The sequence below is a fragment of the Diadema antillarum genome, unplaced genomic scaffold (genome assembly GCF_040938485.1).
Source record: "Diadema antillarum isolate AM-2024a unplaced genomic scaffold, OU_Dant_1.0 scf00000063, whole genome shotgun sequence".
In the NCBI taxonomy this organism is placed as follows: domain Eukaryota; kingdom Metazoa; phylum Echinodermata; class Echinoidea; order Diadematoida; family Diadematidae; genus Diadema; species Diadema antillarum.
In genome coordinates, this window is record NW_027270952.1 from 897,507 (window position 1) to 1,041,685 (window position 144,179).

Sequence of the window (144,179 nt, forward strand, 5' to 3'; positions counted from 1 at the left end):
ATTTGTCAAAGAATATAAAGCAACAACAACGACAAAAGTACACATCCCTGAACGAGTGGATAAAGGCGGCTCGCTCCACCCGCCGGCCAACAGGTTTGTGGGGTAAACGCGCTATACGGGGGCACGCAGACCGAGTCGCCTTGTTTAAAGGCTAATGTACAGCCAGCACACGTACAATTTTTACAGGATATGATCATTAGGTGAAACACCAAATTTTCGTATACATTACATTTGAGGACAACAAAGCAGAATTTCCAGCAGCGATAGAAATAACAGCATCACGGACGTTCGTCTGTTTAGGGCTTTGATACTTCAATTGTTCTCTGTAATTTTATACGTGCTCATAAAGTTCTTTTGATTTTGTTGTACATACCCATGATATGTCGGATCCAGAACATGGTCAGATATTAGATGTCACGTACCGTAAATAAGGCACATCATTAGTTTGAAAAACAAAAATTATTGTGAAAATAGCGTTTTTACCGTATTTTTACTCTTTAAGTCCTTGTCAAATGAAAAATATCAGTCAAAAGTCAACCAAACCATACATTTCCTGAAAGGAAATTTGCCAGTCTTTGAGATTACATGAAAGAATCTGGTTTCTTAGATCATCCTGGCGTGTTCTAAGGGAAAAAATGTCATAAGGTGCGAAATTGGCAATTGTACATCGTTCAAAATTCTCACCCATATACATAAATGCAAGTCTTCTTCTATATTTTATTACAGTTTGGGATCATAACACGAACGGGATATTGTGCTTTTAGCGGTTTTTCCTCGAACACCTTTTGGTAGAATAGTGTGATTAGATTTGTCTTAAGAATCACCTTTTTATTACTTAAAAACTCTGTCCATACTCGTCACTTTCAACTCCAATAAGTTAAAAGGAAAGGATAATGCTGTACTGCTTTGAAAGTTGGCACCAATCATTTGCAGTATGTGTTCATAAAGCATGCTCAATTTCAGCTGAATCTGATTCCAGTGTAAGGATATAGGTATAGAGAGTCCATTTGAATTGAGTACTTCATCATTTTAAAGCTTAAGCACATAATCTTAAAGAATCTGTTCTTTCAAAATCTGCTCTTAAATAAAAATCCACATTTGGCGACTTTTTGCTGGTTTTGTGATTCAGAGTCACATAATCATGATGGTCGTATTATACTAGGTAACATGGACTTGACAGATTTTTACACAGTACAAATTATACTTCTATAGTCAGTCAGACAGTCATTAACTCATATTCTTAGACAGGCTACTCGTGCAATTAGTCTGTACTTGTGCTTAAAAATGATTTCAATCAACTCCAATCATATTGGCTTGAAATAATGATATTCCTGTGGTGTTTTTGTGTCAAAGGATATCCTGTATGATAATGTTAGGTGTTACTCTTCGATATTTTACGTATCGGACAATGACACAAAAAGTACAAGAAAATAATTTATATGAGATAATTGACCAAAAAAAGTGCAATGAAAGAGTGATACTCACTTGTACACCAGTACAAGGCAATGTACCCCTCTGCATTCTTCAAAGACAGTGACGTGGAGAGAAATATACAAAAAATAAACTATAAATTTTGAGAAGCTTGTAGTCCCATTATACTTTGTGCTTTCTTCAAGTTCATATTTTTACTATTGAAACTATTTTACTAATGGAACATGAATTCCTGATAAATACACAGCAAATAGTACGAAAAAGATGCACAAATGACATGAAATTTCCGATACGAAACGTGACCTGTCATCTACGGCCATGATATATCTATCAGCTATATACTGCTAATAATATGGAATCTATTACAATCTACTCAGAGACAATATAAGATGGGACTTTGGAAAATGGATTCTGTTGAGCTGTTTTCATACGAGTGTGCTTACCAATACTTTATATAAACATTTGATACAATTTTTTTTCATCAGTAATATGAATATTTTAATTTGATTTGGAAGAAAAATGCCAATCATACTACCGATTATACATTTTCCCCATTTGTATTTGTTACTAGTGTACTCAATCAATTTTCTGCTCGTTTCAGTTCTGATGACTTTAGTCATGACATTATTTATAAACTCACCGAGGGTCTCAAACAGCTCTGGGATGTGCTTAGCATCGAGATCCTTTAAGCCCCGAGTGTCCTCCACGATGATAGACTCAGTCAACTTGTATGAGTTGGTCTTCAGGGTAACTCCTCCAGACGTCATTTCACCAGCAACCTCAATAGACGTTTTAAATTCCCCTACAATATCACGAGAAGAGTAGTATAAGTGGAGATAAATATTTTGGTACTAAAACTTGTTCCATATTGCAGTACTTTGCATGGGGCTTGTAGAAAGCATTTCCGAGGTCATGGATTTGTCTTCGTTTCCGTTTTACTCAAGGTATATAACGAGGAATTTTATAAGGTGTGCTGAACAGTATATCCCCCCACAAGTTAAAAAATATAAACAGGCTTTCACGGAGATAACACTGAAAAGTATTGAATCAATCAAAATGCAATTTCAGGGTATAATATTATAACTCATTACCTACATCCTACAAAAAAAAATATTCATCTGATTTGCAGTAAGAATTTAGAGCATGTCGAAGTCCCTTCCCTCCAAGTTTCCTCACCCCCTTACACTCTACACCTTTCCTATTGAAAGAGGTGAATCAATCAAAACGCAAATTTCAGGGTATGACATTATAACTCATTATATCCTACGGAAAACTCATCTGATTTGCTGTAAGAATTTAGAGCATGTTGAAGTCCCTTCCCTCCAAGCTTTCTAAGGAGACGCGTTGCCCACAGTGTTCACGCCTGACAAGTACCAACTTGTTCTTTGCCTTCTCTCAAAAAAGAAAAAAAAAACATCTCTATCGAAAAAGTAACTGCTTGTTTCATTTCCTTTTCCACTAAAGAAATGAAAATATTTACATAAAAGGATGCAGATTTCGCAACTTTTCAAACATTAATAAGGAGTGAAAATGAATGATTGAAGAAAGGTTTGTCATTAACTCATTGTGGACATTTTTTCTTCCATTTTTCTCATTTTGATGGTCATGGCAACAATCTTACGCATTTGAAAATTTGTAAATTCACGTATTTATGTACTGTTATGAACACAATTTTAATCAATTTGTTGACTGCCTTGTTAGTACTTTTGTGAGCAAAACATTTTCATTGTACGGATGGCAAGAGCATCCAAGTGCTAAACTTGGGAGACATGGACCCGTGGCATGCATTATCAAGATCCACATTTCTCCGTGACCACTGAACTTAACTGAATGGGGGTTTCTGGAAGATGTAGAAAACACGTTTTAGGTGTTTTTTTTAACGATGAAATAACATTAAGATTGTTTAATTGATTTGAAAGTTATCAATGTGGAAAGTCCGATCGTATTTTTTTTATTGGGGGGGGGGGGGGAAATACTGTGTTATCGCGTATAAAGACAGGCGAACCAGCTCTTTAATTATAGTACGCGTGAGAGGTTTACAACCTTACTGGGTATAGTTTATATGATTTTAAAAGTATCATTTTCATGTGTGAGTGTCAATATTTTTTCTGGGTTTTTTTTTTCTGTACACGATCATTTCAAATCAAAGTATCATTATCATGTATGAGTGTCAATATTTTTTCAGCATTTTTTTTCTATACACGATCATTTCAAATCAACGTAGAGATACACAAGCACTATACACGGAAAAGACTCAAGCAATTTTTACTTCTATCCACTCTGTTAAAACCTTGTAAATCAGTTCCCCCTATGTTGAACCTGTAATCTGAAATAGATTGTAACACTTCATCAAGTATGTCTGTAGCCGGTGTTCAAGCGTCCGCAAGAACTGAAGAAGGGATACAAACTTTACCGAGAAATGTATCAGGCACGTGTGTGTGTGTGTGTGTGTGTGTGTGTGTGTGAGGGCGCGAGCGTTTAAGTGTTTTTTTTTTTTCTCAATACAATTAAAGGCAGTGCCTTTCAAATAGTACCCAAACTTTTTACATCATGTGTGTTGTGCTAATGTTTTTGGAGGGGATACAACAATCAAGACTGATGCAGTTTCTTTTGATTTGGTCCTTTATAAAGTCATTATAGATCATTTCGTATAAAATACTGATACAACAGCATTTCGGTGCAGATAGTGCGCGTCTGAAAAACAATATCAATCTTACCATCAAAGGCGTAGTACAGCGACCTTATAAATGAGGACTTTCCAGCACCTGTAGGACCAATGACATGGATCTTAACCTGCCTTGGAAGTTCCGCCCCTTCAGGGATAACGAGATCGGAAAACTTCCCTGGTTCATAGTCTCTGATCAGTTCCCTCCGTTTCTCTAAGTGTGATGAGAAAGAAGATTTTTTTTCTTCAAGAAAATGGATGTTTTTGATTTCAAGACCAAGAGAGACAGAGAGAGGCATACTTTCTCGTTACTAACAATGATACTATTTCCTCTCTCATACCTTTAGCGATGTGGTTTACCACATGTATACCCAAATAGGATTTCATGATAACAAAGTTATTTCACGGAGACATTTTGCATTATTCATTGTACAAAATTAATAGGGTAATAACGTTTGTCTTAAGCCGATTTAACATATCATAAAACGATAAGTATCTAAGGTTAGCCAGGGAATCAAAAAGCGCATACAAAACAATGAGGATAGTAACCAAACAATCAAGGATACGCTTTACAGCACGACATGTGTAGTCGAGAAAAGACCAACAGCAGCAGTTTCTTTACAAAAAACTGTAACTTCACGTGGAATTTTTTTAAAAGACTTACCTATTTCAGATTTCAGCGGAACAGTTTCTCCATCTTGAATGTTTCCCCGGGGATTACTTTCCTGCAATTCTAGAATGTAGACGCATTCCATCCATTCATAGAAAATTCTCATGTGAGTGATATATCATGATTACCAGATTACGCATTTCATAAGCTTACATAATACATGTCAGACATGTGACGAAAATTTGGATTTTATAATTATAATTGCCACTAATTCACAATATTTCAGACATGAATAAAAATGTCCAAGGCTTGAGAAACAATAATTTGATATGATTTTCTTTTATCTTCTTTTTCACCAAGCTCACTGTAACAAAATATGTGCAAAAAGTATAAATTTACGCACGAATTGTTAATTTGGTATCGTAAGTGTCCCTGATGTATCAAAATTAGGATAGCGACATCGCATTGTATATAACAATCATGCCTTAACCTGGGCACAGATGGGAAAAGACAACACCGGAGACCGTCATCATTAGCAGAGCATGACTTCAGGATTTTGGAATCATTATTTGCATAACACATTTTCCTTACGCCATCATTATTTATACATTTACATCATCTTTAAAGTTTTACCGTAAATTTATTTCTTGTGTGAAAATACACGTAGGTTTTAAGCTATGTCGTTTAGATGAAGTCACTGTGTTATTGACTCCTGGGATGTAACAATGCTTGCCTAAATATACCTTCGTGCCACAGTGCAAGGCGGGATGAATTCTTCACTATTATAAAATGGGCTTTAGAATCTCTGCAATCTGATTGGTCAATTGTCATGCATTGATTTTTACTGATCCACACTAAGCCATGCGTCCGGTAAAGTCTTGTATAGTGTATAGCTGGTGTTCTGATGCATGACGGGGAAAATGATTGTATTTCATGAATTTACCGGCCCATTTTATAACACAAATGATGAACAGGCCTATTTCGTGGATCAGTGAGAATTGGATGCTCTCGTTCAACTTTGGAACAGTTTAAAATCCACTTGCTGCGCTCGTGGGTTTAAACAGTTCGATCCAATTCACAGCGATCCACTCTGTCCTGCGCATCTTTTGTATATTATACGAGTAGGCCCTACCAGTTTTGGCGTTAAATTTGTGCGTGTGTGGTTGTGACAAGTACACGCATGTGGAAGACAATCCAGCTCTATAACATGACGCGCTTTTACGCCTACTCTATTTTCATGAAATATATTAACGCGCTTTAGAACAGAGCCTTCCAACTTGATTTTTTTTTCTGTTATACAGCGACTCCACCAACTGACCTAAGGACAGTGGTTATTTATGCAGAAGATACCCCCCCCCCCCCAAAAAAAAAGTGAGATTGGCCTCATCTCTATTCTTCCTACTTTTGGTTACATCGGTTTAAGTTCCCTGGAAAAGTAACAGCAACTTAGATACCACGTGATTGCGCATTCCAAATATTGGGTTAAAAATAAAAGAAGAAAATTCGGTTCCCAATTCACCGGCCCAGTAGACCTACAGGTCTTCTTCCTTTTCGGACAAAGACATTTGATGACGCGTAGCGCCCGAGATGTCAGTCTTCATACAAATGTAAAGGCCCCGTCACACTACAGCGAATGCCCAACGAATTCCATAATGTGAAGACAGTTTGCATGTCTGACGTTCTTTGAATTCATTAGCTATTCATGGGGATTCGCAGAGATACGCTGGAGATTTTGGACATGTTTAAAAAATAAAATCGGCTCTAGCGTATCTCTGCGAATCCCAACGAATAGCTAATGAACAAAAAGAACGCCAAGCATGTTACGAGCTATTCTAGTATTACCAATGGATGTTAACATATCTCCAAATTTTCAAATTTATTGGACATACGTTGGGCATTAGTTGGGCATTCGCTGTAGTGTGACGGGGCCTTTAGAATCAAATAAATGTACAGGTGTGAGTTTCTTCCATTTGTCTTCCTCTACAAATTAAATTTGTTCAGATCTCAAGTGCTGATCTGTAAATTAACAAACATGTTGGAAAAAGGAACCAGGGGACTTGCCGTCTACTGTTTCATTCAAATAAAAAGATTTATGCACATAACATGGATACTTGATTGTACTGAATAATAGGACCTACATCGTGTCATCAGAGGTTCTAGCTGAAATTATGAATTCCAAGTTGGCACTATTCTCTTAAAAGTTTGAAACAATGCATGCATTATTTGCTTTATATTACTGCAATTATTCCTTTAGAAAGTGTTACGTTATTATTTGTTAAAGTAAAATATGTAACATGTGGTAATATGTGGTAATGTATTATCGCATTACAAACGATTAGTTAAACTATTAAACGCGATTACATTATTTGTGGTTTGTAATGGCGGGTTCCGATAGCACCAAACACTTACACACGCTATTGATGAAAAGTCACTGTTCCAAGAACAACGCCAAAGTGTAAGCACAATTTTCTGCTTGCCATTCTGTTTTCATCGTCATCAATATCACAACAATATGCTATGTTGGGCAACATGACGCAAATTGATCATTCCGTAAGTTAGACACAAAGACCCGAATTCACGAAGGTGGTACAAATGAAATCATAGTTTAAACCATGGACAAAAACCATGGAGCACCAAGTATCGCATGGAATATTTCGTTACGAAATCAGTAACTTCGACGATGAAATGATTATTTTGTAACGACATGACAACATTTTGTCACTAAATGAACATTACGTCCACGAAATGATAATTTCATTAACGAAACGGTCATTTTGTTGACGAAATGACCAATTTCGAAACGAAATATTCCGCGCGACACTTGGCGCTCCACAGTTTTTGTCCATGGATTAAACCATGGTTTCATTATTGTACCACCTTTGTGAATTCGGGCATAAGTGAAAAAAGTCTACTAGGCAAACTAGAAATGTCCATTGCCGAGCAATGCGATTGTATCCCCCGGTACTTACTAGCGTCCTATAGAGCACACAAAAACCATCCACCAACAACATGACCTTTGACTCTATAAAACACGGAACACTGGGGGCAGAACAACCAAAATCTTTTGGCCTGTAGCTCATAATCATAGTAGACCTTCAAACCACATTTGAACAAAATCCATCGACAATATGACCTTTGACCCCATAAAGACGGAAAACTGGGGGCGGCACATCCAAAATATATAGGCTTGTAGATTGCATTAATATAAACCTCCAAACAAGATGTGAAAAAAAAATCCGTTTACAAATGTGACCTCATAGAGTGCACATAATCTATGCACAAAAATATGGCATTTTACCCTAAAAACACGGAATACTGGGGGCAGCATCACCCAAAATGTATAGGTGTGCAGATACAGTGCATTACCAATATAAAACTCCATACAAAATTTCAAAGAAATCCGTCAAGGTTTGTGGCTGATAGAGTGCACACAAGAATGTGACACGGCGGCGGCGGCGGCGGCGGCGTAACGCTGCTGAATCCAAAGTATCCTCCGTCATACATGCCGGGGGATACAATAAGACCCGGCATTACATGAAGGGGCCTGGTGTACTTACTGTTGAGATTAGCTCATGGACTGTATACTTATGCACCTCTTTTTCTTTTAATGTCTAGCTCGTAGGCCTTATGACTAAAGGTCATAAGGTGGTCGATCTCGTGGGATAACCTCGGATATATTATACGTGTATACCTGTTCAGGTTTGATCTTAGCCATTGTTACGATATCGCCACTTGTTTTGAGAAAACTTGTTGGATTTTTCTTCCCTTAGCGAAATACAGGGCATTCTGATTGCATTCGTCTTGTCTGTCATTGTCCAATTAAACTTACTTTTTCGACGGTACCACCAAACTCCCCCAAGAATCAACCCCACCGCAGCGAAGAGTATCAGTAAAGTTGCAACCACAGCCGGCGTGGAACTCCGACCGGACGGACCTGGGTCTTCTGTCTTGTCTTTCAGCAGTCAAATGAATTAATAAAGGTGACGATCACTTGATTATGATGATACAATGACAGCGATTATACACCAGGCAGTGTCTTGTAAATTTGAAACTTCTATTACATTATCTTTCACTAAAAAAGGCAAAATAACGATGAGAAAATGTTTGTTTTTTGTGCAAAAGGAAACTGACACTTTTACACACGAAAAAATATCAATGATGCACAAAAGAAAAGTTTCACTTTTTTTACTAATGTTATTCGCAGCCTCATATACAAATAGATGACGTGATGACTCCAATAGTTACGTTCATATACAGTGATCCTTGAACCCCCAGGACAGCCATCTTTGAGGATAAGCTCGTATAGTTAAGGACCATGTAGACGTACCCGAAGTTTATAGCTAACGAAGTTAACGACGGTAGCTTTCCTCGAGAAATATCAGGGTTAGCTCTTTATCAAAGAGGTTAAGAATCACCGTCTGAACGTAACTATAGCCTCATATACAAATCAGATGAGATGATGGTTCCATCGCATCAAAAGCAAGTCATTACTTGGAATTCCCTTATGACATAAATACAAATACAACAATAATATTACATATTCTGACTCAAGCCATACCAAGTGTGAAATCATTGTGATTACTAATCATGGCTTGTTAAGAGAGCGTAGCGTGAGATTCATTTCTGTGTTAGCTAACACAAGAATAATATATATATATATATATATATATACATACATATATGGTTTAGTCCATTGCTATCACTATATATGGTATATTATATATATACACTCAACAAAAAAAGAAAGTAAACACTTTTTCCAGTCAATATTTTTCATAGAAGATTTTGACAAAAATCAATGTGTCATATACCATATCAAAGATTATTTAATTGGCTATCAACCTGGTAGGTTTATACAAAGGGAAATTTTGCGCATGAGTGAACACATTCGTTTTTGTCCTCCAAGGCAGAAAAGTAAAAATTGCAGAATTGGACGTATTGAAATCATTCGAAAATGCCCTCCAAGATAGCAATGATAACAAAAGACCAATTTAACGCAATGAGAGACATGAATGAAACAGCAGAAATAAGTTTCCTTTCCCTTATTTGCCTTTATATTCAAAACAAAGACATGGTGGGGAAACTGAAGGTGGAACATAAGCCTTTTCCATCAATTCAAACTTTAAATGACATAGGGAGTAAGCCGTAAAGGTTATAAAATCGACAGAATTTCTTCATTTTACCTTTTAATTAAGGAATTTAAGAATGCATGAGACAAATTCAAGAACCAAATATTATTTCATGTTTTCTTAATTTGCAATAACATTTCAAATTCAACTTTCTTTGTAGCGATATTTTTTTTCTCTTATGTCTTTTGACTGCGGATTTGACAGAAGATTCTTTATTTTCCTCCATTATTTTTTTTTTTTGTCTTTCTTTATCTTTGGAAGGTTACAGAGACATTATAGAGATCATAGGTTAATTTTTGCAAATTAATTTGCATTTCTATTGTGCTGAATTTGTTTTTTTTTCTCATTATTATATGGAAGAGCAAATACGCTTGAGTAACAACTTGTCCAATTTGCAATCTTTACTTTTGTGCCTTTGAAGAGAGAAACGGATGTGTTCACTCATGCGTAAAGTTAACCTTTTCATTGACCTACTAGGTTGATAGCTAATTAAATTACCTTTAACATGGTATATAAAACATAGTTTTTTTAGCCAGATAGTCTATGAGAAAGATGAACCTGAAAAATTGTTTATTTTCTTTTTTTTGCTGAGTGTATATAGATATATATATTATCCAGTGGAGTGTAGTGAAACTACATAACATCATGATCCAATTTCCCTCAGAGTAGAATTCGGTTGATGCCGAAGTAGATAAGATTTCAAATTTCTTTGTATATTTTCTTATAATCTTATCATCTTAGAAAATACCACGCTATCCCTTTTAATCGATTTTCGCAAAGAAAATAATTCTGAAAAATAGAGTGGTACTTCATCAAATCAAGATTGACTTGCTGAAAATATATTTTACAAGTCTCACTTCAAAGTCTACAGAATTTTACCCTAAAATGAAACAAACATTGGATTAGTAAATAATAATAGGATCACAGGTCATTTCGAAGAATGAATGTGTTAGTTTTGCAGTTGATATTTCATCCATTTCATCTCACTCGGATATATAAAGAGAACAATTAATAGAATTGCGTAGCCCTATGTGTGTCATGAAATTTTGATTTGGGTCGCATTCATGATTACAGCTCCTTATTCCGAAGGTTCGTTAATCCGAACATGTGAAAAGGTTTGTTATTCCGATGGTTCATTAATCCGAAAATGAAATAAGGTTTGGTATTCCGAAGGTTCGTTTATCCGAAAATGAAACAAAGCTCGTCATTCCGAAGGTTTGTTACTGATCATTGTCGGATCAACTAACCTTCGGAATAACGAACCCTTTTTTCATTTTTGGATAAACGAGCCTGCTGAATAACGATCCCTATTTCATTTTCGGATTAACGAACCTTCGGAATAACGCCACAAATGTTCGGATTAACGAACCCTTTTTCATTTTCGGATTAACGAACCTCTAGGTAAAGGGAATTTGTGTGTTAACGAACCTTCGGATTAACGAACCTTCGGAATAACAAACCTTCAAAATAACGGACAGCACCCGCATTCATTATTTCACAACTTTCCTCTGGCATAATTGACATATTAAAAAAGTAAGTAAGAAAGAAAGAAATACTGAGTTTGGTTTTGTTAAAACTTTGATACGCAATACAGTGGGCTCCCGTTTAATAATGAAGTCCTCAGGACCGGCAGTTTTCTTTCGTTATATCGAAATTTCGTTATAACCGAGCACATTACTTTGATAAACAATGAAAAGACATAGAGCGGATAATGATAGGGCCTGAATTATAACTTCGTTGTAACCAGAATTTCGTTATAACCGTGTTCATTATAACGGGAGTGCACTGTATTCAACACGGTAAATACCTTTGGGTTCCTTTCTCAGAAGGACAGTATGACTGGTAGTCCCTCTAACTGCTTCTCCTTTCGCTTGGCACATCCTTTCCTGACCGATGTCTGATCCAGTAATCTTTGAAACAAATATTATACAAAATATTAACACTACATATCAATTTGCGACACGAATCTGTCGGAGAGGGATAATATAGGTTTTCCCGGCCAATTTCGCACTTTTGTCAGTCCATTTGATAAAAGGTTCATTCAATTTAGCGAAAATCCTCGTCACTGCACATTCTGTCATTCAAAATTGCAAGTTGGTCGTTCAATTTAGCATTTCGATCAATGAAATTTGCACATGTGCCATTCGAATTCGTAAAACGAGAATTCAAATTGGCACGTGCTCTTCAGTCATTCAAATTCGCCAACACTGGCCGAAAGGGGTAATTCAGTCATTCAATTTCGCGTGTGGGCAGTCAAATTCCTAACATGTTCATTCAAATTAACGTCATGTTATTTCTTTTTTGAAAAGGTCATAACATTAAGACTTTTTGTTTCATCCACTCACTGTTAAGCAGTAAAAGTAATTTTTACCATACATAACTCGGGTTTGTTGTTCTGTAGCGCCCCTTTTCTTTCATATATGTCATTTTAGGCCTACATGTACCAATACTACAGATTAAGTTCATCTTCTTACAGTCATAACAGCACAAGTTAGATACAGACGTATTTCTCAAGAAGACAGAAAAAGAATTATAGAAACATTTGATGATCATAACCTTGACTTCCAAGAACTGGCCGACACACTCGGAATAAAGCACTCAACGGCCAGATAAGTTGTGGCCACAATATGATGCACTAAATCTTCAGACTGGAAGAATCACTAGGCACATTGAAGAAAAAAAAACTGTTGCCAAAATCTCTCAAATAAGTACGAGAATATGAAATGTAATGACGCTTGCAAAACAGTAACTGCGTTGACAAAAAAAAAGAAAGAACCAAAGCATAAACATGCGTGCTAAATTGACTGCAAAAGATGTTAAATTGGATGCCCAAAAATGAATTTGAATGAACGAGTGCAGCATGTCCGTGATCACGTGACTATATCATTCTAAATTGAATGAACGAATAACGAAATGGTGCTAGTTTTACGAATTTCAATTGAAAAAGTGTTAATTAGAATGACGCTAAAGGTAATTTGAATGTTCCAAAATGAATTTGAATGAAGAGATCATAAAATTGAACTACCGAACATGTCATCTACGCTAAATTTTGCTAAATTGAATGCAGCAATTAGGAATTGGACTGACAAAAGTGCGAAATTGGCCGGGAAAACCTATAATAAGGTCTTATTTACCGAGGGCAGCCTCTTCAGTGTTGCCACTGCTCTACCAGAGGCCCCTACCATTATAATTACCCTATAGCGTTGCCAGGTACCCATTTACATACCTGGGTCGGGAGGGACATGGTGGGTAAAAATATCTTGTCCATGGACGTCAGCCATGGGCGGGATTAGAACTCAGGTGCCCCCCCCCCCCCCCCCCCCAAAAAAAAAAAAAAAAAGAAGAAGATCAACACTTTTAAGAATCATACGGGGCCGGGGACCATATCTACATATCTACATGGAAGAACAGTGTCATGTTGTCATATAAAAAGACGTGAAAATCAGACACATGCATGCACACAGTGCACACACACACAAACACACACACACACACACATACACACAAACAAACAATAGCAACAACCAAGCAGATGTGTAGGACCTAAATCCCAATGATAAGTTTCTATATACTTGGGTAACTTGGTACACAGTCACGAGTCCCGTCTCAGTGTCCTCTCTCTTCTCGGTTTTCCCGGATGGTACTACTTCGCCGGTGAGGGCGTTGGTCCATGTCAAGTTCACTGCTGGTCGTACACCAACCACTTCGCATTTCAGCTGAATCGTTGATTCGGATGGGGCGATGTAGTACACACATCTGTCAGTACCATTTTTCCGGCAGTTTTCGACTACAATCGGGTTGAGGTCATCGGCGAGTGCTTTGATAACAAGAAGGGGATGGACGGTGTCGACATTACTACATGGTAATTTTCAATTTTCCCAAGCTGTTGACTAGTCATTGTCTTAGCAGTCGTGAAGACGCGGTATAGTGTACGGCTTAAATATCGTACTGTTGTTGTTTCACTTCATAAACTTCCTTTGCTCTCAATAACATTAATCAAAGAGGTTTCTAGCGTCAAATTAAAGTGCTTGAAGTTGGAATAGTCTTCACCAGTAACTTAGGTCACAGATCAGTTGCAATACAAACAAATGCCAAAGTAATAAAATCATCATCCTTTCAAAAAATCGCATAATCACAAATACCTGCCATATATTAATGATTGTCCTTACGTCTTGAGATAAGAAAAAAATGTTATTGCAGTCATTCTAAATATTTTGAATCAGCAATTTCAATTGAGTGTGAACATGAAAATATCATTCCTTTCGTGTCGAACGATACATTACTATACGATGCGAGACTATCAGTACGTTTATCCTGTACATAAAAGAAGTGAAACAAGCTAATGACAGTCTTACCAACTACTCTGAGTTGAGTGTAGTTCGTGATCTGATCGTCGAGCCACGCCACACGACATGAATACCTTGTCTCGTCTTGGACAGACACATTGTGTATCATTAGAGAAAAATCGGAGGTGATTTCGAACCTCGGTCCTGCCCTATCTGTGACTTGTCCATTGTAGTTCTGTGCCACAACTCTTGCGTCATCATCTGGGGCGTCGGTTGAGTTGTGTTGATACCAGAAGACTGCGAAGGGCGGTCTTGAAATATGGCACGGGAGTTCCACTGATCTTCCCCAGTAGGCGGTTATGAATGGTTTGGTGCTCACCAAGTCCTGTCCTTTGGTCACTAGTCATGGACCGGAAGAAACACGGAGAGTGAATTCTTTAAAGTCATTCATACTTTGGAATTAGCAACATGCCGACTAAGAGTGCTAAACATTTTGATTTTACTAAATGAGTCTTCACCGATGACCACTCGAGAATCGAGAAGACTATTTGGGGATTTTCATTGGGAAATTTAAATTTGTGATCAGAATTGAAAAAAAAGGAAGATAGGAATGCTTAGTCTCGTACGCTCATATAAAAGTTGGTTTACATAATTATGACGAAAGTATTCTGCATGGATATTAATGATGATGATAATAATAATAATTATAATAATAACCAATATTATCTATATAATAGCGGAAGTCATTTTTACCACATCATTACATACAGCGTCCAACAATTTCTCGCAAGCTTTATCTTCTTGGGGGTCTTTTTTTTTTTCCAGAGGATCCGAAGGGAAAAGAGTGATAAGATACAACCCCATGCAGCCAAATGAGAGAAATGAACTGATTCTCTAGTGGGTTACAAACATCTTGTTCAGTTGTACTTCTAGTTTGAGTAATTTCTCTTTAGTTTACATGATGAAATCAGTTATTTTCAGATCTATGTCTCCTTCGTTATGGAATTCTTTCCATCTGTTTTCCTTCCTGCTAATACGCGGCTAGCAGCACAAATTATACAGCAGTAAGTATTGAAGAGTTTTTTAATTGGAAAACAGATATCTTTAAATTTGTTAAAGTGATTAGGATCATCACCAAATATTACAATAGTAACATAACAAATATTCATCAAGAATGTTTGTTGAAACATCTCATGTATCTTAGCTATTTATTTTCTTTGTTTTTTCAGCGGCTTTACTCTCAGATATCTAAAATTGATACATATAGAATATTTTGTTTTTGCATAAAATATCTCTTCAATGGGTAACTCGTGCCTGATGTCTACAATGAAGTCATCGTGTACAGTGACAATGCGTCTAGGATGAGATCATGTATACATCCCATAGCCTTGTTCCACACTCCTTCCTGTTATTTTGCCTTTTAAATAATTAGGTGATCCGAGTATCCTCTCGGATCACCTTCTGTATCTGTACGGATTCTTTCTTCTTCTTCTTCTTCTTCTTCTTCTTCTTCTTCTTTCTCCTCAAAAGTTGTGGACAGGTTAGCTCAGAAAGTGCTCTTCCTATCAATGTCAAAATTATACCATACATGTATCATCTCCCAAAGACGGCAATCGAACTAAAATCAAAGTGATCAGTCGACCGTGACGTCACTATCACGTCATTATATGAAAACACATTCTCATTCATATCTCATTAATAGAATGGAATTTTTCAATGAAATTTACGTCACATATATTTCAAATTATGCGCATTCTACTCATGTTCTCAAAAATCACATTTTTCTTAAAAAGTGCGCGTACGCGCGCGTTGAAATATTTGTATGCTCAAATCGAGCTCAATTTTTTTTGCACACGTTTCAGAACATTTGGAGCATTTTTTGAAAAATTGAAAAAATTGGACGGACGCGTACGCGCGCGCACATATACGCACGCACAGCTCATACGCAAAAGAAATTTCCCGTTTTTTTCACACTCATCTGATGCCTGAAATGTCAAGGAATATTTCTACCAAGTTTCAAGTCAATCCGACTCAATATGACGTCACACGGGCCCGTCAAAGTTGAAATTCCGCGCGCGCGTCAATGGCGATATACAGTGCAACAATGCAAAAAAAACGCCAATTTTGAATCCGATTTTACTCGTCAGGATGGACGGTGACCCCCCATTTCCTTTACATATTCTGAAAGCTGATGAGTTGTACATGTCATTTCATGGGTTGGCGATGATGGAAAAATGATTAAAAGATATCAAATTTCTTAATCAAGTTCACTCAAGCGTATCTTACTTATTCTTTTGTCGATTTTCGTCCAAATTTCAATATGTTGTAGCTTATTAAATGATCTTTCAGTCATATTGTAACAACATTTTGATTGGATGACGGCATCACCTTGTAAAAAGGCGTTAAAAGTAGCATTGTCAAATTTGACCAGTTTACGTGTTATCTCTATGGAAGTGCAGTTTTTCTGGAAATGAAAACTGACATGACTATCTTTATCGAGCACTAGCTCACTTATGCTTCGGGAATTTCTCCCATATTTTAGTATTCAAAATGACGTCATCAAATTTCAAGTTCACTCAAGCGTATCTCACTTATTCTTTTGTCGATTTTCGTCCGAATTTCAATATGTTGTAGCTTATTAACTGGTCTTTCAGTCATATTATAACATTTTGATTGGATGACGGCATCACCTCGTAAAAAGGCATTAAAAGTAGCATTGTCAAATTTGACCAGTTTACGTGTTATCTCTAAGGAAGTGCAGTTTTTCTGGAAATGAAAACTGACATGACATCTTTATCGAGCACTAGCTCACTTATGCTTCGGTGAATTTCTCCCATATTTTAGTATGTTGTAGCTGAGACTTTGGGCTATCGTAAGTGTGCCCTTCGTTTTTTCATACGGAGTCGGCATCACGTCCAAAAACTTGGTTGAAATTAAAGCTTATCTTCGATGTATTGAAATATTTCTTCCTTTCTGCAACTTTCTTTGCAATAACTCAAGAAAAACATACCCTATCACCACCATATTTTGCACATGTTTAGTTCATGTCACGTACATAATTTCACAAAGTAACAACTACTTGATTAGACACCATCTTGGGTATGTAAATTAGGGTCAAAGGTCATAAATGTTTTATCCTGTATCTTGGTGAATACATGTCCTATCTTTCCCATATTTTGCACACGTAAAGACCATGTTACAAGGATCATTTCGCAAACTAACCATTTTTGGCTCAGAGGCCATCTTGTCTGTGCAAAGTGGGTTCAAAGGTCATATGTACTTCTACCTGTATCTTCGTTATGACGTGTTATCTCTATGGGAGGGAATTTTTCTAGATGTGAAAATTGACATGATTGTCTTTAGCGACGACTAGCTCACTTACCCTTCGGTGAATTTCTTCCAGATATTAGTATGTTGTAGCCAATTTAATACTCTTTAAGTTTTGTTCAATCAAAGTTTTAATCGGACGATGTCTTCACCTCGTGAAAATGGATATAATGTAACCTTGTCAAATTTAACCAGTTTACGTGTTATCTCTATGGGAGGGAATTTTTCTGGAAATGAAAATTGACATGACGGTCTTTATCGAGCACTAGATCACTTACTCTTCTGTGAATTTCTCCCAGATTTTAATATGTTGTAGCTGAGACGTTGGGATATCGTCAGTGTTGTTCCATTTTTTTCATACGACGCCGAGATCACGTCAAAAAACTTGGTTGAAATCAAACTTATCTTCAATGTATTGAGATATTTCTTTCTTTCTGCAACTTTCTTTGCAATAACTCAAGAAAAACAGCCCCTATCATCCCCATATTTTGCACATGTTTAGTTCATGTCACGTACATTATTTCACAAAGTAACAACTACTTGATTAGACACCATCTTGGGTATGTAAATTAGGGTCAAAGGTCATAAATGTTTCAACCTGTATCTTGGTGAATACATGTCCTATCTTTCCCATAGTTTGCACACGCAAAGACCATGTTACAAGAATCATTTCACAAAATAACCACTTTTTGCTCAGATGCCATCTTGGCTGTGCAAAGTTGGGTCAATGGTCAAATATACTTCATTCTGTATCTTCGTTATAGTGTATACCGAATTTGGTACCAAAGATGGCAGACCTGACTCTCTTTTCTAAATGAGAATCCAAATATCACACGGCCAATGTCTCTAAACACAGATGAAACCTATATGGTCATGCCTATTGCGATCAGGACTCGAATCATTGATTTTAAAAAAAAATCGGATCACCTAATTTGTCAGTCTTGACAAATTTCAAGTCTAGTTATGTTTGCACATCAACACATGCCTGTGTATAAATGCGCATGTGTTTGTGTGTGTGTGTGTTTGTGCAAAGATTTTGTGCAGCATGTGTCAGTTGGCAGCAGGGAGGTTGTTGGCAGTGGCTATGCATATTAAGCTTGAAGAGTCTATGTCAAAGTCATACTTGTATTTCATGAAATAACTTATATCAACTTAAAATTCGTTAACAGTTGCAATCAAATTCGTAAGCAATCGTTAAATCCAGGCGAAACCTAAAATTCCCTAGAATTCGCTATGTTCGCAAACATTCGCCCTCAGTGACATACCCTTTAAAGGACAAGTTAACCTTTCAGAGAAATGTGGGTTAATTGAATCTAGCAATATTAATAGAACACATCAATGAGAGTGAGAAAAATTGGATTGTCCGTTCAGAAGAACTTTATGCATTTTCTTAAGTTTCTGCTCAGTCACAGCTGAATGTAAAGACTTAGCTCGTGATTTCACGTTTGTACAACGATATGAAGAAAGTAAAAAGAAAATTCAAGATATTTTCACTTTTCCCGCGTAACAGAAGAACTCTCGACTTATCTCTTTCAGAAGGCAAGGGGAATAATATTACCCCTTAACACATGTCAGTAACAAGTCAAAGAAAATGTGCATTTTATTCAAAAAGTAAAGTTTTGTGAAATTCTCTTTTATTTTCCTTATATCGTTCTACGGATGTGACATCATATGCGTACATTGAAGTAGTCTTCAAAGCAGTGATTGCGCAGAATCGTGAACTATGATAGAAACAATCACTGTAAAAATTTGAATCCGCATTATAAATGTTAAGTATAATACATAAAATGTGAACAATAGTTATAATAAAAATGTTTCCAGACTAAGCCGTCTGCAGTTACGGTTTATCGAGAAAAATGCTGATGTCTCTTTATATTTTAGGCTTTATTACAAAACTGTTATATGGTAGGAAGTTATGTGATAGAACAGACCTACACATATGCAACAAATGTGATATCTTGAAAAATTTTTTAAATCACGGTTCCCAAAGGTAAACAGGACCTTTAAGATAACCAAAGGTCTTTTCCTGTGCAGTTTGACTCAGAACGGCAATGCGGTAATCGTAATCTCTCAAACTTTGTTTTGTTGTTTGTAGTTTGCATTTTGCACGGTAGATGTGAAAGTCATTGGGAAATGTTCCGGGCGGAAATTCCCATTTCCCAACAATAACGTCACTCCGCATTGCACGTCTCTCACGTGGTCACATAGGCCAATAACAGAGCCGGCTTACTGCCGTCTCATAATTATCATAAACACATAGCAATTATCATTAGGAAGAGCTCTATTTCACCAAGATTACAGTCACATGGTTTTGCTTTGGATTCTTGACTATCCATTTATTGTCAAATTAACATTGATTAACTGAAAAATATTGCAACGCTCGAGTTATTTCATTTTTTTCCCTTCTTTAATAGCAAACAAAATAAATTTCAAGATACTGGAATCTACCTGATCTACCTGCAGCAGCGGCTTTATGCAGAGAAAGTTAATTTTCAGACATCTCCCAAAAATGAGTTCCTCGATTTTTCTCACTCTCCAGAGTTTCAAGCAATGAGCAGAGAGCAAGAATAGGTTCTACGCTCCTTTTTGTGTCTATGAGTGTAGTTACACACTGCCTGATTTTAAATTTTTGTTTGCTCAAACGTCTTAGAGATCACAATAGAAGGCGAATATAGAAAAATAAACACGACTCAAATATCATGCATCCCACTGACACTTGTCGGGAAGCTCTACGACATTCGAGGTGTAGCTTTAAGCCAAGGCATGGTGCTGAATTTGTTTGTTTGGTTGCTTCCCTTTATATTCCTAAATGCGCCTCAATCCATGGCCAGTTGAATTTACAGGATGCGGTCTAGTCCTGTAAAACTATGCTGAAGTGGGAAATCCCAACCTATATCATCCTTCATTTACCCGCTCGCACCCCGGCCGCGGCACGTTCCGCAATGCTAATGTGGTATTCCCCAACAACAATTCCCTTGTGGCACTGAAATGCCGCATCATTGTCTAGTGGGCTTTATTCATCAAAATCTGACTTTAAAGGACAAGTTCACCTTCATAAACATAAGGATTGAGAGAATGCAACAATAATAGTAGAACACATCAGTGAAAGTTTGAGGAAAATTGGACAATCGATGCAAAAGTTATGAATTTTTAAAAATTTTGTGTTGGAACCGCTGGATGAGGAGACTACTACAGCTTGTGAGTCATATGCGTACAACAGCATAAAGAAAATGTAAAATAAAATTTAACATATTTTCACTTTTTTCGCATAATAAAAGAGCACTTGACTTGCCTCTTTCTAAAGGCGGGGGAATAATATTACCCATAACATTTGTCGGTAACGAGTCAGGGGAATGTGTACTTTTTTCGAAAATTGGAATTTTGTGAAATTCTCTTTATATTTTCCTTATATTGTTGTACGCATGTGACATCTAAGTTATACATACACTGCAGTAGTCTTCTCATCCAGCGGTTGCTGCACAAAAACTTCAAAAATTCATAACTTTTGAACGGATTGTCTGATTTTCCTCAAACTTTCACTGATGTGTTCTATTAATATTGCTACATTCTCTCAATCCTTACGTTTATGAAGGTGAACTTGTCCTGCTGAACTATTGAAATTGCACTGCACTCAGTGGACATAGTTCCAGCACATTTATTTTCATATTTCACTTTACATTGATGTATCATTCATGTACTACACCCCCGAAAGACAAACAAACAACTAAGATATTGAATATGAAGTGCAGTGGATCATGACTAGAAGGTGTGTCATGGTTCGAGAACTACATAAATCCAAAGCTTGTTCTCAATAAGATTTGCAATATGAAGGAACCTCAAAATCATAGCTTGTAAATGCGGGTTCAAGGAAGCAAATGCCAATGTGAAGACGTCTCGCAAGAGAGATAAGACACAAAGTACTGATGACATTTCATATGAAAGCTAAAATAGCACGGCTGTTTACAAAGTGAAAAAGAAGTAAAGGAAACTGAAAAAACAGAAGGTAGTGAGGAAGATGAAAAAACAATTATAAGAACTAGGGGAACAAAAAAAATGACATAAAGCAAACAACCATATCTGCTATCCAGTTCATAACGACTTCATGATCAAAGTATGAGAATGAATTGGTGTAATGATGATATTGGAAGCTAAACGCTGAAACAAGAGGCAAAGCGAGCGAACCCTTCAAATTGATCCGCCATGCTGAGGCAGGCCAATTCGAAATAACAGGTTACAGGGTACTAGTCGGGCAAGTTATGATTATTGAATGGTAGTGGTTTTAGATTTGTGTTTGAAAATGAACAGAAAATAACATTTGATTAAATCTCCGGGATCAAAGAATATTCCAAAATCAAGGTCTGGAGAACAGAACATTGTTTTCTGAGCTTGAAGTTTGCGAGTACGTAGAAGACGATATTGATATTCTTGACTGATTGCTTGTGGGGTAAACTTGGACTGTATTCGTGCAGTCGTGGAACGATATACCCATTTTTTTCACTATTCATTATCATTTGTGATAATGACATAAAGACGAATGATACTGAAAGATGAAAAACATGTGAATGGATATAATACTGAATTAAAGTAACAATGAATGGTAGATGATGAATCAAACGTGTCAAATGATGAAAATCTGGTTCACACAAATATCCAATGACAGAGAACAAAATGTTTTATCAATAACTGCTCCACATTTTAGAAATAGGAAAATGTAAAGAGAATTTATGATACAACATCCAGATAATTTTATAACCAATTGATAAAGAAGGAAGAAGTATATTCCCGGTGTTATCTTTACTTGAAAAATGTATCTAGGATGAAGATTATGTGAAATCGTTTTGTTTTGTAAGCAAATTGGTTAAAATTAAACATAATAGCTTGAAGGGAATTTAGTGTTAATAGGTTGTATAATATATTACCGGTATTAAAAAGATGGATTCGTCTAAATGGATTAGTAATAGGTTAATTCTAAGAGTGATATGTTTGTCAAACAGATGCGGGTATACGACATGCCCCTACTACATATAAAATGAATAGAAGGTTACGGAATAAACCCTGGTAAATCAATCGAGATTTTAACGTTCATGTAAACATCTATCAATATTTAAGTTACACTTTTATTAAAGAGCAAAAAAGTTATCAACGACCCATTTTAATCAAAATTGATCAAGATTAAACAAACAACAATCACTCAAAAGGACAGTTAACTATTGGTAATGCTCTGATATGGTGGCAGGTATGATATAAAACAGTAGGGCCTATATGATAAATAACAACATATAAATGTTTTTGTACACACCTTTCTATAGGAAGATAGGAGACAACTTTTTTGCATAGGATTTTAAATAATTTTTGCATTTCAAATTTTCCGTAGATTATTCGTTTACTTGCAGTCTTTCCGTACATGACATATTTCATAAATACTTTCATAGTCGAGTGGATAGTTTGGACTTAGCATCGATAATGAATGCTTTTTCGGTCATGTCTTAACATACGAAAGGCCGCGGAACCAGAGGAGGGGAGCTGCATGCTCACCTCCATCACCCCCTCCCCTGGAACACACACAAACGCACACCCACATACATACACGCTTCATTTGGCTTACAGGGGGAAGTCAAATACACGTGTAAGTACATAATCTCCTAATGTGATTTCTTTACTAGCCACCTGTTGAAACACGTATTACTACCTCGTCAATGGACTTTATAATGGACTTTGGAAGTCGAAGGCAGTGTACGTAAATTGATTTCAAATTTGTCCTTGGCTCACTGTGCTTACAACGAGGGCCTATAACGAAAATAAGGTGCACACACACTGTCACCACAATCATGTTGCATTAGGCCTATACTGCAACGCGCCACTCCCTTGTTGTATATTCGCTTCATCGCAAAGTCAGGTTGCGTGCCGTTATTGAAGACAGACATCATTGACAACTTACCCTTTGCAGACGATGCAATAATCACAAGGAGGGAAAGCAGGAAATTCTTTGAAGATTTCATTTCTTTGAATGCAGAATATCAGACAGTGAGGGTAGCACTATAGGTACGTATTGCAGCACACAGTGAAAAAGGCAATTTGTCTGCAGCAGCGTCACTTCATGTGATCTTTGAGCCTTGTTCAACTGGAAGGCATAATGATCAGTCAGGGGATTCCCCGCTCGCTCCTGTGCCACTGCGCGTGCGTCCTTGTCAATGGCTTATTCGTGGAGCCATGAATGTGCAAAACTCCGTAACTGTGCAAACGTCTCACCCGCAACCCACACAGTCCTCCATTGATGCCTTTTGGTATGTACATAACCGCACCATTAAAACCTTCATGAAAATATTCGTCATATAAGTATTTGTCAGTTTTCTACCTATTTTTTCCTTGCACCTTGTTAAAGGGGTGGTATAGTTTTTGTTGTGATGGGAATTCAGGTTTTGACTTTTTGTGAGATAATTAGAAACCGTTCATATGAATATTAAAAGCATAGGGCCTACAATTTTAAGAGGAATTAAAAGGCTTTTTTGGTTAAAGCTGGTTTTTGAAAATAGCCGGGATATCCAAAAACAGATGAAATAAAGTAGTCCTTAATGAAAGGTGGGTCCAAACTTTTGTTAGAACCAGTTTGTATTTGACTATCTCATAGGTAATTCAAAAACTATTTCCTTCAATTCCTTCTTTAATTCCTCTTAGAATGATATGCATTTCATTATTCCATATGAATGGTTTCTAATCATCTCACAAAAAAATAAGTCCGGAATCTCCTTCTCAACCAAAACTATACCATTCCTTTAAGCCCCACCTCTAAAAAGAAAAAAAAAAATCCAAATCATCTTCATTTATTCTCCAGCTGTGACGTCATCTTCCTAAAACACTTGAGCTGAACAACAGACTCAGTTATGTGCCTTGCAATTCATTGTTACGTCAAAAATTGTCAAAAATATTTGCACGAAAAAGAACGTAAGATGCAGGTTGTGGATAAGTGCAGGTATAGTAATATAGTGGAGGATCCAGATTGAGTGCACCGGGAGCGCGCCCCCTCTTTATTTTTATTTAAAACAAAAGAAATACAAGAAAAAATGGGGGATGGGTGCGTGTGCTCCCCCCCCCCCTTTATTTTTGTAAAGGCGCCTCCGATTTACTGAATTCCTGGATCCGCTCCTGGTAATAGCAAGGAGGTGCAAAACTAGTGTACGTCCTTGATAGTAGCAAAGAGTGGTGAAGAAACGAAATCATGCCCAATTTAAGCATTGCGTGAATACAAAATGCAGTATCTTCTAAGTATTAACAAAGTTTCCCAAACTTCCCATTTCCAAATAAGATGGATAGTTATTTCACCGTCATGCCAGCCTATATCAAGAATTAACTAGCAACTCCTCAATTAGCCGAAATAAATAAAGAGAGTTTTAGAGATCCACGCCAACATTTTGTTTTCTTTGCTATACTGTGTCGATGAAATTGAACGAGATATTACAGTTTCGAAATTCTATGAACATTATTTTGATGTTTATTTGTTAGCTTACTTTTTGCTGGTGCTATACACGGTTAAGCGTGACTTTTTATTGCTGTTGAGTGGTCTCTGAATAATTAGTCGTCAAAGTGGCAGGCATAGTTTTTTCCTGATCATGGTGAGGAGGAGAAGGGAAATACATTTATATGTTTTTATATATTCATGCATGCGTGTTTATATATAAATAAAATCTAAAATAATTGAATGAAACATATCAAATTATAGGAGAACTCCGGGTGATTTTCAGATTTTATATTTGAACCATTATTGCTTATACATGGTGCAGTGTTTCAGAATTTTTGATGATTGGGATATGAGGAATAAGAATGTTTTCAAATTTATAACAAATCACAATGAACAAGGATGATGACATGGCAGCCTCACCATAAGAATGCGTGAGTTGGGGCTCAAGAAAGCAGATCAAAAGAAGAAGACCCGCATAAATTCTACATACACAGGTCAACTTGTTAAGCAAGTGGTATTGTAATGGAATTACACTGCTAAATTTCTAAAATATGTGAGGCTCCTTTATCATCATCCTCGTTCAGTGTAATTTGTTTTGGTATTTTCAGAGAGTTGGTTTCTCCGCTCAGAAGACCACAATGAATTCCACAGTAAACATGGAGCTGTAGATTTCTGCATGATGTGAAATTATGAAAATCGTCCGGACTTCCCCGTGAAAAGAAATTACATTCTCTTTCTGATTTATAGGGCAACATAAGATGAATTCGGGGTCATCCCACTAGACCGACACCCACGAGTCATACAGCCTACGAGTTCGACTATGAAATAAGGTCCATGAGTCATACAGCTCACGAGTATAAAGCCCATGAGTTCGATACTAGGCAAATTAAGCCCATGACTTCGACACTAGGTGAAAACAGCCCACGAGTTCGACATAACACGGGGCCTACTGTGCCTTCTCGTGGACCTTGATTAGCTTAGTGTCGAACTCATGGGCTGTATGACTCGTGCGCTGTATAACTCATAGGCTGTATGACTTGTGAGCTGTATGACTCATGGGCTGTGTGACTCGTGGGTGTCGGTCTCGTGACGTGCACCCGATCATGTGGCACTAATGAGTGCATACGCTTCCTTGTAACAATGGACAATATCGAATTGACGTGTATCTTTTTCTTTTTCATGTAAATGAGAGACAGAATAGATCATCTAAATTTTGAGGTTTTTTTAACAAAACAAAACAAAACTTGAAGACTTACTTATTTTGATGTCCCTATTTTGTGCACTGGACTTGTACTGTCGATGCCTGGTATTTTGTATATATTTTATCTCCTATGGCGACCATGGATGACATCTCATAGTGCTTTGTATCCAGTGGAAAGGGCGCTCTAAAAATGTCTGCTATTATTATTATCTTTCTCTCTTTCTCCACAAAGGGAAAAAGATATAGCTTCTACTGAGTTCAGATTTAAAATGGATCTGAGTAGCCACAAGGAAAATTGTAATTGAGAATTGTTCTGAAATAATTGTAAGCCTAATGGAATGAAATGGTATTTTCTGGTTCCTCATAGGTGTAAAGTGTCCAATTAAATGATACCTCCGGATGATTTTCAGACTTTTACATTTGACTAATTATAAATTTGTTTTATTTGGCACAGAGTTTCAGAATTTATAGTGATTGGGATGAGGGATAAGAATGTTTTCAAGATGTATAACAATTCACAATGAACAAGGATGATGACGTGTATAGTCTCACAATAGGAATGCATGAGTTTGGGCTCAAGGAAGCAGAACAAAGAAAAACGCATGCATAAATTCTACACAGGTGAACTTGCTAAGGATGCTGTATTGTAATAATAATTAGGCCTACATCTCTACATTTATAAAAATTTGTGAGCCTCTGATGTCATCATCTTTGTTTCAAGGAAATTTGTTTTGGGGTTTTTAGAGTATTGGTTTCTCCGATCTAGAACCACAATGAATGCCATAAATCTTTACAGCATTGACAGTGGACACTATTGTTGAAATTAATTTGGTATATATCTACTCCACTTGTGCCATTCCTAGAGAGGCATCTTGATACCATCTTCAGTGACGATAACGCATGTGCCCAAGCTGGCAATTGTCAATTGTTAAAGGGATCGTATAGTTCTGGTTGAGACCTAATTTCAGGTTTCTAACATTTTTAGTGAGATAATTAGAAACCTCTTATGAAATATGAAAGAGCATGTAATTCAATGCGGAATTCAACGTTTATTTTGATAAAAATTGGTATTGAAATGGCTGAGATATCCAAAACAGAGCGATTCTAATAAGTGTGGGACCCACACTTTATTATTATCGCTTTGTTTTACTTTGTTTTTGGATGTTTCGGTCATTCCAAACTCAATTTTCATCAAACAAACTATGAATTCCTCTTAAAATGGTATGCTCTGTACTATTTCATAAGTGTTTTCTTGGTATCTCACAAAAAGTTAAAAGCCCAATTCTTATCTCCACCAATACTGTACTGTCCCTTTAAGGACTTGATCCCTGGCCAGCTACTCGCCGGATATTGAGAGCTTGCCAGAGACCATCAATGGGCGCATCCGGCCTGGCGACACATTTCAAGAACTGGATGGATACCTGACTGCAGAGAGCACTGCAGAGAGGGTGGAGAAACGCTCCACAGGTCAAAGTTCACCGAGTGACATCCAGCGTGCGATGCGCCATCATGACTGCATTGACAGTTATGTTTGCTCAAAAAGATATTGATCTCTAAGAAAAGAAAGACTGTGAAGAAAGGGAATACTGACACTGAAGACGAAAGGATCATTTTTTCTTTGTGACGATCATTTTTTTTTCAGGTGCTCTGAGCCATGCAACCTTTCATTAGGGTTTGATTCACTCTTTTTTTTTTTGCAATGTAATTGAATTTTGATGAGTTTGACCCTTTTTTTTTTACTTTTTTTTTGCACATTGGAACAGGTAAATGACTGTACATCATTTTTATGCGAATATTTTGCTTCTGAGTTCACCTACCCCAGTTGAAAGACAATGTTATTACCTTGAAATTGATAGTTTAATGATTATTGTTAAAGTCTTATGCAAATTTATATCTGAATTTTAAGCAAGTGTTTATTTTTTTTTGCTGAGTATGTATTCATTTATTTATTTATTTATTTATCTATTTATTTGTTTATTCATTTGCTCATGTATGTATTTTTCCATTCATTCACTCACTCACATTTGTTGTATTGCTGTATTCGTCCCCAAAGGACAGGTGCATAGTTTTTATTGGTAAGGATACAATTTACTATTAAACAAACCATTCGGGAAACTATAACATCTCTTTAGGCTACATGAGGTGTTCATAAGACTATATTAGTGGCAAAAATAATCTGAAGGTCAAAAAATATAAAAATGAACATTATCTAGTTCTCTGGCCAAAACATCAGATAGGGATGTGCAACTACGTTTGAAGGAAATTATTAGAATGAATAGCGAATCATGCGTTTGCAGTGACACTGGTAAAAGGTCAAAGGTGAAGGATATATCACATTCAGCCCATGAAGTCTGCTTTACTTATATTGGGTATAGGAAATATATTAGGGTACATTGCTAAGCGTAAGAGCGTCAACCAACAAGCCCAGCTGTGAAAATGAAAGAATTTCATCTAAACCAGAATAGAACGACCATAATTTTATGACAAAATTACAACATTGCCTGAAAAGCGTTGCTGTTAGCTTGGCGCGGAAATCCACTTTGCTCTAGTTTATATATTCTTAGGAGAAAATGTAAAAAAAAAACACACACACACATATGCACACATCAGACATACAGGCAGACACCTGTCATCTTTATTTACATGTACATGCCCGTGTAATCATTTGATATCGCATTCAAATAAAAAATAAAAAAATCTACTCGGATAGTGAGCAACTGGTTTAAACAATCCATGTATGAACGTATATTAATTCGAACATTAAAAACGATAATCATAAACAAATCAATTATTGCTCACATAATTTCCAATAGCGTGATGACAATCGTAGAGATGAATGCAAATTATTTGAGGAGTTAATGTAGAATTGCACGGAATTTTCTCAATACACAATGTACTGAGTTTTTTGTAAAGAATAGTAAACATAACAATAATAAAAATAAAAGGTCTTCTTTATTCAGGTATTACAGCTTCTTCAGTATTGTCACTGCTCTACGAGACGACCCTGCCATTATTATTACCACCGGAGTTGCCAGGTACCTATATTTATACTCCTGAGGCGAGAGGGGCGTGGTATGGAAAAAGGGCATCTTGTCCAAGGACGTGAGCACTGGGCGGGAATCGAACTCTGGCCCTCTGATTGGGAGTCGGGAGTCTTATCCGCTAGACATTTGCTAGAGATTAAGAGACTCTGTTATACACTACGCCGCAGCGCCCCCACAAAATAGAGGGTCAAAACTGAGAATTTCTGTGACAAATCATCAAATTCTTTCACCAAATCACATTCTAAACTTAGACCGTCTCTCATGGACGGCAGTTACCTTATAATATTAACACGTCGTAAAATTTACCGTGATAAAGATAAAAGTATAAAAGTATAGCAGCTACTGCATAGATTTATAACAGAATAATAGAAAATACACAAGTCCGTGTCGTGTCACGTGCAACATGGCTACTATAGTGTAAGACTCTTGACAAACTATATGATTTAAATGTCTTTTATCTGCCACATATACCAGCATTTCATCCCTTATCATGCTATCAGTGAATTCTCCCTATAGATCTGCACACATAATTTAGCCTACAACCTTTTTGGTTTAAATCTATTGATGTATTATTGTATTGATGTAATTCTAAACGTTGTACATCATTAATTCTTTTTTATTGTATTAATTTCATCCCATGGGCAATAATTGCACGTGTCACAGAACGAAATCCAAGTACTTTAGACATAAAGCAAACTTTACGTTATTCCTTAGAGTCAAGACTGATACGCATGAAAAAATGAATTCGAAAATATATCGCATAATAGAAGAAATAAATATGAAATACTTGATATAATGTTAACAACACTATTACCATTTATATTAATAGTACGGTTGCACCAATCACAAGAAAGTCAACAATATGACAGCTGCTGCAGTACGCATCACCGATATATAGACTAGTTCTTATAATGTTTCGAATAGTTTCAATTGATACGATTAATGCCCTGGTGTTTCAGACATAGTAACAGCGTCACTGGCTTGAAAACTTACTACAGGTTTCAGTCAACTTTATACGGGAAACAGCCCCATAAGCTTCCTATATACACGCCTACTCAAGCACAGTGTCACTAACATGTTGCACAGTGATGCTGGCATATATATATTTAACACACTTCTTTCTTAATGCATGAACACGTGGATTTTAATACGCAAGTGCATAGTAAGCGTGAGAATACTCATCGCGTGATCGTAACAATACTTTCAAACTTTCAAACTTTCAAACTTTCAAACAAACTAACAGCTACACCTAAAATCATATCGAACGTCACAACTGGACTTCTGTCAATGGTCAATCACGCTCACGCATGCGTAGTAGCTCTCTGCGTCATTTCCAAGGGCGAAATAATCCTGTAGAGAGAAAGGGGAAAAATAAGATTCCTCAAATTTCTGTTGTTCGTCATCTTCACTTTTGATTAATACATTTGCTTAGTATTTAATTCTATTTGATTCGATTTATACGTTCCTGCACTTTCATTATGCATTATCATGATGACTACATATTGATGGGATACATAAGTTGCTTAAAAAAAATAATAACTTTGCCTCCCTTGGATTTACAATGTGTACCAAAGTTTACAAACGATACAAAAATAATACAAAAGAGTTAAAGCTTAAGCGCAGCTCCATATTTTGTTTGCTGATGTGTAGGCTAATGCTTATTTGTATGAGCCCCTTCTAAAGTATAATGTCTTCCCCTTTATATTGACTACTTATGTTGAAATTCTTTACTTTCACGTACATTGTTCATGTATGTTATCAGGGGCGGAGCCAGGAATTCCGTAAAGAGGGGCGCCCTTCCAAATTTGAAGGGAGCATGCACCCCTCCCCCATTTTGTTTCTTTTTATTTAATAATAATAGTCAGTTCTTAGAAACGCATAATACCATAAGATAGTCTCTATGCGTGTACAAAATAATCAAACAAAATCTATCACATATTTCTCTATTCAAACATGTAATCAACAATTGTCAAAAAGATGAGTTTTTAACACAGATTTGAATTTATCAAAATCTGTAATGCATCTAACACTGAGAGGGAGATTATTCCATAATGAGGGTGCCATTTTTCCAAAAGACCTATCACCATATGTCTTAGATTTGACACTTATTTCAGAGAGGAGATTTTTTTATTTTGAGCGCAGATTACGACCAGGATGATATGGCTTGATGAGTTCACTGAGATATGCAGGGGCATTTCCATGAAAACATTTGAATACAAGGGTCAAAATCTTAAACCTGATACGAGCTGCTCTTATGGGCAACCAATGAAGACTACGAAGAATGGGAGTTATATGATCAAATTTCCTTTTGCGTGTCACAAGCCTTGCGGCTGAATTTTGTATCCGTTGGAGTCCTTTCAGGTGAGAGTCTGGAACTCCAATGAGCAAACCATTATTATTATCCAAATGACTAAAAATAAACGCATGAACCAGTTTTTCTGTAGTTGCTTTATCGAGAACGTGTCTCAATTTTCCAATCCTGTGTAGACCTATGGCTGCAGATTTGCATATGTTATTGATGTGAGTTTTCATACTAAGATCATCTTGGATAATGACACCAAGGTCACGTGCCTTAGAAATTGGCAGCACAGGAGTATCGCAAACATTAACGGACAAAGTTGTTGAGGACTTGTTACGAGATCTTACATGCACAACTTCAGTTTTCTCAAGATTCAATTTCAAACCATTTTGCAAAGACCAATCTTGAATTTTACCTAAGCATGATTCAATCTGACCAACTGCTACATTCGAATTAGTGCTTTTTGGCAATGAAAGATGAAAGATTTTTTCTTTTTTTTTTTATAAAAGGGGAAGCCCGGTTCGCTTCCCCCTGGATCCGCCACTGGTTATTGTTTGTGTTGCGACGAAAAAAAAAAAAATACATGAACTGAGCTGTGTACACTTGAGTGTATGAATATGAACAGGACCTCACGCACCAAGCATTGTCAGGGGTACAAAAGGTATATAGCTGTGTCATTGTGTTTTGGGGATGGGAGTATGTTATGGGGTAGTATACATTTCAGGCATAAAAGAACAGCAGTGAAAAACAATGATCATTCAAATTAATGGTAAATGATACATCGTACCTAAAGTGAGGAACAGTAAAACAAAATTGGCCGGGAAGAGACTTTTAAACTTTCTCTTCGCCAACACTATGGTGTCACGGGGAATGAAGATGCTTGTTTCATATGCAGCCAATTTTATCTCTTTTCTTTTCCTTTTTTGTTCCTATATTCCTTCCTTCTTTGTCCCTCCTTTCATCCCTATAACTGTCGATGTCTCTAAACTGAGCAGTCAAAGTGAAAAGAATGATTAAATTTGGAGAAATCTTCTTTCCTAGCATAGTGACACTCACCGCCTCCTCTTCAAGTTTTCCTCCGAACTCGTCCTTTATTGTTTGAAAACTCGGCCTACCTTTAGGAGTCTCGAGCCAACATCTTGACATGACTTCTGTGCTGTAGTAGTGCGAAAAAGGTGAGCACAGTATGTATTCGTAGGATTGAAAGAGTTAATCACTGTATCATGCCACTAAAACTTGGCAGTAGATAGTATCTTTGTGATTATCATCATTACAACCATTACTGTCATTATTCTTAAAGTGAACCTGTGGTAACAATATTTTTTTTAATATAGGTTTTCCCGGTCAATTTCATACTTTTGTCACTCAAATTCATTAATGTGCATTCAAATTCACACAGCGCACGCACGCGAAAATATTCGGGCTTTCAAATTCAGAATCCGAGCGATCAATTTCACTTATGGACGTTCTATTTCGTTTTCGTGAAATCAAATTCACGATTGGGCATTCAATTTCAAAATGCAAGCACCGACTTTCCTACTCGTGCATTCAAATTCATGCGATAGTCATGTGATAGTCCAAATGAGCTTGTTTGGAGCGTTCAAATTCATTTTTAGACGATCAAGTTCCTACTTCGTGCAATTAATTTAACGAGGAAAATGGAGTAGACTTTTAAGAAAGGAAAAAGGGCCAACACAACCAATGAAGGCTTCAATATAGTGTAATTATGATTGTTTACAGGTTCTACATTGTTCTCTGTTCATGTATTCTTTGTTTTTCATCTCAATAAATTTCAAATTGTAATGTCCAATCAACAGTGCATCCAAACAACCCAACGACAATTTAATCATATTTCTTGATGATACTGCATGCTGACAACGCCCCAACACCAGCCACATAATGACAATTCATCAATTTAAAGACAAACTGACACACAATGATATCGCATAGTCCCGCAAAAGTAAACCAATAAGACAGCAATACACAACAAACAAGACATATACAATGTTTATGTATCAGTTTCAATATAGTCAAAATTGTGGGGTTTTTTTTCCTCGATGGTGTCAACCAACCCTCCGTATGCAATATGCCCGTCTGTAGGCCTATACAGTGTCTGATGTTTGTTTGTTTGTTTCATTTTCCATCAAAGAAGATGGCTGGATAACCCATATTCAGTTGCAATAGCTGGTCTTCCATATATTGGGTCCAGTTGGATGTTCTGCTCTTTGCGATGAATAGATGAAGTGGGATCTTTTACGTGCATGACTTGTGACTCTGTCACACATGGGACCTCCATTTTATGTCCAATCCGAGGGACATGTGCCTGTATATTCCTTTTTGCTAAGCGCGAGTTCAAAATTGTCAATGAACAGGTGGACCTCTACTGCAAAATAAACAAGGAAAAGTAGAAATTACGCGGTGCGTAATATATGTCCCCGCCGGAAGTAGCATTTAGTAGCAAAATGTACAATATAGGTAAAAAGATCAAGGTCAAAGGTCAAAGAAGTCAAAGGTCAAAATTCTGTGTAGAAGTTTTGAAGCCCTCACCTAGTGCCATCACAAAAAGCAAACGGAATCGAAATCGGGTTAGAAATGGCGAAGGAGTAGCATTTGGTAGCAAAATGTACAATACAGGTCAAAAATCAAGGTCAGAGGTCAAAGAAGTCAAAGGTCAAAATTCTGTGTAGAAGTTTTGAAGCCCTCACCTAGTGCCATCACTTAAAGCAAACGGAATCGAAATCGGGTTAGAAATGGCGAAGAAGTAGCATTTTGTAGGCAATGTACAATATAGGTCAAAAATCAAGGTCAAAGGTCAAAGAAGTCAAAGGTCAAAATTCTGTGTAGAAGTTTTGAAGCCCTCACCTAGTGCCATCACATAAAGCAAACGGAATCGAAATCGGGTTAGAAATGGCGAAGAAGTAGCATTTTGTAGGCAATTTACAATATAGGTCAAAAATCAAGGTCAAAGGTCAAAGAAGTCAAAGGTCAAAATTCTGTGTAGAAGTTTTGAAGCCCTCACCTAGTGCCATCATATAAAGCAAACGGAATCAAAATCGGGTTAGAAATGGCGAAGGAGTAGCATTTTGAAGCAAAATGTACAATATAGGTCAAAGGTCAAGGTCAAAGGTCACAACTGAAATTCTGTATAGAAGTTTCAAATCTCCCATGTAGTGCTATCATACAAAGTAAACAGAATCAAAATCGGGTTAGAAATGGCGAAGGAGTAGCATTTTGAACATTTTGATCACACACGGACGCACAGACGGACGGACACACACGTACGGAGCCCGTTTCATAGTCCCCTGCTCGAACTCGTTCGGCGGGGACAATAATCATCATAAATCCCAATATATTCAAAGCCAAATGAGAAACACATGCATACACGGCCCCAAACTAACTAAATTCAGGACTTCTTTTAAATTGAATGCAGTTATTTGGAACATGGGTGCCTATTCACGAATTTGAATGACCGACGAGATTCCGTCGCCAGCTTGACATGAATTTGAATGCTCATTGATGAAATGCGTGCTCCTCTCTTAAATTTGAATGCTCCGAGAGTGAATTTGAATGTTCCGATAGTGAATTTGAATGTTCCGATAGTGAATTTGAATGCTCCGACAGTGAATTTGAATGCTCGAATAGTGAATTCGAATGACCTGATTTTGAATTTGATTGCTGATTCAGTGCTGCGAGCGTGGAATGCGGCGTGAAATCGAATGCTCGGAGTAGGAACTTGAATGACAAAAGTATGAAATTGACCGTGAAAACCTTAGTTATCAAATAATCCTTATCATCAGTATTTTATTTGTAAGAACAAATGGCATCAGTGAAACAAGGCATATGTCTCTAGTGCATACTATCGCACCAATTCTCGACTGATATAATATTAATAACATAATTATGCACAAATATTAGAATATGGAATATAAGATATCAGAATTTTATATATTAATCCCAATATGCAACCATTTCACAGCAACACTAAATCACGCAACGCCCATTCCATGCTGAAGTAAACCAGATCGCTAACGTAAATTATTAAGAGTCCTGCAAAACGTTATGAAAGGTTATTCCTGACAAGAACAAAATAGCTCAAACCTGGACCGACATTGCTATAATGCCGCTTGGGCTCTGGATTTCAAATATTAGCGCATAATATTAGGAATGGGAACTTTAGGAATCGGTTAATCATTATGTTTGTTCTGTTTTTGTTTTTGGTTGTTGTTTTGTGTGTGTGTGTGTGTGTGTATTCAGAGAAATATTTACTTGATTCACTTACATCTCCTGGTCACCATCCTTTGGTTTAGGTAACCTATAACCTGACATCACATTTTTGGCTATATCGGCTGTAGCAAGCTCGTTGTAAGGTTGCTTACCTGCAGTGTAATGACAAAAGAAAGATAATTCTCTCGAAAAAAAAAATATATATATACATATGAATGGAAAGAAAAATCATTTTCCTCCTTCTTCTGAAATCAATGAAAGTTATCATCTCATTAGTATGGTGAGTCTCAAACCCACGGCTGGAACTGGGAAAAATCTAGCTTGTGTATAATATGAAAGTTTCGCCTCCGTATAAATGTGTGTGATACATTCAATTCAATTCAATTCAATTTATTCAAAAAAACAAACATAAATAACAAGATAACACAAATCGCTGATACAAAAATTTACATGGTTTTTTTAGGATGGATTTGACATTACGACATAAATTTGAAATTTAAACCATAACGTTTGAAAGCAACTTCCGTGTTATTTTTGGTGAAACTAGAGGTCATTGCCATGATAGAGGAGAAAAGTATAATCTGAGCATAAAATACTACATGCATCATTCTTGGTGGATCCAGAGGGGGCGCACCTGACGCACGCCCCCACTTTATTTTCTTTTAAAACAAAAGAAATTAAAAGAAAACAATGAGATGAAACCCGGAAGTAGCAACAAAAATAGGGCCTATTCTTTGCGCCCCTTCCACTTCCCCTTTACGAAATTCCTGGATCCGCCCCTGTACATGGATTGTGTCACTGCCACGTGACTGCTCTAATGTTCTACAAGTTTCTCCGACGGTTGTTAAAGATGGCTCTTTGTTTTTCACCAAACCTTTACATTTCCTTTCGTTTTACGACTCGTGGGCGTATACGACGACTGGAAAATAACGAAAGGTTATTCAGAAAATGTGAGGAAATTGGGAACAAAAATAGTTTATTCTACAAATAAAGGAGTATAGAAACAACATGTACATCCCTGTTTCACTGTCATGTGAACAAAACGTTAAACGTTAAAGAGCAACGGGACATTTTAAGGTAACGAATAAGAACGTTCTGCTTGGCTTTCCATTGGTGTTTTGTTGCTGTTGTTGTTGCTGTTGTTGTTGACGTTGTTGTTTTTGTTGTTGTAGTCATTGCTGTTGTTGTTGTTCAACAGGTGCTTTTGGTGAAATCTTTAAAATTCTGTGACATTTTTTAGGTTTCCAAAGCCTGATCTTTTTAATTAAACTTTTCCTGTTCTGACTGTACTACAGACATCACTGTATAACAGCATGCGAGACAATTGAAGAGTTTGTTCGCAAAAACCGATAAGTCCATTTTTGAAGATTTTGCAGTACGGTCTCTGTCATAAAGTACAAAATAATACCTTTTAAATGATATATTGGTCACTACATGGTCACTACATATAAAGGTACATTTTTGAAGTTATGGTCAAAAGAAGCAAACATTTTCTTTTTATTCTCTTTATTTTCTTGACTTTTAATCGCAAATATCTCCATTTGGCAAATATGGACTTATCGGTTTTTGCGAACAAACTCTTCAATTATAGAGAAAAAACTAACCATACGTCAATATTTGCCAGAGGAGAACCCCGTACGACCAAATGTCGCCCTCTATCGACAACGTCTCGTGTCGCAAAATCTCAGGTGCCATCCAGCGAAGTGACAGCCCGTTCGTCATCAGTTTTTTCTGCAAGAAAAACAGGAAAAATAATTATTGAGCCAACTATATTTGAAAAATTCTCAAAAATGGAATTCATGGCATTAAAGATGGCTATCTTATCTCAAAATATCTCTGGTACCAAAAGAGCCATGATTACACTCGATAAGAAGTAAAATTTAAGCAGCAAACATGCAAAATAATTATTATGATGAAAGTTGTCCACTTCTGGCACCGCGAAAAGGTATGCACAAGTAGTCTAGAGATTATGATCGCTGTTCAGTAACTTGATTGTTTTCTGCAAATATTTGGTATGTATGCCAGAAATAAAGAAAAGCTGAAGGACGATGGAAGAATGATGATCTGGGCACTGTTTCATGGAAGTTGTCAGCCCTGACATGTTGTCAGTCTGTGAAAATTTTAGAAAAAAAAATCCATCGTTTTGATTGGCTGAAAAGCTCTGGTCACTGACTGTTACTATGGTAATTGTCAGAGACTGACAACTTGTGACGGCTGGCAACTCATAAGAGACCGTGCCCTTGAGGTGAAGAAACAAAATAAGGAACATTATTGAGTTTCGTTACACAGTGTTTACCATAGCTGCGTTCGCCACAACTTACACAGTTTGACAGAGTTTCAACATTGGTGCTAATTCCAACACTGCACATCCACTTAGTGCATCGCATAATCACATCCAACAGGTAAACCAGGTCACACCTGGCAAACTCTACTTCCCCTTTTTAAAAAATGCAAGCACCGGGTAGATTTGGAAACGGTTAGGGTTTTAAGTTGAAAGGGTGAACGTTTGATCACTACCCAGCAATGTTCCCACTGCCAAGAAATGTTGCATTCATTCGAGATTTTATGCACAAATCTAGATCTTTTATTTATTTGTTATTGTTCGAACTGTTGTTGTTGCTTTTGTTGTTGTTCTTTTTGTTATTGTTGCTGTTTTTGTTGTTGTCTTTTTTTCTTTCTTTCTTCGGGTCATGGAGGAGCTTTTGGGGGATGACTCACCAGAGTTGGTTGCGTTGCCAGGCCAACGTCTGCCACTTTGCATCTTTTCTCTTTGGTCATGAGCACGTTGTGAGCACACAGGTTGCCATGAATGATCTGGTATAGGAAGAGCAGAAAAGGTTCAGTTTGCATTAGGAACGACCAATCAGATGCAAATCATAATGGTCTGATTGGCATAGAGGGCGCAATTGATTATCTGAAGCTGGGGTCCGTTTATAAGAGAAAGGGACTCTATAATATCTGAAGCATATAAGCGTCTATTTTATTCATCCCTCCTCATCAACAGGGCCTATAGGCGCTTGGGGAAAAACAATAAAAAGTCGACAATATCAAAGGACAAGACAAGTTCACCCACGTATAGAGAGGATTGAATGAATGCAGAATCTTAGTAGAACACTTCGGTGAACACCCGGTGAAAGTTTGAGGAAAATCGGACAATTCGTACAAAAGTTGTGTGAATATTAGTTTTTCTGCAACCATAGCTGGATGAAAGACTATACGCTTTGTAATGTCACATACGACGAACGATTTGAAGAAAATATACAGAAAATTCAATTTCAGATTTTCACTTTTCCAGCACTTCTTTCAAAAAGCAAGGAGTGTATACATTACTCACTCGTCAGTTTATGACAAGTCGAGGGAATGAGTACTTCTTATTTAAAAAGCAAAACGAAATATGGTGGAATTCTCTCTATGTTTTCTTTATATCGTATTCATCTTCCTCGTCAAGCTTAGCTTATGATGATGGTCCCCTGCATTTCATTTTTATCATTTCCTATTGCTTCCTTTCATATATGATATTCGTTCTTGAAAAAAAAGAAAATGTATGTAAGATCCAAACGTTACGAATATCAGCTGTGTAAATGACTATGTAAGTATTTTGTTGATTTGTTGATTTGTATTGATTTTGAAATGCAGAAATAAAAACTGAACTGAACTGAACTGAATAATCATATTCATATGTGATATCACCGATTGCCGGAGTCTTCTCATGCAGCGATGGTGGTAATGAAACATTAAAAATTCATAGATTTTGAACAGATTGTCTGATTTTCCTCAAACTTTCCTTGGTGTCTTCTACTGATAATCCTGCATTCACTCATCCGACACATGAATTTGAGTGAACTTGCTCTTTGAAGGCGTCTTGATTCGTATAACCACACTCATCTGTAGACGTTACCAATAAAGGCCAACTGTAGTCGTAATTCAGGGTGAGTGTAGTGGCAGAATTAATCTTTTTTCATTTATGTGTTTGCGCACGGGTACTCATATTACCGACCAGGAAGGGAATGTAAATGTTTTCTAACCTCGTTTCTAGACAAGAATTCCATGCCGCTCGCGACGTCGAACGCGAAAAGCACTTGCTCCATGAGCGTGATCTGCTGCTCCGGGGTGTTCATCGTCTGCAGGTTCGCGTACGTCTTGGACATTCCGCCGTTCGTTCGCAGGTAGGTGAGCAGTGTGCCGTTTGATACGTAGTCTACGATGACGTAAGATGGTTCTACAGCGAGAAAAAAAAAATATGTTAATGAGGACAGTTTCAGTCCGAGCACTTCAATCCGAGTTTGACTTGGAATCATAGCTTGCTTTGGCAAAAGTGAAAACTGAATAACCGTTATAGAAATAATTCCAAATGAAAAGAACTTCAATCATACATTGGGAAGAGTTTGAATACAAAAACGGACGCCAAGGAGCAGTTTCAAGATCATCATCAAATATAGAAAAAGAAATCTTTACTAAGATTGACTTGTTTTCGAAGATATCAGAATTGCTAAAAAAATCATTTAAATATCATTTTTTGTTTTTAAGCAGATTCACATATCCCAAATTGAAAAAATGGATATATGTGATTTTGCATTTCCATATTTGAGTGAAAATCCTCAGTTATTTTCAGTTTTACTCGGAATGACATTCCATAACTTTAATTAAGCCTGGGCAGAACAGACGATGCTTCGATCAGTGACTTCCCTATGTCAGAATTGACAAAAGATTCTGAATTTCAAATTTTGCATTCATTCGTAAAATTGAAGAGCGTAACACACATCGTCTGGGCGTGTGCATGATCGAAACTAAATGTTCAATAAAAGAGGTCTAGTCATGCAAAGTGCGTGTTATTCTACAACAAGTCATGCGGTACATATTGTGATATTACGATATAAAGATGTCACCCTATATCACATTTTATTTCTCTCTCGCTCTCTCTCTCTCTCTCTCTCTCTCTTTCCATCCCCATTATCCTTCATCTCTTGTTTGTCTTTAAGTCCCTCTTTTTCCTTTGGCTACCTAACCTTCTCTGTCTGTCTGTCTACCTATCTATCTATCTACCTATCTATCTATCTGTCTATCTGTCTATCTATCTGTCTACCTGTCTACTACAGTACCTGTCTATCTGTCTGTCTATCTATCTATCTACCTATCTATCTATCTATATATCTGTTTATCTATCTATCTGTCTGTCTGTATGTCTATCTATCTACCTATCTATCTATCTCTCTGTCTATCTATCTGTCTGTCTACATATCTATCTGTCTATCTGTCTGTCTATCTATCTATCTATCTATATCTGTTACTATTTCTCCAAGAAGATAATTTTAGAAGTTTCACATTTACTTCAGGTATGATTACTTGAATCAATGATACGGATCAGACAGGAATAATGCAGTGGCTATATTCGCGTCTCGATTGATATAGATAAAAAGCAGCGAAGGAGAAAGGGGGAAAAAATCGGCGGGAAAATCCGCTTCAGATCAGACGGCCATGAAATAAAGCAACCTATACATGCAGAGCAAACTTACCTGTTTCTAGGCAACAGCCATAGCACTGGACCACATTGTCGTGGGTTTTCAGCTTCCAGATAGGTGTGAAATTATCGATGACGTCTTGATTTGACAACGATGCTGATGGAAAACCAATCAGATAAACGTGAAAAGAACAGAGTACAAAAAAAGAATCTTGTCATAGGTCTATATGAGATTATGTGAAACACCACATTGTTTCCCCGTGAGACTTTTTTTTCTATACATAGTATGACCATTACGATGACGAACTATACCTCCGACTACATCTTTCACCTCCTCAAATTTATTACCTTTTATCATAATGTTTCATTGTGCATATTACGTGAATATACATAATTATCAACATAACCATCAATGACAATCGACCGTTTTTAATAACTGAGAAATTGATACAGTCTTCATTTTTACAATCTTGTGACTATATATAAAATGGCCCATCACTCATTTTATCAAGTATACGGTTCGTTAAATCATATCAATTTTCTTATATTTCTTACCAGGAAGTTCTCTGGCTGCCACTGGAATCACGTGACCGTCGTTTACCGTCAGTCCCCGCGCCTCTCCTTTCCAAACGTTCCCGAACTTTCCGTCACCAATCGAGCGAAGGCTCACCGTAATCCCAATATTTTCCCGCGGGATTTCGACACGACTCTTTTTCAGCGCAATAGCTTCCATGTAGAAAAAGGGGATTCAATGAAACTGAGTTGACGAACAAAATGGCACTAAAGGAAGGACACTCAGACAGCTGAGATAATTACTAATATAAACAGCACTTGGCGGTTTCAGTAAAACGACATAGGTAATGATGATACATAAAAATCCTCTATATCTCGTTATTTATTTGCCCCATTACGCTCAAATCTACATATGGTTCTTTTATACATCATTGAGACTTAAATTTATACATGTATTAAATAGCCCCCTTTCTTGTAACAGATTGATATGGAGAGAAAAAAAAAGAGAATACTTGAAAGACACATTTGCATGCCTTAAATGAAGAGTTGTATAAATACAGTGGTATGTTGAAGAGAGTATCATTTTAGAAACTCCCATAAAGTATTGAAAGTGGAAGGTAACAATTTAGTACATTTTTATTGACCGTTAGATTTTGAATTGAATTTTTTTCGGGGCTCACCGTATATTCCAGTACATTACTAGGCTACCTTTGCAGACCCATGCACTGCATGTGTGTCCATCATGTATATTTTGTGAAGAAAGTTCATCAAAACTTACAAACATTTCTATATACATTCTTGCCACACACTCTATATGTTATTACATCAGCTCTTATACTTTTAGATTTGTGTTTTTAGATAAAAATACAGAAGACTGCAACAAAAAGGCTTAAGTGTGGCTGACACACAGAACAACTGAGTAGTTGAGTTTTGTGCATTATTCAAATTGCAGATAACTGTTGACTTCCAAATTTCTCAGCAGTGGTCTAAACAAGTCCCCGGAGGTTCATATTTAATGTTTTGCTGCATTTTGGGAGGACTAGTCTGTAAAAGGTATCCCCTACCTTTAAGCATAGGAAGAAAGAGGGGGAAAGAGTCACAGAAAATACAATCCGTTTTTTGGTTTCTTCGGGTTGTTGTTGTTGTTGTTGTTGTTGTTGTTGTTGTTGTTGTTTTTCTGGTCGAATGCTCCTGATTTTCTGCTCAGGATGCGAAGATTCATACAACCAGACCCACGTAGGAATACCAACGTATTTCTACGTCAAGAAATATTTTAGGGCGCTGCATATTGTGCTTGTTATTCATCGTAAGTACATAAGTACATCAGATCGCATGCTAGATCAGTACTGTAATAGACTAAAATTATGATAAAGAACTTTAACCAGCTTGGATTTCGAACCCGCAACCTGCAACTTACTCTTTTTCCTCAGCAGTGGGCCTTGCTGTGACCCGTTGGCATTGGGTTCCGTGTCTCTGCCTTGTGCTCTGTATACGAAGGAAAACAGCCATCTCTCAACAACATCAAATACAGTGTATTCGTTGACGAGGAAATTGCTGATGTTGATACCACTTTTTACACTAATGATGATGATGATGGTGTTACTGATGATGATGGTGATGACGATGATCATCATGATGATGATGTTGTGACTGATGATGTCACTGATGGTGATATTGCTGTATTATATGATGATGATGTCACTAATGATGATGTCATTTGCATAATGTTGATGTAACTGATAATGATGACGATGCCCCTGATGATGATGTCAGTGATGATGTCATTGATGACTTCACTATTGATTATGACGTTATCAATGGTGATGATGGTGGTAGCAATTTTCATGATTTGATTTGATTTGATTTGATTTGATTTATTCATTCTCCGTATGGCAACATTTACATTTTTTTCAACATAATCAAACATAATGATATACAAATATGAAACTCATTATAGCTAGTTTCAACAATTTCAACAATTTTGATTACAAATGCATTTAAGACAACATGATAAAGATGATTATGGTGGGGGAGGTGAGGTAATTGATAATGACAACAACGATGGAGTTGATAGATATGCATTATAGCAATGGTGACGATGGTAGCGAGGATAACGTCGATGAGCTAATAGATGGTTGTGATGTATATTGCCTATCATGTCTGTAGTTGTAATATTACCGTTACCACAATAATAGGCCTTCATGGCCCGTGTGGAACTGATTTATAAAGTATACAACCAGGCCACTTATGCTAAAAACAACAAAGCAGAATCCCGTCCATAGAGAAGTCAACATGGGATACACTGCTAGACAACGATGATCAATATGGGGAGTGATAACGCGATGAGTCCTTATAGTCCCAGACTTTAGATAAAATGTTTGGCGTCGTTAGGGATGGTAATCTCATATCACTGTGAATTTGGAGGATCTTCTTCAGTTTTGTCTTCGATGTGAAAATCCACATATTGTGAAATCATTCAGAGAATAGTCTCTGTAACTGATCCTTAATATTTCTGATAATTTATGCAACAAAAAATAAAAAACACTCATTCATAAACCCAATGATGACAATGTCGTTATAATTCAATATAATTCAAACAAGTATCCCTTTTTCTGGTCTTTGAAAAGGGGATGACATAATTATGAATATCAACGGAATAATAAGACTGACAATATTGATATCAAAATAGGATAGGAATGTTAATGATGATGACAGTCATTAAGATTTGTTTAAAAATTGAAGTCAAAGAAGCAGAACAATGAATGGGGCATAACTAACATCTTAAAGATAATTATAAACAAAACGACGGTGCAAATTAGTAGGCCTACTGTCATAATCACACTCGCCGTCAATGTAAACAGTAAACAACTTGTTACATTTATTCCATATCCAACAGGACAATGAAAAATATAGGGCAAACACTGTAAGTGACCCAAATTTACAAGTTCCATTCTATGCTTGTCGTTTTTGTTGCATTTCTTTAAGTTGATAACTTGCAAGCTCCGCCATATTCAGGACTCAATGCTGATAAAAAATTCAGTTTGAGTAAAAGTAAAACGCGATTTTTGTTAATGTTATTATTATAACTACTACTACTAATACTGCTACTACTATCATTGTTTTATTTTCATTATTATTATTATCATCATCATCATCATCATCATTGCTATTTTTACTCTTGACAAACTTACATGTGTCTTAATTGTTCTCTGTAACTGTGATTGATTTGAGTTTTTACCCCTTTTCCAAAGATTTAAAGATGGTCAGATTGCTCTCTCCATGTATGGTGCATTAAAAAACTCAAAACATGGTTCTCCCTTATGTCAACTGAATTGTCTAGTCGGTGTTCTGTAATCAAATTGACTTTTAAGCGATCAAATTCATTACACGTAGTACAATAAAGATTGTATTTGCACAACTCTACAGCTAGGACATCGCTGGCTACAAGACACGTGACTTTGTTTGACGAGTGTGGCGCTAGATATAACTGCTTCAATTTTGGTAAATGTCTGTTGCCTGGAGCAACGAGTCAGTGTCAAGGTCCGTTTACACCGAGCACGGTAACGGCAACCGTCCGGTTTTTTTGCTATATGGTGCGCCAAAAGGAACGATGTCTGGTTCTGTTGCAATATCACTTCCCCGGTAATGATTTTGTAACAACTGGTGATTTCATTGCTCTTGATTTTAGCATAAGAATAACATTTTGGGTGAATTTTTACCAAATGACTGATTTTTATTTATTCATCAATTTTTTATTTTTTATTTTTTATTTTTTATTTTTTTTAACAGAACCAGACATGATTCTGTTTGGCGCACCACAGCAAAAAGCCGAACCGCTGCAGTTACCGTGCTCGGTGTAAACGCGCCTTTACCTAGCTTTGAAGGCTGAATTAATCACTCTTCTATTCGACAAACACTCGAACATGCAATGCTTAAGTGATACGTCTCTACCAGACGCACATAAGCGAAATGTAAACATTATAATTAATGCTGCGATCAGTCTGTTGACCTTTTGTTAATTTAGCTTATCTTCATTGCTTCTCCGTTCAGTCTGTTGCAATATTCGGATTTTAGGAATCGTTTTGCGATGATTAATAGCCCTTTACCTTAAAAATGACGCAAATAAATGACCTACAATTCATTGAAGACGGAAACAAGAAAATAAAACAGAAAAACAACAAAACCATATACTATCCTAATTTACAAGAGGTGATCAAACATCAAACTTGATTTGAACATGTTGAAGTTAAAACTTTTCCTAGACTTTCTTACCTTGAAAATGCGTCATGTATATCCATATTCACTGTAAAACAAGACAGAAATGGAAGACACATTTTGAAAGAACATTACCTCACGAGCAAATCAAACAAAGTATCTTTAATTTTTCCTGAGAGTTTCGGTATGAAGATACGTTAACATATAATATACAGGTGAAAAGGAGCAATATTATTTTTCTCTAAACATTTAATATCAAAATTGACAATAGTCTTAACATGTTCGTGATGAAGATTTCTTGCGGGTCTTAAGAACTTTTCAGTGATCGTTTTCAATCATTTGCCTAAGCTTTATAACGTACTAGTCAGTCAGCATCTGTAATACCTGTTGTTGCCTTACTGTTTCCATTACTGTTTCAAGAATTCCTAGCTGTCCATTGATACAAAGAGCTTTGTTTTCATTAGTTTTCAGCCTTTTTTTCCTTCGTCCTTCACTCTTCTCACTGCCTTCTCTCCTCCTCCTCATCTTCGTGTTTTGTTTTGTTTTTCCTGTTATTCTTTCCTCCCTGCTTTTTCTTCATTTCTCATTCCATTCTTTTTTTTTCACAATCGGTTTTCTTCGTCTTTTTCTTCTTGGCTTTTTTCTTTCATTCTCCTTATCTGTTATCTACCTTCTTTCTTATTTCAGGTAAATTTGGCGCCATCGAACTTTTGAAAACTTTCTTTAGAGCATGCACCGTCCCGAGATTTTATACGTTAATTTATGGATCTCATTCATCTCATCTCATATCCATATCCTCTCCGGCATTGTAGGCAGGGTGTTGTTGCCTTTGCTGCTGCTGTTGTTGTTGTTGTTGTTGCTGCTGCTTTTTGTTTGTTTTTTGTTTGTTTTTTCGTTTGTTGTTAGTTTGTTGGTTTGTTTGTCTGTTGTTTGGTTGGTTGCTTATTCAGAGGGTTATGCCGTTACTTTAACCGAGAAACGTATTTCTTTTCTTTTGTCAAGCAGTCAAAAGGTACGTATAATAATATTATACCCAAGGATGTAGGCGCCGGGCAGGATTTGAACCCAGGATATTGAATCCAGTGCCTTATAACAACTACCACTGACGCTTCCATCCGTTGCGCTATGTGGTATATACACACCTTTCTCGGCAAGCTTGGCTTGGAGTCGCCTTTTCTGAAGAAAGAAGAGCACGTTGAGACCGACCGAAATGACGAGGGCGAAGAAGAAGAGTAAGATCACAGCGAGGCCCCATGGCGGGAGCGAAGGGGGGCAATGCAGACACGGATCTGGGACTGAATGATACCACAAGAAGATTATCGTCGGCAAACAATCGTAACCTTGGAAGTTTCAATTCAAACGCAAGGAACATTATTATTTGGACATCATTATCTCTTCACTAGCAGACCTCGAGTCATCGAAGGTATAAATAATGATGACTAGTACCGTGTTTGTTTATTTGTTGTTTATTCGTCATTTCACATCAAAAATACACGGTACGATATATAAATCATGCATGAATCAAAGAAAGATTACGAAATAGATGGATTGCCCATATTATATTTATTATTATAATGATTCTAATCTTTCATGGGATCCATGAGGTCTATGCAAGTGGAAGTAATGAATATGAACAGAGTGAAATGAGAAGAATATGAAAAGTATGTAAGAGGGTTGGCAGAGATGTATGGGCGAAAAGAGAGAGGGGCTGAATGTAGACCAAGATACCGAGAAATGAGATATGAAGAGATGTTGATAGACGTAAGAGCGGAAGAAATGGATACAGAGTATGCAACAGAAGGTAGAGAGAGGAGGGAGACAGGGAGAATAGAATGATACAGAGGATGCGAATAAATATATCAGAGAAGAGGAATCCCCCCCCCCCATCTCCCAGCTCCTAGAGAGAGATGACAGGAGGATTATGTAGAAGAAGATGGAGGGAAGACAAGAGAAGGACATTGATACAGGAAAGAGATAGACAGATGAACAGAGAAAAAGAGACGAGGAGTGGAGGGAAGGGAGGTTAAGGTGGAGGGGAGGGACGAGGGAGGGGGGATGGAGGGGGAGGGAGACCAACAGAAAAAGATATAGGGAGCGAGAAATTTGAAAGCTGTAAGAGAGATAAAAGAGAATGTGATATTTTTTGACGGTTTATTAACTTACCGGTTGGTATGGGACTTGGTTTCGGTGTAGCGTAGGGCGGGTCTCCAGTGGTATCATTCATTGTGGTCTGATCACGTGATACTTATCTGCATGATGACAAAGAAAAAAAAATAACAAGTACCAAAGCCACACAAATTTGACTAATCAAAGGCAAAGGGTGAACATTTTAGGACAAAATTATCCCTTTTGCCAGCGTCACTGAAATTTGACTTCACTTTCCTCATTTCTAGCATTATAGGGCTGATCAGCGTCGCTGTAGTATTCCATTACGTCTGGAAGAAAAAAAATGAAGACTAACTTGATGGCATAATGCCATGATGTATAAACTCGTGGACAAAGAAGTAACGGGGTGGTGCATGGGAGATCATGTGACTAGACACAAGTAAAGAGACAAAGGTGTGTTTATAGAAACAATACAGGATACAAAGATCTCTTTGTAAAATTCTAATTGAGGTATGATATTTAAAATTCGATACTTATATAGAGAAGTAACACACGTAATGACAGCTCATTTCAGGCCAAATACTTTTTATTGGTGTTATCAAGTCATCAGGATACGAGAAGTGATAAGCAGTGTAATAATTGCAGTCAACATCCAGACCCTTCCTTCTGAAAGCATTTCAAATTTACTTTAATCGCGGGACTAGAAAGAAATTGACTGTTAAAGCGATGAGAATTGAGGCAGAACAACAACAACAACAACAACAGCAACAAAATCTCGATATCACTTTTCATGAGAGCAATGGACCATCTGCAGTGCGTACCTGATGGAGCATATTATTAATCATCTCATGGTGAATGACAGAAAGTGAGACGAAATGACACCCAGAATATCATAAAGATGATTGTAAAAAGGTAAACATTTCTTAGGCGTGAATAATGACCTAAAGCATTTTATGTTCTTTGCTGGCCATCAAAACATCAGCATTATCAGCTTCATCAGCTATGAATAAACACTACATCTATCATGACTTGTATCTCCATTTTTGCTTTAACTATACTACTGTCGCCACTCTCTTCACTGTACAAATCACATGTTTTATGATAATCATTCACTATCAATGTTATATTGTTGCTGTTTACAATGTTAAGGATATCTAATGCTCAATTTTATTCCAGAAATAAGTCGCCGACTGAGATAGTTCTGTCTACAGCAGAATAGAAACCCTCAGTTGCTTTTAAAATAAGAGGTCGGTGTATATATGGCGCCAGATTTACCACTTGGTAATCTTCTGATCTTAGGAGTGGTTTCAAGGATCATGACGAACAACACTAAAATTTATTGATAATAAAGAGCGCAGGATGATAGGGTGGGTTTGGTTCTGTTACAAGGACATAATATTCAAGTTATACAATTTCAAAAGTGTTTTTCTTTCAAGTGGTGGTAAATCAAGAACAAAATGTCAATTTTGACTTTTGTTACGTTTTGGTTTTAGTTTCTCAGACATATGCAGAAGACGGTTTGCAAAGACTTAGCAGCCTTTGGGAACAAAAATCGCAATTCGATCTGAAATAACCTGCGTTGTTTACTTTATTTCATGACGATAAATTGATCTATAGCTTGCCTACATCGACACACTATATAACTAAGGACCTGCAACGAGAAAAACTCGTAAGTGGAATATCGATCGAACCAACAGCAATTACCATGGCAACTTTGGTTTGGTATTAACTGTATGAACGCGGAATACTTGACAGAAATCTCTGTTTATGTCTACTGCGATTGGCGAAGACTGGGCGGTCTTTTATAGCCAGCACTACCCTTTAGGTAGAAGATAGATTAACGTAGAAGATTAAAGTGACATATGCGCCAATTGGCAGTAGAATATTGGTAAAACACAAACAGAAGATTAAATGCGATACCCTTCTTTTTTCATACCTACATTTAACTTAATTATATCCTCAGCAAGTTTAATGTAATTGGATGTCATGCACTGCTGAGTGTCACGTTAAAGGGGAAGTGCCTACATTATTAAGAAGTAAAGGGGGAACATGGGGAAACTTAAGAATTATCTGCTAAGCAGGATGCATTCGAGTCAGGTTGTGGTTGTTCTTATCTGATTTGTAGATAAAACCATTACATTCTCGTAAAAAATGGTTACTACATGTACTAAGATATCTCGCAGATAATCTGTAAAAGAATTAGATGTATAAACACACAGGCACACAGAGGTATAATATTAAAGTATCTGTACCTATACTACATAATTATGAGGTTGATGATATATGTAACAGCATTTACTTAGCGCCATTTATCTTTAGAAACATTCAAAGGCGCCCAGCTCCCACAATGTGTGTGTCACATATCACTCACAAAGTTGCTAAACAATATATCGCAGCTAGATGTTGTAAATCATGTAAGATCATTCTATATTTATATATATACAAATACATATGTGATTTATATGCATGTAGGAATAAATATTACAAGAACAATATCAAACACGAAATTGTGAACACTATAATCAATGATAATGGGGGAATCGAACCAACAGTTATTAAAACCACCTACAGATAGATATACAGATATACAGATACACAGATATAAAGATATAGAGTATCCCCTCCCAGAAACGAGAGGTGGTGTTGGTGTTGAGAGATTCAACAGAGCAACATAAATGACAATCCTTCTTCCGCTAACCCTTCTTCAAGAATTAGATCATTGTTTTCATTTCAAAAGTTTAGATTTAGAAGCAAACCATTGTTCGATGATCCAGGAGTTTCACTGATGATCACAGTCTACAGACAACGAAACGATACATGCAAATAATAACATACATTCACGATGCAAAGTAAGAGAAATATGTACCAATATTATAATGCAAAATATTATCTGTGTGTGATTGTGATGTCAGATCGGAAGATGCATATTGAAATAAATTGATATATATATAATTGATAAGTCTATACATTAATTAAGTAAACAGTTGGTGCACAATAAAGTCAAGCCAGAGTAAAGGTAAAAAGGTAAACTTCATAACCGTAATAACAAACCAAATAAAACACAACAAAACAAAACGTTACAAGCGTATTGAAAATAACATGTCTGTCACAAAAACTATTACTCACAGCTCTGTCCTATAAATTGGCGCTTGACTCACGGCAAGGAATCCAGTGTCCAGGCTTTTCCTTCATTCGTCTTCATCCCAATAGTCTGAAGACCATTCCATGTTGAGATAACAGAAATTACCACTCAAAAACCGTAAGTAGAACTGATGTAAATAGCACCGATGTATGGCTACGAGACCTGATAAGCCCTGTCTCAAAATCCGATGGAATATAATGTTTAGCACCGTCCCACGTATTCATCAACACGCGTGTATTATCTACGGACACTATCAACCTGTATCATTATATCTTAAACTGTTTTCTAGAGCCGCATTCAAGACAAGGACATCAAGTGATGCTCACAATTGTTATTACCAGGACCTGTTCCAGCTCACTAGGAACAGACAAAGACTAGAATGGTACTCCAGTCTTCAAAACATTCCCTAGTATGATGACGGGTCGGTAGTGGGTCCGGATAGGCAGGGCTCTCTTCAACGTACGCCTCGTCCGCAAAGTAGGTAGACTATTATAGCTAGGAACGAAACACACCCGCGACCCCCAGCATTCTCGATGCGTTTATAGAGCGTCTGTCCACCCCTTGGGTCTCCGTTCTTTAAAACGAGTGTTGCCAGTAAGTCAATATCGGCGACATTCCATTGTAAACAGGCAACTGTTTACACAGAAGGCTGACAAGCAATTATAACAAGAGCTGACGATCAAAACTCTGGAAACGGAAGAAACTCCGATCGAAGATAAATCGGTCTTTCCCCTCTTTTACTGTTATCATCAAGTTTAAGAAGAATTAAATCTAATATATTGTCTGGCCAATAAATGATGCGAATGAGTATGTTTACAGTTTTGTTTTGGGTTAGTTTTTCTCCTTTTTCGTGGAAGCTTCGTCCGAACGAATGCATGCAATACGAAAGAAAATAATATTGTGGATAAACATCGTGAAAATGAAATGAAATCCTATAATAGTGTGTCTAATATAAAATTTCCGCAATCAACGATTTTCACTTTTTATTTTAGTGTAATTGCTCCATGTCAACAACAACAATGCTTTAGCAGACACCGATCCAAACGCAAAGTAGTCTTTTGGTAATGCATTAATTTGGTGATGACCACGGTTTAAAGTTGCAGCTGCTAGCCAACAAACTTATTCTACAGTGAGTCACGAGGAAGCGCGTAAAACTATGCTTCCATCATGCATATATGCCTCAGGGAACATACCACAAACTTCTCACATCCAAATGCAATAGACTAAAGTTCACAAACACAGTTTTACGAATTATAAAATGTCATACTAGTAAATTATAAATTTCAGTAGCATCGACTCAGAAAGATATAAAAATGTGACATGGATGCAATAACATTTATACATGTGTGTATGTATGTATGTATGTATGTATGTAGGACCCTATACTAATCTATATTTCTGATTATTCACTCATATGCAAGTTTTCGATAGAAATCATGTTCTGCGAAAGTTATTTAATTTGATATTGCGTAATTTCAAAGAAATGAAATAATCTTACCCAGAATATACCTTATTTTGAAAGAGATGAGACATTTGATACTGGTCCATTGAAATAACTTCATTAATTAAATGGGTAGATGTAGTTTTGAATACTATTAGATCGTCCTACATGGAAACGACAGCAAGAAACCAAGAAGTGATACAGAAAACTAGATATCAGAAAAAGGATTAAGAAATCGCAAGGGCGTCTGATAAGATTGTTTTCATTCACACCCTATAATAGTATATGAAGACAATCTAGTTATTCTTTAATCTTTCGCGTGTCACGTTTATTTTCTTGTCCATAGAGGTTTGTGTGTAAAATCTGTGCACATTTGATACATTGGAACAGAAGGGGTTAACCAACGAGTCAATGACGTTTAATAAGGAATGTTTGAGCTAGTTATCAAGATCACTATCACGTCTGTACGAAGGTCGTGTGATCCCGGACAGGAATGGCGTGGACTTTGGAATCAGGGCGTCAAGAATTAATAATGAAGGAACAGGAGTAGAGAAAAACAAAACAGAACAAACGCAGTTGTTTTCATCTATTTAAACTAGACATCTACACACACTCTTCATTGTCTTTGATGTATACATATAGTAACTCCGAACAAAAGGAACTCGTTAAAGGAAGACTTGAAAGTAATTGGATTATTGTATTTCACGTATTTCCATAATTGCAAATTAGAATAAACAATAACGTCGTCAACTCACCAGTCTCTATAGCTGGATCGTACATGAACAATAACTCATCACGATTTTGAGTTTTCTTTGTTTAGTCTTTTTTTTTTGGTAAACATTATCTAGCTCATCCACTGACTGAAAATGCATGTGCATGTTGACTTTAACGAAACTCAACGAAAATCAAAACAAGAAAGGCATATTGAGGTGAAGTCACAATAAACTAGTGTTCTCAAGTGATAACTAAGATGTTCAAAAATCTGTAATTCCAGACAAAGTTATTGTCCAAATCTGTAAAGATTTTCATATTTGATATTTTCAAACTTTTTAACTCTTAACATGAAGGTACGTACCAAAAATATCAGCATTATTTTCCTTTAAGGACTTTCTCGGAAGATTAGTTTGCCTTTGCATTAACTCTGCGCATCTCTGCGTCTGCGGTACGGGATTCTCCGCATCCTATACTAGTATTGGACCATATGATGGGTAGGAATACATTGTACACGCGATTCATTATTACCGTCATCATAATGCGTCAACCTTGTGGCGGGGGATGAGAGCAACCGACCAGATTTGTGTGCGATAGCCCTTTGTTAATGATTTTTTTTTCAAACATCTGGTCATTACAACCCTTTACCTCTTAAAGCCCTTCTCTACTTTCCTTTTTTATCAGTCCTTCAACTCCCTTTCTCTCCCTCCCTCTCTCTCTCTCTCTCTCTCTTTCCCTTTCTTCTATTTTCTTTCTCTCCCCCATAGTCTCTCCCATTTCTTTCTTTATCTTCTCGTTTATCTCTGTCCATCATTCCTTCCATCTCACTCCTTTCTTTCCATCTTTCTTTCTTTCTTTGCTCTTCGTGTCTCTCCCTCTCCCTTACCCACAATCCCTTTCTCGTTCTAAATATTTAGTAAGATAATCTTTTATGTATGTGAATCTATTTTACAATGTTTTATGTAACAGATCATGTTTCATTTGTTGAACGTTCTAACCTTATTCTGACTGATGTAATATTAATGTGTATACATTATTATATAGATTTTTTTTATATACATCATCCACTTTATTCAATATCCCGCTTGTATACCCTGCAATATTGTTTGTTTAGATGATTATTATTCTTTTGCATTATCACTTATCAACATACTTATATAGATTATTCATTCTTTGGGCGATATCGCTGTTCCGAAGGCCAGAGCTTAATTTCATTTTCATTTTACTGTATTATATTTATACTTAAGTGTACTTAGATTTTTGTATATCAATGTTCCGATAATAATCATTAATTTGCTTAAATTGGTGTGTAATGTACTTCAGGGGTATTCGTGCCTTCTTTTTGTTTTTTGCACCCCTAGACATGTTGTTTTAATTTGCCTGAATAAATACAACACAATACAATACAATACAATACAATACCCCTCTCTCTCTCTCTCTCTCTCTCTCTCTCTCTCTCTCCATCATTCTTTAATTCTTTCCTCTGTCGCTATATAACTATAACTAATATATATATATATATATATATATATATATATATATATATATATATATATATATATATAACATAATTTTGTTTTTGATCCCCAGTCTTGATAAAGGTCAGGGCCCGAAAGTTCGAGAATTACAATCAAACTGTGAGGATTCAAGCTACGTCTATCGTCTCATCCTGTCTCTAGCCCACATATATGCCTCTATCCACTCTCAACCACACCAGACTAGAGAATAATATTCAACTCGACTGCATGTGTGAAATTTCAGAGACAAAGTCCACATCATATTCGTTTGTGAATTTAGAGCACAAGCATGACAAGCGTTATATTGCTGTTTCCATGGCAACTGCCCGGCAGTATAGCAATTAGCTCAGACCTCTTTTTAAGCAATGGTAAAATAAGGTGACTAAAACTGCTGTATTGTCTTCATGAAACATCCTGTTTATTCATTCATTTGTCGCCACAATAACACTAGGATAAGTTCTTCTCAGAGGTATAATGACTCGCACTTTACATGAAATATTTTTACATACTATTTTGCTGTAAGACATATATCTTGAAAAAAAAAACACGAAACTGTTCCCTCCAACACAAAGTATTAATATATGTATATATATATATATATATATATATATATATATATATATATGTATATATATATATACATATATATATACATATATATATATATATCAGTTGTAATCTACGATTACTTTCAACTACATTGGACACCTGAGCAATGCACAGTGCATTGTATATAGCGAAGAGAAAGTCACAGCCGTAGTGTAGAGTACAGAAGTGATGACGTCATAATCTTTTGTTTGAGCATGGTTAAAAGCCGCTGTGCTCACACACACACTTGAGCTATTATATGTGAGGTTGTTTAGAACCAGTTTCAATGACAATGAATGGCTATGACGTCACACTTTGGTGCTCTATTATGCAATAAATGTCCATCAAGCTCAACCAAGGAGAAACACCAGTCACCACACGTTTCTACACGTTTCAAAACCATTGAATGCAATACTAGCATCTCGATACTGGATAGCACAGCAAATATAAATACATAGAGCCTGGGTAGTCAATACAACAGTTCTTTGAGGGAACTGAACCACACTATCACATGCTGTAACATAGTCTGTACACATTTGTAGGTAGTTTTGATCTAGGTCATTCATGAAGAAGAAGAGTACGACAATACACCTCATTGGTGGACTTGTACGGGAAAGGAAGAATGTGTACTTTCAAAGGCCAAGAAATTGTATAGAAATGGGAGTTGTATAGAATGTATAATAAACATTTTTTTTTATTTAGTGCATGGGACTCAGGTTGTTGTTTGTTTGTTTCTTTTTTCTTTGTTTGATTTGTTTTCTTTTGTTTTGTTTTGTTGGGGGCTTTGTTTTATTTTGTTTTTGTTTCGTGGTGTTTTTTTTTTTCACTAGCAGACAATATTTCTCTCTGCTCAACACAGTTCTTCCCAAAGCTTGGCTGCAAATGTATGCAAATATACTAAAATGCATTGTACATTATACTATGTTACCATTTATTCCCTTATGAAGATTGTCAGAGCTAGATACATTTTGCACACAATCCACTAAACGTACACCTGTCCAAAGTGTGTGTGTAGTGCAAACTCATGCATCTTTTGCATAAAACACACATAGAGTTGTTAGCAACAGTGGCAAATGGAACTTGTGCTTGTACGATAATTATCTATGACACATTTCTACAACATAGACCCTGCTTTGTCCAGTATCTGTTCAGTTTAGGAAGACAATGTAAGGTTAAAGATGATTGCTAATCTACATTTCTGTGTATAGCGCCCTCATACATGTTGATAAGTACAGGATGGTGAAGTACATAACAATTATATGTATGTTTGAGTTTCAAAGTGCTACTACTGTTTTGAATATAACCTTTTGTATTCTTCTAGGCTGGCAGTGGAGCTGAGGTAATGATTTGTCTTTACTTTAAAAATTGAAAAATATGAAAATAACAATCAAGATATGAAAACTGAATTTTCTAACACTGATAAAATATATCACAGTGATCTTCAGAAAATGTAAAGGTACCAAAGAGCAAATTACTGTATTACCAACTTACAATCATTACAACTGCCAAAGCAAGATGTATGTATCAACCAATCAGCTGTAACTATTTACTTGCTGCCATGGCAATTTAAATGGTTATATATTAAAGATGTGACAGGCACTTGATGTAACACAGCCCTTTGAGGATATCTGACAATTCACTTACATCTGAGGTAATTTACTAGCACCAAAAACAAATTTTACTGGACAAAGACTCCTTCAATACAGTGTACTCCCATTATAACGAACATGGTTATAACGAAATTCCGGTTACAATGAAGTAAAAATTCAGACCGCAACATTATCAGCTCTATGTGTTTTTATTGTTTGTTTGTTTGGTTATAGCGAAATTTCAATAAAACGAAAAAAAACTGCCGTCCCGAGGACTTTGTTATAATGGGGGTCCACTGTATCAAATGATTCTATGATACACAAGAGTGTAGAAGAGTAGTTACAGGTGACAGGAATGACTATCTAAGCACACAACAGTGTGTACTGAATAATTATATAAAACTTACAGGCCGATAATTCAGTTCATAAGAGGTCTAAGAATCACACAACATCACACATTTTGGAAGAGACTTGAAGTTATTACTGTGATGACATGAATATCAAATGCAATGAGTTAACTTCTTGCAAACATACACAAATCACTTCTTCTGAATTTGACATATCTTATTTACATGACATTTGTGCAACGAACTTCCTGACAGAAATCTCTATATGTAACTTCAATGAATTTGTACTTCACTCTAGCACACGCTGGAAATATCACACGATCAATATATCACTACCGTACACAGGTTACACGAGGCTAAATCTCAACAATTCACTATTAAATATTTCAGAAATTCATCATTATTTCACTACACGTGCCAGAGCAATCAATGCAATGTGAATATTCAGAAATGGCAACAACATGACATGATAGCTTTAAACAAAAGAAAATGACAAAACATTTCACTAATATCAGAGTTGATCTCAAGTTCACTTTACAGGAGAATTTATCTTAAATTCATTTTTGAATATGCAAGAAATATCAAACTATGGATAATTCTCTTTATACTTTCATTGTATTATTCCACTACTATGACATCATAAGCAGTGCTAGTCTTCTTAGCCAGCAAAGATATACAACTAGTTATGAACAACTTATGGCAGTGAAAACACTTGGAGAAAGTAGAAATATGAATCTAGGACAGCTTGGTGTGTTGTAATGTGACATGGCATGACGGGCATGATATGATTTGATGAGAAATGATATGATTTGAAGAAAAATCATTCCAATGTGGTATGAGGATTGAGGTAGAACAGATACTAATCTGATCAAAGACACATAAAGAGATGTGTTCACATCTACCACTGGCCTTACATCTGATATTTAGCCTTCATCAAACTTTGAATTGATCATTTCTGCATCTCTCTAATAACACTGTTTACCAGAACTCTCACAAGTTTTCACTATTCAACTCCAATTACACCCACAACATAATAGCTCTCCTATCTAGACCGAGAAGAACAGTGTGCTAAAAAAAAAAAGTACACAACTCAATGTTTGGTGTAATTTTCACTCCTCTGTTGTTGCTATGACAACATGAGTTGACATCAGGGTTAAGACCAATGCAGAGATCTCCAGTCCTTAAAGAGTATAAGAAAAAAAAAAGAATTGAACCCGATGAGGACGAGCTAATTTTGCTATCAAAGGCATTTCCCATTGACACCTGCCCGGGTATACTCATCAAGTATACTTAAGACTACCTAACTACAAGTAGTCTTCAATGGGTTCAGAATTGCTTTTGTGCATCGACATGTCTTCATCATCGACTTGAAGCCTCGTCATTAGCAAGGACAATTCGTCTAAGATTGCACTTAATTTGTCGATGTGAATAGGGCCCATTTTAAACAGATAATGCAGGTGGGTTAGATGATCCTTCTCATAACATAGGCAAGCATGGCAGTGAGAGCAGTGGCAGCAGAAATGGCAGCTAGTGACCTGGGGTTCATGAGAGCTGGGAAGGCGTCTCTTAGGCTGCACGTGACTGGTTGAGATGGAGGCAGAAAGGAGAGAATTGACCAATAGGAGAGGAGGTTAGAAGTTGTGCATGGTGGTAGTCAATCAATGAGAATAATAAGAATGAGCTGAAAGCAGACGGTGGTATTAATAAAGTATAACGCAAGCTGTGGATGATCATGAAAATATGCCCGTAAGTACATGGTCAGGTAACAGATAATAAGACTGGCAGTTTGCAGATGTCTACAGGTTCAGTTACCAGTCTTGCATTTTATAGAATGAAATATAACAAGATAAATATCATCGATCAAAATTTCACTTCATGTAACAGCTATGGAACACTTCAAATTTCAGAAAGGGTGTTCACAAAGTTGGAGCAAGGAAAAAAAAAAAATTTAATCATGATAAAATCATGGCAGGCAGGTGTGTGATGAAGGTGAGACGCGTAATGAAATCATCCCACACACAAAGCTTTCGTCACGCTTGTACAAACATACTAATGAATGTGCCTGGAGTTAAAACTTATCAGAGTTTTGCTGAAGAGTTTTGTGTCCAGTATAATTTTGTAAATCTAATTTTCACTTCCTCCTCCCATGTGACTGGCATGGTCCATAAAGGTCACAGTAAATGAAAGCAAAAAGTTTTATTTCAAACAGGATTACGATTTATGAGAAATGGTGTATCTTTCAAATGTCCTCAACCAGCCTCATCAAAACTGTTGATGGAAATTCTGAGAAGTCACAGACATAAATCAACTCAAAGATATAAATCAACTCCATGAAAGTAAAGGATATAAATCAACTCCATGAAAGTCAAAGATATAAATCAACTCCATGGCACTTTGTTTGCTATTGGCAAGAAATTCTTCAATATGGATTATATTTCACTTTTACACACCTTCCCACTTTCACAAAGTGTTCAGATGACATTTGGTATTGGATATCAGAATGATGCCAAATTAAAATACAATCTACCAGCACCGTTGGCATAAAAATCTAAAAATGGGGGGGGGGGGGGGGGATTCCATTCAATTTCTTCAACAGTCACTTCACTTCCTTGTTTAAATTTTTAGAACAATCACTTTTAAAAATTGAACGGGAAAACTAGAAAATACACAATTGGAAAGGTGATGGTTACAGTTCAGTATAATAATGTAAACTTTAGCATGCATCAAAATGAAGAGAAGAAACAAAAATATGCATTCAATTCAAACTATGTACATCAAAGATATCTTGGTTAATGTTACACGCTGCATTTATGTCAATGCACTCGAGAATGAGGTATTTTGTCTTCTTATAATATCTACACAAACTTTCTCTCTTTAGGCACAATGCAAAACCAATGCTATTTAAGGTTCCACTACATGTTTCCTGTTCTCTTAAAGTAACTCTGCAAATATTGGAAGTGTGTTGTACTCAAGAAGAAAACTTCAGACAATTTCACTTCTTCTTTTTGAAATCTGATAACATTTTCCTTAAAAGTGACCACTTATGAGGATTGTTTGGCACCCCATTACCACACACTAGAGAAAAATACTGAAGGCAAAGACCAAAACCTTGCACTCATATTGGCACAGGGTGAAAGACATGCACAGAGGTTACAAAATAAATACTGCTTGAATATAGGTAGGGAGTAAATATTTTCATGCACACATTGAATGCAGTCACAGAAATCTTCATAGACTGGTTGAAATGAATGCATTCCCACACAAAGTATATATATTCTCATAATACAGGAAGAATGCATTCACAAATGTGACAAACCCAATCATTAATCAATGGGACAACTGCACTCACTAAATGGCAGAATGCACTCATGTAAGGGATGAATGCACCCACTGTTGGGGCGATTACATTCACAAATGGGACGAATGCACTCACTCATGGAATGAATGCATTCACAAATTGGACAAATGCACTCATGGAATGAATGCATTCACAAATTGGATGAATATGCACTCACTCATGGCATGAATGCATTCACACGTGGGACAAAAGCATTCATATTACATTGTAGAAGGGGACACACACACACATACACACTGGAGTGTATGAGACGGTTTTAATATGCATTCATGTTGGGGGCCAGTCCAATCATTGTTCACCTTGAGTAGCCGAGCCAACACTGTGGCCCTCCCAGTGCATGGATTTCTGAACAGCAAGCTTCCACTTGGCATAGTGTGCCTCACGATCTGTCAGAGAACAGAGAATACAGGCACAGTTTTAGAGGCATAATTTACCTTTTGCAGATGAAACAAAAACCCAGCTTTAGTGCTTCAAAATAGTTCCAGAATGCAAGTTAGGGATAGAAACAACCAATGTGAAATTTTGAACCAGTATAATCGATGTTAAGTATTGTTAATATACAAAATGTGAACAACAGTTAGAACAACAATTTTTCCAGACTGAACCATCTACAGTCATGGTTTAAGGAGAAAAATAGTGATATCTCCTTATATTTTAGGTTTCATTGCAAAAGAAAATATATGGTAGGATGTTTTGTGAGACAATTTTTTTAATCACTACTCCCAAAGGTAAACAGGACCTTGAAATTCTTGAAATGTTAATAGGCTTGAACCATCCTTTAGCTGAGCTTGTAACATCTTAGAGCAAAAGCACGTGTGCATAAAGTGGTAGGTAAAGTCAGTAGCATTCCTTCTAAGTTCACAAATGTCATCACTTAGATATTTATAAAGTTCAGGCCACTGATGTGACTGTCGTCCGAAACATTACAAATCATGGGTCTTCATTTACCCTTTGCAGTTTACAAAGTCTCTAAGAAAACTGCTTACACCATATATAATGTGAGTACTTGATTTGTGTTCAAAACAACTCATAGAATGAGAATGATTAAAAAAGGAATGCAGTTTCTAAAATTGGATACAATATTACACACATTTCTGTTCCAGGAGGCTATACTTTTGCTAGCCTCCTTCACGAGTATAGATCTGTCAAATTGCGAAACTCATGAAATACACCACAATTAATAACACTGCATATCATTACTTTATTTGGAATTGACTGTAGAATTTTCCAAAGATTTGTGATTCTCATTGTGCAAATGTTTCATCAAACCATTCCTGAGGTGGAATCTCAGTCGTGTGTGCGCAATCAAAGGCTGACATAGGAGGCATTTACAGTACATCGGATCATGATATATGGTCAGTCTGAACAGGTTTAGAAGATCTCTCATGGTTTAACAATATTTTAATCTTGTGTGTGCAGTGGTCAGTGGTCAGTGGACAGTCATAGGCTTTTTCTCGTAAGACACAAACCTTCTGCAGCCAGAGCCGGTGTAAAGGAATCCACATTCCCTGCAGTTGCCTCCTCAATCTTCCATACACCTGCTGCATGGCCAGCAGCCATGGCTGCCCCTAGGGCTGTGGTCTCCGGCATGGAGGGGCGCACTGGGCAGGGGAGAGAGAATCGACAGGTCAAAGTGCAATCATCAAAATCGGTCAAGATAAGTTTTGCTAGGTGAAAGATGAAATTGGGGAAACAAATTTCTCAGTCTGAGCAAGAAAAGGAATGTCAATACAAGACAGCTGAATACCATGGTACTGAATCTGGAGACATTTGCAGGATAGGTAAAGTACCTTATTTTCATTTGTCTCATGTATAAAATGTCATGTTATTCTTTTTCTTCTGCTGTACACAGATGGATTGATAAACACATGGTAAAACACTTTTTCCAACCCCATACTAAGCACTTTGATAGCTAATTAACCTGTCATGCTTTTTTATCTTCATTCCGTAACCGATCCACTCTTGACCTAGTAGTAGAGTCGCATAGCAAGCCCACTCAGACACTGCATTCAGACGATCCCTCGCTTTGCGTGGAATGTCCCGTTTGCCAGGAATTTCCCCGGCAATCCCATCGGGTGAATGCTTGGTGGGACATTCCCCATTTCCCCGGCAAGCTTGTCAAGTTCGGCAATAAAATTCTTGCGGGGGACTGTAATCGTATAAATTTACAATCGCGCGCCCTGCAGCGCCACGTACGGTGTCCCAACACACAGCTGAAACCACCAGCTGCGATTTTGTCCCCCTTTCGGCAGGGGATTTCAATGTACGTGTGGACGGTCGACCGTAAAAAAGACACAATCTCTCCTAACTTCCCCCACTTCCCGTGGATCGTCTGAACCATGGGAGAATGGGTAGCAATGTATCTCAGACCATCTGGAAGCCATAGCGACACAATAGGGATCTTAAAAGGGGATTACCAACAGATTATCTCTATTCACTGACAATCATCAGTTTCCAGGGCCCTGTTTCATAAAGCTGTTTGTATAGTTACGCATGACTTTACAAACGACTGGAATATGAAGTGCCAATATGCTTGCCGATTTTTTTCCATACAATTCAACAAAGTATGACTGTATATCCATATTTCATCTACATTTATGGAAATTAACAATGATTAGGAAACCCACTTGGATTGCAATATTTAAGTCGTTCAGAAAGTCGTGCGTAACTTTATGAACAGCTTTATGAAACAGGCCTCTGACATCTGTGCAGATAGGCAATGAAAGCACTCTAGTGTGTGCCAATCAGTGTAAAATAAAGTGCAGTAATGTAGACTAGTAGGTTACTAATGGTAATCAAAATAAGACCAGTGCCATCAAGAAATACCAGAAGACTGAAATCTTGGGTTTATTCGTACCCTTTGATTAATCCAGTTCCTCAGACAGGTATATTCCTGACAATGCTATGACCACAAATAAGCAAACAACACCAAACAAAACAAAACAAGACATAGTGAGGAATTGAAACCAGAAATTCACACTACCTGGAGAAATATCAAACCAAACTGATAAAAACTTTCAGAGAAACAAAGTCTTGCCCTCCAAAGATCTCGTGGGAGGGGTCAAGATAAAAACCTACCGACTGGGATGTCCAGTATATCGGCCTGGAGCTGCATGAGGAGGTTGTTCATGGTCATCCCACCGTCCACTCGCAGCCTCTCCAACGGGATGCCCGAGTCCTGGTTCATGGCATCTAGAAGCTACATAGGCAGCAGAAGTAGAAGTAGAAGCAGTAATAGTAATGATGATTTAACCCTTTCTGCACAGGAACCTGGTGGCCTGCTCATTAAGTCTATGGGCATTTCAGAATTCAGTATGGAATGGGTTAACATCATTGTTATCATAATGATTCTCTTCATATCATTATTACTACCAGTATTATCATCATTATCATAATCATCACTATCACTTTCATCACATCATCATCAGTACTATAGTAGTAACAACAAACTATGAAGGTATTGATGATGATTGTAACGGCGGTAATAAATGAAGCAATAATAATAATACTAGTAGGGATGATAATAACAATAATATCATAATCATTCAGTAATAATAGTATTATTACTACTGCTATAACAACTACATGGTACTTCTATTACTACTATTATCAGCATCACTTTTATCATTATCATTATCATTATCAATGAGAGTTGCCCATGATAGTAGAAGCATCCAACAAAGTGGAGTGACAGGCTGGGTTCCACAGTTGTTTGACTTTGGTATTTCTCCTCTTGAAAGAAGATGTCTAATAGAAACTTCAATCTCAACCATTTTCTTCTATAAATATGAGACACATCCATGCTGGTATTAGTGTCAAGTGCATGATCTCTCTTGTCAGAGTTTAACTCCAATTTGATCTCAAGATCATGTTAGTGTCAAGTGTTAACAGTTCATTCTATGTGAGATATCTAGAATACTGTTGGTGTCAGTGTACACCTCTCTTGTCAGTGTTAACTACCAATGTGATCATGAGATCATATTAGTGTCAAGTGTTAACAGTTCATTCTATGTGTTGCATCTAGAATACTGTTGGTGTCGAGTGTACACCCATCTTGTCAGTTCTTACTACCAATGTGATCCTGAGATCAGAATAGTGTCAAGTGTTTACAGTTCATGCTACATGTGAGATTTAGAATGGTGTTAGTGTCAAGTGTACCTCTCTTGTCAGAGTTAACTATCAATTTGATCCTGAGATCATATCAGTGTCAAGTGTCGACAGTTCATTCTACATGTGATGTCTAGAACACTGTTAGTGTCAAATGTACACCTCTCTTGTCGGTGTTTACTACCAATGAGATCCTGAAATTATATTAGTGCCAAGTGTTACAGTTCATTTTATGTATTATATTTAGAATACTGTTAGTGTCAAATGTTCACCTCTCTTGTCGGTGTTTACTACCAATGAGATCCTGAGATCATGTTAGTGTCAAGTGTTTACAGTTCATGGTACATGTGAAATTTAGAATGGTGTTAGTGTCAAGCGTACCTCTCTTGTCTGGTAGCACACAGCCTCTAGAACAGCCCTGGCAATGTGGGCTTTGGTGCTAAACTGGGTCAGTCCACAGATGGTCCTGTCCATGGTTCAATACAAGAGGGAATCAAGATTGAAAAGGTCTTCACTGAAATGTAAATAGCGCCCTCACTTGCCCAATTACATGAGAGTTTACATACATGCATAGAAATTCCACCCAGCAAGTGCAATATACTGTAAAAGTGGATATTTTCGTGTGACTAATTTTTTGCGCTTCACCTGCTAAGAAGAGTTTTGCGTGTTTTTAATTCCACAGAATCAAGACATGAACTACTGGAACATATGGCAAGCAAAAATATTCGCATACTTTTATTTTTTCATTTTTTTATTTTAGTTAAGTTTCTAGTTGCAAGAAATGCATGAAAATTTCAACACAACGAAAATTTCCACTTTTACATCAAACAGAAAGAGCGAATACAAAAAACTTACAATTTACTCTATCAAGAGGAACATGGTGACAATGACACAATAGAGTCTTGTTGAATGATGCATTATATTTGCATTGCTTTGGGGGCTGTTGTGCAAGAATCAATTTCCACCCAATATATCTCATTTCATGTACATATGTCTAGAAAGTACGACTGAACAAGGCATTGACAATTTCTCAATGAGAGAATGAATCAAATCTGTCAATATCGAAATAGTTACACCAACATGGACTAAACAACTTTTGAATCATAGCAAAGCATGATAATTGATAATCAGTTGCAGGTTTTATAGAATATTACATGGTATGTCTTCATGTTTAAATCTAAATAACATTACAACTTGCATAACTGCTCCATAAAACACAATCTAAATCATTTTGGGGAAAAAGTTAATCTAAGTGCTGCGGTGCTTCACGGGTTGAAGAGCTCATTGAATACAGTTACATCACGGATGTCAAAGATTTTTGTGTCCATAGTATTGAGCTGTAAACCTGTATGGCTTACCCCCTCGCGTCAGCCTCCCAGTACGGGGCATAAAGACCAGAGAAGGCAGGTACAAAGTAGACTCCTCCATTGTTGGACACCTCCCTGGCAAGCGATTCTAAGTAGAATGGAGAACATTTCATTTCATTTATTTTCATTTCTTTTTTCCATTTCCAACAGAACTTGTAAATACTAACGTGTACATTTTTCTTTCCACATAAGATATAAGTTCATATCGTCGCTGGGGAGACAAGACCTTGTATCTGAAATTTTGGTGAAAATGACTTTTTTGGATAAATGGTAAAATAATGGGTTGAGTGATGTCCTGACCAAATCCCAACTGTCTTACTCCAAAAATGAAGCCACCACGGCATGCCAAGGAAAGGCTATCCCATTTGCTATAGTGCTTTGGCTGCCATGTTTTTTTGGCTCTCCTGAACATTTGACATTTTATAGATACAAGGTCTTGTCGCCCCAGTGACGATGTACACGTATTGTCAATATTACAAAATATGATAAATGGAATTTATGGATATAATGATAGGGTGAAAAAGCACAAAACATTCTGAAGTTAAGAAAATGCAGGAGATGAGGAGGATTAATGAAGAAGCAAAGCTTGTAGGGTGCATTCCCCAAAACATATAGTAAAACAATTTAACATCTTATTTCATTGATTTTTCTACTCAGCACATCATCCTTAAAGGGGATGGTTAGTAACTGATCAGTGGGATCAGTGGGAATGCTGGAGGATGATTGTTCCAATCCTTGTGGGATTCATTTAAGAGTACATTTTATTTTTACTGTTGTGTGAAAATTATTTGCTTCAGAACGGTCTCATATTCAAGTAATGTGCAGATTAATCCACCGTCACTGACCAGGGACGCTAACCTGGAAACATTAAACTGCACATTACTTGAATATGAAACCATTCTGAAGCAAATAATTTTCACAGAACAATAGATATCTAATGTACTCTTAAATGAATCCCACAAGGATTGGAACAATCATCCTCCAGCATTCCCACTGATTCCCACTGATCAGTTACTAGCCATCCCCTTTAAAGTAACTCAGAGCAAAAACTGATGGCAGTACCAGAGGTGATAGCAGTAGATATTGAACAAGAGATGATTTATTACAATGATATGGAGGAGGGTGACGATCATCTAACAATATACCAGTGACCTCCAAGATCAAATGACCACCTGACTCAAAGCTCAAGTAAAATCTACATCAACAAGGAATCAAATATGGTGCATGGTGACACAACATTTGCTCCTGCAACAATTGCTCGGGTATTATTTTCCCCAAGGACTTAGGGTTACGGCTGTGACATGGTTTTAGATTTTAGCATAGTTTGATGTGAAGATTAGGATCAGGGTTAGGGTTACGTTTGTGGGTAGGTTTCATGTTTGGCTTGGTAGCATGCAGATATTTCATAGGAGCAACTGTCATAAGAGTAAATGTCATGAAACCATGATGCTTACACGTATAACTACTATTATACCATTAAAAAAAAAAACAGACATTACTGAATTTAACTCAAGATTATAATCATTGCCATAGCTGAAAAAAATGAATATATCTTGGTTATTATTACAGAAAATGTTGTCTATGCAACAGGGTAAAATTACAAGTCAATCTTTACATGAGGGAGAAAAAGCATGAGAATTGCTCGGACTTACCAACTTCTGGTGCAGTTTTGATGATTCCTAAATTGTCCCTCAGCCATCTCACAGCTGCACCTGTTACTGCCACCGAACCCTTGATATATAAATGGACGAGGTTAAAAATTATATGTGAGGTGGAAAAGAAGAAAATTGTACTTGTATGAATTATACTCTTGACAAATTTTGGTTAAAGGAAACCAAATCCCAAAAAGAAATGTGGATTGAGTGAAAGCAGCAACACTAGAAAGTTTGAGAAAAATTGGATAATCGATGCAAAAGTTATAAATTTTCAGTTTTGGTGTTGAAACTGCTGGATTAGGAGACTACTTGAATTTATGACATCATGTGTGGACAACAAAGATAATAACAGCCCTTGGATTCTATTGAACACTGTGTTTTATACCATTTCTAGACTAAATGGTGAACATAAAATGCATGCACTGACAAAAAAAGAAAAGAAAAAGATATCTCTCATTAAAGTGTTCTCTAACATCATGCTGTATTGGGGCTATAGTGCACACTGGAAACAGAAAAAACTCGACGTCCCTGTGATCGACCCTTTTACCTTAGAAATACCTAATTACATTGAAACAGAAATTAATCAATTTGAAATAACCAACATACGCCGTATTCTTTTATAAAACATCACTTCACTGTGACAATTACTTACTTCCAATGCATAGATTGTAGGGGCATCTTTGCCAAGCTTGTAGCCCAGAGTAGTCAGGAGTCCATGTTTGGAAAACACTCTCTCCTCCCCTGTGTTGTAGATCAGGAAACAGCCAGTACCATACCTACAAATATTTCAAATAAAAAAAAAAAGATTTATCATTATTATCATTATTATCATTATCATCATCATCATCATCATCATCATCATCATCATCATTATCATTATCATTATCATTATCATTATCATTATCATTACTATTATTATCATTATCATTATCATTATCATTATTTTTACTATTATTGTTATTATTATTATTATTATTATTATCATCATTATTATCATTATCATTATTATTATTAATGACCTTGTTGGAATGGAAAACAGAATTGAGAATACTCAATCAGGAACCCATTAACACGGCAAATAAAAATATACCTATTTATTTGGTATTGCTAATCACCAGCGAATGTCTTAAACCTTTAGTGTATTGCATAAGCAACTACTCTGTTTTAGTGTCATCATCATTATCATCGTCGTCATCGTCATATTGATCAGTCCAAATATCAGTCAGTGATTGGCGTATGACGGTGGCCTGTCTTTACTACTGTAAAACAAGGAATGTGTGTGTGCATTTTAATTTTGCAAATTTCGTGAGAGCCAAGATTCACGAAAGCAAAATGCACACAAAAGTTCTTGTCTACTCTATATGCATTGAATGTTAGAGGCAACTCTCGAAAATTTCATGACGCGGAAAAGGTTGTCGGCTCCAATTCCCCAAAATTTCATGTTGTGAAAATATCTTGTTATACAGTATTCTCTCGTGGGACGGAAAATGTTGGATAAACAAATGTAAAATCATGCAAATAATAGAATGGAGATATTTGTAGTGAGCCACTTGAACATAATCAGGTTTTGAATTCTATTTGACGCTAGAAATTGAGCAGCTGCAATCTTCAGGGAAGCGACACGTAATAAGATTGAGTACCCACTATGTACACATGCTGTAAAATAAATGATAATGCAATGAATATAGCTACCATAAAAAAAAGAAAAAAAAATGTATTTGAAGGTACATATCTATCACTCATTACGTATTCTGACTAGCATGTACAATACAACAAATGATGACTTTTGTCTTTTTAAGAATAATACACAAAATGTGCAGACTTGGGACTTAGGGTTTGAAATGCTATTAACAGGAGGGTGTAAGTCCCTCCACTCACTGCACATCTTTCAGATGAAATAATACTCTCTATGTTCTCTTTACTTGAAGTCTTTATGTACATGACAGTCACTTACAACTGTAAAGCAAACACAGTGTTAATGGAACATACAGGCAGTAGGCCAAGTATGTACTCTTGAGACCCAAGAGAGAAGGACAGGTAGATACTGTAATAGATACTGAGGGAAGCTGTTAAGATAATACGGCAAACATAACTCACTACGTTATCTCCGAAGGTCAAACACTGACGTGTTTGCACAAAATACTGCCAGCCAGTTTATGAAACCTGACACACACACACACACACACATACACACACACACATACTCATTTTCACACAGCTTCATTGGGGCATTATATAACACTATATGTACACAGTCTCCTTGTACTCTGCAATAACTTGAACGTGTTTGATATGTTTGATGACAAGGGCAAACGAAAACTTGTCTTGTAAAGATCAACTCCCATTGCTACCTGTAGCCAACTAATATTATTGAAGAAAAAAAAAAGAAATAAAATTCATCGCCAGAAGGGAAGTTATACTTATTTCTTAGGTTTCATCATTTTCACTGTACTATTATCATCATAAAACTTGACCATTATCATCATCAACATTATTAGTATTAGAATTCCAATAATCATTATCAGTGTTAGTATTCTTAAAAATATTTGTATTATCATTACTATCATCATTAGTATTACTACTGCTGTAATCAGTTGTAGCAGTAGAAGATGAAGTAGTAGTAGTATTAGTAGCATTACAAAGTAGTAGCAGTAGTAGTAGTAGTAGAAGTAGTAGTAGTAGTAGTAGTAGCAGCAGCATTACAAAGTAGTAGCAGTAGTAGTAGTAGTAGTAGTAGTAGTAGCAGTGGTAGGATTAGTAATAATATAGTAAAAAATTATCACTCTATTTGCTCACGTATTCTTCGCCATGCCTTTCTTGAAGCACGACTGACCAACCAATGCTGCATGCTGGTCTCCAAGAATCTATGTAAGGGAGGGTAAAAAATGCATTCAAGCAACATTTTAAAGAGAGACAAGAGAAGTTCTCATAGTATCAATTTGACAACTGCATTCAAAAGAATACATTTCTACACATGAGATGATACCGGGGAGTTGCTTTGAGCAGGATCACGGTACAAGTTTATGGTCGTAAGATCAAGAGCCGGTGTTGGACATCATCCAGCCTCAAACATTCTTCCATTCAAGTCAAGTGTAAAGTTTGCATCATCTTTCTTTGTGTTTGGAAGTCTGGTTTTATTTGACTAATACAAAGCCACCTTGTTGAATCTAAGGCTGCGTTTATCTAACTCAGGAGAGAGAATCATGTTTCAAAATGCGTTTTGAATGGCGTTTGCCAAGGTGATTTGAAACTCGATTCTTGGGGTGTCCTGTTTATCTAAACATCATATAATCACGATTAGAGTGTTGTCACTGCGGAGCTGCTTTGCGCCGTTTGACCCCGGAAGGAAAGGTCAACTGAGGCCCGCTTATTTGTAATTGACGGCATGTACACTGGAAGTTGACCATGGCAGCTCGAAGATATAAACATGCTTCAAAACGGCGTTACATTTATCTACTCACAGAAAGGCAGAAAGGGTCTGAAATGCATTTCAAATCGCCCTACGCCATTTCAAATCGGCATTTCTAAATGCATTTGAAAACACAGTAGCATTTATCTAACTACTGAAAATGCCTCAAAGGCGTTAAGGATCGTGATTCTGCCTCAGAAAATGTTTGATAAATGCACCCAAAGAAAGTGGAACTATGGAAAATATGGGTATTTGTCATTGCAGGAACACAGGCTGTCAAGCTCTCTTTCTGAACTTGATTGCCCATTTTTTCTCCTTGCTTTCCTTTTAGCATTACTAGACTGAGTTGAGGGTGATTTTTTTTTTCTGTTGCCCTTCAAAAAGGCTGCCAACATTCATCCACCAAAATAAGAAAGATTCTAGAGAGCAACCAGACAGAAACCTGTGTGTTACATGCATCTTAGTGGGCAGAAAAAATTCCTGAATCAGAGAGATTTTGCATTCTGTGAAGTGGATATGGGGAGATATAGTCAAGTTTTCAAGGAGTTTCCTGCAGAGTCAAGAAGACTTGGAAGCTCTGCTTCAATCATGTCACATATCAGGAGAGATACAAGAATGAACGAGAAAAGGAAGAGAAGGAAAAAGGAGAAAAGATAGTAAAAGGGACAAGGTGTCCAGGAACATTAATTCAAAAACCATATATCTCCAAATCCTGTATTGGTAGAGCAAAGAATTCATTTTAACTGTAACTCTTGCCAAGAACCTCACAAATTCTGATAACCCAATGGGCCACTTGACACTATTTTTTTCCTCACTTTTAAGGAATGGCATGGAGGTACAGGACAAGGTCAAAGTCCAGTGGTTCTGACCGTTCACTCACCCCTCCTATGGGCACTCCCTTGAGAGCGGTGTCCACCAAGCTTCCGTAAATCTCAGCCGAGCTCCTGATTTCAGGAAGTATGGTTTTGGGCACCCCAAAGAAGCTGTTAAACAGATAGTATTCACATTGCAAAATAGTCACATGTACTCGAGCTAGGTTGAAAGGTCTGATAGATTGATTAATATCACATGATCGACAGGGGTCAAATGAGAAGGGCTTTCTGTAACTAAGATTCTGTTTTGAGGGCGTTAAAGCACTCTTTCACAAATATCACTCCCTTCGAATCATTCAGAAACCATTCCATTGCATCACTGAACACGGCCAAATCAGCAAATCTTTGTGTTGTTTTTTTTTGCATATCATTCTTTCTCAAAATGGATTTTACAGGTGTTGCAGGAAACAGTTTGTGATCATCATTTGTTTTATACTTTAAAAACATTCTGTTTTTCTCTCTGTCTCATACTAATACGGAGAAATATTTGTACACAGAGTATGGAGGCCTACATATATGATGAGAATATCACTTTGAAGAGTGCAATATTCTCATATTTTGAATAAGACATTTCCTCTTGAGAAACTTGGAATCAAAATGTTCTGTTCACCAGAAACAGAACATAGACTCCTATACTGACCTACAAAGCTCTGTGTCCCACTGAAGAGAAGTAATATTCATCAGCATGGTGCGGCTGGCGTTGGTGACGTCTGTTATGTGAAGACCACCGTTCACTCCTCCCGTCAGATTCTAGAAGATTGGACAGACATTTAAATGTCCCATTTAACATAAAATAGCATTTTCTGTCCTTGACAATAATCAAATTTACTAGAACAGCACTTGAAATGATTGATGTCTTACTACCATGCAAATATACAAGTTGTTTAATGAAGTGAAATGCAAAATGATACTAGACCCAAATCTTTTCAAATGTTTGAAATCACACACATACATTTTCTTTCTCTATGGCTTGGTTTAAAAAGCAATAGTCTCCTCTCCAGCAGTTAGGATGTTTCTCCACATGAAGTGTGTTCAAATCTGACATTCAGGGATGACAAACTCTAAAGTTCTGACATTCAATCTGATTTTGCACAGATGAATTTAACCTGTTGAAGACTAGTCCCAAGCATACTCAGGCAGGTGTCAATGGGAAATGTGTGTTACACTTTGTATGACAAAATCAGTTCGTCCTCAAAAGGGTTCAAACAAGGGATGCAAAATTGAAAAGGCTTGAATATTGCTTAATAAAATCACATTAAATTAAAGCACTTAATCATTCTTCTAGCAATGAATTTATAAATATTCTTGTTACCCACAATCTTATTACCTACCTTATTATCTAAAAATTCATATTCATTTAATATTTGTATGCATGTTCATACATTATACGATGTAACTTCTTAAACACACCCATATTCATATTCATATTCAAATTGAGCACATATTCACACCTGATTACTCATTCAAATATTTCTACAGCATGTCTTACCCACATCACCCAGGAGTCCACAGTGCCAAACATACATCTCCCATCAGTCACTGCAGCAGCCACTTCCTGTACGTTGTCCAGCAGCCATCGTAGCTTGACCGCACTGAAGTAGGTTGAGAGCGGCAGACCGCACAGTGGCTGCATAACAGAGAGAGAGAGAGAATTATTCAAAAAGGAGAGAGAAAAAGTGAGAGTTATGAATGAGGAAGGTAATGTTTCCTTCAGGCTAGGATATGTGTTCCCGTGGCAAACCCTCCACTACACTGTGCTGGCAGATGTACACAGGCATAAATTATTGTAAATGTGGCAGGTACATTTGTGACCCTGCAATCACAAAACCAACAAAAAGTCGCCAGACATGGATTTTTAGTTAAGGGCAGATTCTAAAAGAGCAGACTCTAAGCTTTAAAATGATGTATAACTCAATTCAAATGGACTCCCCTAAAAACCTATCTAAATACTTGAAAGAAAGCACACACTCTGGAAAAGTGTGAACTGAGAAAAGAGGCTCTGAAGTACGGGGTCTATTCAAGCACTTGATATTTACCAGGCTGTGCTAGCTGTGGAATGAAAGCGACAAAACACAGGAAGTAAACCACCACAGCAACAACAATGAAGGGATTATCAGATGAAGCTGAAATTGAGCATGTTCTATTAACATATTCTGTCCATGATTAATGCCAACTTTCAAAGCAGTAGCGTTATCCTTTCAAAAGTTATTAGACTTTCAAGAAATTTCAAGAAATGAAAAGGATACTCTAAGACATACCCAATCATTCCATTCTCCCCCATAAAAGGGTTGTAGAAAAACTGCTGAAAACACACTTTCATATAATGTTATGATCCCAAATTAAAGATTAATGCAGAAGAAGGATAGCTCTTTCAGAAAATATGAAAAACTCGATAATGACTCGGTTGACCCGTTTCACCTCTTTTGAGTCCTCACGTAAAAATAAGGGGTGCGACTTTTTGTTCGTTTTGTGATGCAAGATGACATTTGATGTTTAATATTTGTATCATGTTTTTACTTGAACATATGCATACATGTATATGTATGAATATCTTTACTGTATATATACTGTGTGTATTATATTGATATGATACTTTGTTACATGTGTATATTAAGTACATCGTATTATGATAATGTATGTGTGCACATTTGTACAGAGATATACATAGGTATTGCTCATATTTGTATGCTTTATACATAAATCACTTTGGACAAACAAGTTGCCATGCATAATTGGTAAATCAATTTGATTAAGGAAATCTAAACCAACAGGCCTAGTTTAATACCAGGCTTGCTTGGGGGCACAAAGGAAGACAACAATGGAATTTTCATTCAGACACAATTTAGAGGCATGGAGCAAAGTCTGCAAAGCCAATCAAATTTTGACGACAGGTGTCCTTCTTCACCAAGAGAAAGATCTGTTTCCAGGGTTGTGGCATGCTTGCCCTTTGAATGCTACAGGAAGTAATAGGTTACTCTCTTGGCTTCTAATCACAAAACAGCACCAAAGACAGTCTCTAACACAAATTTTTCAGGGATGGTGTAGTATTTGTGGAGATGAGGATTTGGCTTTTAACTTTTTGCGAGATACCAGGACACGACTTATGAAATGATACACAGCATATCATTCTAAGAGGAATTTAAAGTTTATTTGATGAAAATCAGTTTCGGAATGGCTGAGGTACATCCAAAAACAATACAAAACAGAGAGATTGTAATAAAAGGTGGGTACTACCTTTTATTAGGATCACTCTGTTTTGAATATCTCAGCCACATCCAAACCAATTTTAATCAAATAAACGGTGAATTCCATTTGGAATTACTTGCTCTTTCATTTTTCATAAGGGGTTTCTATTATCTCACCAAAGAATGTTAGAAACGTGAAGTTACAATGTAGGTCTCAACCAAAACTACATAATCCCTTTAATCCTTGCTTTAATGTGGTGCCAAGATGTTGCTTGCACAGGTGCTAGTTTTAGTAAGCAGTAAAACACAGAAAGTTTTCGGAATTACAGCACCCTAATGCAACACAGCAAACACAGGTGCATGCACTGGAACAATGGTCTATGATCTTTCCAAGCTGTATGATCCACACAGTGCAATAGGCAATAAAACAAACATGAACAAATGTTTTATACACTCCAAGCTATATATTTTGCATTGTTTTGTTTGCTTGTTTCTTTTTCTTTCTTTCTTTTCTTTTTTTTTGGGGGGGAGGGTGTCATACACCAACCATATATGTTTCTTACATATGATATCATGATAGTCATAAATTCTCACGTATCACACGCAAACAAGGTTCACTGTATCTGAGCAGGAACTAGTACATGACATTTACTTTTTTCTTCAGTGAATATCATTCGCAGAAGTTCGTCAGAATCTCTATTGTTTGTGCTGGGAAACACTCACTTTCTTTCCTAAAAATTTATAGGAAAGTTTCACATTTTAGAGAGAAACATATTTTACTGTCAACACTTGTTGAGAGCGTTAATGGCATTAAAAAACTTGCATGTCATCAGACAAAGGAGTAAACTTGAAGAAAGAGGCAGAGTTTCTGCAAACACACTGTGAGCACAATACCTGTAAATGTTCCTTTGTCTTGCTTGGTGTCTTAGCAACCAGCTGATCAACAGTGGTGGCTGTCCTTGCATCTAGCCACACTACAAAGATAAAACAAATATATGATTATAAGAACAAATAAATGAATAAATAATTCGCATTTCAGAAAAGCATTACCTATGAAATTCATTTTATTCTTTGGAGGGCAAAATGTATAGAAATCAAATTGAGTACTGATTGATACGATGGAACTTTCAAAAGATCAAGTAGAAAATAAAAAAATTTAAAGTACTGGTATTATGATTTTGCATTTTACCCCTCTCATCAACTTTACAAGTAATTATCTCATAAAAAGCAGATTATTCACGTTGGGCCTATAGGTCCACGACGACTCACACTATGGTGTTCACAGATCATCACAAGCATTCACATGCTCAATTGTCTATCTGTAAATATCCTCATTCTAAGTTTCCGTGACATGAAATCAACTTATCTCCCTCAACTTTCCTACAGATACCATCATGTCCATCTTGTGGGACTTCAAACTATTGCACCTGATGAATGTCTCATCAGCATTGTCTAGTTCTAAGAAGAATTTGTGCAAACAGAAACAAAAGGCAAGTTATGGAAAAGTGCTTCCAAAGGCAACAAAAAGATCAATTGTTACAGAGCATTTGCAGCCACCATAGTCATAAAAATATTAATCATACAACATTATCAACAGGGCAACAAAAAGACCAATTGCTACAGAGCATTTATTTTAAAGCCACCATACTCATAAATTGACAATCATAGAGTATTAACAGCCACCATACTCACAGATGGCAGGGTGAAGGGGCTCTCCATTGGTCCGGTCCCACACCACTGTGGTCTCACGCTGGTTGGTGATACCGATGGACTTGATACCGGCGGGGTCCACGCCCTGGTCTCTCAGCTTCCCAACGGTTTTCTCGATGCACTCCTTGACGGTGGAGAGGATCTCCTTGGGATCTTCTTCAACCCAGCTGGAAGACGAACAGGAGAAAAGATTCATTCATTCAAGCATTTGCGTCTGGTTGTTACCGTTTGTTGACTATTGCTAGTCACCAGGGACGAACCACGAAATGTTGGTCCAGGTCAATTTCATGTTTTAGAGTAGGCCCTGTGCGAATGTGCCTTCAAAGTCCATTGAAACTGGTCTTCTAGGCAATCGATGATGGTTATGGTGATGATGATGGTGGAGATTATGACTATCTCAATTCAAATTTACTTATGTTCTGATCATATTCTTCGCCATAATAAACATGATTGAAAATGATATAATCTTTAGTACCGTAGTTCTAAGTAGATTCAGTATTATCGTTTGAATAATTATCATTATGATGATTATCATTATCTTCATCATTACCATTTATGTCTTCATATGATTATCATTGTTATTATTTCCATTATTATATAAATATCATTTTTTTTTTCATAACAATAACAATTTATTATTGTCATTGCTATCATAACAGGATCAAAATTTGTCCATTATTCAGAATCTAAACAACCACTAGTAATCTGGTGTAAGCACCCATATTCGTATAACCCCCCACCCCCTTTCATAACATACATGTATTGCTGTGATTGTAAGATATGCTGTAGAGATGTTCTTCAGATGATAAAATGCTGATAAAGCTGTGCTTGTGAGATTATGATGCCATTTTTGGCAGACAGCATGCTGCCTATTAAATACACAGCAAAACAAATACAAGTGTGTACCCCCTGGGCCAAGTTCAATGTACAGGATGAACCTTAGCAGACATAGTGACAATAAATGGCTTTGTGCAGACATATATAACCCAAATTTTCAGATAGAGTAGTCCAGCTGTATCTACACTGCACCACCTCCAACAACTGATGTATTAAGACAGGAGGTAATGTTAGTATCAAAACACTCTGAAGTAATTAATATTCACACACTATCTTATAAGTGTCTAAATCCACATGCTGTTTTAAATGCTAACTAGTGTTTTATCCAGGGGCCCATTTCATAAAACTTGTCATCAGTGACAACTGCCACATTTCTATGACAAATTTGCTCTCAGCCAATCAGATTCAAGGATTTCAGTAACTTGTCACATCTATGACAACTTGTCACTGATGACAAGTTTTATGAAACGGGCCCCAGGTCTATCAATAATGGACGTGCATTTTTATCTTTAAAAGACTAAATTTGCTGCTAAATTCTTCAAACCATGTTTCCTCTCTGCAGAAAGTACGGTTGAAAACGAAGGGTAACTTTAACAAATACCTTTCAATATCCACTCAGCTGGAATCACTGAATCTTTAACTGAAGCACAAGGAGAAAAAAAAAATCCAATGCCTTAGACTATCCATATATGAGGACTTATCATAGCTGATCAATGTGGAAGAATATTTAGAGTATAAAAGAAAAAGTAATCAAGGATTAGGCCCTACTAACAGCAAGCTGCACTTTACTGAACTTCCCTTGTAAGCTGTTATGATCATCAGTAAAACTCAAATGGTGGGAAATGGTTTGGACAGGGACCGACTACCGGTACACATTGTCTGATGGGTCATGGTCAAATTATGAATTATAAAACAAATAACACATTATTTGTCCAATGATGCAATATGATATTAATCCGTATGCTGTTAGAAGGGGGAAAATGACTACTGCATGTACAAAGTGTAAAAAGGAACATAAGAAGTTGAGAAGAAATGAGAAAGGAAAAGAAGAAAAATAAGCATTGAGAGAAAGCACAAAAGAAAGAATACAGTATAGAGGAATGAATAAATGAGTCTAACAGATGAATAACTAAATGATGCAAGAATTAATTTGAATAGATGCATGACTTAATGATACATAAATGAATAAATGAACACATCATTGCTTCATGTATAACATGTATGCAAACAAAGAAATGAATAGATGAATGACTTCATGAATGCCTGAATAAATCTTATTCAATGACTAATGTGAATACATGAATAAAATATGAATATACAGTATATCTTCATGAATACATGAATAAACAAATGAATAGATGAATGAGTGAATGAACAAACAAATATTTATACAAACAGACAAATAGAAAGAGAAAGTGAGAAGAGAGCCGTCAGCTTGGTACAGGAAGTGAAGCCTGTGTCATGGATGAGGTCAGTTTATTGAGTTTCCTAATCAAATTAACCCTGTCCCGGGAGAAAGTGTGGAAAAACACAAACTGGCAATGGCTTTTGGGCAAGCTTGGTATTGATACAGGTGTTGTGCTTTTTGAAGACATCAGCTGTTAACCCATTGAGGACAAGTCCTGAGCATACTCGGGCAGGCGTCCATGGGAAATGCGTGTAGTAGCAAAATCAGTCTGTCCTCAATGGGTTAATCATGGTTCTTTGGGATTAGTGCAGTACACACATAGAGAGGTGACATTCAAGTCATTTTAAATGACAACCCACTTCAGGGGCAGATCCATTAATTCCGTAAAGAGGGGACGCCTTTACAAAATTAAAGGGGGGCGCACGCACTCCTCCCACATTTTTTTCTTTTATTTCTTTTGTTTTAACCAAAATGAAAGGGAGGGCACGTGCCCGGAGCGCTCCCCTCTGGATCCGCCACTGCACTTGGCTCCCAGCCCTATGAATGATACTGTATACGCCATATATTTCGCAAGTCTAAATTTTTACGAATCGAGACTTCCCGACGATTTCGCGAGTGGTTAAATTTGTGTTCGTGGAGTCCTGTACTGAACGGAGAAATGTATGTTGCGTGTACATCACATTCATATCAGGATGCGAGTCAATATTTTCGCATGACTTTCATTTTGCAAATTGCAGCTGACTCGCAAAATTCACAAAAATAAAAACCTTGAAAAATATTTGGCGTATACAGTACCTGAAGTCCTGCAAAATCAACAGGGTGCACTGTACTTCACAGCATACCATCACAGACAATGAACCAGTTTGCTGACCCAGCGTCACACAAACTCATGCCTCCTACAGTAACAAGAGTTACCGTGGTAAAATATGATGCCTGCTGTGAATTGCCTGACACAGCAAAAACAGACATGGTTAGATGGGAAGTCTTTCATTTATAGTCCACAATTTTGAGAAGATAAAGCTCAAAACAGCTCATTACCAGGCATTCATCCATGCATTTATAAACATTTCACTCAGCCCATGACTCACCCTTCATTGGGAAAAGACTGCTTCAATTCAATTTGATGGTGGGCCACCAGCTGCGATGTCTTACTTGAAAACACCTAGTGAAAACAACAACAAAATTTCTGAAATCTTATATTTAGAAAGCAAGAAGGCTACATACAGTGACAAAAACATTTTACTAACTTTAAGCAATTACTCCATTGGACTTTAAAAATGTACAAGATTTATTCTTGTGTAAAACTCTTTCCTATTGTGAATGTTCCCTACCTGAGTGATGTAAAACTCTATTGGCAAATGATGAGGATGAGCAAAGACTAACATGTATTTTACCCATTTGGTAAAATGTTCTTTACTTACATAATTGTGCCTGCTATAGACTATCAATGTACAACTTGTATTCTCATACAGTAGCATTACACACCTGTAAGGTATTGTGGCTGGGTGGATAAAACCATTTCTAGACTCTAAATTATGAGGTCTCTGGTTCAAGTCTATTTGGAGAAGCAGGTCAGGTGCCTTCACATAAAGCGGTGGATACCCTCCTTGTCCTCAATAGTAGGAAATCTCAACCCATTTGTTCCATTAGAGCTGATTTATTTTAGCATTACATGTTTCCTCTTTTCAGGAAATGTGAAATTGTTCCATGTATATTTGATTAAAAAAGCCAAACAAATCAAGGCACTTTCTTCCCTGTGTAAAGATGGACATCAGATAAAGACCTTTTGTGATATACTGTAAAAGTGGAAATTTTCGCAGTGTTGAAATATTCGCGCATTTCGCGCAACCAGAATCTAGCACGAAAATAAAAGCACACAAATATTTTTGCTTGTCATATGTTCCTGTGCGTGATGTCTTGATTCCACAGAATAAAAAACACGCGAAACTCTTCTTGCCCAGTCAAGCGCGAAAAATTAGTTGCGCGAAAATATCCACTTTTACAGTACCGTACTCAAAACCTCATTTTACCACTGTACTGTTCTCTCACTTTAGACATTTTGAAACAATAAATAGATGAAATACATACAATAGACTTCTATGACTGTATTGGCCACTGCAGGGGAGCAACCAATGGCACTGTCTACTGCAACACTGCTACATGTACATTTACAACACAACACGTATTGTATACAAAATTTGCAAAAAAAAGTTTGTTTTTGTTTACATCACATTTCTCTGCCACCATATTCAAGGTTACTTCCTTGGTTGCCAACTGCAATGAAATGCATCGCAAATTGCCACTGCCACCATAGCAGCATAATATAAAAATGCATGTCAAAAACGCATTTATAAAATTATAGCCCAGGGTCCTTGGGGAGAAAACTGGGATAGTTGAGCTTTTCCAGCAGGTGACGATTGGGGGGGGGGGGGGGGGGGGCAAAGAATTGCAATTACCATAGCTTGAATTGATTGGCAATAAATCATGCCCAAATGAGATCAGATTAATTTACTCCACATGTCACAGGATCACATCATATCACACATGATTACCGAGCATCAAAGGTTTTGTTTTTTATAGGCCTGAAAATACTCATATCATTTTATGTGACAGGTTAACGCGGGGATCTCCACGCTGATCCCTGTTTAAAGGTCCCACACGTTGCCAGTAAGCCAAAGAACACTGGCCACTGGCGCAGAGCATAAAAATTATTGGCACGTCACTTTTTTTATCTGGACTTTGACCATAAATTCAAGTCAGAAACGAGGAAAGACTAACGCTTGTTTACCAGCGTGATTCATTTTTCACATTCTTCCCCTTCACTGCCAATCATCGGCTGATCAATGGTTGGCTTAGACTCTAAGAGTAGGAACAGTACAAGTCTGCAGCTGTTTTTTGGCCAGGCATCTCGGGGTGCGGGTGTGGCTCGGAGGCCTCGAACGAATGTTGCCGCGTTCCCGCAGCCCCGCTGAGTGCCACAGGCGTAGCACGCAGACGAGCGGCGGTCGGTCCGAGCAGAGAAGCCGACATGTACGTGTGGGCAAAGATCTGCTCAGAGCATACTATGCATGGTCGTTGAATTTCTTGTTGAAACTCAGTAGAAGTCTATGCATTAACTCACCAGAAACCTTGTACTGCTTGTTCCTTGGTCTACGGCACCAACTAGAGGTCCGAGATCTTTCCCACTCTCAGCCATGATTTAATTAATGATCGTTCGTTTGCTGGTTTAGCCACAAGGTCACGAATAGGAGCACAACAGACACGACAGAGTCAAGCACGTAGCAGGTAAATCTGTATGACGTATTAGTATGACTTGAAGTTGATGGTGAAGCAGATTTCTAGACGATGTTCCAGTCGAGTGAACTGTTTCCAAAACTTCAGGTGTAACTTGTTAGGCCTACTCACTGGCGGTGGCACGAATGCGTCCAATTTGCCTCCAAATGCAAGTGAGATTCATTAAATTTATTTTCAGCAGTGCATGCTCCGCATAGCGTCGTATCGTACCGGTACACACCATACGCATACAATGTGTACTGTACCCGAATCTGCTGCGGCGGATGCCGGTGGTGGTGGTGATTTACTAGCTATTCTCTAGTAGTGGGGTGGCTTAGTGACAAATATACTGATAATCGTGACACGCCGGACAAAAGTGCCATTTTTTCCTCAGACATTTGTATATATATGAGGATCAAAATTAGGGGGTGCTCCAAGAAATCCGCCAACAGAAAAAATGAGAAAATACCCTTAATTTGTACATAACAATAATGTCTGAATTCAAAGACTATACACAGGGCATTCGCCAGGTTTCTGTACAATGCAATGCAATGTACATGGTTGCTAGTCTTAAAATTCAGACCCTCAATACGACATATTATGTGCATGTTTACAATAATGCACCGTTTTTACTGGTTTTCCTATAGTAACAGGTGGTTTAGTCTGTGTTGCAGACCTGAGGGAGGTGTGTTGGAACAGTCCAGTTTTCTTAAGCACCTTTTCATTAAATGATTTGATGTTATTTCTGGTAAAGGATTTTTTTTAGTACTGCCTACCTCCTGTAGAGAAATGGCGAAGAGTGAAGTGTGACTCTGGCTCAGATACTTTAAATCTTGGGCAATGACTGAACCAGGTGTAGGACGTATGTCACAGCTCATTTTTTCTCCCAGTACCACTAGTTTACCAGTAGAAGAGCTGCATATTCCATTGAGAACTGAAGGTTTTGGGTATTGCCCTACATATTTCCAAACAAATTTAACCCGTTTCCTCCAAGATTGTGTGAATTCCATATTAGCGCAGGGATTACCCGGTTCCCGCAAGCAATTTTTATAGTCCGCACTTCCCCTCTCTATATGTTTCTTATTTCTTATGGGGGTTATTCAAATGTTCAAAAAGGGTAAAAGTTTGTTTTCACAGATGAAGTTGAAGACAATTTGAATATTTTAAATATATATTTATATTTGTAATTTCACTCATAAAGACTTTAAGCGGTTTGAATATTTTTGGTCTGATAGCTATGTATAGACATGTTATTCAAAAGTAAAAGCAATGTTTGATTGGTTCACATTATCCAAAGGGGGTGGGATGTAGTTGGCTTGTGAACAAAGTCTATGGGGAAGTTTACAAAGTTGATAAAAATAAAACAAAATCGGCATAGAGCAGAATCTAAATCACAATATAATATGACAAAATTCCCGACCCCAAAGGCGGTTGATTCTATGATGCTTTATGTCAAAGTACAATGTACATTCCACCCAAAATACATGTGATTGATAGGAGGAAAAAGTATGGTACATTAAAAACAACAATAGTTCAACTAACCCCTAATAGTCCAGCAGCATATGATTGTTAAGTTTTATCGCCTTGTCAATTGAAGATGATGTTACATAATGACAATTATCAAAGTCAGCTAGATCTACTTGTATATCAAGAAACCAAAAAGAAGGGGTGGGATGGGGTGGGGAGAGAAGAATGAAGTAAGTTATCGGTATCCGTAGTTTTTGTTTTCAGTTTATTTATTTTAATTTCCTTAATTCCCGTTAGGTCACCATGGATTGGAGAGTTTGTGTACTAGTACTCTGCCAGGAACAAATGCAAGAAAAACTTAAAGGTCCTATGTATACTTTTGGGAGAGTGACTTGAACAAAAAAAAATCAGGATATCACATTTCAGGCATAATATGTGTAGGTCTGGGGCATTTCATGAAGCATTTTGTCCGACGAGTTGTCAGACAAATTTGCTCTCTGCCAATCAGATGCAAGGATTTCTGTAGCTTGTAACAGTTTGTCAGAAAAATATCCGACCAAACTGCTTCATGAAATGCCCCCCTGTTGTATCACAAGACATCCTACCATACAGTTTTTGCAATCAAAGCAAACATATAAGGAGATATCAGTATTTTTCTCATTACAGTATAAATTTCGGACGGTTTAGTCTGGAAACATTTTATTATAAAAATATTGTTCACATTTTGTGTTATTAACAATACTTAACATTGATGTTTATACAGATTCATTTTTTTTAAAACAGAGGTTCTTTCTATCTGTAACTCACACTTAAGAATAATATTATTTTCAAGCACTAATTCTGGGTTTTTTTTTAACTGTCCACAAAAAGGAGGACTCAATGCATAAAAGGTGTATGCTTTATTTTTGGAAAAATGTTGAGGAGATCAGGAAAATTATATATATTGATGTAGCTTTTGGACCTGAAGGAGCAGTTGAAGCATTTTTACGAAACAATGCCTTGTGGCATTGTTCTTATCATCAAAAATTAATAATGACAAACTCAAATGAAAATTTGAGGGGGGAAGAAAAGACGAACATAATGACATGAGACAGCTTGGTAAAGATTAAATGCTAAAATAAAATAGACAATGCAGCCTCTTTTCTCAGTTCATACTTATCCAGAGTGTGTGCATTCTTTCCAGTACCGGTATTATTATTCAGATAGGTCAGGGGAATCCATTTGAATTGAGTGATCCATCATTTTAAAACTTAGAGTCTGCTCTTTCAGAAGCTGTCCTTCAAGGACAAGTCCACCTTCATGCGTGAATACAACAATATTAGTAGGACACATCACAGAAAGCTTGGAAAAATCGTACAATCCGTTCAAAAGTTATGATTTTTAAAAATGTCTGCACAGTCGCGGCTGGATGAAAAGACTACCACAGTGTATGATGTCACATGCGCACATTGTAAGGAAAATAAAAAGAGAATTTCACAAAACCATACTTTTTGAGTAAAGTTCACATTTCTTTGACTTGCTACTGACGTACATTGTATGTTAAGGGTAATGTTATTCCCCCTGCCTTCTGAAAGAGAAGTCGAGTATCCTTTTGTAAGTGAAATCATGTTGAATTTTCTTTATTCATTCTTTATATCGTTGTACACATGTGACGTTACAAGGTACAGTAGTCTTCTCATCCAGCCTCGAATGAGCAGAAACTTCAAAAATTCATAACTTTAGAACGGATTGTCCAATTTTCCTCAAACTCTCACTGATGTGTTCTACTATTGTTGCTGCATTCACTCAGCCCACATGCTATGAAGGTGAAAAATCTTTGTCTGGCGACATTTTGTTGATCAATTATACCAACCCTGATGGAAATCTCCTCAAATTCATCGACGTTCTAAAGTCTCCTTTAAGTTTAAGCAAAATCTATATATGTAGTTGCCATGGCAACGTACCACTTAACACTAATCAAAAGTATTTCAAACCTCTATACATCCCGTCGATCAGTTGTACCTATTCAAATGGAATCTCTTCCAAACTGAAAAATAGCCTCCTATAACTAACTTCAACTAAAAACCCTAGTTTTGGGTTGCCATGGCAACATACAAATCAACAATTATATTTGACCCCTGCTTTATACTCTTGGTACCTTCTATATAACGTTCATATCAAATTTTGTGAAAATTGAATCTTCCTACCTGGAGAAATAAACAAAAACATGATTTTTTAGAAAAAGTTCATTGACCTTTGACCTTTGACCTTTGGAAAATTCACTCCAAATTCAATCAAAATATTTTACTTGTTCTCAATATTCTTCCTGCCAAGTTTTATCCAGATTGGATATTCCTGACCTGAGAAATAGCCAAAAAACCTATTTTACAAATAAAGGCCATTGACCTTTGACCTCTGACCTCCTTCCCAGCATCAATTTTTTTGGAGCACCCTATTTTTTGAGAAGGTACATCATGAAGTACCTTTGGTGAAAAAATCATGCTTTTGTCCGCCGTGTCACGATAATTTCACTAAGCTACCCCACTATAGTGACTGGCTGTTCATACGACCAGATGCAGTCGCACCGATAACGCGACACGCATTATCCAGGGCAGTCAATAAAACGGGCACTTGTCGTACAAAGAAAACGACCCGCGCGAAATTGCGCTGCACTACCCCACAACGCTGGGAGCAAGCTATCGATGGCACGTCGGTCATGGACACACCCCCTTCACACCTGTCATTCATAACTTTTTTTTTCACATACTAGTACACTCGAGTATGTACAATGTACTGGTATTTCGAGAGAAAGGCATACAGTCATACACTTGGGTATACCTCCATTCATCTCCCACGCGGGTACAAGTGGTTTACAAGAAGGAATGGTACTAAGAAAGCGTATCCCATGAACACACAGAGCAGGTTACTGATAGAATGTTGCAGAGCGAATTGACAGGATAAAATATCCGTTTGAATACATTTTTATTTGTTTCGGTCCATGTAGTAAAAGTTCTGTTGAATGAGTAGCTCAGTTGATACTTCAGGGGGAAGGGGTCTAACTGTTATTTTGGTATTATCTACTTCTTGATTTGGAGGATCTCGACTTTTTGGCCGCTGTTTTCTCCCAAACATCACTGGCTCCTCTGACTTTCAAAGTTTTGTCACAACTTATCATCAAACGCACACACACACACACACACACACACACACACACTAAATGGCTGGTTCTCATATGAGTGTTTAACTATTTGATTTGAGATTGCTATGATAGAGAAAGTGATCTTCAAGAATATTTGAAGAGTTTGTTCGCAAAAACCGATAAGTCCATTTTTGAAGATTTTGATGTACGGTCTCTGTCTTAAAGTACAAAATAATACCTTCTAAATGATATATTGGTCACTACATATAAAGGTACATTTTTGAAGTTATGGTCAAAAGAAGCAAAATTTTTCTTATTATTTTCTTTATTTTTCTTGACCTTTAATCGCTAATATCTCCATTTGGCAAATATGGACTTATCGGTTTTTGCGAACAAACTCTTCATTTTCTTGATTGCAAAGATGGTCCAATGCACCAATCAAAGTACAGTGATTGAATTTATTCGTCACTGTTAGTTGCATCAGTTTATTCCAATAATTATTTCATCGTTTCTAATTGCTTTCTTCTCTTTTTGAAGTTACATTTATTTCATTCTTTGAGAATGGAGCATAAAATGATTTCTGATCGTTACAGACTATCCATCATGTTCATGATCGTTCAAGATTTATCATTACGTTTCACCCTTGTTTGAAGCCGATCCGCGAACGCGAGAATGACAATAAACATCTTAGGGTTAACCGAAATAATATCAAAACACGTGACACAGCATGATTATGCACAGAAAGACACCGCAGATATCACATTCTTTATGGTCGTGACCTTTCAGAATTACTTTGACCTTGGCGAACTACTAGACGTTGCCAAATATTTGCAAATATGCGAGTAAATTTGCACAAGAAAACGAATTCACACCTCAATAGTGTCAGCCTGTATAACAAAATTATATACTATTGCTAAGTCAGACGAATTAACTTATATTTGAGATGTCGGCATGCACGAAATGAAAGAGGACTGTTTGGTCGTTACCTGATTTTCCACGGATATAAAGCTCGATAAAAAGCAAAATCGTTCGGAAAAAAGACATTGCATTGATGTTGCAAGTTCCTAAAGCAGTCTGCTCAAAACTCTTTAACTCGTCTTAAGATTTTTTTTTTGTTTTTAATATCATTTTATAATTATACCTTTTATTGTGACTGTCTTACTAATTGGCTGTTTTATGCAACACGCAATCATTAAAAAAGGCATATTTATCCTTTTTCCTACAGTTGTATTTCCATACGAACCTCCGCAATATTGTACTTACATCTGTAATATCTGATTATACAACAGAATACCTGAATATAAGAAAGACCCAAATCAATTGCAGGAAATTAAGGAAAAATGGAAATAAGTAAATAACTTCTTAATATTCGTATTTTTCAGTTATTGGAAGATTATATATACAAATTCAAATGTAAAACAGTCACTTGACTGATTATCTATCTTTGCATGACTTCGTTAAGGCCTCCAAAGGGTCGCAAAAATTTTGGACTTGAGTTGTTCTCTTATTATTTTATTGATGTTATCTAAATATAAAGTAGAGCTCATCTCATCAGATCGCTAGAAAAGGGTTCTCAAGTACTATTCATTGATTTTGTGATTTCTTTCGCGCTGTTCTCAGAATGCACTCGTTCTATTTTGGTCCTAATTTTGTCATCACTGTTGTATCGTTTGCCCATCTACTAATGTGATATAAGTAATTTTCCGAAGACATCTTGCAATATGAATAAAGGTACAAAATATTGCTAATGAAAGAAGCAATAATCATGGGTGCTATCTTCTCAAGGGGTTTGTTATTGTATTCTGGCAAATTATGTTTGAAATTTGACATTTTTGGAATCATCAGAGTATTAAAACGATTCTTGTCTTTTTATTTGCGTTAACAATCGCACACGCACACACCACTGTAATTAATTTTTATGCAGTTTACACTTAGACACTCACACACATTTTCGGAGCTTTTCAAAATCATTAGCTACCGTTGTCAGGCTGATTGTCCAGTATATGAAGACAACTGTCTGTATCGCCCTCTACGTTACTGAATGATAGTTATTGGAGATTTGACAATGATTTACTTTTCATCCACCGTCGATCCATCATTGTTCGATACAACGCGATAGCGGTTTTCATTGAAGAAAAAGGGCAGAGGTTTCTCTTCGTGTGCGTGAGAAGTCTGTTGAAATTGTAAACAGAAATACAATAGGTTCGTATTGAGCGGCATTGTGCGAAGAATGTCGCTCCGAGACAAACAAGATCGAATCTGTGTATAGCATCTTTGGGTTCAGAGGAAAGCTATAGCTGTCAACAACAAACCACTGCTAGTGAATGGCCTGTGTGGTCTACCCACATTGTCCCAAGACGAGTAAAATCGGATTACCGGAGGGTTCGCATTTTCTCGGAGCGGTGCAGAGTACCGGTATACACCCTTGCTCTTTGTCTTCAATCAAATCCTATTTCGTTCTCTTATAGACAGTATCCATTATTTGTTCATCAGTCTGTTCGTTTCGCTTTCAATAACAAAAGGCAAAACTGTACAAAAAAAAAAATCAAGTTTCATATCCTCACGTCGACTAAACGTATCAAACCATGATCTGTGTAGTCTAAAATTTAGGCTGATATGTGTTATTCTTTTACATGTTAATGTTTTTTAAAAAAGTAAAGAAAAATAATGACTGCAGTTTTCTCAGAATCCAATTTCGATTAACCCTTTAACACTTTTTCTCACAGCGTGACTATATTGTTGATCTCATACCCAACAAAATTCATGAAGATTAAGGTGTGAGTTTTTCTTCAATTAATTTTTGTCTCCCTCTACAAATAAAATTTATAAGATCGCAACTGCTGATCTGTAATGTTAAAGGAAAACTCACTCCTCAACCTCCCTCCCCCCCCTCCCGCTTAATAATTTTTTGCTTTCAAAATTCATAAAGAGTGTATGTTTGTTGGAAGGACTTATGTATTGTTTTGTCAGAATAATTGTAACCTTTACGTCCAATAATTAACTTCCTCAGTAATTGTGTCCAATCTCCCAAGAGACGTCTTCCTTTATGTATCATTCCGCTCCATTTTGCGACAGGCAGCTGGAATATCCTGTATGGAGTGGAATTATTATGCATTTTAGATATCAGGGATTTAACAGCACTAGTAGGCCCATAGATTGGTTAATATTCTTTCTTGATCCCCTCTCGGGGATAATAGGGTAGTGATAGTTATATAGGGTTAAGATATTGTATGACTCTTGAGATGGCCCACCACCTGTCTAAAGCCGTTTGGCCTCAATCCACACAGTCTTAACCTGTTCGTCTAATGACTTGCCACTGATAGTACAACTGTATATATCAGTACCAGTTCGTCTGCTTCCAAATGGGCCATGCCCATACATTATCCAGGGGCCATCCAGGAATTCCGTAAAGGGGAGGCGCCTTTACAAAATTAGGGGGGCACATGCCCCCCCCCATTTTTTCTTTTCTTATTTCTCTTGTTTTAACAAAAAAGAAAGAGGTGGCGCACGCCCGGTGCGCCCCCCCCCCCCCCCCCCGCGATCCGCCACTGTTATCGCCTAATACACACGGTATATTAGACGAAATGGGGAAAAGTCCAAGTAGACCAAATCATCTCGTCATTAGACGAAAAGACAATCAGTCAAACTAGGCATTAGACCAAGTCAGGATTAGACAAAATGGGCATAAGACAAAATTGATGATAGACCAAATGAGTTTAGCCGAAGTGGCGTTAGATGAACTGGGAAGTAGGCCATCTGATATTAGAGCGAGTGGCAGTAAACACTTCAGATACAATCTGTATGATGTCATCTATCGTTTAACTCCAACGTGTTGTTCATTTTTCAACAAGGGAAACAAGGGAAAAACGAGAAAATGAAATGGAACGCATGATAATATAATGAATTGATATGAAGATGGATGAATAACCATAATGAAAGGTCATTAAAGGAATTAACAAATACATGTACCAAAATTAATGACTGTGTATGAAAAGGTCATGAATAATTACATGATTATATAGTTAGATTCTTTGTCCTCCACTAAATGGAGAATAATTTCTTTTATCTCAGGAGCCAAACAGTAAATATTTCATATTACATCGTGTACATTGCCATATAAAATTATTTGCATTTACATAACAATTTACAGTTGGATCTAAACTTCGTGACGTTTTATTTTGTAGCTGATCACATTCTCTGAATGGAGATGAATATTCCCTTTAAACGCAATTTGATTTTCATTTAGAAAAAGCACTTTGTCGATCTGAGTTTATTCCCCAGCAACAGCACGAACACCAACTCATCCTCATTCCTACAGCCTCTCTCTCGCTCTCCCTTTCTTTCTCTCCTCTGAGGTTGTGATAAAAACACCCCGGCGCCATTGATCCGTTGAGTACAGGGCAGAGTTCAGTGTGTCGCTATGCAAAGGGCTTCCCATAGCAACACACAGACCACGGACCTTCGCGTACTTCGATCGCTCGACGTGTCCCGGGGCAAGGGCTTACCCCCTTCACCGCACGCACGCCTCTCTGTACATGATGCGATGTACCTCCTTGTGCTGTGGTCTAACGAAAAGTAGAAAATTTCATGGAGGACCATACATGCAAAACGATTGTTTTCATGATTTGGCCGAGGTTTGCTCGCGAAAACAACAGCAACGACACAATCAAAATGTTCAACTCAGCCGAACGGAACTAATATTTTGAAAAGCATTCGTCAAATCTACAGATGAATTCCCGAGTCCACTGGTATTATGGTAAGTTTTTATACCTTGTATATTCACCTGCATTGATGGCTGTAGAATTACTCATTCGTTCATTCTCATGAGATTGACACACGACAATCCAACATGTGTTCATATTCCGCAATGTCTTAAGTTGTCGTATATTTTACCAGTTATTTGGCATCAGGAGTGGTTTTCTAAACTGAAACATAATTGTGTATAAAAGTATAAAACTCTCTACAATAGTTAGATAATAATGTCATGTGACACGTTGGTGTATTACTCTATAATTGGGAGCCATTATTGCTCATGCAAAGACACGATGTCAAAGTGCGTGTTTGCCTAATCTATAGTCTTTTTCAGAGTGCCAATTAAATTTCGCTCGTAAAATATCCCCGCTTTGAAAGGTAAACAAATTTCTAGGACTGAAATCTGAGTTCAAATCTATACTTGCGAAGGTTACACGAAGCAATATATTATGTTCAATTTTTTTTTTATTTCTTCGTCCTTGAATATTCTGAACATAAAATAAAAAGTCACGACATTATGTCGTTGATACCAAAATAATAATCGTGGGTCACTCATCAGAATTTGTGGTTATAAACAAGCAACATTGTAAAAAGAATATGATGCTGAGCTGTCTTGATCATTGATATTCTATAAAATAATTTTTAGATCAGTGTTTAGTATGTGCATCGTCACAGTCATGTCATGCAAGAGAAATTTAACATAAAATGCATTGCCTTACTTACATAATATCTTGTAGGCCCTATATTCTATAATGTTCGAGTGAACAAAGAAGGACTGCAAGTATTTAAACTGAGAGTCCATAGATATATTGCAACACTAATAATCCTACAGCTGTGGAAAAAATGCATACATTATTGTAAACTATGTATAGGAATCAACGTTAGATTATAGAGGTGATCATGGCAATCAAATTAGACAAAGTGTTAGCGTTGTCATTTGATACTCTGCGATAATTATGTATTAGACACTAACGGGATATCAAAAGCGATTAAAACATAGTGTTCCAGTGGCATTTAAGTTTTGCTCGTTTCATTATCCATTCGAATCGAAAGAGTTGAAATCGACTAGATATCGCTATGTTTCTTCATTATCGCAGATTTATCGCGCAGGAACATGCAAACTTTTAGCTACAATTTATATTTTAAACGTCATTGAATAGGCAAAAAAAGTTATGTGAGTTTTGTATCCTGTATTGCTATTGCTGAACCAGTTTCTATGCTATTGGTTAGTCGAAACATAAAGCGGTCGTAACCATATACCTGAATATACCTCTTCAAATTTGCCTGATTTGACGAATGTAAGAAACACAATTTATTATCATAAAGCATAACAGTCATGACAGTATTTATTCACTTTGTGTAGGCCTAATATTTGTGCGAGGAGGGAAGTTCAAACCCTCACTAGGCCCCTCCTAACTGTTCCACAGCCCATGCGATGTATGGATGATTCTTGTCTGATACTGAAATCTATAACAGCCGTCGCTGTAAAACAAAACAAACAGAAAAATATGATTTGTTCTATTTCACATAATTATAATTATGATATGTACTAAGTATATGATTTCACGAGAAAAGGACATATTATGTTCCAAATCCATTTATGTATATATTCCGTATAGTATAAACAAAAATCGAGATCAACAATAATGATTGTACTTTGCATTAAAATTGTCAAAAACATTATTATCACAGCAGTCTATAGGGTTAATGTTCTTTGAAAGTGGATAACTTATAAAATAGAATTAAATCATATCTATTCACTTCCTCCTCTTTCAGATCGACTGATATTCGTAAGTGCTGTTGTTAGAGAGGGTATGACTTCGCCAAAAGATTTGCTGGGTTGTGATGAAATCGCTTCTTTCGGTTCCTGATCTCTGTATGATTATAATCATGCTGTTGGTGTATATATTTAGGTATATCCACAAAAATTGGGTCTGTTTGATGACACTCTTTTTTCTATATAGAAAGAGTACAAATGAAAATAGATGTAAAGAGATACTTACATTAATTTTTGCTTTTGACTCTTTTCTTGTATTTTCTTGTTGTGTTGGTGCGTTCCCACGTTCTGCCTTTATCACGCATAGTAAATATTACGATACATTATATAATTGCTAATATTTCTATTTTTGTGTAATTTATTGCAGATTTCCAGAGTGCTACCATGACCAAAAATGAAATGGAAATAAACGTCTACGTGGAAGTCTAATTGGCATTTCCTTGATACTGTCTATGCTCTTCAGCAGAGGATCACACGAGTACTTCAGGAAAGTTACGACAAAGGTGTACGATACGGACGCTGTCTAATCCCTCTGCATGACCATGGATGTTATGATCAGTGTTAAGCAGTAGAGAGCTTCACATATCTCTTTACTTTTTTATTTGCCATTCAGCAAACGAACCCATCCCGTTGTCAGCAACATGGCCCGAATGGAAAGAGCAATGGGGATACCAGTGGAGACAAAGAAGCCATCCTCACTCAGGAACCCCCGCGATCCTCCTCCTCCCCGGTACATCAACAAGCAGGCCGCTATCGACATCGCTAGGAAGCTGAAGCTGACCAGCATCGGCAAGGTCGGGTTGAGAATCACCAACAAGACCAGCATCGACGCCGAGATGCGCTCCAAGTATACGAACACGGAACCGAACCGAGAGATGTCGCGTAAGTCCATTATGGATCGACAGAAGGGACTGGAGATGGCAAAGAACATTGCCGAGAGCCGGGTGGGCAAGTGCATCATGGAGACCAATGACTACGAGGTGAGGAGATTCAATCGCAACTTCAAGAAGCTCTTGGAAGACGAGGACCAGAAGAAGCGACAGATGACGCAGAAGAAACGGGAGTTCGTCAACGAGAAGCAACAAGTTCAGCAGCGACAGACTCTTACCCGCGCCGACGGCCGGCGTTCGCCGCTTGTGCCGACGACGAGCGAAAGCGAGCGGAAACACCTTCCGAATATTCACCCTGCTGGCGCCACTCAGCAACATCTCCGAGACATGCTGTCCTCACAGGATCGGCCGCGGACCGAGTCGAGGGGGAAGTCTCCGGGATACATGCGTCCCCTGAGCTGTAATCGAGACAAATCACACGACTCCGCCGTCGGGGAAACGGAGAGATTCTTGAACACTCCTTACATGAGGGCGTGCTTGAGCAATATCAATGACGAGGAGAATACGAATCGAGTTCTTGAAGGAATTCGGGAGGCCAACGAGGCTGCCTCTCAAGGGGGAAGCAACAAATCGCGGTCGGCTTCAGCAAGGGAAAGATCTGCAGCAGCGGATGGTGACGGGATCCAGCGGCATGGAGAATCAGTGCCATTGGGGGCGCCAAGCGAGCACATGGAAGTGAAGAGGCCTGTTAGTCAGGAACGCTCTCTCAATAAACAAGCTCTCCAGAAACGGCTTCAGAACGTCAAGGAGACCTCGGAGAGCTCGTCCACACCAAGGCAGCAGGCATCCCCAGTTCCGCCTCCGACAACAGAACTCAGCATCAATCAAAAGGCTTTGAATACCGGTGAGAATGCACCTGCACCTGTAGAGAGAGTGACAGAGTCAGGAGACTCTAAGGAACAGTCAAAGCCTCCTAGTAGAGGGAAATTATTTGTTGAGTTATTAAAGCCTGAGCCTTCATCAAGACCGAGTGGTTCAGCAACTGCGGTAGACCACGTTCGGGTCGAGGATAGAGGAAGTGCCACTCCCGACAGAATGAAACGAATGGCGTACACGCACACATCAGGTAAACGACTGAGTTATGTGGATGAAGGCAGGGATTCGCCAGGTGACGTGAATAAAAAAGCTAAAAAACCTCAAACGGTGGCGGCACAAATTGCGCTCTTACGAACAAACACAAACTCTAGGAAGAAGCGGCGGCCCCGAAGAATCGGACACCATTCCCGCGGCTTGCACCTTTCGGATAGAACCGAACTGATGAAAGATCCGCGATTTACACTACTGGCCGATTCGCTGATCCCGGATTCGAGCGGATCAAGGGATTTATACAAGTCGATGGGGAAATTTAGCTTGCCCGATCACGTGAACACGGCCTTCAAGACAAACGCCTCGCGGAAAGCGGACAGCAAGTTCAGACAGTCAAAAAGTCTTCAGAACTTGACAAGATTTGAAGAACTGTTAAATACGTTATGATATACTTCTTCAGTCATTGAACTATGTGCTGTCCTATATAAATGATCTTTGCCATTGTGTTGCAGTCGAATAGTGACGATCAACAAATTCCTTACATGTTATTGACTTCCAGAGCAGTAGTTGTAAAAGTTTGCTAAATATTATAGTAATGTTATGGTTATAATGTTGTCTATTACTAAGGTTGGACTGTGGGAATTTTTTGAAGAGTTATGTTCTTCTTTTGACCGCATATAACTGATATCGGGTCATTTTGGTTGTGAGCGACACATCAATATTTGACAACTATGCGCAATGTTGCATGTCATTAAGCCGTTGAGTGTATTGAGTGCTGATTTGCTTCGAAATGCCAAAAAGTACACAATGTCGAACCACTTACGGCCACCAACGCATAACGTTATGGTAGCCATTGCAACCTCAAATGCTCTTTTAATTTCATTTCTGTTTACAAGGTTTTACGGGAGAAATAACGTTTCATGACATTTTGAAAATAAAAAGCATGGTTGATTCTTTTAAATTAATTGATATGGATTAAGTGTAGAGAAAATACATCAACGTCATTTAAGTTTATGCGCTCTTTGTGCAAGCAACCCCTTATTCTTCCAGGGAAGTGATCTTGAACATTGACAATCGGTTATCCGAGATCGATTGGCGTTGTCCGCGCACTCCGTATGATATCACTCCCAAATCAAAATAAGATGGGAAGCGGAAGGAAAGTAATCAAATTTTTGGGGCTTACATTCGCGGTGTCGCTGTGAATATGCTATTAGCACAACACTTTTCGATAATGTATCTGATTATCGTGAATTTTTCTACAAGTGTATAAAATCCATTATTGCCATATCAAAGAGAATTCCGTTTTGTTACATTGAGACACGTAAATATTATTCAAAAGTTCGTGATACGTCTCTTTCACGTTGGATTTGAATCATCATTCTGATTTGGCATTCACCATATGGAAAGGTTTTTGGCCAAAAGTCTACTAAAATCATTCTACAGCTGAGAGTGCACGCTGCCCGCACACACAGAACGCCAAGGTGCTCGCCTTGAATTATTCATGATCCTACACGGTCTGCCACACACGTCGTGCACACAGCAGTGATACGGACTGGTCCATTGTCGAATATGGGTAAAATGCTGCGGAAACAACATAGGGGCAGTCATGAATATAGCATTATATGGGTTAAATCTACATTGACAACATGAATTACATGCTTTTCATGAAATTGTTTACATTATCTGCTTTTTAACTGACCACACACTCACACACACACACACACATATATACGCACACACTCACTGAGGTATCAATCTTATATTGCTGACAGTCGCTTTCTGGTCATGTGCAGCAACTTCAGTAAATTAATAGCAAAACCCAAGTACACTCTAAAAGATGCACAAATAGAAACTGAAAGCTAATGTAGTGTAGATTCACAATCATGTTGGAATGTTGACCACTGCAAGTTCCACCGGCACTGCACTGCACTGTGCTTCATGCTCCACTCGCGGTTACCTGGGCACGTTCACCCCCATTACACAATGGTGCACTCTGCGTATATGTGCTTGCCGAGAAAGATATGATCATCGAACATCATCGAAGAAGAAAATTCCCGTTTTCTATATCTTCTCAGCAACATATAAAGTCATAACTGGTACAGTAGGTGGTCAGCTAATACAAGGGCTCACCGCTGACTTCAGGAAACTTAGAAATGAGAAATACATATCCAATTTACGTTATAACTCACGGTATATGAAATCATAACTCGTCCAAATGCAGCCACGAATAAACAGTGACGTCAGGTTTCATATGATAATGAGCTTCTCTGTGTCGCTGATTGTGATTGGATTGAGGACGGGACCTTCTCAGTTTTTTGCCAATTCCGACAAGACCTATAATCCAATCACAATGAGTTTGACATATAGGATAGAGAATTTTTTGGCGCGTAATATGGTAGAAGCCACAGCTTCATGTGCCATTCGGTTGCGGAGATAGAGCCTCTCAAATAGGGAGGTATCACTGCATCACACGGCGAATACTTCAGGAAGTGTGTACAATCCTATGGGGCAGTTATTTTGAAGTGAACTCACAAAGCTGTTTTTGAGCAGCCAGTCCGACGTTATTAGAAGTCCATTTATCTTCTAATTTTAGTATTCTACAGAAAAATGTCCTAAGACTAGTAAACCGCTAGCCACAAGTCCACGGACATTACTTACTTTATGATATTTTTCCATTAATGACAGTAAGTCGGGGATTTGCTTGTGCGTCTCCATAGGTTATAACACAGGGTGCGCGCGCGCGTGTTCTGTGTGTATTAAAAGAGACAACCTTTCCATATGTCTACGTTACTGGTTTAGCCATCTTGGTGCAATGCTACTTGCGACCTTCCCCATGTACACTGAATGGTTGTGAATATAATGTAAACGTGTTACCTTCAGATATCCACTTTCCGATAAAACAATATGTCACAAATTTTACACGTTCTAGACGACTGTCAGTCAAGGCTCCGTCCTTTAAAGCATTCTATCAAGTTAACGAATGAACTCTTGAATGAATGAATGAATGAATGAATGAATGAATGAATGAGCGAGCGAGCTAATATATTATAATTGTAATTATATAAACGAATAACAAAATTATTTACTTATGATCAAAGACAATAAAACAGTAAAAATACATTTCCACACGATGTATGTATATTGTATCTGAAGTTCTGTACAGTACGAGTCATGACGTCTACCTTTCTAAGCCAGTGGGTTGAGCGGTTACGTGACGTTTGCTCCTGTTACAATAATATTGCTCCGATGAAATATCTGCACGCTAAGCTAAACATAAAACTTACGTGCTATACCCACAAACATAATCCTATAACATCACCCTTAATCTTAATTCTCACATCAAAACTAAACCTAAAACCCTATCACAACCCATATCCCATAACCATAAGTCCTTGGAGAAAATAGCAAACGTGTCGAAAGAGCAAAATGTCGTATCTGTCTGTCTGTCTGTCTGTCTGTCTGTCTGTCTGTCTGTCTCATCTCTCTTCCCTCTCCTCTGTCACTATCTATCTGATCTATATATTAATCAATCTATCTATCTATCCATCTATATGTCTGTATCTATCTATCTATCTATCAATCTATATAATCGTATAATTGCATATGATTATGCTGCATAACATTATATAGTATATACTCCTATCTTTCTCTCTCTACATGCAAGACTGTCTGTACTCTCGTATACGCCATATATACACTTAGTGCTATACGGTCTCGATCGAGTGCATTGTAATTACCCAATTTAGAGCAGTAAGTTGCTGTTTCACTAAGACAGAGAGTAAAGGTTGCAAATTGACTGTTCAGGCAATTTGAGAGTAGAGTGTGCTCAAGATATGAACTAGAGTTAAATAAGCCGTAAAATTCACATTTATAATGATTATGCATCAGTTAAGAAAAAAAGCATGAGTATGTGTGTATAATGTGCATGTATGTGTATGTGTGTGTGTTGTGTGTGCTTTGGGAGACAATGGGTCAAGACTTATATAAATGTTACCACATCCTTGTGACTTAGCTATACTTAGTAGAGTTGAGTTGAGTTTAGTTTATCTATTTAACAACGGTAAAATGCTTGCTATCAGCTATCAGTTATTTTTCAGCAAGGCCGTGAAATGATAACAAAACATAGAAATCATACAATGAAGAGAATGCACATAAAAAACACAAAATAATCATTACAAACGAACGCCCAAAAAAAGACATGAAAAGTCAGAGAGTATACAATGTGTAAGTACAGACAAAAAAAAACGAAAAATAAAACATGTGACAAGTTATATAGTGGGAGACGGTCATTACATAAGCATTGTGTACTTTGAGAAATTTGATATGATCAGGTACAATAATCATCAAAGGAAATGTACGAAATTGCTCTTTAAATGCAGTAATTCAAGTTTAGGATCTTGTTTCTGTTGGTAATGTATTAGATAATCTCGATGCCGAATAGGCCTATAAAGTGCTATTTTTAAGAATAGCTGATTTGGGCTTAGGGAGGTAAAGAATATTTTCATGATTATGTAGATCGTAGTGGCTTTCTCTCTTCTCGAGACGTTCACATAAACATTCTGGTAGAAAATTATTAAACAGTTTGAAGATGAAAATTAATGCTTGCTTTTTCCAACGATCAATTAGACAGTATGCGATCAAACGTGTTGTAAAAAACGAGGAAAATATTGAGAGGAAAAAAAAAAACATGTATGGGGCATATTATGTTTAATCACGACTTCAAGAATATTGCTTATTGTGCAGCAAGTGAAGAATAACTAGACAGGATTTCTTTGGCTCTATCTGATGAGGGACTTACTTTAACATGTTTAGAAATGACGTTTCACTCGCTTTGTCAACAAACTCTCCGAAGGGACTGTTCTTCTGCTATCCTCATTCAGCTGCAGCAGCGACACAGAGTCAGCGCGGAAGCCAGGAAAGCGCCGAGACGCACGATTGCTGTTTTACAAGCAATAGCGCCATCATTGTCAAGAAATTAATGATTGCTCTGACAAACAACAAAAGCTCGGAGATCTCACAGAAGGTACTTGTACTTACTATGAGTGCAGTGGCATCAGCGGCAACAGGCAAAAGTAAAGATCGCCATCTGTTGACAACTAGACGCAATAAATCTGGTGCGTGGTATTCTCACTTGTCTCTGATATGGCTAAAAAACAAACAAACAAACAAACAAAACCACAAAACAAGCAAACAAAACATCATCAACAACAACAACAACAACAATAGCACAAGCAGCAGCAGCAGCAGCAGTAGCAACAACAAACAAACAAGCAAACTATAGAGATCGGTGGGTATTCTGTTAAATGTCTTGCTCAAATCTCACAATCCAGAGATGCAACATTGAACTGTCACAGCTAACCCTGTAACCTTACGATCCTTACGATTCATCACACAAACAAAAATAATGGAGAAAATTTATCTTTAAGTAACTTGGATTGGGTATCATTATCATCGTTTGTGGATTTTTTTAAAGGGGGAGGAGATTACACCAACCGTTTACACTCTGTGAACATTGGATGAAATGGCACAAACTTTTTACAGTTTCATTTCAGCTTTTCTGTTTGCTGTTTTCCAATTCGTCTTCTTTTTCTCTTCCTCTTCTAATTCTCTCTTTCTTGTTATCTTCCTGTTGTTGTTCTCATCATCACCTTTTCTTCTTCTTCTTCTTCTTCTTCTTCTTCTTTTAGAATATTTTGTATGTAAACACTATATTCACTGTGTGAATAGTGTGCAAGAGTGATGTAAATAAAGTACCATTTTGAAAAGTCAAAAAAAAGTCTTCTTCTTCTTCTTCTTCTTCTTCTTCTTCTTCTTCGTCTTCTTCTCTTTCTGATTCTCATTCTTCCCCTTCTTCCGTTTCTCCGTCCTCTTCTCCTTTAAACTTTCGGGCTTTATTTATCATCTTGCAATAAGGGACCTGAAATCCCTGCCTGAAATCCATCCATGTGGTCTTTGAAGTTAGTGTCTTTCGGACGGGTTTAGCCTCACAGATGGCACATGGCGAGTGTGCCGGTAATTTGATGTTCTGAACCCGATAACCTGATGAAAGTTATCCAGTCGGTTACATCATGAGTATACGTAGAATTTGCGAAGTTGTGTGAACGATGATATAAGTCAGGTTCGTTTGCCGCTGGTATTCGCAGACGGAATTAAAGCGTTCATAGGGTTAAGAAACTTTGGAGGACTTTCTCACCAACTGTATACTACTACGGACCAAGACCATGGCTGTAGCGATGGGGATATAACCCGGGATATAGGCGGGCGTCCTGAATTATGCCTCTATGGTTATAATATCTTTGGATACATCCATGCTCTGTGCACGTCTCTCTCATCAATAGGTAAACATCCCTCTGCAAACTCTTTTGTTCTCATGAAAAGTGTGATTAAAGAATGCTCCAATTCGATGGCAAATATTTCATACATTGATACATTGCAACTCATAGAAGGTTATTGAATTTTACTCCTTAAGTACTTCAAAAAGATTCAGGCTTTAGAATCCTATTGCAGGACAAGAAATTAAAAAAAAAAGATATTTAAAAAAGGAAAGGAGCAGAAGGGGGAGGACTCCTCTTTCGAGTCTAGTGGCCACTGTTTTTCCGTAAAATTTAAGAACTTCCAACGATATAGAAACTTTTTTAATACCGTAAAATTTGCTGTTTACAAGTCGACAATTTGCTCCAGCAAATTATTTTCATAGACTGATTGAAATTTCATTCGAACCAAAAGGAAGAAATGGAAATTGCTTCTTGTGCAATCGCATGAATGTGCTGAGTGCCAAATGGTACAGAAACCCCCATTGCGTTTTAAACACTATTCACAGCAGTCCCTGTCACAGCTTTAGAGAGTAAAGTCAAACGAACAACAACAGACTTTGCGCCCAATACGGACATTAAATAACCGCTATGGCCTATCCCCTACACAAGAGTAAAAAAGCCATTTTGTAAAAAGTGATGTTGATTGCCAGGTAGAAGAGCTTATACGACGGCATCGCCTAACAACGCTCATAAATAGACCTGTATACTCGAACCCTCTCTTAATTTTCTGTCTAGAAATGACTTGAATTTGTATTTTGAATCATACATTTTACGCCCAAAGTGTTATAGAGTGTCGGTTATGTTAACTTTTAAAGTGGGAGGGGATTGCAGTTTCCGACTAATTGATTGGAAAACCGTGTGTTTATGCAGAAACGTCACAATACACAGACGCTTATCTTTGTATTATGACGTACAGAGGCACTTACCTGCACTAATGTGACGTAGCTCGTCTGAAGGGCCCATGATGATTATTGAGAGGGTAAATCGACTTGCGTACAGCATTTCAATGCACCTATTGTTACTGACGCTAAAGAAACAATTAGTGAAGATCAAGAGGTAGGCCTCAAAAGAATCAATAGAATCTGAACGACATCTTGGAAACTTGACGACAAGAATCATGATCTATTCTGTACTCGGGGTTGCTTGTCATCTTGTTTAGACCCTCTGATAAAACAGAGCAGCCGTTTACAACCCTCGTTGCGGGAATCATGTGTGTGAGCTGTCACCATTTCCAGTCAAGTAACAGTGAAGTGAGTGGTGACCCCTCAAAATATAACCTCTTCATTTACAATATTGTGTAATGATAATAGATAGTTATATGAATGGGGAGAGTTACTCACGAGTCATACGGCATCGGTCGCAGTCGTTATTATAAAGGTTCGTTGATCTGAAATTAAATAAGGTTCGTTATTCCGAAAATTCGTTAATCCAAATGCAAAATGAGAGTCGTTATTCCGAGGGTTACGCACCTTCCTTTTAATTTCGGATTACCGAACCTTTGGAATGACGATCATCACCCAAACAATTGCATCTCATTATAGCATATTCGACCCCAGTACCGGTAAGCGGAATCAATGAACACCTTAATTTTACAATTTCACGCTTGCTTAAAATCTTGATCAGATTTGAACGAAACTTCCACCGTTCTGTTCGGTTAAACTTGATACTCACTTAATAATCGCTCATTCAATCAATCAATCAATAATTTCGATCATGGAGAGGAACAATGGATAATCATATTTTTTATGCATTTATCCAAAATCTCTCTCATCTCGTTATGGCTTATGCAGGCCAAGGACCGAGATTCCCACCTGTTTGCTGTAAACTAAAGAGCTGTCCTATATAGAGCCTAAAATGATTATTTACATCAACATCATTCATGCATTATACAGTATAAAATAAAACATTGAAGAGGAGTGCAATGTGATAAGGTGCAATACATAGTTTTCAGAAAAAGTTATAATCGTATTCATATTCAATCGCATTCGTGTTTATAATGCCTATGTCTGAATAGCTATACACGTCATATTCGTTTCGGAATGTCTCGGTGATTTAAACGGCAACATTGATTTCATACTTTTCAGCTGTAAAGTAAAGGGCTCGCAGCCCACAAGAACTTGGACACAGATTGTCGCATTGTTTGTTTATCTGTCCCTCGAAATCCACTTCTGTGCCAAATGGTCACCTTCGGACTGACGCTGCCACAATTTTGATGACCCGGACTGACCTTGTGCTAATTGCCTGGCCATTTAAGTCGTTAAGTGATCGATGTCTAGTCACGTGAAATATTCTGAAGTCTAAAAAAACAACAGCTCGACATACATGTAACTTTCAACGACGGCAATAGAACACGGACCGAGAAGTTCCGTGAAGCTGATTGGCTGTATAAGCTCTGCAAGTTGCCGTCCTACATGTTGTTCTTGTAGAAGTTGTCTTTTAATGCCCTGGTCCTGTTTAGCCTGTTTAGATAATAAACTAAACTTCTGCCCTGACTTCTGCATGGGCATAATCAGTACGAGACTGGCAAAATCCTTCTGTTTTTGGCACAAATTACGGTCATTCTTTACTCGGACGGAGCGGTTCTCACCGGTCTGCATGTCTAATGGCTTCATGTGGGCATAATCATCATAAAGCAGGCATATTCGAAGGTCAACACTTACCATGAGGGAACGAAAAAAAAAACCCGCGTGAGGTGCTATTTATATAAGATGAGTCACTCTTCAGGTTTTGAGGTGAAACTGTCCGGTAGTTTAATGAAGATGATTATCATGATAATGACGATTATGGTGTGATGTAGGTGTGTTACCATCATGATTATTATAAAGAAGAATATCTTTCAAAAGTGGATGAATTCGATATAGTCGGTAACTATTAACATTCTACCTCCTGGTTTGGCTTGTTCCAGTCTCTGCAGTGCACACACTTTTTTTCAGTTGGAAGGGAGGATGAAACTGTTAATTGGTCACTCATTAATTTGTTTGCTTGTTTGTTTGTTTTATTCTCCTTCCCCATCTCGGAATATCGCTCTTGAACACGATCTGATTTGTGTATGGTAACTTAATGTTCTGCTTTTTTTTTTGTTCGTTTTTACAATTCCTCTACATTGTTCAGTGGTTGTGTTATTCTAATCAAGTTAATTGTTGTAAATAGTGTGATTCTGTATAATTTTTCAATAAAACATAAATAAAAAAACATATACCTGTTTTAGAATGCAAATAAAGTTTACTGTGACATTAAAAAAAAAACTATTTACATTCTTGACAAAAAAGACACCCAAAACAAAACTCGAAACCAATATTACACGATGACACCCCCCCCCACTCACACCAACACACACACAGTCACTCAATAACAAAATGAAAACAACAACCGCATACCAGCATCCAATAACCACTAGCGGAAATTTGACAATTTCAATGGTGATGTCAGGGGACTATGATAAAGATGATTGAATAATTCAATGTGGGTGCAAAAAGCAACTCAAAAGAGAAATTATAATCATTTCTATGATAAAAAGTTATCATCTTACTATAAATCATTGACTATTTTTGACATTATCTATCTTATCATTGTAAATTTGCAGGCCTACAATTCATATTGTAGGCCTAATCGCCATCTATATGATAAGTGCTACTCTTTATCAATAGTACTCCCATCTATATGATTAGCATTATGGTTGTTATACATGTAATCCGAGCAATCATACAATATGATTAAATCAAATTATCGTTTTTCTTCCGTTAAAAAAAAGAAAATAAATAAGTGCAGGCTTCATGTTGAAGACAGATATACATATTTATCATCTTTACTAACCTTTCTTTTTTTTTTTGTCAGCAAATATCATACAAAATAATATACTTTGCCTTGAGAGTTTCTGGTTAAAACTATGGGCAGAAGTAACTCCAAAATAATACTATTCGCTCTCATACCTCCTAATTGCTTTAACCAGAAACGCGAAATTAGGCAGAGTATAGGCCTCCCTATGTTTTCTCTTATTGAAACCTGGGATTATACGGATCAAAATTTTAGACTAAAGAAGAGGAAAATGTGAGGCGGGAAGTCGTGTTTTGCATGGATGCGATGTTGTGGAGGGATCCTACAAGGGAATTACACATGAATTAGGGCTCGATAATGTAATTTTTACTAGTATAATGTGCCATTTCGCAAATTTATGCAAGTAAACGACGATCTAGCAGTGCGCGATGCCAGAATTGCTTTTGTTAGAAATTGTTACATTTCACGGAGTGACGTGACATACGAAGGAGCGCGCAATGTCAAAATTGCTTTATGATGTCACAATTGCATTGTTAGAAATTATTGTTACATTTCACGGAGTGACGTGCATATACGAAGGAGCGCGCGGTGTCAAAATTGTTTTATGATGTCACAATTGCATTGTTAGAATTGTTACGTTTCACGGAGTGCCATACGAAGCAGCGCGCGATGTCAAAATTGCTTTGTGATGTCACAATTGATTTATTAGAAATTGTTACATATCACCGAGTGAGTGACTAGACTGTATGAAGCAGCGCGCGATGACAGAATATTGCTTTGTGATGTCACATTAACCGTTACATTTTAACATGAAGCACATGAAGCTGTGCGCTATGTCAGAATTGCTTTGTGACGTCACAATTACTTTGCACATCATTTCACAAAAAATAGTACACTTGTATTACTAATGTCATAAAAGTAACGTCATTCTGCAAATAGTACGCCATGGAGTGTCAAACGTGCCAACACTCTGACATAGCTGAAAATGCCTGTAATCACGTGAAGCTCTTTCAACCAATCACGGAAAGGATAAATTTTTGATCCAAAACATAATGTCATATATTCCGAGAAGGAGGTATTATTTTGTTAGTGCAAGAGCGGTCGATCGTTCTATAATGACTCCTGCCAAAATCAACCTGGCTGTAATAGATACATTGATTACAATGCCGTGAGTTCTGAAATTATGATTGTGTCGAATTTGAGCAGTTGTTTATGCAGGCTGACAATCGTGGTTATTCACATCACTATAGTTTAAAAGAGGAAATGAATTCCAAATATACACATGGAGTCAGTGTAGCAATATTAGTAGAACACATCAGTGAAATTTTGAGGAAAATCGGACAATCCTTTCAAAAGTTATGAATTTTTAAAGATTGGGTGGCACCATCGCTGCTTATGCGCACGTACACGGACATATAAAGAAAATATGAAGAAAATTCCGCAAACTTTAATTTCTTATATAATTAGGCCTTTACATTCCTTTGACTTGCCACTGGCATAATATCATGTTTGGGATAATATTATTCCCCTCTCCCCCCTCCCCTTCTGAGAGAGGTACTAGTAGCCCTAAGTATTTTTCATATGCATTTAATAAAAGTGCAATTATAGGCCTTGTGTTGATTTTCTTCTATTTTCAATCTTTGTACAGTCATGCATGACGTCACGAACTGTGGTAGTCTCCTCATCCAGAGACGGCGACACCTAAACTTTATATAATTCATAACCTCTATTCGGATTTATTCCCTCAATCTACACACAGTAATACACGTGTATTATGTAGGTATCCCATGCATAGAAGCATAACTATATCCACTTACTTGGGTTTCATTTTCAGTGAATTTAGAACTCTTCAAAACAAACAAAATGTGTCCTCTTGTGTTTCCACTCACAGTGTAGTCTGGGCAAGGAGGTGCGTAGTACCTACTTGGTCTGGGAAAGGAACTGCCAGGTAGAGATTGATCCTGCTTTTATTACATCGTCTGCTGTAAATTTTCAAGCTTCTCTACCTGACAGTGTGAATACTTGAGTAATATTCGCCAAATATAGTAGTCGTCATGTCTGATCGATTATGCCTAGGACATAGACTACTATTACTCAGTATCCACGTTGTATTTATGTGCACTACCGATTATGATCGATCAACAGGCTTTGAATTATCTTCGACACGTAGCACGTGCACGGAACATGACATTCGGGTAGGTATCACAGTTCAGTGGGTTTCCTACGAGGAGAATTGTACGGAGTAATTTTCCATCATGCACGTGTGGCTCTTGCCTCAATACAAATTGTTTGCATATATAGATACCTACGAGTATGGAATACTTTGCTAATTTTGGTCATGTATTTTAAATATTCTTAGGTCTGTAATGGTATCTCTTATAAACTTATAAAAAAGTTATTTTTATTGGCAGATTAAGATCCTACTGCAGAATACTATGTATGTAGAATACTTTAGAAGCCTTGAAATTAAGATACCGTAAACAAATGCACATTGCCGATTCTTAGCCTTAATTCAGTCTTAGTTATTTATATGGCCAACAGTGATTTTCTCAGTTTAGGCGTGGTGAGCGTTCTTTCGTCCGTCTTCTTCCCACCTCATTGGTTCAAATTACCGAATGTTGCATTGAAATGAAGCTAATCGGGGCGTGGCCAATGCAGGGGGCTGGAATAAACCAGCTGGCCAGCAGACAGTACATCAATAGCATCAGGTACAAGACGAAAAAGGAATGAGCAGATTCGAAAGGGCAAGGTTGAGGGAGTTATTCACACGAAATTTTTAATCCAGTGAAACGTCTATTTCTAAGATATCCGTGATTGTCATAGGAGTAACTAACAAAAATGTGTTTGTTTGTGGTTCTTTTCTGTTATTTTTTGATAAATTTTTCTGAAATATATTATTTTCAACTCAAGTACAAGTTTGTTTTTTATCATCATTCAACATAATTCAGAAGAGAATAAGGAAAACTACATGTATTGAAGAGGAAAAAAACTGGCAATTAAGAGAATGAAATTAGCTTTGCATTAATGAAGTGGAAATATGGTAATTGATACGATTGAACAAATTAGTAAATGTTGTTTATCTATTTAACTGATTTTTAGAGTGCGACTGGGATTTTTAAACTTCTGTACTTCTTTCTGGAGCTGTGAACGCCTATTATTATTTTGTGGGTTTTTTTACTCTCTCTCTCTTCCTTTTTTCTGATAGTTTCTTTCACGGCCAATGCATGATGCTTTAGGTAAGATGATGTATATCATAATAGGATGTGAATATGTTGTAGAATTTGATTGATGAAAAAAAAAAAACTTTATTATAGGTGCAGAGATCGAGATGTGAGCGGGGACCCTCACATACTGCACGTGACTGGGGGGGGGGGGGTGGGGACTGGTAAGAGGGCAGGTAGGAAGACTTAATTGTTGCTGCTGCTTGTTGTTGTTGTTGTTGTTGTTGTTGTTGTTGTTGTTATTGTTGTTATTGTTATTGTTTGCAAGCTATCTACGCGTAAAATGTAAGTTGTAGAACCTATGTATTTCGGGTCGTGCACAGATTCCAGGATTTTTTTTTAGTCGAACATTGCTCATGCTTAGGCTCCGTTTGTGTTTTGCATTCAAGATGAATGTCTTTGTTGGAATATGTGAAATTATACTAGATAAAAGACAAATAAAGATTACTGAAAAAGTGTTTTCTTTCTATAGTTTGTTTCACCGTGTCATCAAGCGGAAGGCACTGACTCATCTAGAACACTTTTATAAATGCCACGGTCTATACTAGTTACTGAACGTAGCCTATAGACACCTGTTATGGGCCTATGTGAGAAACGATTACTAGTATCCTTTATGAAATATAATATATATCTATAATCAATCGGTAGGCATATATACGGCCTCAAATGATACCTATACAGTCGAGCACACTATCGGATAGCCTGCACTACCATCGTAACGGAATGTTTCCAGTCTAATCGGGCCATTATACTACAGCGGTATCGGATCGTCACTTTCACTTTTGAAAATGTAGCGATTCCTTGTTGACTAGTACATAAACGGAGCGTAAAAACAATTCTTTTCGGTCATTAATACTTTATCTCATCATAATCAGTGGCGGGTCCAGAGGAAGTGCACCGGGCACGTGCCCCCTCTTTACTTTTTGCTAAAACAAAAGAAATGAAAAAGAATAGAAGGACGCGTGCGCCCCTTAAATTTTGTAAAGGCGCCTTCCCTTTACGGAATTCCTGGATCCTCCCCTGATAATCCATAAAATCCATGGCACTATCTTTACGTTTTATTCTTGAATGATTTGAGAGAAAGATGATAAATATTCATGCTTGCACTAATTTTGAAGAAGAATATTTATGGAACATTTATAGATCGTGGTGAGACGTACATGTATGTATAGTGACGGCACGTGGTCGTCTACTGGGCATGTATAGGTTGTAGCCATTGGTAGGGTAAATGCATCTAGGGACCTAAATACTATTGCTTTTGGCGGGAATTAATGTGAAATGTTAAAAATGCCATGCAAAACTTTATTATTTCGTTTTGTCCGGCTAAATAAATAGGCTGTCATGCATTGCTATGGGAGCAGCATCTTTTTTTTTTGGGGGGGGGGGTTGTCTTTTTTTTTTTTTTTTGGTATTGAAATCACGTTAGGTCGTATAGTGCATGGATTCTTGTTCATAAAAATGTGAAGATACGATAACAGAATACTTCTGAAAGTAGCAATCGATTGAGGACGGAGGGGTGAGGAAGAGGGTAGTCTGGTCTCGGAGATGTAATCACGAATTATGAATTTAAGTTGTGATGAAACACTCCCCACCACCCCCCCCCCCCCCCCTTTTCCCCAGTCACCCCCAGCACCGCCCAAAGTACAGTATTGACCCCAACACGCCCTTCTCCCTTTTCTACACACACGTGTGCTCACGCTCGTACGCAAACACACAGAACATACACACAATGCCATCTACATGATTACCTATGTAGGCCTAACGTGCTTTCATATACACGAACATACTCGACGCATAATTACACTTCTCTTTTAAGTAATCGATCAATCAATCAATCAATCAATCAATCAATCAATCAATCAATCAATCAACGTCCATTATACCTTCGTGTCTCCCACAAAGTTGCCATGCAGAAAATCAAGAGAATAACTGACGATCGAAATTGATTCCGATTGTAAATGGAAAGTAGGCCTATATATCATAGGCCCTGAATTTACCAGCAGTACTCTTAGTCTAAATCATCTATATAAAAGGACTCCTAGGGCCTACATGTAGCGGAAACCTTGGGATACCTTGATGTAGTGAGTAATCCCTTGAAAAAGTGTAAGTCAAACACAATTCTACTTGGCAAAACAGAAATCATTTTTTCTTAATTCTTTTATTTCTTATTTATTTATCTCTTTATTTATTTTTTGCCAAAGGCTGCGTAGTAATAAACATAGAAGTTGATATTAGCGCCTTTCCCAAAACGCTATGACTATAGTATGAGATGTCATTCCTGGTCGCCATACATGTCATAGGAGATAAGATTACCAGGCAAAGACTCCTCCTTCGATATTGCTTAACTGTGAAATTGTTCAAATTTCAGCTTCTACTATCAATAATGATTACTATCTATCTACTTGGAAAAAAAAAATGGGAAAGATAATAAAGATGCAGTCATCGGTGAGAAAGACAAATGTCACAGTTTGGCGTGCACCGGAAAAACTGGTCGGGGTTGGTTCGCGAGCCGTCCTCAGCTATCGGCCGACTTTCCCCTCATACGAACCAGAGAGAACCGGTTGGGCTTTTGAGCACAACATAATATCGCCTACTGCTCCCCAATATTTCCATTCAGTACCTTGGCATGGCTCCGATCCAGAGCTGCTGAATCAATCGATTACATTTCTAAGCACCTTCCATGACATGCATATAGATTTAATTTTATAATAGCAGGAACTTCATCCCGATAAACATTTTGAATAATCATAGTTAAGAACATTTATAAGCGGATTTATCAAATTTGTGAGCCTTGGAACGTTTTATTCCGTCAGAGATTATTACTATTTTGGAATCGATCTCGTGTTGCTCGTGCAGAACGATAGAAGTGTTCTTGGCTGGCGATTTGGGGATTTTCCGATCAGCAGTCTGTGAGCGTTCGCACGTCGCACGTAAACAGCTGTGTGTAATGCAGTTAACTTTGCATCGTAGCGGACGTACGTACACAGAGGTATGTTGATATGTGTGATGCCGGGATGCTTGTATGTCGGATAATATAATCGGGAGGATGGAATGGCCGATTTTCGATGATTTACCGTTGTTATGGATGTTGAGAAACGTGAGTTAATTATAGTCCGTGATTAATGCTTGCTTTTCATGGGAATAAGTATGATTTTACTTCTTTCTTAACTCATACAAGTTCTATTCGATGTCCGAGGCAGACGCCTCATTAGCTCATCGACTTGCTTGTTGCGACGTGCGTACCCACCCGCATTGGGAATGCTACCCGTGCGTTGTGGCTGATCAATCGAACGAATTGCGCTGATGAATTCAGACTTTTTGTGCCCCTGTTTCTCAAGTGTCAGGATTGACAACGCTGAGAGGAGAGTTAATTAAAACGAAAAAGAATTTATTTTGAATGTAAGTGATTCATCATAATTCAATTCATTTTCAATATTTTGTGCACAAAGTATGAAATCGTACACAAAGAGACGGCCGTCGGCAGCACTGTGTCTGTGTGGATGTGTGTTGCTATGTTGGTAAATCGTTGCAGGGTTGCCGCCGGCGCGGCGCAGTGTGCGGTGCTCACAGTGGGTCAGTTAGTCCTCCGCGGCCGCGGGCAGCCCGCTGGGGCCTGGGACCGCCGTCTTGCCTCTTCGGCCTCGGCGGCATGTATGCCTGATGATGCAACATATAACCAAGCATGATTGAAGGCATTTATTTATCAGCAGTAGGCCTAGGCCCTATTTGCACAGCCAGATTTGTTTTAATTTAAACTTAATACCTCTGATAAGCTCTAATGTTAGACCCCTAAGTTCTATGCTACATCGTCCATGTATGTCGTGGGGGGGGGGGGGGGGGGGGGGAGGCAAGAGGGGGGTTGGGGGTCATGCAAAGAAGGGCATGATGAGGGTAGCCCGACTGACCAGTGAGAAGGTGCAGCGACAGGGCTGTGTAGACTCTATAGAAGTAGAATAGTTAATTAAAAATATATATATATTTAAAAAAATAGAAAGGTACCTTAGCCTAAACTTGGCCTACAATGTAGCACTGCAGGTAAACTCCCCTTGCTAGCACCCGGGCCCTCATTTCAAGGGGCACAGGCCTACAATTGTAGTTTGGCACCGAGTTTACCCGCTAGGCCAGGTTTACCCATGGGAATGGGGTCCACATATTTTATATAACAGAACTATGAGTAGTCCCTGTACACAGTTTTTACATAAAAATGGCCCAACTGATCAGTATTTGGGATTAGGGAGGACTAGAACTCTACAAAATATTCAACGCTTTAATCTTTATTAAAGAAAAATAATAATAAAAAGAAAATGTGAAATTGATTATTCCTTTCAATTTGGGGCAGGGGTCCATTGCATTGTATGAATCAATTATGAAGAAATCTCATTCCATACTCAAAGGAGTCTTGAAAGTTTAATTGGACTCCTCTCTTCTTAGTTATTTTTCTTCAGGGGACCGTTGCATGAAACTCTTTGTCAGTGATTTACACTGACAACTGTTAAAAGCTACTGAAATCCTTGCGTCTGATTGGCTGATAGCAAATTTGTCGGTGAAAACCTCCGTCAAACTCGTTGATGAAACTCCCCCCTTGTAGTCATTTGTCCTTCAGGCTGGAAGACTCCCTTTATATTGTAAGCTATGAGGATTCCAGAGTTGGACCAGAGACGAGTGTTGACTTATGACTTATGTATTGATGAAAATTAATTAAGGAAGGTTTCTATATCTTCACTGTGTTCTCTTGGAGTCGAGATTCTATGGCCAATTTTACTTAATACCCCTCAAATCATCACCCTCTTTTTAATGTTGGAACCGGACAGGGGAAAAAAAACAAAAAAAAAAAACTTTTTTTAGAGGGCACAATTTCTGAAGGAACTCATGACAATTCGTACAATGCTATTTAATGACTGTACAAACTGACATTTTATCAAGCAAAGCATTGCTACTAAATGTGACAGAAGAAAACTTTATGATTAAAGAAAAAAAAGAAAGAAGATATCTCCCAGGAGATGTGGCTAGCAGAATGTACCCTCAACCCTCAAATTAAAGTTTAAGGTCTTAGAGGTGAAAACCTTGTCTTCGGTAATATCATAGCGAGCTGAATCAACACTCCAGTAGGCATTACATGAACACTGAAGTTGACTCCACATGGAAATGATGGAAAAAACAAAAAGACAGCCAAAGGCACCTACTAAGCACTAATTGCTCTATTTATTTTTGTTTTCTTGTGCAGATAATGGTGAAAGATTGCCTCCCACTGTCGAGCCCTCAGAGTCTCTAGATGCCACTTCAGCCACTCTGAAATGTTGCGTATCTGACACCAACAACGGCCAGATCTCAGGAAAAGACCAAGATCCAGAAGAAGCGAATTTAAACGGAGACAAGTCATCAAAAATTGTCCAGAAAGACGAACTGTTCCAGCCTAGTTCAGCTGAGTGTTCCGCGTCTACAGACACTGTCAAAAGTTTTCCAGGGAAGCCCTCTCCTCTACTGAATGCTGAGAGGGAAAACGCTTCTCTAGCTTGCCAGTCCCAGAACGGAAACTTAACCCCAACTGAGAACACCAACCAAGAGACATTATCAACAAAAGTTGAAGAACCGAATCATTCTTCTTTCGGAAAAGTGTCCCCGGAGGACACCTCAGCAGTTGTTAAAATGGTTCAGGGCAATGGAAGAGGCTTGTACACCATGCACAAAGTCTCCCCGCAGAACATCGCCCGATTCTTCGCCCTGCCAGCGGTGAACCATGTTCAGTCTGTTGCCCTCGCCCTTGGGAGCAATGGCAGGGAGGCGGAAGCTGTCAATGTGTTGCGTAAGGTGAGGCTTCAGAAAATGAAACACTTTTGTGTTAATGCATGAATATAGCGTTAATGCATAAATACATGTAGCATTGTACGTTTTATTATGGTATTCAAAGGATTTACAGATCTACATGTGTATGAACAGTTATCCAAATGATATTATCTGTGAAGTTAAATTTTTCAAAATTAACTATTGTCATATCACCAAATGGTGAGAATATGTTTCTATGACTTTTGTGGACAAATTTATTAATTATGATGATAATAATATACAGACATTTATAATGCATTGGAACATATCCACTCAGAGGTGCCCAGGGCGCTCATGATTAATGTTTATGACCAAATACCGTTGTACACAATCCGATGGTACATTACATTAAAGCCCCTGCAGCTGAAACATGTTCCTCCTCAAAGAAAAGTAGACCAAACGTGCATTAGTTTTCTCTTGAAGATGGGGGGGGGGGGGGAGCAGCTGACGTAATTGTTAAATGATGTGTAATGCACAGGCTGTGCACAGTTGATAAAGCATTAAGGAATAAACTTGTCCCATTGTTCCAATCCTTTTTTGTACTTATGTTCCACTCTCTGTTGCAGGAAAAATACCCACAGATGGAGAACAACAGCGAGAATAGGCGAATAGACGATGTCAGCCATTCTGAAGATGACGACGAAGATGACAATGATGAGGAGTTCATCGACGAGGACGACAACGAAGAATGGAGCTTTGATGAAGATGGTATGACGTTTTGTTTGTACAGACAATTGCGGGAGTAAAAAATAACTTAGAGCCGTTATCTCTATGATTCTATGGAAGGGTAAAGGTACATTTAACGAAAGGAAGATACAGTGAAGGCATCAATAAATGGACATTTTATAGAAATGAATATAATGATTAAAGAAAAGAATGGCCTCCTGAACAGGTCTACTAGAACAAAATTTACTTTTATGTCAGAGGTATATACTACATGATGACTATAATTTTTGATTATCTGAGTTTCCATTAAATATTTTGTGAATGAGTACATTTGAGCTTGCTGTTGGTAAATATTTCCCATACTTTGTGATTATACGTCATAGTGCTGGAAACTCAACAGTTAGCGAACATGAGCTCAGATTATAACAAAAACTGGCACAGGATTATAATAGTTTGAAAGGGATTTGTTGAAATTAGCATGATAGAAATGTTATCTTTTCTCTTGATGCTAAGCCGTCATTCATCAGTGGGGGCGCTGTGGCATAGTGGATAAGACTTCCGACTCCCGAACGGAGGACCGTGAGTTCGAATCCCGCCCAGTGCTTACATCCTTGGACAAGATGTTTTTACCCACACTGTCCCTCTCGACCCAGGTGTATAAATGGGTACCTGGCGACGCTAGGGTAATAATAATAGCAGGGCCCTCTGTTAGAGCAGTGGCAACACTGAAGAGGCTACCCTGGGTAAATAAGACCTTATTATTATTATTATTATTATTCTATCGTTTTGCTAATGGATGCTCTGACTTTCAGATGAGGAACTGAAACCAGGAAGAAGATGTCCATGCTCCTTCAAGCATTCTCAGAATGAGTCCAGCAACAAATCCCCTCTGCAGAGGCAGAGCAGCAACATTGATGCTCCCAGTACATCTCAGCTCCAGAGGAATCCCTTCTCCATGCCGTCCAACGTGGTAGAGTGTCCAGACTGTGACCAGGCCTTCGACTGCCGTGTCGACCTCAACCGACATCGTCTGAACCACATCAAGCAGAAGTCCTTCAAGTGTTCGCAGTGCGATAAGTCGTTTGCGTTCAGCTTCAACCTCAAGAGCCATGAGCGGCAGCACAATGGCGTAAAAGCGTACAAGTGCGCAGAGTGCGGACTCTCATTCATGCACGCATTTAACCTGCACGAACACAAACTGGTGCACAAGGGTCGCAGTCACTTTGTCTGCCGCGTCTGCCTGAAGTCGTTCAGTGTGGAGGCGAAGTACCAGCTCCACGTCCGCCGACACAGCAGTATCAAGAGCTTCAAGTGCGGCATGTGTGGCAAGGCATTCCACCGCGCTGCCGGCCTCCGGGCCCACGAACTACTGCACTCTGTGGAACAGGAACAGCAGCGGTTTCCCTGCAGGTTCTGCGACCGCACCTTTATGCTTATGTCGCATAAGCAGATGCACGAGCGTGTGCACGAGAGCGAGAAACTCTTCTCCTGCAACCAGTGCGGCAACGCCTTCACGGAAATTGAGCGTCTGAAGAGTCACGTGTGTTTGCAATCCACTGTCCGCAAATTCAAATGCGACATCTGCCAGGAGACATTCCCAACGCTGGTGCAACTGGACTCTCACGCAAAGACCCACATAGCGAAGCTTGCAGCGACGAGGAAGAACCAGCTGCCGCAGACAAAGTTTGGCATCTTCAATAAGAAGAGCCCCCTGCAGTCGGCGAAGAAACGCTTCCAGTGTAAGTTGTGCAGCCAGGGATTCTCTAAGAAGTGTCTCTTGGAGGAGCACTGTAAGATCCATCAGCGGGAGTACACCCCCTACATGTGTAAGGAGTGTTGTCTCACCTTCACCCATGCCAACTACCTGAAGCTGCACATGCAGACCCACCAGCGCCAGAAGACCTACCAGTGTCGACTGTGTCCTCAGAGGTTTGCCTCCAAAGCTGAGGGCGAGGCCCATGAGAAATCTCACGTGGACGCAACCCCAGCGGTCAGCAAGCCGAATAGTCCAGTCCAGGGTAATTCTGACGGTGCTGCAAACTCTTTTTCTGGGGCATGGTCTCCCAGCTCCTCCGAATCGTCACCGGCCCCACTGATCAAGATCAAATGTGAGCCAGAATAGTGGGTAGTTTTCTCGAAATCGGATGGCACAAGTGAGTAGACTGTGAGAGTAGGGCTGACACCAACTAATAAGTGGCATTGAAAAGTCATGAAGTATTTATTTCACCAGCTAGATCTTGTAGACCCTGTTTATATTGTGGAATCGGTGTCATAACAATGCTTACTGTGCATGTAGACATTTTTCCAGTATTGTAATGTACTGTGCTTTCCCAAAACACCAATGGCTGCTTTTGTTTACATCTGAATTTGGGGTACTTGACAGATGAGATGTTTGTAAATTCCAAAATCAAAACTTCCGGACTTAATGCCTGTGAATATGGCATGCTTCTTGTACAGTATCTTGTTATCCTCTTTCTGAAGTCTTTGTTTTCCAGCAGTGCAAGTGTTAATGAAAGCAAGAAATTATCAAGGAGAGGGGTGAATATACTGTACAGAGGGCAGACAAATTGAAGAAAACTTCTCAATTTAAGTGTTTTCTGCTACAGTGGAATGTCACTACCATTTGTACCCACAAAGTAACTTTACATTTGCCAAAGTATGATTCTTGATTTAATTTTGATCAGAAGGCCCCCCCCCCCCTTGCTTTTTACCACATATGAATTTGAGAACAAACCACTTCATAGAATCACATCTTTCTGATACTCTGTAATTCAATTACATGGCTTGCAAATTTGAAATTAATTTGAATCTTTACATTAATAAATCTATCTCTATTGCTGGAAGTTCCTTTGCCGTCTGTTAGGCCTCAAACAATGAATCCAAATCGAGTTTTAAAGCAGAATCTGACATAATCAAGTGAAGGGATCTCCCAACAGTTGTAGCTCTTTTCAGCAAACTAAACAGTATCCCACAAATTGTGCAAGGAAACCCCATTATTACACCAAGCTTGCTTACAAAGAAATTTTGCTCTTAACGGGCGTAGAGGCAATGGATCCAAATTCAAGCACACAAATTTTGCAAGTTGTCTAGATGTACAATGTATACTGGTCCTTGTGTTTGTGATATGTGCGGTTGACTACTTACCTGGTTACATCATGTACGTACAGTAATCTGTATACAGTGCATTCCCATTATATCAGTCCTTGGAACCAGCTTTATTTTTTCTTCATACTGAAATTTCGGTGTAGATGAACAGCAAAGTAAAAGATGGATACATAGATGATGATGATTTTGGTACAGTGGACTCCAGCTACAATTGTACATTAAAATCCTTTGTTACACGTGTATTTTGAAATTTCATTATAATCAAACCAATCAACAACAAAAAAAAATCATAGAGCCGATTATGTTGCTTCCTGAATTTTTACTTTGTTGTAACCACAATTTTGTTATAACTCTGTTCGCTATAACAAGAGTGTGCTGTACCTGAAATTTTACGTTTTAATGAGAATTTTGTTATAACCGTGCTCATGATAATGGGAGTGCACTGTATTCAGAATGACCTCTTCATAGAACCAATGATTTGTCGAATTTAGTTGAGTTAATTTGCTTGTTTTTTTTTAAGGGGGAGGGCTAGGAGCAGCATATCATTTGTTATTGAACCATTATGATGTTTTATTGTCTGTATTGAATTCCTCATGTGCTATGGATACAAACTTTACCTATTTTCATACAGTTGTAACTGAAATGCATTTGTTTTCTTAAAGTTGTTTTGTATTAAGCTGCCAAATTTCACTGCACTTTGTGATAGATTTGTGAAGCCAAAGGCTTGTAATGGTGAGGATCTGAAAGTGAGGATACTGGGGAACATGTCCATTAATGCTTTGAGGTAGAAACGTCCAATATTAAATTTCTTGTCTTCTTGTCTGTGTAAATCAAAGCTCAGAACAAAGACACAAAAAAGTCACAATAATGAATGAAAAGACTAGTTTTTGCACAGCTGCGCTAGATGTATTCCAAAGATAGGATGGTGTTGCACACAGGAAGTGAACACTCCCACTAATTTCAGATTTTTTCTTTTTCTTTTGAATAACCATGACAAGCAGCAGTCTGGATAGTAAATCATGCACGATTGTCATGAGGGCTGTACAATTGTTACGAGATCCTTTCACCCTGTGGTAGAGGACCATCTGACATTTAAACTACAAGAAGTTTCCTGTTACGTGCAGCCGTGTCCGATCTTGCTGAAATTTGTACTCTAGCTTGGTTTTGTCTCACCAGCTTTGCTCAGGCAACTGAGAATTATGTCAAATTTTGCTTTCTTTGCTTAAGCTGTGTTAAATTACTGCCTGTGTTTCATACAAAAATGTACCATCGTTTACATGACGTAGTTAATATTTTGGCTTTTTTTTTTTCATTCATATTCAATTTGTGTGATACACTGATTAATCAGCTAGATTTTATTTGATTTGCCTCAAAGACATGGGAAACACCAAATCTGCATAAATACAGCCTGTAGTTAATGCTAGAAATTGGCATTCATGTTTTTCGAGTAGGCACACACATATACAATTGTATGTAATCCCGCATCTTTGGACAAATTTGGATAAAAATGTGCGCGTGCATTCATTTTACTCCTGAAGTTGAATTGACCTACTGTAAGAATGCATTGAGCGAAATGAACTTGAGTTTATTTGTGTATCAGGTAATTTGGCATAAGTCCAGATAAATAAAAAGGGAATTGAGGATTCATTGCAATTTTGATTTACATGTTCAAAAGTTATTCAAAAAGTAATGAGGACATCGTTTTATTTAACGCGGCTAAAAGGAGACTACCTCCTACAAGTCACCTGGTTACAATTATAGTTTGCAGCTGTGTTCCTGTGCCATTTATGAGTACAATGTCACAATATCAGCATATTTTTTTCTTCATCTATATTGTAATTGTTGGTCATACCTTGCATTGTATAAATCTAAGAGCTGCTGGACAGCATCATTTCACCTTATTTCCTCTCTTTTTTGCATCATGTGTTCTCGTCAAGGACGATGTAGGTCGACAACCTACAGGCGATAGGCTCTCTTCCCGCACTTTTCACAAGGATATAATTTTTTTTTACTGTTTGTTTTTTAGGAAGCTGTGATGTGGTTTTGATAGCTTGATGAACTCATTGATAGAGATTTTGGGGGACATTGAACTTTTTGTATCTCGTCATTTCAGCAAACCACTGCTGGTGTTTACATCACAAGACGTTGATGTTCACGATAGATGGTCCAAACAATAAAATGCAAACTTTTAACATCAGTAAACTATCAAAGAAGTGCCTCCCTGCACCTATGCACTAAAGATGTTACATATCATAGTGGGAAAAGACCACCAGTTTATCCTTTACTTGTCCACATTATAATTTTGAGGACATGGCATTTAGTAGTACTGTCATGTCGAGCTCTGAAAAAACAGTGTTCAACCCCCACCCACCCATTCATTTTGACTTTGATAGGGCCAAGTTCATGTGGGATAAGTCAACACTTGTCCATCCCTCCCTATTGAAACACTTTCAAGCTACAATTACAGTGCCGACCGCGGGAAACGTCACGCTTTTCCGAGATCTGGACGAGGCCACTGACGCGTATCCCCGCGGGTACCCGCGGGTATACGCGTTCAGTGGACGAGTCCATCCGCCCGCACGGAAAATCCATCCTCGGGAATATGCGTCTCGATTGACGCGGGTTGGACGAGGGTGGACGAGGGTGGACGAGGGTATTCAAGGGCACATTCCCGTTAAGCTTTATTTTGACCGCTCAATCAAAATACATTTCATGGAGTTCCGACTTTGCCCATTTTCATCAAATTCCGATTTCAGGGGCTTCTTTTCGATTTAATCACACTCTGATGTCCACTGCCTTGATTGTTCGCTACTTTCTAAAGAAGTACACCTGCGGAAGTTGTGCACATGCGTTCATCACTCAAGTATCAATAATTATTAGAACATATCGACATCGGTTACGATCATCTCGCTATCCACGACTTTTAACGACCTGCGCCACCAAAATTTCATTGCTGAAAATTCGGTGGCCCAATCGGGCTACAAAAAAAGTCGGATGTTTGCCTTTACTTTTGGAAATGAACAGCGGTAACAGTCGGCTCCGTAAGACGCAAAAATGAATGTCGCATGTTTACTTTTGATTTTAGAAATGAATCACGCTGACATTTGACTCCGTATGATACTGGAATAAATACCGAATGTTTGCTTTGGTGTTCGGAAGTGAATGATAATATTCAACTCCGTAAGACGATAAGATAAATGCCGGATGTTTGCTCTTACGTTCGAAAGTAAATAGCAATAACATTCAGCTCCGGAAGATGCTTGAGTAGGCTATATGTCGAATGATCCCTTTGACGTTCGGAAATGAATAACAAAAATATTCAACTCCGTACGATGATAAAATAAAAAGACGGATATTTGCTTTTACTTTCGAAAATAAAAAGCAATAACATTCGGCTCCGGAAAATGCTAACATAAATGTCAGATCTTTTATACGTTCGGAAGTGAATAGCAGTAATATTCTGCTCCATACGATGCTAAAATAACTGTTGGATGTTTGCTTTTAGATTTCGAAATGAATAACAGTAACATTCAGGTGCGATGTTCAATGATTGCTTTGATGTTCGGAAATGAATAACAATGACATTCAACTCCGTATATACGTTGATAAAATATACAATGTATATCTGATGTTTGCTTTTACGTTCGGAAGTAAATAGCAATAACATTCAGCTCCCGAAGATGCTAAAGTAAATGTCGAATGATCCCTTTGACGTTCGGAAATAAATAACAAAAATATTCAACTTCTTACGATAATAAAATGAATGACGGATGATTGCCTGTACTTTCGAAAGTAAATAGCAATAGCATTCGGCTCCGGAAGATGACAAAATAGATGTCAGATGATTGCTTTTACGTTTGGAAGTGAATAGCAGTAATATTCTGCTCCATTATACGATGCTAAAATAACTGTCGGATGTTCGCTTTTAAATTTCGAAATGAATAACAGTAACATTCACCTGCGTTCGATGGTTCGGAAATGAACACAATGATATTCAACTCCGTGTATACGATGATAACATGAATGTCTGATGTTTGCTTTCATGTTCAAGAGTAAATGGCAATAACATTCAGCTCCGGAAGATGCTAAAATAAATGTCGAATGTTTGCTGTGACGTTCGGAAATTAATAACAAAAATATCCAACTCCGTATATACGATTTTGCGTTCGGAAGTGAATAGCAGTAATATTCTCCTCCATACGATGCTATACTATAGTACCTGTCAGATGTTCGCTTTTAAATTTCGAAATGAATAACAGTAACATTCACCTGCGTTCGATGGTTCGGAAATGAACACAATAATATTCAACTCCGTGTATACGATGATAACATAAATGTCTGATGTTTGCTTTCATGTTCAAGAGTAAATGGCAATAACATTCAGCTCCGGAAGATGCTAAAATAGAATGTCGAATGTTTGCTATGACGTTCGGAAATGAATAAAGTACGATTTTACGTTCGGAAGTGAATAGCAGTAATATTCTGCTCCATACGATGCTAAAGTAACTGTCGGATGTTCGCTTTTAAATTTCGAAATGAATAGCAGTAACATTCACCTGCGTTCGATGGTTCGGAAATGAACACAATAATATTCAACTCCGTGTATACGATGATAACATGAATGTCTGATGTTTGCCTTTATGTTCAAGAGTAAATGGCAATAACATTCAGCTCCGGAAGATGCTAAAATAAATGTCGAATGTTTGCTGTGACGTTCGGAAATTAATAACAAAAATACTCAACTCCGTATATACGATTTTGCGTTCGGAAGTGAATAGCAGTAATGTTCTGCTCCATACGATGCTAAAATAACTGTCGGATGTTCGCTTTTAAATTTCGAAATGAATAACACTATACATTCAGCTGCGTTCGATGGTTCGGAAATGAACACACTAATATTCAACTCCGTGTATATGATGATAACATAAATGTCTGTTTGCTTTTATGTTCAAGAGTAAATAGCAATAACATTCAGCTCCGGAAGATGATAAAATAAATAACGCATGTTTGTTGTGACGTTCGGAAATGAATAACCAAAATAACTCCGTATATACGATGATAAAATAAATGTCTGATATTCAGTTTTACGTTCGAAATATAACAATAACAATCAGCTTCGTTCGACTTTCGGAAATGAATGATAATAATATTCAACTCCGTACGATGTTTAAATAAATGTCGGATGCTTGCTTATAATTTGTATTGCTATGTACTTTCGCAAATAAATAGCAATAACATTCGGCTCCGGATGATTGCTTTTACGTTTGGAAGTGAATAGCAGTTACATTCTGCTCCGTACTATGCTAAAATAAATGTCGGATATTTGCTACATGAGTATTACATTTCGAAATGAATAGTAACATTCGGCTGCGTTTGATGGTAAAAAACAAAACAAAAACAAAACAAAACAAAACACACACACACACACACACACACACAAACTGTCTGATGTCTGCCTTGACGTTCAAAACTCGGCCCGTACGATATGATGAAATAATTGTCAGATGACTCATTTCACTTTCGCAAGTGGACAACAGTGACATTCGGCTCCGTACGATGATAAAATAGATGTCGGATGTTTGCTTTTATATTTGGAAATGACTAACTGTTAAATTCTGCTCCGTATACGACAGAGCTGCCAACCTTTCGAAGCACAAATTAGTACTCAGCAGCTCCAAAATTCGTATTATCCACCAGAATTCGTATTTTTTCAATCTCCCTCTTTTTGCTATGAGGCCTACAGGCTCTAAACATAACGTTATGACACATGCCGAAGCATCCAGCTGGTCACCAGCACGATAAAGATTCTAAACTACGCAATGTTCAGCGTTGATTGATTGCTTTCTCGCAATGTGTACAAGTGCAAGTTTGTACCTCCAAAAACTTTCTGGGCTGATTATGGAAGCTTCCACTTTCTAGCAGGGGACGGGGAATGCTTGATCTTCTCAAGAGAGCTTCTGTGTGAGCGGATGCAAAACTCTGTTCTGTGTTTCCAATTATGTACTATCAAAACATAATCATGCGTTGTTTTCAGGCTTTTTTCATTTTATTGGATTTTAAACATCAGTATTTTTCGAAGTATTCCAATTCCTTTTCCCCTGACTGGAATCGGAAAGTCTGCTATAACGATGATCGCAAAATGCCGCGCTGTGTGTGGAAGCGCCGATGTGGTGCAAACACGTGGCTTCATTTTCAAGTTTAAATGAATGCGCCATGTGCTCCTGCCTATAAGAGGTTACTGCAAGTTCGATGGATCGAATGCGCCATAGCTGAGCTGAGCTGAATGGCTTGTTTACGGTAAACATGCAGTTTACGTTCGATATGAAGAAATCATTACGTCTTTCACGAGGGAAAAACACACAAAACAAACAAACAAACAAACAAAATACACCCACGAACGAATGTTGATAGCCAAAACTTTGAAAAGTAATAAGCAGTTTTGATGCGCGTGAACTGAAATTAATTGTCATTACACGTTGTATTTTGCTGTCTAACCAGGTGATGACTGCATCTCATTGGACCTTCTCGTAGTGAATTTGTCTGGGCATACGAGACCTTTCATGTATTTCTGTGATTGCATTTTTAATTGACTGAATAATCAATCCTTTTTTTTATTGTTCAGGGAACATTAGATATTCGATCAAGTACACTATAATCGACTGTTCGATGTTCCCTACTATGCGCCAAAAGAAAGGCTATAGACATAGAATCATGATATCTTTGGAATTATTCCTTTAATTCAACTAATGAGCTGGTTCTTCGATCGATATTTCCAGGATACTTACACGCTGTTTATTCCAATGCGCGCATTCTTTCGTCTGGCACGCACCTGGGTGTGGCACCTGCTTTTGTGGAAATTTCCACAAGGGAGAGGGGTGGGGTGTCAAGTTTCTTCGAGCCGAAGAGACTGCATACACAATCTCTTCGCTTTTATTTATTGTCATTCGTGTTTTCGCCTTATTCTTTGCTGATATTGAACATTTAGATTTAACTTTACGAAAGTTGCTATAGCACATGGTTCGTTTTGTTGTGAGGTGTACGTAATTTCTTTTTTTTTAATCATTCTTGAGAGGGGAAAGAAGAGTAAGGGGGAAAGAAGACTAGAGGGAAAGGGAAATAAAACAAACGTCACGTACGCTAAGCATTCACAGGAAGCCGTCTTTTTACACCAGTCACCAGCATAGTTATCATCACTATCAGACATCACTCAAGATCATTTTAGCCTTTTCCTATGATCAACATTAAGAAACACGCATAATCCCTCGAGATAAATACCTAGGAAACTCAATAATAAATACAAAGTATCAACACCTCCCAACGACACAAACATTTAGAAAAGACAACAAATAGCACATCGAAGCGGCTGGGATCAAACTCCGTCGCTTCGATTGCAGCGAAGCGGAGAAATCGCCGTTACGAAAATAACAGTGCGAGACACTAAGAGAATTACGTTTAAATACTTCAAAGTATAAAGGGAACGGATAAAGTGATATAAAAGGGAAGAAATCGTACTAAACGAGGTGTGAGAAACGACGGAAATAAAACGAAGTTTAGTAGTAAGCTTAGGCCCTAGCAAAAGTTTTGCAGCACCGAAAGCTACGCGAAAATAAACACACATATAAAACTCGGTATTGCGACGAGATCCTATGGGATCAAGTCAATAAACGATACAAAACAAAGGAAATTGATTCATTTTGACCGGAAAATAGTTTGTTATAAGTATTCTGTTATATGAGATCTCCTTTAATAGGCCTAGAAATAATCGAGTTTCCACGATACTCGGGAAAGAAAGTTCGAACGCTTTTCACCTGCACATATACTGCAGAGGGCAGTGCACATCAGTCATCAATACACGAACAGAAACTCACCTCTACAACTTCCTCGCAGAAAATGATGCAATAGCGTTATAAAAAAACACACAACACTCTAAAAATCATTTCGTACTTGGGAGGCAAGGGACAAGAGGATGAAAAGAAGAGAAAAAGAAGCAGACATTGCACAACGGGACGCTTTCACCCCGCCTCATACGGTACTGTAGTGGCAGCTGTAGACTACACATGGGGATACCACGGCGATCCATGTAAACATCCAGGGTCCGTAGGCGACAGGGATTCACGCGCGCGAAGTTCTGTTCGGTGTACACAGTACGCAAGCAGCGATATGCGTGTGCGCACATTTTTCTATTCAGCGCTTTCCACATACGGTGCGTACGCGTTGCATCGATATCCCAGCTGAATACAGATAACATGGCACATGCGACGTGCGTTTGCTATATTTTTACCCATTATTTTTCCCCACTGTGAATTCGTACTTTCTAAGGACGTTTTCATATTGTCGTATTCCCTTCGATTTTTCGTATACGAATTTTTCGGAACGGTTGGCAGCTCTGGTACAATGCTAACATAAATAACAGATTATTGCTTTCACATTTGAAAATGATTAATGGTATAAATAGGCTCAGTATGATGCTTAAATAAATAGAGGATGTTTGCTTCACATTCGGAAATCAATAAGGGTAACATTCAGTTCCATAAGATGCTAAAATGAATGTCGGTTGTTTGCTTTTATACAGTGTATTTGAAAATGATTAACGGTAATATTCGGCTCCGTAAGGTTCTAACATACTATAGTAAATGTTGGATGATTGCTTTTACAATCAGAAATGAATAGCGGTAACTTTCGGCTCTTTACAATGCTAAAACAAACAATCTGGAAATGCTCCCACTTTCTCATCCCAAAAGTAAGCTATGACCACCTAATAGGCATCAACTTTTATAATTATCTATAAGCCTATTTGCTAAATCTTAGAATTCAGAATAATGGTGATAAGATGATCTACTTTTGTATTCATTTATTTTAGACATGGGTACCTGTCACGTCAGTAATGCTTAATAATTGTTTTTAGCAGGACCGATTTAGTTTTTCCTATGTTTTCCTTGATTTTTTTGGCCACCAAAAAAAAAAAAAAAAATAGAAATCAATGATTTTGGTGGTCAAAAAATAAAAATTAGTTTGGAGCCCTGCGATATCATTGGGCTCATCATTACTTAATCTTTCCCATGATACGCTAATATTTATATCATCAACCTGTCGACGTCATCCGACAATTCATGATTCAAACCTTTTTTTTTCATCGTCCGTAACCCAACTTTGAACACAGACAGGGTATTCTTTCTCATTCTAGAGTAATGAAGGAGCGCACTTTCGGCTGTGATCTAAGTCCTATTATCATCATGAGTTCATGTCGCCGTTTAGTGATCTAAACTTCAGCTTTGCTGAACTGTTCAATGTCTTGAGCAGGAAGCGAAAACAATGGCTGGACTAAGGAACCTTCGTTTTTAAAAGGGGAAAATAGAAACAAAAAACAACACTGAAACCGAACAAGCCGGCCGAGCATTGTTTAGGTTAACCACGCGTGGTGATAATCGCGCCCATTGATCGCTCTGTCCAGCTGGCTTAACCCTATTCTAACTGGGAGGAGTTTTTACTGGGGGTGACCCCCCCCCCCCCCCCCTCCCTTCAGATCTCGGCCACCGATCGCGCGATCGCTGCGAAATTTTTCCTGAAGATAGAGCTGGATGTCAACTACAAGATTACATGGTCATACAATAGAAAAATATTGCCTTTCTATTTTTAATAAATTGATTATGCAAAGTTGTGCATGAAATCATATTTTCACCTATAACTCCATAAAAAAGACTGAAGTATTGCTAAATTTTTGTGTCAAAATTCCTCAAGACATATAAACCAATTTTCATTTAAAAATAAAGCACAATCAAAATCAATTTCTTTTGTTTTTTATTGTTTTGTTAATTTCTTATGTATTTTATTGTTTTTTCGACCTTTTGTTTTCTGTTGTTTTTCAAAATTTGTTGCAGGCACTTTTTCAGGCTTATCTACACTAGAATTGATTAATTTCAATGGTTCAAAGATGAAATACTCTAATTTATAACAATTTAACCAAAAAAAAAAACACAATTTGCATTCAATTTGCACACGATATCATGAATTTGAGCTGTTTTCCGGTTGACATGCATTTGCATAATATTACGTAACTTCAGAACGGTGTACTCAGACGTCGCAAATTTGGTCTCAAAATATGCAGAAGACTTCAATGAAAAAAGTTGTGAAACGACGCGGCAAAATCTTTGCGCGTTGCAGAATCGTGGCGCGAAACGTGGGGGGGGGGGTCAATTTGACCCCCCCCCCCCCCCAGTTAGAATAGGGTTAAGAGTATGCATATTGACCAAAAATAGTCAGAGGGATGCTAATTTACTCTTACAAGCTATCGCTACTATTTAAGTTGAAAACTGGAACTTTCTGAAAGGTTAAAGATGATCGTAAAATCAGTTCTGGCTACAGGATTTTATAATAATTATAATAGCATACAACATGTACCAAGTTTTCATCGTTTACCTGTCTAGAAAAGGCGGGAATACACCCTTACGCAATTACCCGTACTTTGCCTCATCTTTGCCTCATCGTTTTATTTTTTTTTTTTATTAACAGTTGATCGTAATATTTACAAATTGTAAAGCAGTCTGCTATTATACAGTAATATAATAGTGTTACATTCGTCACTTGAAATTGGTCGGGTGACGCTCACAAAAATGTTTGAAAATCGCGCGATTATGTGGCATTTTGTTCGTTAGTTGGCGTCTTATCACTCCAAAGCAGTTCAGCTTAACTGTTGGCTTATAGAAGTGATCATCAATCGGTAAGGATTAGTCAGATGAATTCATGAATTCACTTTATGCATCACGGCTAATCGAACTATTCAACATCGTTGAAGTAACCATACTTTTTTATTTTCATAGTTCAAACTATTTCTTAACATTTATATGCAAAACGAAAGTACTCTACACGTTTTTCAAAATGCTCAGATGTAATGAGTCAATTCCACAAAGATTGCATTACGGCAACCTTTACTGACCTAAACAAGTTTTCTATAGAGCTATCAGTTCTATTATAATGGCATTCTGATAACTTCGACTGCGTTTTGAATTCGTACCGAGCACAGCATTCAAAACAACGGGTTCCTCAGGTCCTCTTTAGGTACTGGTATACTTGCTAAAAGCATTCTCTTTAGCTTCCATTGACAACAACATGGGAGGAGAATGGAAGCGATCAACTTTCTCGGTAAATGAGGCTTTTCGTATATAGCACACATTGCGTGCCTCTTTCTTTTTTCTGTTTCTGTTGTTTCAAACTACACTGCAGCCGACACACACACAAACACACCAAAGTTTACATTCAGGCAACCGTATTTTGGTATTGGTTAGAATCGAATTATATCTGTCTTGTGATTGGCTAATTATCTGTAGCAAAAACAAAACAAAACAAAACAAAACAAAAACAAAAACAAACAAACACAAAAATGCTGAAAACTGCTTATCGAATATCAGTGGCGTGCCAAAGGAGTAAAATGGAGTCTATACTCTAAAGGGGCCTGAGCTTTTGATTCCAGAAGAATATTTGTCAGAGGCAAAATGATAATCAGGCAGGGAAAGCAATCACATTATAAAGAAGTTCACACAACACGAACAGTCAGGGACAGGCTAGGGACACGGAACAAAGAAAACAAAAGGAGAGGATGGGAGGTCATGGGCAAGGAGGCCAACAGGTGAAGGGAGGGGGATTAAAGCAGGAGGGTGGATAGACAAAAGGCATAGGAGGGTCAGTGATAATCCTGAGTGCCATGGGGGTGCATCCATTTAAGAATGAATTTTCTCACACACCCAAGCTGTCGCCATTTATGTGTGTGCGATGAAGCGTTAACGCCGTCGCTAAGCAGGACTGTTGCATCATGGGGGGGGGGGGGGGGAACGGGTTGTGAGCTTGAACATAACCTGAACTTTAAGGGCGATTTTCTTTTTTTTTTTTTTCTTTTATGACTTCTAGGGATGCGGAAAGGGGTTGTTTTATATATTATTGTAAAGATAAAACTATACAATGTATGTAGAATTCAAGTATTTATATATACATGTGTAGACATGCCTAAAATTTCGTTTACTGCGACATACGCATTTCGACCGAGCGCATCACGACCTGTATGGACTACGCACATGTATTCTTTTATCTTGCGCTCTGCTTTTGTGGGAATTTCTTCAAGCATAGGTGTCAGGTTTTCCTACGTTACGTCTGCGGTCATTAATTCCATATTTGTTAGTTTGTCTGCTTTCTTATTCTGTGTTTTATGCATTTTACTTGAACTTAAAGGAGGTCTAGACATTTCGTTTGCTAAATGCACGCGAGTCACGTTGCATTGTATGATGTATTTTGTTTCGTTGACCATTCATGAGAAGCGTTTCTTTGAGCAAACTCTCTTTTCACACCAAAATCACTTATAGAAGGTAGTCATCCACATTGGTTATCAAAATAATGATTCTGTCATTTTCCTTTCGTTCTGAAACAGGAATCAGAATTCTCAACACGTCATCCACATTGGTTATCAAAACAATTCCGTCATTTTCCTTTCGTTCAGAAACAAAAATCTGTTATTCTCTACACGTTATTACAAAAATTACATCTCAGCGATAATAGGGCCTACTAGAACCAACTCATCGCCGCAAAATGACACATTACGGTTACGAGGACATACACAATGCTTGAACAAATTACTTTGCTTCAAAATGTAGAAACAGATGAAGTGACGTAACAAGAGAAAGGGCGCACCGAAAGAGGTACACTGTATCAAGATCAACTAAGATAAACTCTAACAAAAAAGAAGAAGGAAACTATCCCCCCCCCCCCCCACACACGCACACACATACACACAAACGAGTAGGTATACACAAAGGTCATATGTTTACCTTTGGGAGCAGTGATTTAAAAGATGTTTTAGATATCACATGTGATGCATAATAGGTCCGTTGTGCAAAGCGTCCTACATATTTTTTTTTTTTTTTTGTAATAAAGCCTAGAATATAAGGAGATATCAGTATTTCTCTTATAGATTGTAAAGAACCTTCGGAATTAGGACCTTTGTTTCATTTTCGGATTAACGAACCTTCGGCATAACGAACCTTATTTCATTTTTTTTGATAAATGAACCTTTGGAATAACAAGTTACAAACCTCATATTTTCGGATTAACGAACCTTCGGAATAGCGAACTGTAACCGTTCACATTGTGTACTGTATTTTCGATCATACGGATTCAATTTTTTTTTTCCAGCGGTTGTTTCTATCCCTATAACTCACATTTCAGAACTATGGGGGTTTTGTTTCATGTACGTGGTGAATTAATACGCCTTTAATGCAAGAGCAAAAACATGGGAAAGCTTGAATGCTTGTCACGTGCACATCGTCACATAAAGAGAATCAGGTGCTGACGGACCATAGAAGTGTCTCAAAATCAATACTGCCATGCAGCTTGCACCAAAATCACAAGAAATACTACATGAAGATTCTGATAGGTATTATCCCGTAACAGGGGCGGATCCCGGAATTCCGTAAAGTGGGGGCGCGTTTACAAAATTAAAGGGGGGCGCACGCACCCCTCCCCCATTTTTTTTTTTTACATTTCTTTTGTTTCAACAAAAAAATATATATATATATATATATATAAAGGGGGGGGGGGGCGGGCGCCGGTTGCGGTCCTCCCTGGATCCGCCCCTGCGTAACCAAGTAAGTTTGAGAGAGAAAAGTTTGAGCCAAAAACACAGCGTTGACAAGTACTACCACGAATTGCATTTTAAATATGGTATATAGTGCACAGTACGAGAAAGTATACAGCACGAGATCTCTAGTTTGATTTTCATTTCGCTTCGAATAGTAAACGAGCAGTGACAATCCGTCAAAGTGCAAACTACAGATAGGGCCTAGCGGCACAGTTTACAGGTCTACCTTTTGTTCACTGCATGGTACACATAAACAAGAACAAAAGCGTTTTCTTCTTTTGCATGTTAGCATGGGGACGATAGTGAATTAAGTTCACCAAGATTCAATGTTTGTAAATAACCGGAGGGCCAAACCCCAAAAAGTCGCTTACTTAAGGAGTGAGTTGCACTCTCTCTACAAACTAAGTAGACCATGCTTATTTTCAAGTTTTTATTGTAACAAACAACATTCCACTGGTCTACCTCAAAAAATTTGTTGCGAAAGCCTCCAAATCCAAGATGGCGTCCAAGATGGCCGCCATATTTACTGGATTTGTTATTTAAATTATAGAATTTGATAGAAACATCAGATTTCAACAAATGTGATATCATATGAAAGAGGATAAAATTTTCTACAAGTTGATACCATTTTTGTGGGTTATTGTGATAACTGGATTGAGATTTTAAGGAAAAAACACTCATTTTTTGATATTTTTCTGAAAAAAGGAAAATCATGAAAATGCTTGATTCAGCATAAATCAGAGAAAGACTGAAGGATTATCTTGAAACGTTTCAAGAATTTTGTTTGACATATAATCAATATTTGGAGAAAATTAGGGGTCAGTACCATTTTCGGTTCAGGAGATGTAATGTCTAAAACTTGAAAACTCACTATGTAAAAATGGCCACTTTAGTTGTGACGAGACCTTGTTGGTCGTAAAAAAAGCCTGCGCGCGCCAAGACTACTACACGCACCACTGGCACTGGCGCTTGTAGCAGTGCCAGTGGTGCGTGTAGTAGTCTTGGCAAACGCAGACTTTTTCTTTGACAAACAAGGGTTTGTGCCTGCAAACTAACTTTTCATACCAAGTGGTAGCTCAGGTGACGCTGATTGCTATTATTTCAAAGTAGATTGTTCTGAAGCAGATGAGATGAAGCAAAAAATATCTTTCAAATGGAGGTAGAAGCTTGAAACAACCTTGCTATAGAAAGTTTAAAACAAAATTTTGATCAATCACTCAAAAAATTCAAGGTTGCAGACCTTCACAGCTGACATAGTGTATTGCGCCAAAGTAAATGTATCATTTCGATTTTGATACTATTTTGTCTGTTTTGCTGTCTATTTATATGGTTTTTATATATTCTGAACATTTTAATGATATTTCAAACCATCTTAGGTTTTTATGGAGACATTTTTCAGAATGCACCATGAATATTTCTCTAAAAAGTTTTAAAAAATAAAATTAAAAATGTTTATGAAAACCATGCAGAAATTAACATCTTTCCCATATAATCAATATCTGGAGAAAATTAGATGTCAGTATTGTATTTGGTTCAGGAGTTATAATGTCTCAAACTTGAAATCCCATTTTACATGATATGTATTTACGCGCGTCTGTTCCCAAAGACGTCACAGAGGGTCAAATCCAAGATCGTGCTTACTTTTCGAGTTCCACTCTCTCTATAAACAAGACCATACATAATATTAAGCATACTAAGCAATGTTCCGTAAGTACACCTCAGCAGATTTGTTGCAAAAACCTCCCAAGTACAGATGCGATCCAATAGGGCCGCCATTTTTATTGAATTTAACATTTCAAACATAAAATTTGATAGAGACATTGGATTGCAACAAATTTGATGTCATATGAAGGAGAGTAAAACTTCCTAAAAGTTGATACCACTTTAGCTGTGTATTGTGATAAATTGGGGGGGGGGGGGAGGTGGTTGTTTGCTTCTCTTTTTTGGGGGGGGGAATCCATATTTTCATATTGTTTTGAAAAAAGGAAGAAATGTAAAAATGCATGATTTAGTATTTATCAAAGAAGAACTGAAGAATTATTTTGAAACCTGCGATTGAGATTGAGATTTACTGAGATTGAGACATAATTCATATTTCTGGAATTACAGGCAATATCATACGGTTACAGATCGTTATTCTGAAGGTTCGTTATTCCGAAGGCTCTTTATTCCTAAGATTCGTTATTCCGAAGGTTCATTGTTCCGAATTTCATTTTCGGATTAACCAATCTTCGGAATAACGAACCTTCGGAATAACGACACAAATTTTCGGATTAACGAACCCTATTTCATTTTCGGATTAACGAACCTGTAGGTATAGGGAATTTGCGTGTTTCGGATTAACGACCCTTCGGAATAACGAACCTTCGGAATAGCGAACCTTCGGAATTACGAACAGCACCCATATCATACACTGTTGACAAGTTAACATCTAAAACTTGAAAAATTTATATTTATGCATTATAAATTTTGCATACAATGTGTTTACATGGTCACATGTAATACTGTAATGGTCTAGTGACTTGCAAGAACCTGCAAACTAACTTTTCATGCCATGTGGTAGGTGACGCTGGTCGCTATTACTGTAGCATTTCATCATAGAAGATTGTTCTGAGGCAGATAAGATTGAACAGAAGTATTTTCCAAAAAGAGATAGGAGCTTGGAATTTGGCACAAATTTTGCCAGTGTGTAATGTTTAGCGATAAAAATAGTATCCACACAAAATTCAAGATGGCGGTAAATCGAGGTTGTCGTTCAAGGCATTATTTACCATTAGTGCACGTAAAACAAAAACCAAGCTTTACTTAATTCCTCAAACTAGTTTTAAACTGTGAGTTAGGGATAGAACAACTAATGTACAAACTTATAAGTCAGTATAATTAATGCTAAATATTGTTAGATATAATAAATAGATCTGATAAGAATGTTTTTTTATATACTAAATTGTCAACAGTTATCATGGTTATGGCTTCTTGAAAAGAAATGGTGATATCTCCGTATTTTTTAGGATTTATTATATTTTTTTTACATGGTAGATATTTTTTTTACATGGTAGAATGTTTTGTAATACAATTAACCTGCACATATAAATTGAATGTGATGTCTTTCCCAATGGTAAACAACACCTTCAGTGTGTTGCGTCAAAGTGTAAATCTCAACTTAGAACTTATAATTTGATATATTTTTTTAATCTTCTTATATTGCTGTCTATTACATGTTTCTATACATCCAAACGATATTGTACTATTATAGTGTAAACCATATTGAGGGTCTTTCTTTGGGGGGGGGGGGGGTGGAGCTCATTCCAGTGTTTGTGCAAGGCCCAATCTTTAATAAAATAGAAATACTTCTGTATCAAAGATATGCTTTTTTACTTGTATGTTACTCTGCTGTTGTAGAAACGTGGATGATGATGGTATATGTGTAATAATGTCTGATCCGTAGATGTCCTTGAAAGCCCTTCTGATCCGAACCCCCCCCCCCCCAAAAAAAAAAATTAAAAAAAAATCCGACATGGCGGCAATTTCTCACTTTGCTCTTAAATGTGTTGTGCGAAATTACTTTTCAGTATATTGTTCGAATAAAATTGTCCAAATTGATTACTCGTGCTGTATATTCACATTTACAAATAAGCATGCAGAAACTGTATTTTTTGTTATCAAATTTTTCTTACATTGTTTTTAGGCTGATTTCATGTGGGTTATAGTGTCACAATTGATCTGAACTTATGTCATTGGTAGATGCTTTCCCATATTAGATATCAGGATCACTCGAGAGTGAAAATGTTCATTTTCATTCATTTCAGAGTGACCTTGGGGATCACTCGAAGAGTGACGAGTGATCCCTAACGCAGGGCTCAACACTAACGATGGTCCGGTGGCCCGGGGCCACCAAAAACGCACGTCGGGCCACCAAAATGGCAGAAATGAAGAATTTGGTGGCCTGATCGGGCCACCAAATAAGGTCGAATATTTGCCTTTGGGCCACCAAAAATAAAAGTTAGTGTGGAGCCCTGCCTAAGGTCACTCTAAAATGAGTGAAAATGAACATTTTCACTCAAAAGTCACTCCAATTTCACTCTAGATTCACCGTTTTCTGTTATTCACTCCTCACATCAAAAGTAAAAACTTCCACTCGATTTGTTTTTTTCTTTTTCGGAGAGTAGAATATCACTGGTTTTGACAATGTGTCCATAAAAACCCAAGACGGTTTAAGATAGCACAACAGACAAAATTGTATCAAAAACGAAATAATACATTTAATTTGGCGCAATACACTATGTCAACTTTGATGGCTGTCATCTTGATTTTTTTTGAGCGGTTGATCTAAATTCTGTCTTAAATTATCTATAATAAGATTGGTGCCAAGTTTCAAGCTACTACCTCTATTTGAAATTTTTTTTTTGCTTCATCTCATCTGCTTCAGAACAATCTACTTTGAAATAATAGCGATCAGTATCACCTGAGCTACCACTTGGTATGAAAAGTTAGTTTGCAGGCACAAACCCTTGCTTGTCAAAGAAAATGTCTGCATTTTCCAAGACTACTACACGCACCACTGGTGCTGCTACAAGCGCCAGTGCCAGTGGTGCTTGTAGTAGTCTTGGCGCGCGCAGACTTTTTTATGACCAACAAGGTCTTGGTCACAACTAACGTGGCCATTTTTACGTAGTGAGTTTTCAAGTTTGAGACATTATAACTCCTGAACCGAAAATGGTACTGACCTCTAATTTTCTCCAAATATTGATTATATGTCAAACAAAATTCTTGAAACGTTTCAAGATAATCCTTCAGTCTTTCTTTGATTTATGCTGAATCAAGCATTTTCATGATTTTCCTTTTTTCAGAAAAATATCAAAAAATGAGTGTTTTTTCCTTAAAATCTCAATCCAGTTATCACAATAACCCACAAAAATGGTATCAACTTGTAGAAAATTTTATCCTGTTTCATATGATATCACATTTGTTGAAATCTGATGTTTCTATCAAATTCTATAATTTAAATAACAAATTCAGTAAATATGGCGGCCATCTTGGACGCCATCTTGGATTTGGAGGCTTTCGCAACAAATTTTTTGAGGTAGACCAGTGGAATGTTGTTTGTTACAATAAAAACTTGAAAATAAGCATGGTCTACTTAGTTTGTAGAGAGAGTGCAACTCGACCTCTGTTTTTAGCTTTTGGCCCCCCGGTTAAAACAAGAAAGCAGCGCGGAGCAAAGACCTCAGATCGTTGTTAAATATAGCACACGTGCATCTATTGTGGTAACATTTTAATCAACGCACTAACACCATCTGAACATACTCTACGATCATGCCACACAATCACTGTGAAGGGGAAATGTTCAGCAACAACAAGAGCACGAGTATGTAGCCTACCATACTGTACGCGCATTCATTCCGTGAGTGCCAAATACAAGCTAGAAACACACGCAATAAAGAAACATCGCAAGTTCATAAACTGAGGGCCGTGGGAACAGCAACGAAATCGGGGCAACAGCGTCTCGTAAAGAATGTTTGACACTGCCATATAAAGACCTTTTTTTTTGTCTTATATCTTAACAAGATAAAGACGTGATTTCGGGTGCTGTTCGTTATTCCGAAGGTTCGTTATTCCGAAGGTTCGTTTATCCGAAACACACAAATTCCCTAAACCATAGAGGTTCGTTAATCCGAAAACGAAAAAAGGTTCGTTAATTCGAACACTTTTTGCGGCGTTATTTCGAAGGTTCGTTAATCCAAAAATGACATAGGGTTCGTCATTCCGAAGGTTCGTTAATCCGAAAATGAAATAGGGTTCGTTATCTCGAAGGTTCGTTGATCCGAAATGATATAGGATCCGAAATGATATAGGGTCCGTAACGAACCTTCGAAGTAAGTCGAGCTTTGTTTCATTTTCGGATTAACGAACCTTCGGAATAACGAACCTTATTTCATTTTCGGATTAACAAACCTTCGGACTAAAGAACCTTACTAACGAACCTTCGGAATAACGAGCTGTAACCGTGATTTCATATCCGATTTGTTTAATTGGACCTTTTAAAAGCTATGATTGTATCGAATCATTGAGAGCAATGAAATTTAACGGCCTTCTGTCCGCCGTATCAAAAGTGTGATGATAAAGGGGATGTGCGCATTGTCATTCGAAATACATAACTACATGTAACTCTACACTTAAGTAATTAGTCTGATTACTATAGCAACTGATTTTGGGATTGATAGTCACTACTGACAGTTTTTATTCTTGTAAACGGCACCTGTCAATCTCACAGGCCTCAAGTCGAAGCACTCACACGTCATGAATTGACCATAACGTAAAAACGACAGAACTCTACACACAAGAGTTCTGTGATAAAAACACGCTGGGCACACAAGATGAGTATGTTGGAACCACATGGCGCACTCACTGCTGGCAGGGCAAGCACGTGCTTTGCTCATCGAACTGATCGTTTTTATAGCGATCATAATATCGCTGCACAGCAGAGATTCGTATTCCAATGCACAGTAGGCCTACTCTCTCTCTCTCTCTCTCTTAAAAAAAAATGAAAACATTCACACTTGAAGGGGTGGATACATTTAAAACGGAGTCAATTTAGAGAGAAATTGGAGTGAATTTTGAGTGAAAATGTTCATTTTCACTCGGAGTGACCTCCGGGATCACTCGAAGATTTTGGAGTGCTATTGATGTAGCGCGATTCCGCTGCTTAAATGCATTCAGTTTTGCTCATAATCATTTCATCCTTTTTTTTTTTCTTGGAAAGCAAGCACTCCTTAAAGAGGGAAAACCCCGATTGGACAAATTGCGACGTAAACATGCATTGATATAGTTATGTGATACGTATAAACAATTTATCATGAAAGGAGAGAAGGGTACCTACAGTACATGTATCCAAGATAAACATTATGCATGCACGTGTAGTACCACTTCTCGGGGACTCGAGTAAAGTTAAACCATGGAGCTATTCTGTTAGTAGCTCCATGGTTAAACGCAGCTTTGTTGATTACATAATGCCACTCTGGTGGTTTCACCATACCCTTCTCTCTCTCCTACGTTTTCTTTGTTTTCTCCCTCTCTTTGTCTTTTTCTTTTTTCCCTACAAATCGTGTACTTTAAGAATAGATAGACGGTGTTAAACTTCAACTCAAGTGGCTTCTTAAGATCTGCGCCTCTTTCATCCATCTTAGGGACCGTGACACTATTGTGAATGACACAATTAAAAGCATCACACAAGGACTTTCACGCCTCGTTAGACCTTTAAGACTCAGATCTTTTTCTTTTGTGTGTGTGTGTGTGTGGACGTGGACGCCATTGGGAAATATCAAGCTCGAGACAATAAGTGGCCACTTACAATATAATGACCGACCGATGTTGAAGGTAGATTAAATCAGTAACTAAGTCAGATATTGGGGAACCAGTAAATAAATAGGCAGCAATCGACACTTCGACGGTTTGCCAATCTAATGTGCAGCGATCGACGTCGAAAGTGTCAATCAAATACGTTATTTACGGTCGACGTCGAAGGTTGATAAAATCAGTAAGCAGCGATCGATGTCGAAGGTTGATAATCGGATGGGTGCTGTTCGAAATATTCCGAAGGTTTGTAATTCCGAAGGGTCGTTAAATTCGAAACACACAAATTCCCTAAACCTACAGGTTCGTTAATTCGAACGTTTGTGGCGTTATTCCGAAGGTTCGTTATTCCGAAGATTCATGAATCCGAAAATGAAATTAACGGAACAATATACCTTCTGAATAACGAATCTTCGGAGTAGAGAGCCTTCGGAATAACGAACATCGGAATAATAGCTACCGATGTGTAAGGTTGATGAAATTATTAAATAGCGACCAATGACCAAAGTTGATTAAAGGTCATACCGTCCGACGTCAGTGATCGAGAAAACTATAAAGTAGCGGCTGATGTCGAAGGTTGATAAAATAAGGACAATTAAATCAAATAGGTATAGCGTCCATAATGTCGAGATCAAATAAAATTGAGCAGCAACGAAGTGTCGAAGGTTTATGCAATCAACTTGGTATCGCACGACGTCGAATGTTAAGCAAAATTATCTGATTTATCCGACATTTGTTTTAGCATTGTAAAGAGGCTAAAGTTACCGTTATTCATTTCTGATCGTAAAAGCAATCATCCAACATTTACTAGTATTTTGACACCTTACGGAGCCGAATGTTACCGTTTATCATTTTCAAATGTTAAAGCAAACAACCGACATTCATTTTAGCATCTTACGGAGCTGAATGATATCCTTTTTCATTTCCAAACGTGAAAGCAAACATCCACTATTTATTTTAGCATCTAACTGAGCCGATTAATACCGTTAATCATTTCCAAATGTAAAAGCAACAATCTGTTATTTATTTTAGCATCGTCCGGAGCAGAACATTACCGTTATTCATTTCCAAATTTAAAAGCAAACATCCGACAATCATTTTAGCATCGTACGGAGCCGAATGTTACTGTTTTTCATTTTGAACGTCAAGGCAGACATCAGACATTTACTTTACCATCAAACGCAGCTGAATGTTACTGTTCTTCATTTCGAAATGTAATAGCAAATATCCGACATTTATTTTATTATATGGAGCAGACTGTTACTGCTATTCACTTCCAAACGTAAAAAGCAATCATCTGCCATTTTTTGGGCATCTTCCGGAGCCAAATGTTATTGCTATTTACTTTCGAAAGTAAAAGCAAACACCCGACATCTGTTTAATCATCATACGGAGTTGAATATTAGTGTTATTAATTTCCGAACATCAAAGGGATCATTCGACATTTATTTTAGCATCTTCCGGAGCTGAATGTTATTGTTATTTACTTTTGAACGTAAAAGCAAACATCCGGCATTTATTTTCATCATCGTACAGAGTTGAATATTATTGTTATTCATTTCTGAATGTCAAAGCAAAGATCCGACATTTATTTTAGCATCTTCCGGAGATGAATGTTATTGCTATTTACTTCCGAAAGTAAAAGCAAACATGCGACATTTATTTAATCATCGTACGGAGTATTATTGTTATTCATTTCCAAACGTCAAAGGGATCATTCGACATTTGCTTTAGCATATTCGGGAGCTGAATGTCATGGTTATTATTTTACTTTCGAACGTAAAAGCAAACATCCGGCAAATTACTGATACTTTTCAGAAGATTTTCGCGGATCGATTTCAGCTAATTTCCTTCATGTAGCCGATGGTTGACGGGAGAGTTTGATTTTCATATCATTAATTCCGCGCTGGAGCGCGGGCAAATGCGGGTGTTTAGACGAGCGTGAAAGTGCGGGCGACTTCCCTCGTCTGTACGCGTCCAAACGCCCGCGTATAAACTAGTACGCCCGGACGAAAGGGCTTCCCGCATTTGCCCTAGGGGTTTGCGTGACGTTTCCCGCGGTCGGCACTGTAATATGTGTTGAAAGTCACTGTCACACACTTTAAATTCTGAGATTTCGCTTGCCATACCTATAATGTAAACTCGACTCAGACTGAAAGCTACATGTATATTCCCCAACTTCTGTTGCAAGAATGACAGAGCCTTTGAAGTTCAAGCAGCGTGCTGTATTGAAAACACCGACATTAAATCAAAATGTTTTGTACAACTCCTCAGATGTGCATTGAAGGCAATGTGTGTCTTGCCAGGCAGACTGTCAGTTTCTGCACATCTAAGACACTGTAGACCGGTGTACTATCATCGCCATGATGATGATTCATTCAGCATGTACTTTGTTTTTGTACTTCATCCATATATATCTTTGGTTTTTTTATACATGTTCTGCAATTTACTCATCGTGAGAGAGGGAAACAGTGTGAAATATATTTAAGTTGAAGGTGAAGATTCAATTCTCATTTTCGTTTTGTTACTGTCGTGAGATTTGTTACAAAAACGTCCAATAAATTGTAAAACAAAACAAGCAGATTGTGTTTTTGTGGAAAATCAGACTTTTGATAGTCCCATATGTGAGTGCGTTGAGCTGCTGAATAGGAGCGTTTTATGGTATTTATCGGTATACGAGAAGTACAGTGGCCTGTCTCTGTACTCAGTGATAGCTGATGCAAGCCCTTCTCCCGAACCCTGCTATTTTTCACTCATCAAAAGATCATTCTGCCATTGCAGTTGAACAATCAGGATTTATTTGACTTCTGCATTTCTTTTTACTGGGCCATTCCACATTTTGATATACCATCTTGGATTCTTCTGCCCAGTGTTGGTGATAGAAATGCCTTCTGTTGGAAAAATGTGGGGAAAAAAGTGAGCCCTTTTATACCACAGTTTGAATTCAGTGTTGTGAGGAGAGTTATGTGAACAGCACTGAACCCAAAGGAAAAATACCGTATGAAGTGGAGTATGGGAAAAGAAAAGACAGTGAGAGAATTATACAGATCTTATTTCATTATATTATATATATATATATATATATATATATATATATATATATATATATACAGTATATGATAAAAACCTAAAATGGCAATAGATCTAATTAGGTTTTTATGGTATTATATATATATATATATATATATATAGAGAGAGAGAGAGATTATATATACACACACGTGTACGTGTATATATTGTACAAGTGTTGGTGCAATGTTGATGGAGAAGATAATGTTGAATACTTTTATAACCACAGGGTGTGTTTTATTTAGGTATGTGTGGTCACTTTAAAATCAACACTAAAACATGAGTTACATACGCATTATACAACTGTATGGATCCTTACCTTTGTCAAAACGATGATGTATATTAGATATAATGTGAGATGTAGGCCTATATTGTAAGATACAGATATCCATTAGGTAATCAATGCTTATACACACATGCATTTATAAATGTCTCTACACCCGACACATGCACACATAGGACTAGATGGTGATGCTTTTTGTATGTCAAACAATGCCCCTCGGGAAATAGAAAACATAACAAAGAGGTAATACACACTGTCGGAAGGGAAATGGTGTATGTAGTATGTTAAAATGATACTCAGTAGTCCTCTAGCCTCTTTTAATGCGCCATCAGTAATGACGTGTCATAAGTGGCGCCCTCCTGGAATTGTGGAGCAGGTGAAATTATAAGGATACGTCATTATGATGCAATAACACGTGAAACATGCAATTCAATTAAAATCAAAACGCAAAAAAAAACCAACAACAACAACCAAAAACAAACATGGCGCTAGCGAGGCGGAGTACACAATTTCTTTCAGTGTACACCCGTATAGGCTTTTTAAAAGCTTGACATTTTAATACATGCGTCCATGTTTGCTGTAAGATGACAATGGGATTCAAGGATGGCCCAAGACCATTGTGCCCTAAGTGGCTTTTCCATTGTTCATCAAGTATAGTTTTTATTGCTGCAAAGACCTTTTCCTGTTTATTTTCCTCAAAATTGGTCCCCTTTAAAACATCTGATAAAAGGTGCTGTATTTTGCCTAAAAAACCTTCAAGTTCAACTATTTGCGAATGTCACTGGTATCACGTGCCAGTAAGTTGCCAGGGGGTAGTGATAAAAATTAAACATCTACATGAGATTGTAGTAGAAAGGCAGGTTATGATAGAGCCAGGGGCATGTACACACCCAGGGTTTTCCAAGGTGCGCGTCCGTGCTGCACCGGGCAACGTGAGCCCCGAGTCACGTGTCTACCGACGGAAAATTCCAGAGGCGCAGAGACTGCATAACTGAACATAGCAGACGGAAGCAAAGAGCAACACATGGATGTACTAGAACACCTCCATAGCTTGGTACAACGTACGTGTATATCAATACGGCATACAAGAGCTTCTAATCGAAGTCTCTCTCATTCAGCAGGGTGGCAAAAAAAAAGAAAGAAAGAAAGAAAAGAAAAGTGAGAAGCCTCTACAGACCATGTGACCTATTGAGAGAAACTTTTTTTTTTCTCAAAACTCCCTGATTTCATGCACAGCCTTGCGATTTATATGCTCCGGGTGCTGCTTTATGCTGCTTTATGTAGAGATCTTTGTAACTCATCCGTAACTCTGTTTGTGTACCACATCGCACCACAGACCACACTGATGGGGTTATATTGATCGAACTTTTGCAAACAATAGTGCGAAAGCAGGAATTCGCTGCACATTGTTATGAGTAGTAATTAAAGACAGTAAAATATCGA

The 144,179-nt window shown here is 37.6% G+C and overlaps 4 protein-coding genes across 4 annotated transcripts; 2 read left to right on the top strand and 2 right to left on the bottom strand.

The window, feature by feature from the left end:
- Window positions 1–29,993: 29,993 nt before the first annotated feature.
- LOC139716246 (tyrosine kinase receptor Cad96Ca-like) lies at window positions 29,994–45,941 on the bottom strand. The gene is made up of 10 exons (XM_071627812.1): window positions 45,916–45,941; window positions 43,061–43,128; window positions 41,686–41,856; window positions 41,186–41,287; window positions 39,698–39,891; window positions 38,391–38,486; window positions 37,277–37,403; window positions 35,728–35,824; window positions 32,505–32,604; window positions 29,994–30,499 (listed from the first exon to the last, which is right to left on the bottom strand). Exons 1-10 carry the CDS (start codon window positions 45,939–45,941, stop codon window positions 30,434–30,436), a joined length of 1,047 nt encoding a protein of 348 aa, XP_071483913.1. The 3' UTR covers window positions 29,994–30,433.
- A 12,820-nt stretch (window positions 45,942–58,761) lies between these two features.
- LOC139716200 (glycerol kinase-like) lies at window positions 58,762–82,403 on the bottom strand. Its single transcript, XM_071627763.1, has 16 exons — window positions 82,329–82,403; window positions 80,296–80,369; window positions 76,945–77,129; window positions 76,147–76,226; window positions 73,557–73,694; window positions 72,708–72,817; window positions 72,076–72,178; window positions 70,583–70,650; window positions 68,439–68,562; window positions 67,784–67,862; window positions 66,123–66,219; window positions 65,146–65,230; window positions 63,736–63,856; window positions 62,127–62,258; window positions 60,950–61,043; window positions 58,762–58,876 (listed from the first exon to the last, which is right to left on the bottom strand). Exons 1-16 carry the CDS (start codon window positions 82,401–82,403, stop codon window positions 58,762–58,764), a joined length of 1,680 nt encoding a protein of 559 aa, XP_071483864.1.
- An 11,832-nt stretch (window positions 82,404–94,235) lies between these two features.
- On the top strand, window positions 94,236–95,957 carry LOC139716201 (uncharacterized). The gene has a single exon (XM_071627764.1). It carries the CDS (start codon window positions 94,236–94,238, stop codon window positions 95,955–95,957), a length of 1,722 nt encoding a protein of 573 aa, XP_071483865.1.
- A 15,498-nt stretch (window positions 95,958–111,455) lies between these two features.
- On the top strand, window positions 111,456–120,800 carry LOC139716288 (uncharacterized). Its single transcript, XM_071627853.1, has 4 exons — window positions 111,456–111,916; window positions 114,044–114,627; window positions 115,209–115,350; window positions 116,121–120,800. The coding sequence occupies exons 1-4, from the start codon at window positions 111,901–111,903 to the stop codon at window positions 117,428–117,430; spliced, it is 2,052 nt and encodes a 683-aa protein (XP_071483954.1). The 5' UTR covers window positions 111,456–111,900; the 3' UTR covers window positions 117,431–120,800.
- The last annotated feature ends 23,379 nt before the right edge of the window (window positions 120,801–144,179 follow it).

Bases quoted from the DNA above. Each gene is read 5' to 3' on its own strand.
- LOC139716246 (XM_071627812.1), bottom strand. From the start codon at position 45,941: ATGGATATACATGACGCATTTTCAAG. The intron at 38,487-39,697 runs GTTAGAAAACAT...TTCCTATACCAG, and splicing joins AATTCTTGTCTAGAAACGAG to ATCATTCATGGCAACCTGTG. The intron at 35,825-37,276 runs GTTAGTTTTTTC...ATTACACTGCAG, and splicing joins CTGGCAAATATTGACGTATG to GTAAGCAACCTTACAACGAG.
- LOC139716200 (XM_071627763.1), bottom strand. From the start codon at position 82,403: ATGGCTGAGAGTGGGAAAGATCTCGGACCTCTAGTTGGTGCCGTAGAC. The intron at 68,563-70,582 runs GTGAGCAAATAG...AAATATTTGTAG, and splicing joins AAAGGCATGGCGAAGAATAC to GTATGGTACTGGCTGTTTCC. The intron at 66,220-67,783 runs GTAAGTCCGAGC...CATTCTACTTAG, and splicing joins CAAAACTGCACCAGAAGTTG to AATCGCTTGCCAGGGAGGTG.
- LOC139716201 (XM_071627764.1), top strand. From the start codon at position 94,236: ATGGCCCGAATGGAAAGAGCAATGGGGATACCAGTGGAGACAAAGAAG.
- LOC139716288 (XM_071627853.1), top strand. The intron at 114,628-115,208 runs GTGAGGCTTCAG...TCTCTGTTGCAG, and splicing joins CTGTCAATGTGTTGCGTAAG to GAAAAATACCCACAGATGGA. The intron at 115,351-116,120 runs GTATGACGTTTT...TCTGACTTTCAG, and splicing joins ATGGAGCTTTGATGAAGATG to ATGAGGAACTGAAACCAGGA.